The 144179-nt window shown below is 33.4% G+C and overlaps 11 protein-coding genes, 2 long non-coding RNA genes and 1 other non-coding gene across 40 annotated transcripts; 6 read left to right on the forward strand and 8 right to left on the reverse strand.

Annotated features, from left to right (window-relative positions):
- The first annotated feature begins 3526 nt into the window (after positions 1–3526).
- LOC132030788 (bHLH transcription factor RHL1-like) lies at positions 3527–11423 on the forward strand. The gene is made up of 7 exons (XM_059420530.1): positions 3527–3825; positions 4266–4358; positions 4647–4775; positions 5484–5549; positions 7046–7111; positions 8168–8236; positions 10924–11423. Exons 1-7 carry the CDS (start codon positions 3529–3531, stop codon positions 11275–11277), a joined length of 1074 nt encoding a protein of 357 aa, XP_059276513.1. The 5' UTR covers positions 3527–3528; the 3' UTR covers positions 11278–11423.
- Positions 11424–16809: 5386 nt separating this feature from the next.
- Positions 16810–17427, forward strand: LOC132031913 (uncharacterized). The gene has a single exon (XM_059421780.1). It carries the CDS (start codon positions 16810–16812, stop codon positions 17425–17427), a length of 618 nt encoding a protein of 205 aa, XP_059277763.1.
- A 3735-nt stretch (positions 17428–21162) lies between these two features.
- Positions 21163–25667, reverse strand: LOC132030789 (uncharacterized). 2 transcript variants are annotated; one of them, XM_059420532.1, is made up of 5 exons: positions 25581–25667; positions 24362–24410; positions 22780–22917; positions 22581–22650; positions 21163–21536 (listed from the first exon to the last, which is right to left on the reverse strand). In XM_059420532.1, the coding sequence occupies exons 1-4, from the start codon at positions 25616–25618 to the stop codon at positions 22591–22593; spliced, it is 285 nt and encodes a 94-aa protein (XP_059276515.1). In that variant the 5' UTR covers positions 25619–25667; the 3' UTR covers positions 21163–21536; positions 22581–22590. The 2 variants fall into 2 exon arrangements, with proteins under 2 accessions (XP_059276515.1, XP_059276514.1); XM_059420531.1 differs by lacking the exon at positions 25581–25667 and having other exon boundaries at positions 24362–24498.
- Positions 25668–31776: 6109 nt separating this feature from the next.
- On the forward strand, positions 31777–45947 carry LOC132030792 (uncharacterized). 15 transcript variants are annotated; one of them, XR_009408096.1, is made up of 6 exons: positions 31777–31984; positions 32480–33658; positions 37493–37527; positions 38097–38169; positions 43108–43648; positions 45495–45947. It is a non-coding gene; the product is annotated as an uncharacterized LOC132030792 (long non-coding RNA). The 15 variants fall into 15 exon arrangements; XR_009408102.1 differs by lacking the exon at positions 31777–31984 and having other exon boundaries at positions 32320–33175; positions 33586–33658; XR_009408099.1 differs by lacking the exon at positions 31777–31984 and having other exon boundaries at positions 32321–33658; positions 43108–43438; positions 43514–43648.
- Positions 45948–48101: 2154 nt separating this feature from the next.
- Positions 48102–50152, reverse strand: LOC132030791 (CBL-interacting serine/threonine-protein kinase 6-like). Its single transcript, XM_059420533.1, has one exon. The coding sequence runs from the start codon at positions 49500–49502 to the stop codon at positions 48225–48227; it is 1278 nt and encodes a 425-aa protein (XP_059276516.1). The 5' UTR covers positions 49503–50152; the 3' UTR covers positions 48102–48224.
- A 17257-nt stretch (positions 50153–67409) lies between these two features.
- On the reverse strand, positions 67410–73558 carry LOC132030793 (reticulon-like protein B21). 8 transcript variants are annotated; one of them, XM_059420538.1, is made up of 12 exons: positions 72826–73557; positions 72427–72745; positions 72364–72393; positions 71609–72258; positions 71284–71337; positions 70716–70818; positions 70524–70598; positions 69943–70090; positions 69197–69266; positions 68900–68965; positions 68283–68405; positions 67410–67784 (listed from the first exon to the last, which is right to left on the reverse strand). In XM_059420538.1, exons 1-12 carry the CDS (start codon positions 73346–73348, stop codon positions 67621–67623), a joined length of 2325 nt encoding a protein of 774 aa, XP_059276521.1. In that variant the 5' UTR covers positions 73349–73557; the 3' UTR covers positions 67410–67620. The 8 variants fall into 8 exon arrangements, with proteins under 8 accessions (XP_059276521.1, XP_059276519.1, XP_059276523.1 ...); XM_059420536.1 differs by having other exon boundaries at positions 71609–72393; positions 72826–73558; XM_059420540.1 differs by lacking the exon at positions 72364–72393 and having other exon boundaries at positions 72697–72745.
- Positions 73559–83368: 9810 nt separating this feature from the next.
- LOC132030795 (formin-like protein 13) lies at positions 83369–95769 on the reverse strand. Of its 4 annotated transcripts, none has more exons than XM_059420542.1 (20): positions 95497–95765; positions 92793–93493; positions 91795–92010; positions 91521–91704; positions 90157–91345; positions 89937–90063; positions 88905–88976; positions 88170–88268; positions 88047–88088; positions 87862–87942; positions 87723–87773; positions 87531–87612; positions 86782–86876; positions 86329–86400; positions 86127–86243; positions 85366–85434; positions 85199–85265; positions 83841–84660; positions 83564–83741; positions 83369–83421 (listed from the first exon to the last, which is right to left on the reverse strand). In XM_059420542.1, exons 1-18 carry the CDS (start codon positions 95567–95569, stop codon positions 84518–84520), a joined length of 3480 nt encoding a protein of 1159 aa, XP_059276525.1. In that variant the 5' UTR covers positions 95570–95765; the 3' UTR covers positions 83369–83421; positions 83564–83741; positions 83841–84517. The 4 variants fall into 4 exon arrangements, with proteins under 4 accessions (XP_059276525.1, XP_059276526.1, XP_059276527.1 ...); XM_059420543.1 differs by having other exon boundaries at positions 86782–86862; positions 87529–87612; XM_059420544.1 differs by lacking the exon at positions 88905–88976.
- Positions 95770–103546: 7777 nt separating this feature from the next.
- LOC132031429 (BTB/POZ domain-containing protein At4g30940-like) lies at positions 103547–104761 on the reverse strand. Its single transcript, XM_059421394.1, has one exon. It carries the CDS (start codon positions 104759–104761, stop codon positions 103547–103549), a length of 1215 nt encoding a protein of 404 aa, XP_059277377.1.
- A 3413-nt stretch (positions 104762–108174) lies between these two features.
- LOC132031915 (uncharacterized) lies at positions 108175–108691 on the forward strand. Its single transcript, XM_059421781.1, is given in 2 exon segments — positions 108175–108225; positions 108227–108691. Coding segments are annotated over 2 exon segments (516 nt in total).
- Positions 108692–110418: 1727 nt separating this feature from the next.
- On the reverse strand, positions 110419–111636 carry LOC132069514 (BTB/POZ domain-containing protein At4g30940-like). The gene has a single exon (XM_059462851.1). It carries the CDS (start codon positions 111634–111636, stop codon positions 110419–110421), a length of 1218 nt encoding a protein of 405 aa, XP_059318834.1.
- Positions 111637–118652: 7016 nt separating this feature from the next.
- LOC132030796 (eukaryotic translation initiation factor 5A-4) lies at positions 118653–123821 on the forward strand. 2 transcript variants are annotated; one of them, XM_059420546.1, is made up of 5 exons: positions 118653–118861; positions 122314–122436; positions 122531–122587; positions 123339–123413; positions 123504–123821. In XM_059420546.1, exons 1-5 carry the CDS (start codon positions 118739–118741, stop codon positions 123606–123608), a joined length of 483 nt encoding a protein of 160 aa, XP_059276529.1. In that variant the 5' UTR covers positions 118653–118738; the 3' UTR covers positions 123609–123821. The 2 variants fall into 2 exon arrangements, with proteins under 2 accessions (XP_059276529.1, XP_059276530.1); XM_059420547.1 differs by lacking the exon at positions 118653–118861 and adding an exon at positions 119358–119495.
- LOC132030797 (uncharacterized) lies at positions 120231–120427 on the reverse strand. Its single transcript, XR_009408109.1, has 2 exons — positions 120303–120427; positions 120231–120263 (listed from the first exon to the last, which is right to left on the reverse strand). It is a non-coding gene; the product is annotated as an uncharacterized LOC132030797 (long non-coding RNA).
- A 2863-nt stretch (positions 123822–126684) lies between the features above and the next one.
- Positions 126685–126757, forward strand: TRNAE-CUC (transfer RNA glutamic acid (anticodon CUC)). Its single transcript has one exon. It is a non-coding gene; the product is annotated as a tRNA-Glu (tRNA).
- A 6053-nt stretch (positions 126758–132810) lies between these two features.
- On the reverse strand, positions 132811–138782 carry LOC132030798 (uncharacterized). The gene is made up of 6 exons (XM_059420548.1): positions 138434–138782; positions 135793–136344; positions 134581–134638; positions 134425–134508; positions 133998–134139; positions 132811–133304 (listed from the first exon to the last, which is right to left on the reverse strand). The coding sequence occupies exons 2-6, from the start codon at positions 136259–136261 to the stop codon at positions 132939–132941; spliced, it is 1119 nt and encodes a 372-aa protein (XP_059276531.1). The 5' UTR covers positions 136262–136344; positions 138434–138782; the 3' UTR covers positions 132811–132938.
- Positions 138783–144179: the final 5397 nt, after the last annotated feature.

Consider the following 144179-nt stretch of genomic DNA (forward strand, 5'->3'; position numbering starts at 1 on the left):
AACTCAATATTGTATATTTAAAAAATATATTTAATTGTATAAAGACCAGCACCAGCACAAAATCAAGATTCTATTAACTCTTGATTTGGTTCTTATTACTTCATGTTTTTGTACATAGGGCAATGTTCATTGTATGAACAATGAGAGCTTAGACACTAGAAGAGAATCATAGGTACGTGTTTATCATTTTTATTTTGCGCCACCCCCTCCAAAAAAAAAAAAAAAACTGAATAATAAGTGACAGTGTGAAGTAGACGGTGTTCAGTATCCGCGTTACGGTCCAGATTAATTGAAATTCGCGCTGCGTAAGGCCCTCTTTACCAAAATCTTTTTCATACCTAAAATTCGAATCTGAAACCTCTGGTTAAGCAATATTCTCCAATCTCCCGCCTGAGTAATAAGTTACAAAAGGTAGAAGTCTTGTATGAGATATTTCCAGTTACATAACTTTTTTATGGACATAAACCAATAATCAATATATTTATATTGACGTTGTTTGTTCGAAAATTTTTAGTTGCTATATCGAGATGTTGTTATAGAGAACAGATAATATAACATAATATGAGAGTCGGTTACAAAGAAAACTTGATTGTTATAGTGAAATGTTGTTATAGAGAGGATTGATAGTATAATAATTCATAGTCTTCCACGAGTATTTATTAAACTTACTTATAGTTAATAGATATAACCTTAACTTTGATTTCATTATAACAAAGTAAATATAATTTAATATAAATATCGAGTATAAAAAAGGTAGAAAGACATATTAATGAAACTGGCCGACCAAATCTGAGCAACGCACTTCTCTCCAAATTATAACTTATTTTGGTTAGTCCTTAATTACATTTTCTATTTTTCTACCACAATTCAATTTCGTTCAACAATATTGGAAGTTCAAAATGAAATATAGGTTACCAACTTTTTCTAAGTTCAAAATGAAATATAGGTTACCAACTTTTTCTTGTTATCATATTGCTATGATTATAAATGGACGAATCATTCGACAATATATATTAATGATCAAGAAGTGAATAATTAGTACTCAAACTCATGATATTGCTAGTTGAATTATGATCTCTTAGTTACTATTATTATCTTTATATAAGAGAACTTACTTAAGTAAAGATGTATTAATCATACTCCTATGTTAGTTTTACAATCATTTATATCAGCTAGATGATGCAAATTGTATTCACATTCGAAGAAAGAAATTCTTCTATTGAGTATTTGACGCATTGTTGTTGAATTTGATAAAATTTGTATCTTTCTTCATCCATATTTTCACAATAATCTGAGTTGCCAATACTTTAGCTATCACGGAATTTTTAAGGCTTAATACATAGCATGCCCCATAAATTTTCTAAGATATTTCATTTAGAAACTCAAACTAAATCTTCTTCAAATTGAACAACTCAACTCTTGATAAAGTGTTTCAATTAGATACTTTCGATGTTCACATTTTGAAATAAAATTTGCGCGTATTTTTATTCGTCTATTAGACAATTAAGTTAACACATAAAATATGATATCTGCTTTAATTACACGCATCAGCCTCAAGTAAAAAATGCCTGGGGTTTTATAGCTTATTGAGGCGAATGCATATCATTAAAGAAAATGACATATTTTATATGGTTAACTTAACTGACAAATAAACAAATGAGAACACATACAAAAGAAAAAAAAATTAAATATGAACTGAAAATGTCTAATTAAAACACTTTATTAGGAGTTGAGGTCTTTAATTGAAACATGACGGAGTTGAGGTCTTCAATTGACACATGACTTAGTTCGAGTGTCTGAATGGAATATCCTGATAAATTTAACGGGTTGATGATGTATTAAGACAATTTTTTATAGTAATATAAATTGAACCATCATAGACATGACTGCCTCAATATAAAGCACCACATTTCAAGCTAGAAACTTAAAAAAAAAAAAAAAAAAAAAAAAAAAAAAAAAAAAAAAAAAAAAAGAAGAAGAAGAAGAAGAAGAAGAAGAAGTTGAATCGAAAAACAATTTAAACCACCATGTTGAGAAATCAGGGTAATAGTCTCATTTACACTAAAGTATAACTTAAACCTATATTGGTTACGCAGTAAATGGATAAAACTTTCTTTATTCTACCTTAAAATATGAGAATCTGTTTGTTTAATGATAGAGTTTGGGACCTTGAGGAATGGGAAGTGTTTATTGGCTACTTTTCAGCCTTTTAACTTTGAAAAATAGTTACTTTTGTAGAGTTTCAAATATTATCGGTGAAATTCTAAAATATTCGAAACTCAGTAAAAACTTAACTATAGTATTTACACAATTATATATATTTATTCAATCCTTAGGAATTCAAAGCGAGTTAATGCAATATAAATTTATTTAACTGACTTATTACACCGACGTATTAAAACAATATGACTTATACAAAATTTTGGTGCACCCTAAACTTCAAAATTTTGGATCCGCCACTACACTTCTATTTCTTAACCATGGTTTACTAAGTTCACCTCATTAATTCACTTAATAATGATATATTGAATTCGTTTGATATAAATTATAACCTTATATAACTTCATTTATGTAAGTTAATATAACTATTTTTCAATTATTAATTCAAAAAATGACTCATAAATTTTACCGAGGGGTTGAGGTGGTTAGGCCAGGAGGTACATATAAAACAACCTATATAAACAACATTCCACCACCAAACTCTTAACAGGTTGTTCACATCATTAACAGAAAACACACAAAAAATGCAAGAAGCAATGAACTCATTTCAAAACACTGGAGAAAATGACGATTTAGAAATTACATAAAAACTAATAATATTAATAAGTCATAATAATTAACAACTCAAAATATTTAAAAATATTTGAAAAAATTATAATCAAGAAAAATATTCTTTGACTTTCCATACAGTAATCAAAACAAACAAATTAAAACGGAAAGAACTATAAATTTTGCGACAGCCCATTTGAAGGACAATTCGTGCAATTTCTTCATTAGGTTCATTTGCACTTTTGTCCCAATTTTGTGTTGATCCTTAACTTTTGCCCCTTATATCAAACTAACTTTTTTTGTGGGGCATAAATTTATATTTCACATCATAATACTCCACAAATTATCTCTCACACCCTTAAAAAAACATATGTCCACTAGGCACTAAGTAGGCGTTTGGCCATAGAAACCAAAAACTTTTTCACTTTTTTTTGGAATTTTAGAGTTGGAGTTGTGTTTGGCCATAGTTATTTTTTTGTTGAAATGTACTTGTTTTGGTTGTAAAAAGGTGAAAAACTTTTTAAAAAAAAAAAAAGTGTATTTAGAATTTTCATAGCCAAACACTAACTTTTGAAAAAAGTGAAAAAAAAAAATTTCGGAAAAAAGCAAATAATTCTTATGGCCAAACGGGTCCTAAGCATAATTAAGTTCAATTTTGAAGAGCGAAAAATCAAATAACAGTTCATTTGAAGGATGCAATTTCTTCTATATAACCAACCTATATAAACAACATTCCACCACCAAACTCTTTAACAAAAAATGGAAGCAATGAACTCATTTCAAAACAGTGGAGAAACTGATGATTTTCTTCAACAAATTCTCAGTTCAGTTCCTACTTCTTCTTCTCCATGGCCTGATATGATCTCCTCAGGTGACGCTCAAACACCGTATAATTTCGAGGAACAACAGTCAACTCTCTTAGCTTCAAAACTCAGACAACATCAGATCACTGGTAATGGTGCTGCTGCTGCTAAAGCATTAATGCTTCAACAACAGCTTTTCATGTCTACAGGACTTGCTGCTAATGGTGACCAAAATGATGATGCTTTAAATCCGGTCAGTTTCATATATAAATTCAGTGTACTAGAGTGATTTAATTGTTTAATTGCCTGAGTTATACGCACTGTGTCCTAATTTATGTGACACTTTTTTCGTTTTTTCAATCTGTGTAAATTTTGACCAACTATTTTTTCATTATATTGACATGAAAAATGTTGCAAATTATGGTACTAATCCTATAGTTTTTGAATATCTAAATTTTAGTTTTAAAATATTAAGTTGATCTAATCTAATTTAGTTTCAAAGTTTAGTTAACTTGACTTTCGATTAGCGAAAAGCGCCACATAAATTAGTACAGATGAAGTAGTAGATTAATGATGAGTAAATTACAGGCAAATCTGGTGAGTTTCATGTAGTACCAAAAATTCAATAGAGTGATAGTTTAATCATGTTTATAATTATAATTAGTAGATTACTGACGAATTAATTAATTACAGGGAAATGACATTTCAGTTCAAGCTCTTTTCAATGGATTCGCTGGATCTCTTGGTCAAACCTCTAATCAATCTCAGCAGTTTCACCATTCTCAGGTCTGTATATTTCAATCAATTACATAGATCAACTATTGTATACTAATTCTTTTCGCTAATTTATCGAAATCAACTCTCCTCATATATATACATTTAGATACAGGCACTAACTCATACTCCCTCGGTCGCAATTTATGTTGCATAGTTGGAATTTTGAGAGTCAACGTTGACTTATAATCAAGTTTTCCTTTAACCAGAATTTCTTCATATGTCTTTTGAATATATTTTAAGACGTTAATTATTGTGATTTATAATATTTATTATGTAGTTTTTAAAAATTTGGCGCAGAGTTTTGGAGCTCCAGCATCTTCGACGATGAATCAAACGCCGGCGGCGAGTGGTTCAGCTGGGCCAAAGCAACAGAAAGTTAGGGCTCGAAGAGGACAAGCAACTGATCCTCACAGCATTGCTGAAAGAGTACGTACTTAGCGACTGACAAATTTTATAGCTAAACTGAAAAAAATTGTTTGTTAATCCTATTTAGCTATGGAGTAGCGACCAATTATCAATGAATCATATTAGCTGATAGTCATTTAGTGACAGATTAATGATAAAATTTATTTTCCTTCCGTCCCAATCTATATGACACTTTTCGCTTTTCGAGAGTAATTTGATTAGACTTTGAGGCTAAAATTGAATTAGATTAACTCACTATTTTAATATTAAAATTTATATATTTGAAAGCACATGAAAAGTTCTATAAGGTGCAACTTTTCTCATATCAATATGGTAAAAAAATGCATCGTCAAAATTGGTCAAAGGCTCGTGAGTATGAGTTTGAATCTCAGGAAGCGAAAAATGTCACATAAATTGGGACATAGGGAGTAGCTAAGCTGAAAAATATGTTTGTTAATCCTATTTAGCATTGAAGTAGCGACAAACTATCAGAAAATTATATTAGGCAAGTTATTTAGTGACAGATTAATGACAAAATTCATAGCTAATTTCAATTCTTCTGCGGTTGTTGCAATTATTTTTATTTTGAATTTTTTTAATATTTTATTTTTATGGGATATTTGTTGTTTTGATTTTTGTTTTGTTGTGATGAGTTAGTTAGAATTTGATGCCGAATTTTGTGGTTTTTTCTGATTTGTTTTGTTGTGTTCCGAAATTGGATGTGAGCAGTTGCGGAGAGAGAGAATTGCAGAGAGAATGAAGTCGTTGCAGGAGTTGGTACCCAATGCCAATAAGGTAATTTCTCACTCCTAATAACATAAATTAAAATTATTCTCTTCATTTTTAATATTTCATCTCGATTCCTTTAAGATTTTTTTAGATAAAATATTTGGAGTACGTTTTAAAAATCGTATAAATACAGTTTTTGTCATCCCAATCTACGTGATACTCTTTTCTTTTTAGTCGATCTCAAAAAGAATGACATCGTTTTATATTTAGTAGTAACATTTTAACTTACTTCTCATTTTTACTCTTAGTTAGTATACTTATAGTCGCATAAATTTTTTTGGCTTATTTTAGATCACAAATTTAAAGAATTATCCCTTTTGTCTTAAATTTTATCTTCAGTCAAACAAATTCACATAAATTGAGACGGAAGAAGTGTTACTTTTGCTCAATATAAGTGAGTTAGTATGGAGTACGAAGATTAAAATACCTAATTTCTTATGTGAATATTGTGTATAAATTCTTCAATTTTTTTGAAATAGAATTTATATGTACTCATATTTAAAAATTACTCTAAAAGTATTATGACCGAACATATTTAATATTTAACACTATTTAAAAATAAAAATAATAACAACAACATATCACGTGTAATCTCGCAGGCTACAAGTGGGAAACATTTTTTAAAACTAGTCTGAAAATTTACAATAAAAAACTATTTGACTCCAAATAATAACGTCTTCATAAAAGGAGACAGGAAGTATATAACAAATGTACTCGATTTAATCCAAATTATTTGTATAGAATTAGCTCAATAAATCGGATTACTGCTACTATAGTATTTTAGCTGCTCTGTGTCTAGTGTTTGCTTTGGTGGGCACGTGTCATTCCAAAATTATCGTCCCACTTGCCAAATGGAGATCAGATGGAGACACGTGTCCTGATAAAAAACAAGTACTACTTGATGGGATCATAATCCGCTATTACTCATTCATTTAGGCATAATTCAACATTTATTTAATGTATGCATGTTACGAAAGGACCAATTAGTTTTTATAAGTACTTTATCTTTCTTTCATGTTTTAGTGTTTGTAGATTATATTTCACTAACGTTTTTTACGTGAATAATACTAGTTTGTTGTAAGTATGTGAATAATACTAGTTTGTTGTAAGTGAAAACAAAAATATTGATGTTACAAGCCAAATCAAGATTGATTCATAATTTTAAGTCAAGACATTATTACTTTTTCTTCGATTCTTTAGTGAAGATTTGTGTAAACTTAGTAGTATAAATTTGGAAATTGTTGTTTTTCAACTATATATATGTGAGTAAATTTTATTCGAACTCAAAGTGTGTGTGTGTCTCCTGTTTGTCTAAGTCAGCATGTGAGAGCAAATTGTATTCTGCCAGAGTAAATTCTAGATTATGAATTTTAAATACTACACTCTAATTATTCTGCCTTTATGACATTGCCACAATCAATTTATTATGTAAATTATTGTATTATTGCAAAATGAGCGAGATAAATGGGGAACTAACGTGATGGTGTGTTATGGAATGACAGACAGACAAGGCATCAATGTTAGATGAGATCATCGACTATGTCAGGTTCCTCCAGCTCCAAGTCAAAGTACACTCTCTCTCTTTCTTCTGTTTCCACATTTATTGTTCTTGGACTTAAAAATTGGAAATAGATGATTCCCAGATGACAAAATTGGGATGGAAAATGTAGTAGTAGTAATAATTGTTTCCAACTTGGTGTGTGAATATGTGTTTCTGGTATAGTACTCCCTCCGTTCCATATTATTTGTCCATACTATTAAAGATATTTGTCCCAAATTAGTTGTCAATTTACAACATCAAGGTAGAATTAATTACATCCTTTCCATCTTACCGTTAGCATTAACTTTAAAAAAAATGGACAGCCCGATGCACTAAGCTCCCGCTATGTGCGGGATCCGGGGAAGGGCAACCCGTTAGCATTAACTGTACTTGAAAATAATCAATAATGATTAGAGTGCAATTTATTAGAGAGGGATAGAGATAGGGTAATAAAAATCCACCTTTCATTTATGATTTATTAAGGGGCGTGTAAAGGAGAAAATGAACAAGTAATATGGGACGGGGGGAAATACTTCTTATGTTTCAATTTTTATTGTACATATTACTTTTATTTTAGGGTGTATTTGGTTTGAAGGAAATATATTATCCTAAAACATATTTCTCTGAAAAATAAATGGTGTTCTTATTTATTTTTTATTATTTGGTAAGTAAACAAAAAGAATATTACCTCAAAAACATTTATATGTAATCTAAGAAAATATTATGAAGTGGAAGATCGAAGGGTGGGTTGGTCAAGAGTTGGGGGTTGGGTGCATTGGTGGTGAAGAGGATAAAGAGCTTGCAGATGACATTTATGAAACTTTGTTTTCCATCTTTCATTAAGAAAGTCATTTTCTTGATTTTGACCAATCAGATATGAAAAAAATGAAATCCTCCATACCAAACACACCATTATTATTTTGTAAAAAGAATGTTACTTGCTTATACTCTATGTCCAGTCAAAGTAAGACACATAAATTGAGACAAAGGGATTAATAGATTTCTTCTTGGCCATTTCTATAAGACTATAACTTCATAGTGTTTGTGCTTTTCTTCATTTATTCTTCTTCTATGTGTTAATTAGGTTCTGAGTATGAGCAGATTGGGAGGTGCTGCAGCTGTTGCTCCCCTAGTTGCAGATAGGTCCTCTGAGGTACCACATCCTACCTTAGTTGAAATTACAGTCATTAATATGTCCACGCAATGTTATATCATAAGCTGATTATGACAATTATGCCACCACAAAGAATTGAAGTGAAATTCATAAAATTCCTCCACCTTAATCAAAGTCTAGAAGCCTCAAATTCGAGCATTAAATATGAAAACCGTCGTAAAAAATATTCCCCTTTTAATGGATCTTAGACAACACAAAATTCGAATTAGTTACGATCCTAATGCCTAATACGAGGTGATGCCAAATCTAGCTCGGTAAATTGTGCAGATAACTGACTCCCTATCAAATTACGAGTCACTTGCTGTACTTTCAAATGGTTATTCTTTTATTGTACTTGACTAAACACTCACTCACATGGAGTACAATAAAGGGAAAAGTAGGAAATAGAATTAATGCCCTGTGCCTATGCCTATTGCTATGAGGAATATACCTATTTAGGCTTTCCATTTAAAGAAAACTCAACAGGAGATGAAAATAGCATAGTACTTTGATCAGTAGAGAAAGCATGGGAATAATTCTTGAACAGACAAAATACCTCTAATCTGTTCCTCTCAAGTTCTCTGTCAGCAGAATGTGACATTCACAAAAAGCACCACGCGTGCTCAGCTTTTTTTCCTCTGCCCACTCCATTTTTCACCTCCAAGCTAAAAGCTTTCGAATTATTATTCTTAAACTTTTAATTTAGAAAGCAATAGCAATTTTTTGATATAATCTGTTGGAAATCTTACGGAAAATACTTCATCACGAACACGTGTAGGGACTTTTCTTCATCACGAACATGTGTAGGGACTTTTCTTCATCACGAACACTTGTAGGAACTTCTTTTACACTTGGGGAAAATGCTTGATCACGAACAATTGTAGAGAATTTTTCATAGTTTATTATATATTATATAGCTAACTTCGAGGCATGCCGATGGCAAGATCGTCCTTAAGGATATTTCACCCGGTATGCGTGTATCCCCCAGATTCAACAAGCTCTTCTAGTACAAAACTAGGAGCCGTAATCTAACAAAGATTTATCTCAAAATAAAACCCAAAGACACAAAAATATGGGAGGAAGAACTTTTCTTGATGTATCTCTTTTCTACAAGGAAAAATATGTTTATATCTCTCATAGAAAACCCAAGACTACAAAATGAGGAGGAGTATATTTTTCTCCGGTTTTCCCGCTCCAAAAGATCAACCCATAATGTTATATTATATATTATTATATAGCTAACTTCTAATCATCTACCGTACAAAGATTTAAGAATAGTAAATGCCATAAAAGATCATAAAGGCAATTGGTCAAATGAATAGCAAAAATCCGAACGTTTGAAGACTTAAAACGTATCAAAAATAAAAGCCATTGAAGGCCTATTCAATATGATCATATGCCTTTGTCAAAATACTAACATATGACAACAGTAAACATTTCTCATAATAAAAGCTAAGCTATTAAGGCTAATTAAATGTAGTCAGAAACGTTTTGAACAATAAAATATTTGACATTAAAACAAAATAAATATTAAGAAAATAAAGAATATATTATTTTTGAGATATTAAATAGAAAATATTATTTTTCTAACATAATCAACCGGTATTCTTACTTACCAATTCGATTAATTCAAAATTGCGTTATGTAGAATCCCTCAAATGGGGAAGTAGCTTCCTATTAGAAAGTTTCTCTTTATTTTACTTAGCACATTTCTCAAACTCTTTTACATTGAGAGATATAATGGCTCGAAATCTTTGATTAATAGTGGTTATCTATTTAGCAAGACATTGGATCTATAGTAGTAATAGTTATATGTTCACGTGAATTTAACAATTTTTGTTCAAATCTTATATACATAGTAAGAATTGCACTAATGAATCCGCCTCCAATCATCTCACCACGTTCTTTAGGAGTAATCTTAGAGTCCGTTTGGATTGGCTTATAAGTAAATTATAAGCTGTTTTCTCAAAATTTTTTTTGAGTGTTTTAATTTGGAAAACCCAAGACTTAAAGACATTTTGTGCTTAAAAATATGCTAAAAAAATAATTTAAGAATAGTAAATGCCATAAAAGATCATAAAGGCAATTGGAATAGCTTAGCTTATCTAAAAAAATAAAAGCTATCAAGGCCTATAAGATCATATGCCGTTTTTAAGCCCATCCAAAATGTAGTCGAAACAATAAAATATTTGCATTAAAACTAATAACATGCATGTTCTTATTTATTACCTTAAAAATATCTTGACATGTTTAAGAAAGTTTTCGCAAAATTCTAAAAAAAATATATGCCTACTTTTCCTTAAGTTGTAAACAGTCACAATACTCCCTCCGCCATCCCAATTTAAGTGTCTTAGTTTGATTAGGCAAAGAGTTTTAAGAAATTAAGAGAGATTTTTGAATCTTGTGGTCCTAAACTAAAGAAGTGTATAATGTACTAAAATATCATTTAAATCTTGTTGTTATAAACTTGTCATGTAGGATGTATGAATTGTCAACCTACTAAATATAAAAAGAGACACTTTTTTTTTACGGGTCCTAAAAAAGAAGAAAGTAAAAATATCATTTAAATCTTGAGACGAATGGTAATGGTAAGACACTTAAATTGAGACGAATGGAATAATATATAAGTAATGAAATAGTGAAATTACTTGTTTAAGGAAATAGTACTAATTAATTTGATTTTGCAGGGAGGAGGTGATTGTGTACAAGGAAATGGAGGTCGGGGGAGTAACGGAACGACATCGTTGTCAAACAATGACACCTCCATGACAATGACGGAGCACCAGGTTGCAAAGCTGATGGAAGAAGATATGGGATCAGCCATGCAATATCTTCAAGGAAAAGGCTTGTGCCTTATGCCAATTTCCTTAGCCACAGCTATTTCCACTGCCACGTGTCACTCCATGAAACCCAACAACCCACTACTACTCGGTGGCGGAGGGCCGGCCACCAATGGTGGTGGTGAGACTGGCGGTGGGCCGTCTTCTCCTAGCTTGTCGGCTTCCACCGTCCAATCGGCCACGATGGGTGGTGGGGCTTGAGTTGGTCCTTCTATCCCAATGTGACCTGTTTGGAAAAAAAAAATGATAAATTCTTCTTTTATTTAAAAGCAATTTGATGTTAAATTTTTGGTTTTATTTTCTTATGAAACGATTTATAATCATACAAATATTGATGATTTATTTTAGAGTATACGTTTCAAAAGTATTTCTTTTCTTAAATTTCGTGTTTAGTTAAAAAGCATCATGTAAGATGAAACGAAGAAGATTTGGGATCATCAGCCATGCTTGTGCCTTATGCCAATCTCCTTAGTCACTACTATTTCCACCGCCACGTGTCACTCGATGAAACCCAACAACCCACTACTACTCGGCGGAGGCCCCGCCGCCATCGACGGTGGTGGTGAGACTGGCGGTGGGCCGATTTGTCCTAGCTTGCTGGCTTCCACCATCCAGTCAGTCGCAATGGGTGGTGGGGCTATCCCAGTGTGACTCGTCTTTTTAGTCTGTCTGAAAAAATGATAAATTCTTCTTCTATTTAAAAGCAATTTGATGTTAAAAATTTTATTTTATTTTCTTGAAATGATTTATCATTATACAATATTGATGATTTATTTAGAGTATTTCTTTTCTTAAATTTCTAAACAATTTAGTTAAAAAGCATCACGTAAGATGAAATGAAGAAGATATGGGATCAGCCATGCAGTATCTTTAAGGGAAAGGCTTGCGCCTAATGCCAATTTCTTTAGCCACAGCTATTTCCACCGCCACGTGTCACTCCATGAAACCCAACAGTCTACTACTACTCGGTGGCGGAGGCCCCGCCGCCAACGGTGGTGGTGAGATCGACGGTGGGCCGTCTTCTCCTAGCTTGTCAGCTTCCACCGTCCAGTCAGCCACGATGAGTAATGGCAGGGTTTGAGTTTGTGTTCCTTTCGTTTCAATTTATATGACGTGCTATTTTTAGTCTATCCAATTTTTTTTTTATTCAGAAGCAATTTATAATTTTGAATTTTTATTTTATTCTTAATGAAATTATTTACCATATCTATGACAACTTTTCATCAGAGATGAAATTGCAAATCGACTGATAAAATGTTATATGCTTAACAAATGCAAGTCAAAAATAGTATGAAAGCTTTCTCTTCTAAAGACAGGGATGAGGACTTCATTACGATATTAAGTAAGGAGGTGCATGAATCAAGTGTCATTTACTTCGTCATCTCAATCTCTTTTTGCGTACGATGTTGGGTCATTTCATTTGTGGAAATTTAATGATCTATAAATCATCCCTAACGGGCAATCAGCTCATAGTTTAGAATATAAATTATGAAAATATTTCTTTCTTAAACTTAGTATTCTGTTAGAGTGCATTATGTAAAATGAAATAGAAGGAAAATCCAATTGTCAACGGCCTCTAAAATAAGGGCTTTATCACATGAAAAGAAGAAGGAAAAAACAGAAAAGTAATTGTTTTTCTGATTCTTAATTATTCCTTCTGATTTTAGTTTTATGATTTTTTAAAGTTTATTTAATTCTGAATAACATATACACATGCACAATAATTCATCATTTGTACAGATTCACCAGTAAATTAAAAGTAAATATTTTAATTTATTAAAAGTTAAATATTCTTAATTATATATTACCACTATTAAAAAAAAGTTTGGCCTGAGTACACTAAGGCTAAAAACAGAAATTGCACTAGAAACTACGGACTCACTGTCTCCTTTCATATTATATGGCTTCTTAATTACGATCTTCTTTTTGTCTCACTTATTTTTATGATTTTTTTTTTTTGGCAGAATAGCTTGGGACCCTCCTGAATTTGTCGATTTTTATTCGGTGTACACCTAAACTATGCGTTAGCTTAATTACCCCCTGAACTTGGTAATATGATAGTCTCGACCCCCCTAGACTCTGATGTGGCAAAGAGCGTGAACACACTCTCTTTTAGGCGCGTGGATGAGTCAAAAATCGAAAAATCAGCTTCCAAGTGGAGTACTTTTCAACTATTAATCGCCATATAATCAATATAATGATTTTTTTTTCCAATTGTGTTTCTTTTTGGTTTTTCTTAATATTCATTACATATTTTATCCCAATTGCATTTTTTTCTTTTTAGATATAATGATTATTTATTTCAACTATGTATTTTTTTCTTTTTTTGGATCCAAATCTAAATAACTTAGTTGAAACTCTATTTATTTTAGCCAAATAAAAAGAAGGTTTAGCAAAAGTAATGAAGTTTAGACGGTGCATTTTCTACAAAAAAAAAAAAAATTGTGTATTTTTCTTTTCATGCAATTACTATTTATTTCAACTCTGCATTATTTTTTTGGGGTCAAATTCTTAAAATATTGGGTTGATATTTTATTTATTTCTTTTGAGATACAATGATTATTTGCTTTAACTGTGTATTTCTTCTTTTCCTGGCCAAATATATACAAATAACTTGATTATAATATCATTATCTTTAGCCAAATAAAAAAAAGGATGGTCAAAATATTGTTGTTTCAAGTTCTTTTTTTACAAATTTGGCCCGAAAAAGATGATCTAAATAATTAGTGAACTTAAAAAGGTAAAAAAAATATATTTTATCCTTAAAAAATGCCACATGGACAAAATAATTCATGTGGCAGTGCGTGTGTCACACGTCAAGGGGTTGTCAGAGTCTAGGGATCGAGACTATTATATTACCAAATTTAGGAGGGTAATTAAACTAACGCATAGTTTAAGTATACACCGAATAAAAATCAATAAGTTTAGAGGGTCCCAAGCTATTCTGTCATTTGTTTTTTGGAAGCCTACTAATAAAATAGGTTGTAAATGATGTTATTATGAGGGGAAATGATGACGAATTGATTAAATAAGAATAATTAAAAGGATAGTATTATTATAAACAAATCTGCAGAAATCCAGGATCTGGAGAAGGCAGGGAGTAATTATTTAATGTGTAATTAGTTTGTCTTTAGTACTTTTGGAGATTCTATTCATATGCTTTGTGATATCTTATTTAATGATTAAGCCTGATAATTTGGTTAACAAAATAATACTAGCTTTTGGGTGGTCCTTTGAAAAAGTACGACTAGATCTAAAGAAAGAGGTCTCCTTTAGCTTTTGAAGAGACAGCTAGAAAACAGATCGTGTCATAGCCAGTGAAAATGAATCTTGTTGACATTTTTCATTTTGGGAGAAAATGAAGCCAAGGACTTTGCTTTTTGTTTTTTTCCTCGGTCGAGGACCATGAGATTTCAGGTTTAAATTTTAGTATAGATAAAAATACTAAATGATTTATTTTTATTTGTTCTAGACTTAGTGGATAGAGTTATCTCGTACCTATTGTTGATAGGAGTTGACAGTATCTCGTGAATTTAGTCGAGATCCGCACAAGTTTGCCCGGACACCATAATTATAAAACAAAAAAAGAGTAAAAAAGCAACATAGGGTAAAAGCATTTTTGAGTGATACCCCTCTCCTTAATTAAAGGTACGGCTCGAGCTTTAGGTATGAAACAAATTCGGGTAGAAAACTTTGTTTCCTTTATGGGTTTTATGCGACGTGAATTCAATATAGTAGGCGGAAAACAAAAAAAATTGAGAGATGGTCCAAGTGATATTGTCAAATTAGACTTCTGGCCTTTACCTATTAACTCAAATTTTCGTTTTCGATATCTGATAATTAGAATTATCTTTGACACGATTGAATTCTTTGTTTTTTTATCTTAAGAAGTTGGTAATGAAGATCTACAAGATACCACAACTTACCGACGTAAAGTAAATAAGAAAATTTGTCATTCTCCTTCATAAACATATCCCTCTCTTCCTACTAAAAGTATGTAACATTTGTATTTATAGATTTTCCTCAAATTAAGAAAATATATTTTGGTGAAAGAGTGGAACTCGTTGAACTTTGTCAACACCTAAAAGTTTTATTTTATAGTAGTTTTATCTTGTGTTTTCTTAGGTCAAATAGGTAAGGATAGCACGTCATTTTGGCATAGGTTATAGTATAAAGCAAAGAAAACAATAAAAGAACATCAGTTTATTATTTCTAGAGCTATACCAAACATGTAGATTTTTCTAATATAAAGTTCTCTTTCAAATTTATTTCTAGATGGTTCGATGAACCTTGAAATTTTGTCCTTATGTAATGCGTTTAAAATCTGTACACTGCTGGAAAAGAATTACACAATCCGATCACTTATATGATTAGCCCGAGTCCGAGGCCTAAAGGGCACTAAAATGCACAAAATAAACCAAAAGGGGTGCTCCATTCCACAATATACCAAAAGGGGTATAACGTGGAGGGGCCAACGTTAAACCCCCAAAACAATTTTCACCCGTCAGACCAAAAAAAAAAATTAATTAATTTAAACATTCTAAACATCATTCTACATTAAAAATTAATTTTAAAAAAAATTATTCATCTTTCCATTTCATTCTACACGACAAACATCATTCTAATAGGAGTCATATATATTGTATAACGTGGATCAGTCCACGCTATACAATATATATATATATATATATTTTACCCCCCCCCCCCCATACAACTTTTTACAAAAATAGTCTGCAAGACGTTGGCCAGATTTAAATCTTGGGGGGTTATTTCCAAGCATCATATGTTGGGATGTGAGTGGATGATCCGTTTTAGAGAAATTTCAAGTGGTATGTGGAAGGCAGGCAAAACGGTTCTCCAATACAGTTGTCTCACGGATGATTACAGGAAGGATCATTCCAATTTGAACAGTCACCTAATTGCTACTACGTTGATACCATATATTATGGTCGATCCATACATCAATATTAATCCAGTTCAGGAAAAAATAAAAGGATTGCATACGTTTACTCCTAGTTATAGAAAAGCACAAAAGGGGCGTAAGAAAGCTATTGAAATGGTATTTGGAGATTTTGAAACCTCTTTAGAGACATTGCCCCGATATATGGCATCGCAAAATATTTCAATGCTGGGACCGTTGTTGAGTGGGAGCACCGACCAACTACAATGCAAGGCGAACACATCTTCAAGTTTCTTTTCCGGCTTCTAAACCAAGCATCGATGGATTCAAAAATTGCGGGCCGGTCATCTCAATAGACCGCACTATCCGTACGGGTAAGTATGAGATGAAACTCGTTAATTCTGTTGAATTGATGCGAACAATAACATTTTTCCACTTGCATATGCTATTGTTGCACACGAGAGCTTTGAGTCTTGGACGTGGTTCCTTGTGTTGTTGTGGAGACATATTGTTTGTGGGAGACAAGGAATTGGACTTATTTCTAACCGTCATCAGGGCATCTTGCAATGTGTCCAAACACATGATTGGTTACAACCACCATCCACGCACCATAGGTTTTGTGTTCGGCATTTGAAAAGCAATTTTAATAAAAAGTTCCTTAACAGTGACCTTGAGAAGCTAATGTGGTTGGCGGCTACAGAGCACCAGAAGAAGAAGTATAAAATGAGGATGGAACAAATCAAAAGATTGTCACCTCCAGCGCATCTGTGGTTAAAAGCTCTCCTGAAGGAGAAATGGACATTGAATAAGGATAACGGTCATAACTGGGGGCTATGACAACGAATGTCTCTGAGTCTTACAAAGGTTTATTGAAGAAAGCTTGTGGATTGCCCATTACTGCCATGGTCCGTTATACGTTTAAAAATCTTGTTGATCGGTTTGTTGAGAGAAGCACCTTTGCTGATTTGTTGATTGCGGATAAAAAGTTTTGGTCGCTCGCAGTTGAAAAGAAGTTTGATGAATACTGGGAGAGGTCCCTAAAGAACACTGACATAAAGCAATACAATACAGCTGAAGGGGTCTTTGAGATTCTGACATTTGCACACGAAGGTAAAAGCGGAAATATCCATAAAGTCTCTGCCGAAGGGAAAAAGTGTTCGTGTGGGAAGTGGAGAAACTACCATATGCCATGTTCACATGCCATTAAATTTTGTGATATCCGCAGAATTCAACCAAAGACCTATGTTAGCAAGTACTACAGTTGCAGGTATTACAAGCAAACATACAGTGGAAATTTTTCACCGTTGGGTCACAAGCGAACTTCAGAAGCGTGGAGTACAACTAGAAGGAGGAATGAAATGGATATAGCTCCTGCTCGCATGGCTAGGAAGTGTAGTACGTGCAAGCAAATAGGTCATAACAAGAATCGCTGCCCCGACAGAAATCAGTAGTTGTTGTTGCTTGTTGGTTCTTATGTTTTTTCTGAAGTTGTACGATCGTTGTTTCCTTATGTAATCTTTCAAGAATATATAATATGCCTTGTGCCGTTTAATAACGTATGTAATTTAACATTTACTACTCAGTTAATGTGTGACGTTTATTTAACTTATATTTTAGTATTTTTTTTTTATGTTCGCATATATAACACATATTTAATTATTGTATGAGTTAAAATATTTGTTTGAGTTGATTATTATATGACTTGTGGTGTATGTTTGAGTTAAAAATTACTGAAATTTTTTTTTTATTAAAAAAAAGCCGGATATGATTTAAATCTGGCCAACGTCTTACAAACTATTTTTGTAAAACGTTTGGGGGGGTGGGTGTAAAATAAATTTTGTATAACGTGGATCCGTCCACGTTACACAATATATACGACTTCTATTAGAATGATGTTTGTCGTGTAGAATGAAATGGGAAGATGAATAAGATTGTATAATACAAAATTAGAAATTTTGTATAACGCGGATCAGTCCACGTTATACTTTTAAATTAATTAATTAATTTTTATTTTTTTTTGGTCTGACAGGCTGAAATTTTTTTGGGGGGTATAACGTTGGCCCGCCTAAAGGGCACTAAAATGCACAAAATAAACCAAAAGGGGTGCTCCATTCCACAATATACCAAAAGGGGTATAACGTTGGCCCCTCCACGTTATACCCCTTTTGGTTTATTTTGTGCATTTTAGTGCCCTTTAGGCTCCGGACTCACGGTAAATTTCTACTATAAAATTGATCTGTAACGAGATAAAATTTGATTCCTAGCATGTTATAACAAGATAGCATAAATAATCTTCGTACTACATAATCCGTGTATATAACTAAAATCCTAATATAATAGGATTAAAAGATGACTCATTTGGACCATTACTATCATGTAGGCATTGATTAGTGTCTTACTATTTTTTTTTTTAAATCCTATTTGGAAGCATTATGAACACAAATTCAACGAAAGCAAAAGAAGATTATCGAATTGTCCAAATGGGCAAATGGGACTAGAGTTCTAAAAGTGAAAAAGGAAATGTCCTTATCCACGACTTAAGTGATGCATTTAGGACAAGTACTTAGAAAAAGAAAAACGTGTTGACCGTTAGCCTTAATTGATTAGCTTTTGTGTAGCTCAATTATTTGTTGGCATCGACTATCTCTTACTAATACATGTACGGGATAGCTTGCACACCGCGACTATTCGGCCGATACAATTACCTTCCCACCAGCACATGTACCGAGTAACTCTACCCAAAACTTTTTAAATAAGAATGGTTTCCAGACCAACTTGCATGCATCTCTACTATTCAATCAGTACCTATTATCTCCCCACCAAAACATGTAACTTGGTGATAATCAGGCTAGCTTGCACACCACGACTATTCGACCAGTACTATTACCTTCCCACCAACACATGTAAACTTAGTAACTCTATTCATATAGTTCCTTTCAAATAACTGTAATGACCGAACCAACTCGCATGCACCTTTGTTATTCAAGCAATTACATATACCTCCTCCTACTAGCACACGTACCTAATAGCTCTAGCCAAGTGCGACATCAGAAAGAAATCAGTTAGCGTCTTTTCGTCTCTATTGAACTTGAACGTTGGTTAATATTTTACTCATGATTTTTCCCTCACTTCATTAATCGTTAGGCTATACCTTTGTATTTACAGTATTACTTGTGCGTACAAAAGTATCAGACCCGCAGATTCTAAAGAAATTAAATGGAGACAAAGATATGATTGGTTACGTTGTCTTTCCCCAATCAAGTGTTTTGTCCATCCTTTTACATTGTATGGATTAGTGAATTCTTAGCTGATCTTAGCCTTCTATTACAATATAATAAACATGCAACATCAACTGCTATGCCTCAATCTTAACCCAGTAATATTGGTTGTATGAATCCTCACTAAACCATATCGCTCTATTTAGACCCGTACCTATTACATTTCCTACTAGTATATTCGGCTGTTTGCATTAAACATATTGAAAGAAAAACTAATATAATGATGTGATTCCCTCCATATTTGGAAAACACAAAGTAACTAGAAGTTGGCCACCTATCTGCAAACCATTGAATGAAACAAATTGGTGTTGAGACATGACACAATGCTATTCACCAAGACACCAACAACTGCACCAAAGTTAGCTAAGAGCTAAGAAAAACAATTGCACATGATATTACCCAACATTTTCAGCAGAAGTAGCTTCCCAATTGTCAAGAAGATTGACATATTTATATAATGTCACAGGACAAAATGAAACAGAAGTTAAAACTACTGTGGAGCAAAAATGCTAGTAACACTGACAAATAGTGGGTGTTGATATCAGCAGAAGTACATAGAGAAAGAAGACATCTCCGAGCAAAAATCTTCATCTTCAGATGCCTTGTTAGAACAACTAGTTTCATCATCAGAACCTATGTTACTCGGATCCTTAAAAAGATCCAGCCATGTGTGCTTCGAATCCTCCAAAAGTTATTCATTTTTGGAGGATCCGACACAAGTGTGGCGGCATTTATGGAGGATCTGAGCAACATCGATAACTACAAAATCCCCAACAATGCAGGAGAAAGCTAAAGTTAGCTTGCTGCCAATGGTTACTTCTTAATATATGTTCTAAGTACGCTATAAAGAGGCCATTCATAAGAACCAAAGAGTGCTCTTATTAGTAAACAAATATAAACTGTAGAAAGCTATTTATTGGGGGATTTAAACTAGATTTTCCTAAATACAACAAGAGGAAAACAGTAATTTGAGAAAGCTCTTGATCATTCCTGTGTTGATAGAAAAATATGGTTCGCAGTGATATGCGCCTGCAAAACACACAGCAAAGATAGAAACTAAGTAATCCAAAACAAAGCAATTTAGTAACTCATGGCTCAATTGCTTCTATACTTTACGCACGAGTACCTAAAAGCTGTGTTACTCATATCCTGAAAATACTGATGTCGCTGCACATGTTTCGGATCTTCAAAAAATAAATTAACTTTTCAAGGATCCAAGCATCATAGCCTAAAAGTAGCCCTATGACTAGCCAGGTCTACCAAATCATTTTCATTAGTTAAGTGTGTTAATCTACCTCTTAGTAGCCATTGAAGTTCCTATTCTTTTGTTTCAGTCGAACAAAATAACAGTCAAGTAACTCTTTTAAAATACATATCCACCATTCAAGTGCTTCATTAAGGATAAATTTTTTGCCATTCTTCACTACGTCAACACTAACCTGAGGTATTTTTCTACATAGCCACATATACCATTTTCAAAGCCTTCTCGAGTCCTCACCGCGTCAGGCAATATAACTATAAACTAGTCTCAAAGATAGTCCACAAGTTCAGAATTGGATTCAACTAGTGAAATTATCAAGACTTAGGTAAACTAATGCTCGAAATACAGCAACAGAATTAATAGTAAGAGATACCTTATTTATAAGTCTCGCGGAGCACTAATTTAATTTATATCACTACCTATGCAATCTATTTAACAATATCTACTGGTACAGCATTTGCTCCCTTTTAGGTTCTCATTCAATCACACAACAGCGAAATGGTTTCACTTGTTATAAATCACTCAACTACCATCATAGTGGCATTTTGACAGCATGTAAACATGTTCAACTTTGATCTGCGATACTGGTTGTATTAAATGTCCCACAATTTGACAATATAAGAACATAAACAAAAGAATAAAAGTCCTAATCAAAATATACGCCATTCTGTATGCTAAACTGAAAAGAGAAGCAGAAAAATACTTCATCTCAAGAAATCGTATAGTTATCAAAGTTAAACTCCTATTCTGAAGGCAAGACAGAGACTCCACATTACATTTATTTTCACTCTGCAAGTAAAATACAGTCTCGGGATCTTCTAGACTCGAGTTGGACAAGCCATTAATATGAAAAGAAGAAGGCCACTCAAATGGATGATCCCAAGTAATTCAGCATGTTTAGTAACTCCTGTTCTTATATATGGAAGTTCTGAACGTTCAAAGCAAGAATCAGCCAACAAGTTTACCACGAGAATGAGTAGTTATGCACTAGCCTCTTCCTTAAAGGCCAAGCTTTAAACCCCTGCAAGAATAGTTCAACCCACACCAATAAAGCCAAATTGATCCAAACAACTTTAAGGCATTCTTTACACCCTCCTCAAAAGAAATGAGAAAAGGAGAGACAAGTAAGCAACTAACTCACACTAATCAAGATTTGCAATCAATCATTCAATACGAAAATTTAACAGGTATACTAGAAACAAAATAAGGATAGTAACCATGCAAAAGTAACTAGATTTCAGAACTACAAATACACAATTTATTTGTTGCTTGTTGATAAGAAATGAATCTTGGCCTAACTCAACCCTAGAACTACAAGTACACAATTTATTTGCTGCTTGTTGATAAGAAATGAACCTTGGCCTAACTCAACCCCGGTACTACAAATACACAATTTACTTGTTGCTTGTTGATAAGAAATGGACCTTGGGCTTACTCAACCCCCAGAAGCTACTAACACCCCCACCCCCTCCCCCTTCCCCTCCCTCCCGGCAACCGGAGCGTGGACAAGATAATATGGGGGCCCATCAGGTGAAATTACAATTGAGTGGGCCAATATGATACCATGATAAGAAAATGGATATTAAGCCTAATTCAACCCAAAAGCTAGCTCATGTGGTGAGGATTGCTCAAGACCATATAAGGAGAACAAATAAACCCATCACCACCGATGAGGGACTACTAACACTTGTACGTACTATTTTTCTTTTTTGATATGAACCGCACACCGCCAACCCCCCAGCCCCAAAATCCAACACATTCGCAGGAGTCTAACAGTTACTTTTCTGCTTTTCTCCCTACGTAACTCGGACCTCAAACCTCATTGTTGGAAGTGGAGGACCTTGCATCAGGCCATGCCTCCCCTGAGCTCATTTATACTAACTTCAGCAAATGTTAAAAGTGAAGTGGGAGTTGCCCATACAATATAAAAATGCAAACTTTACCAATTTGAACTCGGTATCTAGAAAATCGGACAGCCTATATCAAACATAGCAATAGGCATATGCACCTCCCAACATGAACAAAAGGGTATGAAAGTATAAAGTTAAGGAAGTAACAAGCATACCTCTCCTTGACTAATCCAAAAGTCTCTGAACCCTCTTCTTAGCACAGTATTGCCTATCAAAATGCTTAACCTATACATACCAAAAACAAAAAATAAACACCAATAAAAAAAAATAAAAAACTAAAATCCCAGAATCCATAGGGAAAAACGATAGAAAAAGAACCCGTTTTTGTAAAGTTTAAAACTTTAGTGACCTTACCCAAGTGGGTCGACATTGCTTCACATATTCCTCTCTGGATTTCTTGCATTCAACAGGGTATAAAAGCCCAACTGTCGCGATTTCTGTAAGCTTCTTACTCGATTCTTTCTCCAGGCATGAATAAAATGCATCTCTTGCCTTTAAATATAATTCAATAGCCTCAGTTAGCTTTATCAAGATCATAACTTTGGCTCAAACTCTGTGTTTGTGTTTAAAAATCCACTTAATATGTATGAAAATTACTCCCTCCGTCCCAAAATAAGTGTCGCTTTAGCAAATGAAACTTGTCCCAAAGTAAGTATCACTTTAGGATTCAAGAAAAAAAAAAGTAGTAATTGTTTTCAACTATATCCTTATATTAAAGAACTACTTTTTCTTAATAGTGCTCAATTCTCAAGAAACATCTAACACCTTGTATCTATTATTTTTCTTAATGGGCGTGAAATGAGCTAAACCGACACTTATTCTGGTACGAAGGGAGTCTAATCAATAACCCAATAAGCTAAATTTTCTAGAATCTAGAACCATAAACTCAAAATCCTAGTTCCGCCTTAGATCAAGATTGATTTAAACGTACATTTTTTGGACCTTAAGGAATAAAAATTGTACGAAAAAATGAATAAAAAACTGTACCTTGTAACAAGATATACAACAACTTCCTTTAAAATATCAATTCAATAACTTCAATTAGCTTTATCAAGATCAATAGCTTTGGCTCAAACTCTATATTTGTGTTTAAATATCCACTCAATATGTATTAAAATATTAACAATAACCTAGTAAGCACATTTCAATAACTTAAAACCCATAAACTCAAAATCATAACTCCGCTTCTGAACAAGATTGATCAAAATGTACATTTTTTGGGGGAAAATCTATACTTTTTAAAATAAAAATCTAAAAATATGAATAAAAATGTTATTAATAACCAAATAAGCTATATTTTTTAGAATTTAAACCCATAAACTCAAAAGCTTAGCTCCGTGTCTAGTCAAGATTGATCAAAATGTACATATTTTGGACCTTAAGGAATAAAAATTGTACTAAAAAATGGAGAAAAAATTGAACCTTGCAGCAAGATAGACAACAGTTTCCTTTCAAATAACAATTAAATCACTTCAATTAGCTCTATCAAGATCAATAGCTTTGCCTCAAACACTGTATTAGTGTTTAAAAATCCACTTAATATATATAAAAACATTAATAACCCAATAAGCTACATTTTCAAGAATCTAGAACATATAAACTCAAAACATCACCACCCCACCACCCACCCATCCCACCACCACCGCCAACCCTCTACCTCCCACCACCCCACACCCACCCCCCACTACCCACACCTACCACCCAGGCATAGCTAAGCCTCTAATCAAGATACCCACCCCCACAACCAGCACCCCACCCCACACCCACGCAACCCCCACCCCAACGCTCTGCCACCCACCCAACCACCACCCCACAACCATCCCCCAACCCCCACTACCCACCCCCACCACCCAGGACTAGCTCCACCTCTAATCAAGATTGATAAAAATGTTCATATTTGTACCTTAAGGAATAAAAAATGGAGAAATTTTTTTACCTTGTAACAAGATATACGAGCTTGTGAAAGAACATCTGTATGGATTTTATTATCAGTATTTTGTGATGTGTAAGCTTCTAACGCCATTTACAACAAAAAGGGAGCTAAGAGAAGAAGCAAATACAGTGAGAGAAATGAAAGAGAGCTATATTTGGACCAGTTTGAGTTTTGGATATGTATTGGGCCAATTTAGTTGGGCCTGTATTATATTTAGAAGCCCAAACAAAATGGGCCAAAGATACTGACAACCTTGGGTTATTTTCATTTTTGGAAAAATTACAAACATTTAGACTGCATTTTACGATACATAGCTATAATTTCAAAAAATTACGAAACATACCTACATTTTTGTGTTTTGTAGCAAGTACACAATGCATATGCGTACTGATTGAGTTCTTTCACGCGTTTTTAGCAGATACGATATGCGCTGATACTGCTGATACCCGCTATCGCTTATACAATTTATACCCGTCTAATACAGCAATTGTAGCTACGTTTCATAAAAATGCAAATTTTAGCTATATTTCGTAACTACGCTCTAAGTTTATAATAGCTATTTATGATTTTTTCTCAATTTTTTTTTGTCAAGATATACGAGTTTATGAGAGAACATCTGAATGGATTTTATCAGTATTTTGTGATGTGTAAGCTTCCAACGCCATTTACAACAAAAAGGGAGCTAAGAGAAGAAGCAAATACAGTGAGAGAAATGAAAGAGAGCAGCTATATTTGGACCAGTTTGAGTTTTGGATATGTATTGGGCCAGTTTAGTTTGGGTCTTTAATAAGCTCAAATAAGATGGACCGAAGATACCGACAACCTTGGGTTATTTCATTTTTGGAAAAATTATGCGACATGGCAAACATTCAGACTATATTTACGATACATAGCTATGGTTTCAAACAATTGTGAAATGTATACAGTTTGAATTTCGTAGCAAATACACAATACACACATGCGCTGACACAATATGCACTGATAGAGTTCTTTCGCCCGTTGTTAGCTGATACAGTATATGTTGATACCCGTTGCCTAAATAGAGCTCTTTTGCTAGCGTAGTTGATAACCATATGATACAACAATTGTAGCTACGTTTCGCAAATATGCAAATTGTAGCTATGTTTTGTAATTACGCTCTAAGTTATAATAGCTATTTATGAAATTTTCTCCATTTTTTTGTCGATATATACGAGTTTGTGAGAGAACATCTGTATGTATTTTATCAGTATTTTGTGATGTGTAAGCTTCCAACGCCATTGACGCCAAAAAGGGAGCTAAGGAGAGAAGCAAAAATATAGTGAAAGAAATGAAAGAAAGCTATATTTGGATCAGTTTGAGTTTATTTATTGGACCAGTTTTGTTTGTCTCGGATGATATGTTTAGTGACCCAAATAACATGGGCCAGAGATACCCAGTCCTTCAATGGGTTGGTCTTTGTCCTTCACAATCGAACTTATGCCTAGTGCGACATAAGTTCTTTAAGGGTGTGAGGCATAACTTGTGAGATATTATGAAGTGAAAATATAAACTTATATCTACGGAAAAATTATTTGTTATTAGGGACAAAAATTAAAGACCAGCATAAAATAGGGAAAAAAGTGCAAATGAAATCTTAATTTTTTGACACAATTCTAATTTCGAGAGTCAAACAGTTTAATTTTAATCGTGAGTTCAGGTATAGAATCTTTAAGTTTTTTATTACATATTTGAAAACTAAGTAAATATCTAGTACTATAAAACACAATAATTGACAATTCTAAGTATTTAAAAAATATAGAAAAATAACATTATAAAAATGACTTATTTATATCTCGAAATTCAAAAAGGTGCCACGTAAATTGAGACGGATGGAGTAATTTCTTTAGCCGGTTAGCCTTATCTCCACTACTTATTTCCCAAAATTTTCTAGCAACTTATATATAGCTCTGCAACTCTTTTAGACGGACCACGGTGTAGCTGGTTCTCACCCTCCCCCCCTCTAGGTCCAAGGGGTTGGTGGAGGAATTAGGCATGTGCGATAAATTTAGGTTATATTTTCCCATTTTTGGGAAAATTATTTTGAACCATTCACTGTCACTTTGGTCTGAAAAAACCAAACAGAACAAATGTATCTTTCATTCATGCACAATGTATTGCTACGAATGGAAAAGAGGCAAACAACTTGTCTGCATTGTACTATTCTTAATGCATTTCATTGCCTTCTAACATGAACTACACATATTATTGCACTTGCTGACACTTGTTATTATCACAAAAAGAGTTCCGCATGCATTTCGCGCGCCATTGGTGTTTTGCTCTCGATCTTATCTTCATTAGACGGTTTGGATGACTTCAGCGTTCTTCCCAACTACAATCGAAAGGGTTGTATCACATTGAGATGTCAAATTGTTTTTTCGCCTCCAGTAGTGGAAATTTATACCCCCCCCCCCCCCCCCCCACCCCATTTAGACTTTTGGGCCCTTCATCTTTCTGAATTGAGACCGTGCTCGACTCGTGTCATTCCAACAACCGGCGGAGAGCACCTTAGTAAACGATCAAATTGTACCTTCTATATATATTGATCCTATATTTTCTTTTAATTTATACTATGGTCAAGTCAATTGAAAATGTAATTATCAGTAACAGCTCATAATAGGCAAGCCAGCTAACTTGAAAAATAAGATGTATAATATGTTATAACAACTTAGATACATTGTTAATTTGAAATTTTGTTTGCTATCAAAGTATTTAGACTGGACTTAAATTTGAAAAACCTTTTGCACAAATATGATTGACAAAATATGTATACACTCAATTACTAATTAACCTTAGAAGAGATATTAATTACTAAGTTCTTGTTGCATTTTATTTGAAGGTGTGAATAGTTTTTTCATGATTTGTTAGACAAACCTCATATCACAATGACAAAGAGAAATAACAGATCGTAAGTGGAGATTCATAATATAATTCTTGATGCTGACTGTTTGATTAAAACCCCAAAGAACAAAGCTATGAATCTCAAACACCTTTAAGTGACTTAGAGAGATTGGGCCAATGCGATATCTTAATTGTTGGGCAATATTGATTCAAATCAGAAAGCTAACAGTAAATGAGTTATCACAAAACCATATCGTGGCAAGTCAATGCCTTGAAAGTGATTTCGGCCCGACATGAATGCAAATCATAGTAGCTGGTCGCTTCCCAAGGTTCTTCGGTCAGTTTGAAACACGTGCACTCATGGTTGAAAGTTTGGAGAAGATTGCACAAAAATATTGCCAGAAACTATTCGGAGAAGTAGAGAGTATTTTGTGGGATTAGAACGGCTACACGCTCAATTGAATTGACTTAGGAAATAATATTAGCCAATTAATTCTGAATAAATACTAGTTTTGAATTAAGCCTCACGTATACCTCGTGCGCAGGGCGGGGGGGGGGAGCGTGGAATTCTACACTTTTGCCTAAGAAGCCCAATTCTGATGTGGGCGAGACCACTATTTTGTTCTAGCCCATTTACCAACCCAATAAAGGACTTCTCATTATAAAGTGAAAAAAAAAAAAAAAACCTTTCACCACCTATGAGGGACATTTTGCATTCATGAAGGACAAAAGAGAAGTGAGAGAAAAAGAAACCACGGGGACAAAAGTTAATATATACATAATTCGCACATAAGTTGTGAAATTTAACTGAACACAAAGTTTAAACCAGAAAAACAACACTTATGGAGCAGATGAGAAAAATGTTCACATACACTAAATTAACTTATCTCCTGATTGATGCTTTCTAAACTGGTTTTCAAGGAGTCTGCCCAATCACTGCTAATTTGAGTAACGTGATTAACTCTGCCCAATCACTGCTAATTTGAGTAACGTGATTAACTTTTTAAGCATGTTCAATCACTGTTTTGGATAGAGTGATTAACTTTAGCTTATCCAATCACTGTTCTGGATAGATTGATTAACTTAAGAGTTAACCCCGCCCATTGGTTAAAGTGATTAACCTAATCTTTATAGTAATTAACAATATTTTTGGAAAGTTAACGCATGCTCAGTTGTCCCTTTAAAAAAATTACTGCAATTAATCCTGTCTCCATCAGATGATGCAGCTCCATAGGGCTTCCAATTTCTGAAGACATCCTTTCATCATGGGAACATAAAAGTTAGTTAATTACATTATAAGCAACCAGAAAGAGAGTTATTTATGTAATAAAATAAGCCTAGTTAATATAGTAATACTTATTTTTTATTCTCTCCGTATCATATTACTTGTCCATTTTCTCATTTATACGCCTTTTAAGAGCTCATAAACAAAAGTGAATTTTTAATACATTACTCTTATCTCTCTACAATTAATTGTATTCTAATCAATGTTGATTACTTTAAAAAACAATTAATGTTAAAGGCAAAGTAAGAAAAATTTAATTTATTCTCTCTTGATTTTGTAAATAGACAAGTATTTTGGGACGGATATTTATAGTTGTGGAAAACTAATATAGGACAGAGGGAGTAGTGTCTAAGTTGCTTTGTATAAAATTCAACACTTCAAGTATGATTTGTTATTATTACTATTATTATTTTACAATCCAAGAAAAAAAATTATAAGTTATGAGTCGATATATTTCTTATTTTATTCGGAATAAAAAATGGAATAACTGATACATAAATTAATAATACAAAAATAACCAAACCTGCATTATTAATACATGCATAATTATAATCAACAATCAACCGACCATTAAATATCAAGTAAAATTACAAACTTAGGAGTAGTTTGATTTATAAAGATATATGAAATTTTATAACACTGATTTATAAAGATATATGAAATTTTATAACACCGGAATCGTTTATACTGCGATTAATAGTGCATTGAGATTAATAATGATATACAATAATAAGTAATTATGAGTTTGTATACATAAATTATTAAGGGCTAATAAGACTTTTGATTTCTCAATTCGAAAAAAGTCGATTTTAATCCTTATAATACGAGAAAATGAGATTTCTTGTCTTTTTATAAATTATAATAGAAGAAAATGATCTTTTCAGATGTGTGTTTTCCAGATCTCTTACATACCCCATACGGACAAGTAAGGGTGTACATGGACCGGGTTGGTTTGGATTTTTCAAATACCAAACCAAATTAATTGTGTCGGGTTTTTAAATCGATAAATCAAACCAAACCAATAAAAGTCAGGTTTTTCAACCTCGTTTTTTTTTGGGTTTTAGGTTTTCTCGGGTTTTTTTTTTCCAAAAAATTTTCATACTAAATATAACTTTTACTTCAAATATTTCTTTAGTCCTAGTAAGATACAACTATATAATTAAGGTATTTTTTAAGAAAAGAACAAAAATGTGAAATGATTGATGATATTGTAATAAAATATTCAACAAAAAAGATAATGAAATAGCATAAAATAAATTTAGCTAATCAACGCATAATGAAAATGATCATCGCCTATGAATACTAAATTATGCTAAAATAAGTATTAATTGCAAGATAAAAAGAAATAGTATTAAGTTATGTATTTTCATTGTTTGAATTAACAATGTAAAACTAAATAATAGATATCCAACATTATTATCATTGCGAGTGGTAGGCTTGAATTACTTTCGTTAGCATTAATATTGATTTGGTTTTGATTTTGTTTGGGTTACTAACATCTATGAGCTATAAACCTTATTGGAACATTCAAAATTTTAAGTCCAAATTTGAAATAATATGTTAAAAGATAAAAATTATGAAAAAACTTAAGAAATATTAATAAATTACATTATAAGTAAATCTTTATGTATAAAATGTTTTAAAAATTTATATACATATAATGTCGGGTTGATTTGATTCTGTTTGACTTTTTTTAATTATGATCAATTTTTTTTCCAAACTAATCGAATTTTTTTTTCGATTTGATTCGAATGATTGATTTAATGCGATTTATCGATTTACCTTGTACACTCTGCCGACAAGTATTTTCATCTATCTGTAGTACATAACCCGAACAACCCCTTCACCATGGGCCATGTAAACCCCAAAACTTAAAATAACCAATCATATTTCTCAAAATGCCCACAACAGGGCCCCACTTACTAAATTTGTTTTGTTTCTTTCAGCTAAATGAACTTGTTTCGTACTGTTGTCAATCAAATTTGTTGTACCAAATAAAACAACGTGGTGAACAGATGCATTTGTACTGGCCACGTGACATATTAATAACCACCATTAACAACGATTTGGACAATATTTAAGAACAGTTAATGTTTAGGTTAAACGTGCATATCTTTTTCTTTTTTAAAATATTTGACATTTGAGATTGTAATTATACTCCATCTGTTCACTTTTACTTTTTCATTATTCTAAAAATATGTTTTTATTTTTACTTATCACTTTTAGCATATCAAGAGAAAATAATTTCTTTTTCCTATTTTACCTATAGTGTTAATTATTCATTTCAAATCATTTTTCAAATGCATTAAAAATAAGCATCAATTAATATGGGTATCATGGTAAATTATGCACTTCATTTATTATTTCTTAAGGAGTGTAAAATCCATAATGGATAAGTAAAAATGAACGGAGGGAGTAATACTTAACAATAACATACTTAGTGTAATTTCATAGGGGAGTTTGCGGAGAATGGAGTGTATGCATACCTTACTTTTACCTCGTAAAGATAGAGAGACCCTCGGTTTGAGTAACACACATATAATGTGAAGTTGAGAACACACTATTTTTTTGTTCAGGTACTCAATTAGAGCGGTTCAAATACTCCCTCCGGATAAAAAAGAATATCCACTTAGACATTTTTTCGTAGGTCAAAAATAGTGTCCACTTATCAAATAAGAAAAAATTAATCTTTTTTTTTTCTTTCTAGATTTGCCCCTATTAAGCTTTATATGATCAAATCCAATGCTTATTTAATTAGGGACAGTTTAGTCAAGTTTAACTATTTTTTTCTAAGAGTTAGTATTTTCTTAAGGGATGTGTAAATGAATAAGTGTGCACTATTTTTGATCCGGAGGGAGTATAAAATAAAATTACTTACAAATTTAAGGGCTATTGATATACTCCTTCCGTCTCAAATTATTTGTCATCGTTATTAAAAGTAGTTGCCATAAATTATTTGTAAATTTAGAAGTTCTAACGCACAATTAATTACTTTTTCCCCTATTTTACTCTTAGTACGTAGAATTTTGTCATTATTGAGATGACATATAAATAGAGTAAACATTAAATAAAAAGAAATTGTAACTTAGACATAATTAAGAATAGAATTAGTCAAATGCCCTTCTAATTAATGTTTCGGCTGGATAAAACGAAAAAAAAAATGATAAATAATTGTTATTCAGCAAAAAAAAAAAAAAAAAAAAATAATAATAATAATAAAAAAAAAAAAAAATACTAGTACTAGTACTAGTACTAGTACTAGAGAGAAAGGGAAGTCAAAAAGGATTTCTTTACCTTTTCTCTTTGAGAGAGATAGATCTGAATTCAGTGTCCATGGAGTTTTCTCTACTAATTTTATTTTCTATAAAAACCCTTTTGCATACTATAAGTAAAGGCTTTGGGGATCATATATATATCAAAATAACAAGGGCAGCAGTGAGCGAGATTTACTGACAGAAGAGAGTGAGCATACGCAGATAATTGTATAAAGATTATTTATATTTTTGTGATGATATATTATACTTGTATAATTTTGCGTGTGCTCACTTCTCTTTCTGTCAGTGTATGTATATATTGCTCATTCCTTTCCTCTTTTTTTGCTTCCACTCATAGGCAGAGCCAACTTAGGCGAAGGGTGGTCCGGTGCACACCTTTCGCCGGGAAATTACGCGCAGTATATATAAATTAAATATTAGTGATTTTGTTGATATTTAATTTTGCTTACCCTTAACACAAGCATTGTGTTGAGAAGAAAATTTGCACATTTTTCGTCAAATTTCTGACTCCGCTGTTGCTTTTGCTTGCTTCAGAATTTATTTTTAGCAGGGTGAATTCAAGATCAGAGTTGAAGCCAGGCAGCGAAAGGGGTTTACTCGATTCGTCCTCTCACTGAAAACAAGATTAATTTTTTTTTTTTTTTTATATTTGTTTAGTTAATTTTTGTTTTTTTTAGTAGGAGTAGGCTCTTGCTAGGGCAGAACACCAAACGCACGAATCTGAAGATGAAGAATGGACGAGGATCGAGAAAGTTAAGGATGGGTTACTTTCATTTTTTATTCGAAACTAACATGTTTATTTCCGCTGTTATTTAAGATATATGGTTAGTGAGTTCAGAATGCATGTGATCCTATACATTTTAATTGCATATTGTTTACATATACTACATAATACAGTATGTTGTTTTAACTTTTGATAATAATGTGTACTATTGAACTGAGCAGGTGAAAAAAAAAGGCAAAATGATGGAGACACTGAATTTAGGTTCTGAATGGTAGCAAAACGTTGTACCTTTTGATGAAGTGAAAGGCTAAGTAACGCGTGTCATCATTTCCTCTTGAGTTCTCTCTATATTAGCAGCTTGACATGATACTCACCAGAAAAAAGAATCACTTTGACTCACAAAATGTTGACTCAATCATTACAAAGTTTATGTTTTTAAAGATTTGTAGATGGGTTTTTTTTTTCCCTGAAAATATACAGTAGATCATGAAAAATATTTAGTTTGAGGTTTTGAAAAGGGTTTTTTTAAATTTTTATTTGGGTGAAAACCTAGATGGAATAAAATGAGTGAATGTTTTAATGATAACCCCAATTATTAATTAAATATTTTGTTTAATAAGCGTGACTTTTGATGTACTTATATCTGATGGAGAGGACAAACATGGATTTGGAAGGTAACCTTGTTTTACTGTTCTCATTTAACCGAAAACATGCATATATTATTTTTTATTATATTTTTTTGAGAACATAATTGGTATTTTTTTCTCTTTTCTAGAACTAGACTAGACTAGAACTGTCTAGTTTCTTCTTCATTCTTTTTAGGTTTTTTTTCCCCTTTAAATTTTGCTTCATTTTCTAGATGAATATGAACTAGTTGGGTAACCTCTTTTGGATATTTAAACAAAAAAAACTGTCTTTTTTCTGTATGTGATATGAATCTTTGGATACTTTCTTGAAATGCTAGGGATTTTTTTTAAAAAAATTCTTTTATGTGGGTTCATGTAATATTTTATGTAGGTTTTTTTGAGCTAATTAATTTCTCTTCAATATGCAGTAAATGGTATGATTTTTGGTTCTTTTGCAGAGGGCAAGAAAGAAAGTTAGTGAAGAATAGAAATCTCAGCTATCAGTGGAAGTTGAAGATTTTCCATTTCCAGGTTAAGAGTTTCATCAATTGCAAACTTTAATATTTGATAAACTTTCAAAGTTGTTATTTCATATGATGTTTAGTATATGTTTTAGGGTTTAAGAATCTAAAGGTTATGTTGTGTTTTGGGTGTTTAGAAAGCTGCAAACTTTAGCACATAATCCTTTTTGTTATCAGGTTGGCTACAACATTCTAATTTATTGTGCAAAATTGGGTGACTGGCTTCAACTATTCTGTTGAAAAATAAGTATAGATGCTGTACATAAATTTCCAAAAAATTTAAGTAGATTATGGTCTTACTGGAGTGATATCTTTGTCCAAATGGCTATGTTGCTCGGAGTACTCTTCAAAAATGTTGCTGCAGCTATGTCGGATTCTCCAAAAATGCATTACTTTTGGAGGATCCAATACACACTCAACGACATTTTAAGAGTCTGGGCAACATAGACAAATAGATCCAATTGACTAGCTAAGAGATATATTTTTTAAGGAATGCATTAACAAGTTAAAACTTTAGAACTGAGGCCACTTTCTTACCTTCTTCAAGCTTGGATGCTCCATAATCAATGGAGTCGTTCACTGACTCACTATTCTGAATATTAAAACTTTCTGTATCTTGCTTGCATAAGCTTCTTCAGAAGAATGCCATCATATTGCTTCACTTTAATGCTAAGATATTACTATAAGAGATGAGATCAGTGACCCTTTACTAATTTTAAAAAAATAAAAAAATAAAAAATAAAAAAGAAGAAGAAGAAGAAGAAGAAGGTATGAGATCAGTGTTAGTCATCTCATATCTCATGCTATCACCTATTTGATTTCACTAAACAGTTTTTTGATGATGGTGGTATATTTCATCGGATACCTTTTAACTCCTCCCACCAACATAGGTACGGGATAACTCTGCCTACCAAGGTTAGGCAGAGGAGAAGATATCACCTAGTGTTTTTTGCCTCCACTAGATTTAAATCTGAGGCCTTATGATTTTCTTCCCACTTCATTACTATTTGGCCACATCTTGGGTGCAATTCATTAAACATTTTTCAACTATTGCCACTAAGGACAAATGGGAACTATTTGCCTTGGGAGTGATTTGACCATTAAACTGCTTTGTGAGGTAGGGGACCAAACTAGTGACTGTTGTGGTTGTTGTCTACATGGTATGTGACACCTTGCAAGTTGAGTAGTGTTGAGCAAAACAGGTTGTCGAGTATAAGCATCTTCTTTAAGTTAGTGGCTCAAAAATGTTGACTTGCATCCATTTTATGAATCATCCATCGATTTGTGCTGTCAAAGAAATGCAAGCCATACGAACAAAAACTTCATCATTGTCAATGCCTTGTTCTTTTTGCTATAACCTTTTGCGACTAGCCTAGCCTAGCCATATACCATTATTTTCTTGTTTGTACATCTCTTTCAATTTTGTACACCACTTGACACTAATTGCCTTTGGGCTTGTCAGAAGTTTGCTGAGCTCTCATGTGTCATTCTTTTGAATTTCTTAAATTTTCTCATACATAGCTAGTCTTTGTTTCTGTTTTTTCGCATTGATTCTTCAAAATTAGAAGTCTCAGATTCACCAAAGAGATAAAAAGAGTTACATATTGTATCACCTCCCTTTTCGCATGAAGATCCTTAAACCATTTTTTTGTGCAGTATGTTTTTCGAAAATATATCATTAGAGGATTGCTAACCTTCAGATGATAGAGGAGTAGTAGCTATGCACACTCTTGCTTCTTCACCAGCTCTTATAGGAAGCAATTCGTATTCATCATTCTAAGAGTCATTCCAATTATATAAGCCTTCTTGTCAAATTCCACATGTCCATCAATAGTAATAACATTTCCATCAGCTTGTTTCTTATTAGGAACGTGAACGTGAGCAAGACATCTAAAAGTTCACATGTGAGAAATACTAGTCTTCTTACGACTTCATTATTTTTGTGGTGTCATGACCATCACTTTTGTAGAGTTAAGATGAAAAGAGTACATGCACATCCATCAGATTCAGCCTAAAACCTGTTGCTCAGTCTCTTTGAAAATGATGATGGGTGAGTGTTGGATCCGCGTCTTTTGAGGATCCGACACGAGCGCGGCAACATTTTTGGAAAGTCTGAGCAACGTAGTCTGGAACTCTAGGGATCTTCTTGCTATTGTTAGCATGCTTTGAACCATAATGAGGAGGTTCTATTATTTTTTTTTATTTTTTTGAAACTGGTACTATATCTGGAGGTTCTATTTTTAAGGTCAAACAAACACCACTTAAGAAGGATATGGATTTTATTTGATACACAAACTGTTCAAACTCCTTAGTTGTGACTTTCACCTTAGAGATGTGAATTCACAGTCTCTATCAGTGCTCAAGGCTTTTAGAGTATATATGCTATTCTCCTCTATGCCATTTAGCTTTTAGAATGCTCCAAAATATTCATTCATTTCCAACAAAAAACAAACTCAAGTCTTACGAGATAAATCATCAACAAAGAGCAGGATATAATTGGATTTAGCATGAGATGATGGCTTGCTTGGCTCATATACATCTCCCTTGAACAAGTTGGAGTAAATAAGAGTTGTTGATGATATATAAATGAAAGTGTAAGAATTAGGCTTAATACATCGACAACCTTTTAAATTTGTCATTAGATATCATTTAGACTTTTGAACGTTTACGTGTTCCGATTGAGCATCCGATTACATGATAAAATGTTTTTATTAGAAACTGTCATAGTTTAAATTTTGAAATTGTTTTGCGTATACTCTCAGTGTCTATTACGTATATAAGTTAATCACTTAAAATACGATACTTTCTTAATTATACGCATTAGCCTCAATAAGTTGTAATATCTCAGGCCTGTTCCAATTGCGATTGGTGTGTATAATTAAAGTAGATGACATATTTTTTACGTAATTAACTTGACTACTTAGTAGATATTTGAGAACACGTACAAAAGTTTTTTTATTTTTCTAAAATTTGAACCGCAAGTGTCTATCGGGAACATTTATCTTGTATTCGGGTGCTCATGAATTGGATCAAGCCTAAGAGGTTATTTTTTTTTTCCCTAAAATTTGAACCGCAACTGTCTAAATCAAATTGAATTTATTGACAACTTTAAAAGGTTGTTTTGATGTTTATACAGTATATATGAGAGAACAAAGAAACAGTCAAAAAGGGTGTCTTTGTGCTACACCAACAGCTTACTTTTTCTCTTTCAACACAATCTAATAGAGAGAGAGAGAGCTGAATTCAATAGCCATGGGAGATGGGACTGACAGAAGAGAGTGAGCATACGCAGATAATTGTATACTTACGTGTGATATATAATTTTGCGTGTGCTCACTTCTCTTTCTGTCAGTATTTTATGCTTTAATTTTTTTTAATTAGGGTGAGTTAGGATCAGAGGCGGAGTTAGGGAGCGAAAGCGGTTTATCCGATTCTTTTTTATCGAAAAAGTATACTAGACATACAAGATCAATCTTTTTTCTTTTTTAATGCATATATAAAAGGTATTCAACTTTTAGTGAAAATTCTAACTTAGTGAGTTCAAAATACCGATGGTGTTCGGTTGAACAAGTAGAACCTGCCTTAGATCAAGTGGCTCCAAAAATGCAAAAAAAATAAAAATAAAAAATGGAGACATTGAATAGTAGCAAAAAGTTGTACCCTTTACAGCACCTGGACATGACACTCACCAGAAAAAGAATCACTTTGACTCACAAAGTGTTGACTTTTTGTTTTTTTTTTTTTTTGGATTTCTCTCTGTACATGTATTATCATCTTGTGTCTTTACAAAAGTTTATATCTTGATTCTGTAAATGAGTTTTTTTTTTTTTTTTGGAATATACAGCAGCAGATCAGAGAAAATAAAGTTTCTAGTTTGAGGTTTGGTGATTTTTCTTTCTCTCTCTCTTTTTTTTTTTTTTTTTTTTTTTTTTTTTTTGTGTGTGTGTGTGTGTGTAAAAACCTAGATATTTCCCTATATTAATGATACCCACAATAAATATTATTTATTTATTTATCATCATTGTGGATAAGCGTGACTTTTGATGTGTACTATATCTGGTGGTTTTGATGTGTACTAAACAGGGTTACTGTTTAGTGTTCTCATTTAACAGAAAAACTGCAAATATTAAAAATATAAAATTGGTACTATTTCTCTCTAGAACTAGAACTCTCTAGTTTGTTCCTTCTTTTTTTTTTTGGTTTTTTATTTTTTGTTTTTTGGGGTTCTTTCTTTTTTCATTTAAAAATCTTTCCTTCATTTTCAAGATGAATATGAACTTGTTGTTTAAGAACCCTTTTGGAAATTTAAAATGTGTGTAGTAAGTTGATGAATCTTGGGTTTCTTTTGTTTTTTATGGGGGTTCATGTAATATTTTATGTAGGTTTTGATGAGCTAATTAGTTTCTCTTTAATATGAACTGATTATGTGCTTTTTGGTTCTTTTGCAGAAGGCAAGAAAGAAAATTAGTGAAGAATGAAATCTTTGCTATCAGTGGAAGTTGAAAAATATTCTATTTACAGGTTAGGAAGTTGATAAACTTCAAAGTTGTTATTCCATATTATGTTCAGAATGTGTTTTTATAGGGTTTAATAATCTAATGGTTATGTTGTGTTTTGGGTGTTTAGAAAGATGCTAACTTTAGAACATTCTAATTTATTGTGTATACTCTCCATTGAAAATATCAATAGTGGGTGAATGGCTTGGACCATTCTGTTGAATAATAATTAGAGATAATGTACATATTTCCAAAATATTAAAAAAAAAATAAAAAAAATAAAGCAGATTATGGTCTTACTGAAGTGATACTTTGTCCAAATAGAATTTCTCTTAGATTCAAAACCATGCAGTCGATGAGATATTTTTTGTTTCCTACTTACACGACCTCATATCCTTGCTTTTCAATTAATTTTTGAGCCTCTCAGTCTGTCATTATACCTCGAAAAGTAGAAATAATAACAATCTCCATTCCACCTAAAAGTCAAGGAATTCGTTGACAATTAGAATCGATCCATAGACCAGGTCGACTGATTGGTAGAAAAAATAGTTGTTTTCTATCAAATTGACTAGGTAAGAGTTGGGGATGTATTTCTAAATGAATGCGTTAACAAGTTTTTTTTTTTTTTTTTTTTTTTTGGGAAAAAATTAAGTTTATTTGTTTTGGTAATTGAAGTCAGCGTTGGCTGGCTGTTTAGTGGAAAATTGATGCCATAGACATGTTGATAAGGGTAACTCTTGTTGCTCTAACTTGAGGCAGTGGATCTGTTTATCTCTACTAAAATATATTGAGGAGTTGTTAGATAGAGATATAATTTGGTAGGGCCTAATAGTATGTTCCATAGAAATTTCGTGGAGGCGAAAATGGTAAAAGGAGAAGGCTAGAGGAAGAACACAAATTTAGAGAGTTGATATTTCTTCTCTTGTTTGACTTGCTCAAATGACTATGTTATAAAAGTATTTGGAAGTGTAGCTACAACCTACACTTAGACCATTTTTCTTCTCCTTCAAATGTAATCATTTTGTTGTATATGAACTACATATAGCCCTAAGGATGCAAAATTAAAATTCATGTACAATAGTAATTCATGAACCAGGAGTTAAAGTACATGAACCAACTAGTAAGCATGCATACTAATTAAGTTAATCAACTTTATTTGTTCAACTTCGATCTTAACTTGAGATTTCACCAAACGACGAAATCTTGCAAAGTCTTCATACTTCAATGCCTCAGAAAATATGTCACTGACTTGATCATAAATGAGTTCTACTTCTTTCTTCTCGATGTATCTTCGGATGAAGGGACCCTCATTCATAGATTATAGGGTTTCTCCCAAAGCAGTAGTATTATCTATTGTGGTGAGTGTTCATTGTTTTACCTTGTTCAGTTTCCATAAAAAATACATTCAACCCAACTATGCAGCTTTTTCTTGGTTTGCTTTTTTCCGCTTCTTTGGTTTGTCATCCTTTAATTTTCCACATGCATCTGAAGCGATTCCTACGATAAAATTGACTAGCAAGAATTGTGGATTTAGTTTTGATTGAATAATAACATTAAGAAGTTGTAACTTCCATTTCTGTCTTGGTGGTATTAGATTGTTTCTTTTGGTAATCTAAGTAATCTTTGGCTGCGTAATGGATAACAGTTGATAGCGGTAAATGGAGAAGGGCTAGAGGAAGAACACAAGTCGAGGGAAGCATATCATCTTGTTTCTTGGCTTGCTCAAATGATTCTGGTATTTTACACCCAATTATCTGATCATACCCCGACCCCAACTTTTAAATGTATTAACTACTCATATTTGAACTACATCCATATTATACTATGTGATCCAACAATTCAGCTACATCCTAATTCATGAACCAAGCACTAAAAAAACATATGAACCAACCAACAAATTGATTCAACATAGGATATAGGTTTTCTACTAAAGCAACAATATAGTTATTGCCAACATGAATATAGTAGGTTTCTTTTGTGATATGTTGCATGGTGAATGAGGTAGATGCACCATAATCAATCAGCTTCACAAGTAGAAAGAGTCATGGTAAATTTCTTCTTTGAACACCAAGTAAATGTCGTGCTAGTAGCACTTTTGCAGTTCATCCCATCCACTGTTTGCCTGCACATTTTAAATTAATATATGGAGAATTGTTAGGCTATAATTAATTGTACCTTTGATGTACTAAGATTACTTTTCTCCATCTTCATGTGTGATGAACTTGGTGGCCCAACAAAAACTATTTAATGTGTTTTACTCTTAAGCAAAAGTGCTATCCAGCATTAGACATGATTGACCAGCATTCATCATAAAGGTCGTATAAAATGCCTTGGAAAAACAAACTACTGCAATATAAATATTAAGTCCAACTCCACGAAGAATATGAGGCCTCGCGCATGTTAAAATCCTCAAGCTTCCGAAAATACTTCTATAGACAACTAAGGTCACTGCCTTACCTTCTTCAAACTTGGATAATTTGGCTCCATAATTGATGGAGTCATTTGCTGACTCGCTATTCTGTATATCAAAATTTTCAATCTTGCTTCCATAAGCTTTTTAAGATGAATGCAATCAAGATATTGCTTCACTTCAATGCTAAGATATTATAAGATATGAGATCAGTGTTAGTCATCTCAAATCTCATGCCATTACCTATTTGACTTCTCTATACATTCTTTTGATGATGGTGGTGTGTGGCCAGATTGGATGCACCTTGATTGTTCCACCTGATACCTGTTACCTCTCATGACTAGCGCAACATAAGTAACAGGTAACTCTACCCACTAAGGTTTAGGCAAATTGGAAGAAATCACCTAGTGTCTTTTGCCTTCAGTGGGATTTGAACTTGATGAAACGTCATGGTTCTTCTCCCACATCATTGGCCACTGGCTGTACCCTTGGGTACAATGTATCAAACATTTTAAAACTATTGTGGGTAAAGACTCGCCTTGGGAGTGATTCAGCCATTAAGCTACTTTGTGGGGTAGGGGACAAGCTACTTTGTGGAGTAGGGGACCTGACTGTTGACTACTGTGGTTGGTGTCTTCAGGTTATGAGACACCCTACAAGTTGACTAGTGATGTGTTAGGTGATTTTCCTTTGGATCGTTATAATGCTTGTTGAAGTAGAAGTGAATATGTCATAAGAAATAGAAACCACTTATCAGTCCATCTCTACAGGAGACAATATTTGCAAAAGACAGGAATCCCTAAATCCTTCAGAAAAGAATTCACTCCCTCCATTTCTATATTCTTTATAAGAGAATGCTCATGTGTGCTTTTGGTAAAAGTTGAAATCTATGGTCTTGGAGATGCTTCAAGCCCTATAAGGCTTCTTACAATTTCAAAACTTAATTTTCATGCCCTTTGGTCTCATAGCAAACAGGATATTGAGTATAAACATCTTCCTCAAGTTAGCGACTAGAAAAATATGACTTAACATCCATTTGATGAACCATCCATCGGTTTGTGCTGCCAAATACAAGCAAGCCCTAATAAAAAAACTTCATCATATTCAATGCCTTGTATTTTTTGCTATACCCTTTTGCGACTAGCTTAGCGGCAAACCTTAGTTTTCTTGTTTGTGCGTCTCTCTTCAATTTTGAACGCCCACTTGACGCTAATTGCCTTTGGCTTGTCAGAAGTTCTGTGAGCTCTCATGTGCCATTCTTTTGAAATGCTTAAACCTTCTCATATGTAGCTAGACTTTGTCTCTTTTGTCGCATTGCTTCTTCAAAATTAAGTCTCAGAATCATCAAATAGATAAAAAGAGTTGCATATTCTATCACTTCCCTTTCCACATAATGATCTTTATATGTTCTTTTTGTGTGCGGGTTGTTTTTCAAAAGATATCATTAGAGGACTGCTGTCCTTGAGACAATAGAGTAGTAGTAGCTACGTACAATCTTCCTTCTTCACCAGCTCTAATAGGAAGAAATTTGTATTCATCATTTTAAGAGCCCTTGCAATTACATAAGTCTTCTTCTCCAATTTCACATATCTATCATATGATAACATTTCCATAGATGGGATGTGAAGCTTTTAGCTGTTAACCCAAAGCATAGCTGATGAAGACAAACTTCTCACTCTTTGCTTCAAGTTTATTTTGTTTCTGAACATGAGCAAGACTTCTAAAATTCATGTGCGAAATATTAGGCTTCTCAGTGAGCGTCACTTTTGTAGAGCTAAGATGGAAAAACTGCATGCACATCGGTCAGATTCAGCCTAAAACCTGTTGCTCGGACTCTTTGAAAATGTCGCCAGGTCAGTGTCGGATCAGCGAAAAGTAGTGCATTTTTGGAGGATCCGACACGGGTGCGGCAACACTTTTGGAGAGTCCGAGCTACATAGATCTTAGATGACCTATGATTTTACCTATATATGTGCTAGTTGAGCCATTTTCAGTTATAGTTTTAACTGATCTGTCATGGCCTTATATCCATCTGAAACGTCTGCATTTTGATGATGACCAACTCGTGGATATATTGGGACTTAGAGGCTCAACACTTCCGCATATAATTAGTAGTTTCGCAAGCATTTGGTGAAATTTGCGTTTTAGTTAAACTGATATCTTCCTATTTGCATAGTGATCCGTTTCAGCCAACCTATTTCAATTCTCTATGTTAGCTTTCATCTATTATATTTTCCTCTTGGATCTATGAGCTTACTTAGCTAAATATTTGGATTTGTGAATTTAGGCACCACACTCCATTTTAACCTCACTTCCCTTTAGGAAATCTTGTCTAAGTCTAAAGTTGAGGTATATGTTCAAGGTTTACGTGATCAACTTAAGAACTTGTAACCACTTATAAATGGACCTAACCGTCAGCTTGAAAGAAAAAGTACTTAGTAATTTGGATTAGCTCATTTTGGTTTGTCCTCCAGTGGTTACTAAATGTGTGATCCGTTTGAATTGGGAAACCAAAAGCTGCTTGTGTTTGAGTTTTTCTAACCTGTTGGACAGATGGGAGTTGCCAACCTGTTCATTGGGGGACCAGCTCAACTGGTTTTATCATATTATTCAGCAGTTTTTTTTTTCCCAACTTCGAGGGAACAAGAGTAAACAAAGGAGAATTAACAGGACCATTTTATCTATTGTATGACCTAAGTTAGATAAAATGGGATAAGTTATGTTTGCTTCTGATGGAGATGAAAGAGCAAGAGATTGATATTTTCTTCACTTGGTGGTATATTTGGTGGCTACATTCTGAAAAGAACTGAATAGTTTACTAGTCTTGTCCATTAGCAACAACCTCCCCCTCCGCACAAAAAAGAAGACTACAAAAAAGAAAGAGGTATTGTACACATGGTTACTCGGTGTTTCATTCCAATATGGTCTAATGTCCTCTTTAACTCTTTTGTTGTAAAAGAAAATTGAAGCGATTCACCCACTCTATGCTGGACTGAGGTGATTGGGGGTTTGGCATTGGCACTTCTAGAAATTGGCAAGAAGAGCTCAGGTCGAGGGTTGCAAGTCAGCCCATATTTCTTCTGTATGATTTTAGGTAAGTGATCTCCATCTTTCTCTTACTTTTCTCACGGTTTCATTCTCAGCGTCAACCAATTCTAAGGTTGTGATTTATCACGTCGTCTATACTTTTTAGCTAGTATTCTGAAACTTCTTGTTTGACAGATTTAAAAGGTTTGCAATTTCGTAAAGTGTGTTGCCATGGGTATTGTGAACCTATTGATAAATCTGCACGTATACGAAGTCTTTGCCAACATTGTCTAATATTTCAGTCAAGTTAGTTTAGGCCTTGAAGTAGACTTTGTGACAAGAGTAGAGTTGTCAGAGTTTGTAGATGTAGTTCTAATAGTTGTGAATTACCTTGGACGGATAGCAGAGGTGGATGAAGGATTTGAAGTTTATGGGTTTCTATAACAACCTGAAGTTAATATACAATAATAATTGGGTTCGGAGTCCGATATTTATAGATTCTTAGTGGATTTTTAATATATATATATTGGGTCCGAGAAAAGCTGTTGTATTCCGTGACCCGTAGGATACACTCTGGATCCACAACGGCTTAAAAGTGCCTGATGAAGGTTTCCAGTCACTAAAAGAGGGCACATATGCCCAATCCTAGGGGTAATGACCAGAGTATCTGGGTGAGTTGCCGCCCCTTGTAGATGTTGTCAATGTCTGGTACTTTAGACTGCACATTAGGAATTGACAGCGTAGTGATGACTATACTTCGGAGAGAATGTTTGAATTATATTCCCTCTTGATCAAAGCATGTGAACTAATTCTGATTTACCAATGCAATTCTATTAGCTTTCATGTCGAAGTTGTTACAATAAAAACTGAACTGGTGAACTGTTAAAGGTATTTCTAGTTCAATCATGGCGGGTTTTGGCTTTTGTCTGCTGCATTTTAGTTTAGGGATGCATCTGTTTTAATGACCTATATGTTGAAAAGTTCTAGATGAAAAATCTTACTTCACTCTTTTGTATGATTCACTGTGGAGTAATGAGCTTTGTGTCTCCCCTCTTTTAAGTAGGTTCATAGGTAGATACATTCAGTTCAAGTGGATCACATGTCATAAACCAAAGAAACGAGTTATCATTGTGCATAAAAATGTGACATATGATTCGCTTAGGAGTCTAATGGTCCAGCATAAGATTCTTGGGGTGCCTCCGATCATATTCTAACCTCCTCCAAATGCTTAGGATCACTCTTGTGTTCTCTAAAATAATATTTAATGTGAAGAACAAATAAGCTACTCAAATATCTACAACTTTGGATGCCATGAGGTTTGTGAAGCAGTGTGCGACCACTGTGCTAGGCTTCGCCTTCATCATCCCTCGGACAGGTTTATGAGCTTTTGGACAATTGGATATGAGCATACTCCAGAAGCATCAAACTGTCTGCAATGGCTCTTGCCTAGTGCCTTTGAACGAACTGAATGGCCTCTATTCAACTCTCTCGGAGGTGTGTACTGCCAACCAACTCTTTTGACTGCTAATTGAGGAAAAAATGAAGCTAGATCTAGGCTTCTCTTGTGGTATTTGTTGGTGGTTTTCACCTATAGTTGAGCGTTGACGGTGATATATAGCCAGTTGATATTGTATATAATATGAGCTAAGTGTGACTTATCCATTTCATAAAACTACTCTGCATTGTTTTGGTTGAAGTAATGTCATTTACCTCATTCTGGAAGAAACTTTATGGTTAACTAATATAGTACGAAAATTGTACATATTTGGAATTAAACTTGCTATCGTCGTGTTTTTCTGGCCGTTCTCAATTTTATGGTGACTGCTATCCTTGTACCTCTTTTGGCACTAATAAAGCTGTTGATGATGTCTGTCTCCTGATCCAATTGTTAATGAGTGTGCTTCTCTTGCCAGGAATAGGTCTTATACATTGATTGGGTTCGAATATAAGCAATGGTAAGCAGGGGCAGCTAGCATAGAAGTACAGAGTCGGCAAGAATCCAGTAACTTTGGTCTGACCCTGTATATTTATTGAGAAGTCTACTAAATATGTACATACAATCAAATCATTCACAGACCTCAAATCTTAAATCTGCCTTCGGTCGTAAGTGGAGACTTTGAACCTAGTGATTGATCCAAAAGGAACATGTTAAGTTCTTCACTGTGCAGAAGATTGTTGTGTGTCAACTTTCTCCTCTTCTACTATTTGGTATATGCTCAAGAGTTCTTGATACTTTTGTGTTGTTATTCAAGTGTACCTTGTCATATAAGTTCATTTGAGGTGTTTTTCTTGTTTCCAGTTTCATTTCATGTTAAGCTTGAAAAATTACCCCGTTAAATGAAACTATATATAGTATTTCGTGTTAATCTGTTATGTATACTACTCTCTGTCCAATTTATGTCGCTGTATTTGACAAACTTAACGGACTACAGCTCAACAAAATATTTTAAGAATTATTTTACCTCAACCTAGGGGATAATTTTTGTTATTTCTCACATTCTTTCCATTATTACATGAGTTAAACTATAGAAAAGTAGAGACACCTAATCAATCCCCCAAAAAGAACATGGTGGGGTAGTATACAACATGCAATAAACATATAATCATATTGAAAAGGACAACAAAATTGCTCATCGGACCGAAAAATGTATCAAAAAGATATCAAGAAAGTATAAAGAAGTCGATATGGATCTTTGCCTTTTGTACCAATCACAATGGAGATCCTTTTATCTAAAAATTAAATTGAAAATAGTCATTCTTCAGAATCACACCAGTCAAAAAGGGATAAGAAGTGACAAGGGGACAAAATGCTATTCAATTATCAGGCCATCACCTACCAAAGAAGAAAAGCAATTGTCATCACACTTGTCATCACACTAACAATAGCATTATATTTAGATATATGAGAGCTCAAAGCGGGTACCACACAGCAGATAGAAAATACAAAAAGCAGCACTCTATTTTTTTGGGCACGACTTTAAGATTAATCGAGAGCTCAATACAGATACCGAATACCAGGAAACAAGAAGAGAAACATGTTCAACCAATTCTCAAGAATCCAATACACTTTATTCAAGCTTTTAGACACATTTACAGCCTTGATCAAACAATCAAATCTCAAATAAGGACCGCTCACCAGCAAACAACAAATCTCAATTAAGGACCACTCACCAGCAAACAACAAAACAGAAACATGGACATCTTCAAGAAAACACAACTAGAAAAGAGGAACTACAAAAGAATAAAAACTACAAGACTAGTTCAATTCAAGAGACATACTTCATAGCTAAGTTACTTGGACTCGGGTGCGGATCTAGATGTTGGATTCTTCATGATCTAAATTTTAAGATTCGGGGATATGGATCCAGTTATGGATACGGATGCGGGGATTCGGCTAAAAAAATTCAAATATCTAAAAATAGAGTTATAAAGCCTAAATTATGGAATATTATGTGGAAAACTTGAGGAAAAAATATTGATCAAAAGGAGAATCAATATTGATCAAAAGGAGAATCCCCGAAGGAGATAAAAGGAAACAAAGTGACATAGAAATTTTTATATACAAGATATTCCATTTTCTTCAATTTCACGTTAGCTTTAGTTTTGATTAAAGAAATCATTGAATCTGTCCGGAATTTCTACGACGATTTTGGTCAAAGTATCCAAAATCAGTTGACCAAATCGGGTACGGATCCCACACCCACACCCATATCGTGTCGACACGGGTGCGGCACCGAAAATGAAGAGTCCGAGTAACATAGCTTCATAGCCAGTCTCAATAACAAGAAGAAGAGTAAAACACTAAACAAATCCAATCTCTGTAACACATGAATTCAAGAGACATACTTTCAGATTCAGTCATAATTCCAAGAATACCTCCAACCACAAGAACATAAACAAAACCAAAACAAATTCAATCCTCTTAACACATTATTTCTAGAGACAATACTTCAGATTCACTCTCAATTTCAAGAATACATGTAAAGTTGGGGAAGAGTGTATGTTTATCGCGAAGGATTCAATCTAGCCACAGGTTCCTCTACAACTGCCTCGTAACGACTTCAATTGAAGACCCCACCATGGTAAACACTAAAATAGTAGTCACCGAATTTGACTATCTTTTTTGTGAAAGGCGAATTGATAAGAAAAGGTACTTCCTTGTGTATAAAAGCATAAGGGAAGGAGGCCCCTAGTCCAAGGATAATGACATGGGCGGTGCAAGGGTGAAAAAGTGTTTTGGCACTAATGGTCAGCCTTCTACAACAAGAACAAGAACGAAACAAAACAACTTCAATCCTCTTTAACACATGATTTCAAGAGCCATACTTCAGATGCAGTCTCAATTTCAAGAATACATCTAATTAACAACAAGAACATGAACAAAACTAAACAAATTCAATCCTCTTAACATATGAATTCAAGAGACCTATTTCAGATTCAGTCTCAATTTTCAAGAACACATCTAATAACAATAACAAGAACAAGAACAAAACTAAACAAATTCAATCCTAACACATGAATTCAAGAACCAACACTTCAGATTCAGTCTCAATTTGAATACATCCTAACAACAAGAACAAGAACAAAACTAAACACATTCAATCTAGATTCTAATATATGAAACTAGTAGCTTTTATTGTAACTCAAACAAGTGTGTCAGGTGCTGATTTCCAAACAATATCCTTGAGTGCTGGCCTTAGCTCTTTGCTGCAAAACTGATTGTATTCCAATGTATCACCACTAGCTTTCTTCACCTCCACAACCAGAAATGAATCTGTCACAGCAAATATATCAGCAGCAATTCCTAATTTACCCTTTCTCCCACACTCTTGCCCTTGCAATCTAACACTCGAATCACTCCTCTTTAAACTGAATTTCGACGTTTTCGCCACCTCCTCAAGCTTCGAAATCACACTGCTAGCAGACTTTGTTGTTGCAAATCTCAACTGTTCCTTCTCCATCTTCTTCTTTTCCTCGAACAATGGAGACAAATCGAACCCCTCTGATAACGAAATGATATGAAACGCGTTTAAAGATTCGATCTTTTTCACCTTTTCATCCCCTACAACAAATTCTTCTTCCTCTTTAGTCCTCAAAATCTTTGGAACAGACTTTTTGAACCAACTAGACTCAATAATCTTTGAAGCAGTAATCCGAGTACTCGGATTCGGATCCAACATCTTTGTTATCAACTTTCTTGCATCTGATGAAAACCAAGGTGGACACTTAAAATCACCCTTATGAATTTTCTTATACATAGCCATTAGATTATCATCTTGAAATGGTAAAAAACCAGCTAATAACACATAAAGAATCACACCACATGACCAAATATCAGCTGTTGCACCATTATATCCATGTTTACCAATAACTTCAGGTGCAACATATGCAGGTGTCCCACAAGTTGTATGTAACAAACCATCTTGCCTTAAATGATCCGAAAACGCGCTAAGCCCAAAATCAGTTACCTTAAGATTACCCTCTTCATCTAACAATAAATTCTCAGGCTTTAAATCCCTATGATAAACTCCGCGACTATGACAAAAATCAATTGCAGATATCAGTTGCTGGAAATAACCTCTTGCATTTTGTTCTCTTAGCTTCCCTTTAGCTACTTTTTCAAACAATTCACCACCTTTAACAAACTCCATTGCAAAGTAAATCTTTGTTTTACTTGCCATAACTTCGTGTAGCTCAACGATATTCGGATGTTTTACCATTTTCATAACTGATATTTCTCGTTTGATTTGCTCCATCATACCTACTTTGATCACCTTCTCTTTTCCAACAACTTTCATTGCTATATTTTCACTTGTTACCATATTATGAGCTTGGTAAACTTTAGCAAATGTACCTTGACCTAACATTCTTCCAAGCTCGTATTTTCCATACAAAACAGCACATTTTTCTTCTGGCCCCATTAGAAAATAGTGAATTTGGGACTATCAAAAATTATTTTTTTAACCAAATTTTCTGAAACAAGATCCAAAAGGGTGTTGGATTATCGAAAAAAGGATCGAAAAGGGTAAGAAACTACTCTTCCGGTGAATTTTGGACAATCAAAAACTCTTTTTTGATCAATTTTTCTGAATCAAGATTGAAAAGGGTGTTTGATATTTGAAAAAAAGATCGAAAAGGGTGTTCAAATTTTTAAAAAAAGATCAAAAAGGGTCAAAAACGACGTTTTCGACGTCTTTCCGGTGACAATTCAGGTGAATTTGGGACAACAAAGATTCTTTTTTGAGCAAATTTTCTTAAACAAGATTGAAAAGGGTGTCCAATTTTGTTAAAAAAGATCGAAAAGGGTGTTCGAATATCGAAAAAACGATCAAAAAGGGTAAAGAACTACCCGTCTTCGACGTGTTTCCGGTGACAATTCCGGTGACAATTACGACTGCCAGTGAGGTTAATTTGGGGCTTAATGCCACCTAGGATAAAATTAGTAAGAATGGATTTGCTTCTCATCTCTCTGCATTCCTAAAATAGAAAGAAAATTTGGTGATTTTTTTCTGTTCTCTAAAGGTTTGTTGTGAAGCTTTAAAGATGGATTTGTTTTGGTTTCTGTAAAATGGTGGCATTGTAACATGAATTTATAGTAGGGTTAAGGGTAATATTGTCTTTTTAAGAGATAGCATGAGGTGTTTGGTTTATTGACACGTGGCGTGTTGTTAGAGGTTGCATGGAAATCTGCTTGATCTGTTTGGCAATAAAAAGGTGACACGTGTATGGAGCAACTTGAAATCAGGTTGGTTGGATCTATTATTGAAGTGAATGAGTCTGTAACCGCCTCTTTGGAATTTTAATGACTATTTTGTCCTTGTAATTTTTTCGTGTCGAAAAATATTTATTCACACTCGATGCTTATTATATACATAACATATGACTAGATAGTTTGATGTAAACAACATATACGAATAGGTTTTTGTCTTTTTTTATTTATTTCTCATTCGGCATCCAATATTTATATTGGAGTTCGATTAATTCGATTCGCGTATAATTCATTCGAGAAAAGCGTTCCCTATCAAATTTTTTTTATACCCAAACTCAAAACTGAGACCTCGAATTAAGTAAAAAAGCAGCCTCATCCTTAAGTGGTGGTTTTTGCGGTCTTTATTTGGAGGTCTTTGATGCACATAGTAGTCATGTAATATATATAAATATAAATGCAAAATATGGTATGTGGTGAATAGCAATGCAAGAATTGTTATATAGCAATGTAGAGATTGTTAATATGACGGATAATGCCATACAACAACAACATACTCAATATATTCCCACAGTGAGATCTGGCGAGAATAGAGTGTATATAAACCTTATTTCTATCTTGAGAGGTAGAAAGGTTGTTTCCGATGATGTAAATACTATATGAAGGTAAAAACTCATTTGTATCGGGTGTTTATATCAATTGACTTTAAGGTTTAACAAATTAAAGATAAAATATATATCACTTAATTACTTAATTATAATGTTAAAAAGCCTATATGCAAAATATATATCTTATATTTATATTTTATAAGCTTGGTGTAATCACTCGGTTAGGTAATTTTTACCCCGGTAAGTTATTACCTTCTAATATGAACTTCCTGCTATAAGGATATTTTTGTATATATTACTTGTGAATGTACTTTTATTTCAGTATATTTACGTAAATTAATAAATATCTTCCTAAATAGGTTAATTTATTTATATTGCATTTATTAGACATAACAAATAATAAATATTTTATCTTTTCAAAGAGGTTGTAATTAATAGCCAAGTTGATTTAGTGAACGTGAAAAATGTACCCCACCACAAGTAACCTATTTAGGCGATAAGTTTTTCTAATCCATCTAATATTTGTTGGCTCAATAATTGTCTTAATCATCATTAATAGAAAGAAAATCTGAAATAATCATATTTTCCATGTGGTATAAATAATTAAGAAAGTCCTTAGAAATTTCACTTACTGCTATTGAAGATAAACGTCAACTGAATTATTCTACTCTTGATTTTAGTCACACAAAAAAAAATATGCAAAAGAGGACAAATTTTGCCACCATTAGCACATAGAGTTGTTCAATATATATACTTTCAACTAACAGTCCTAGCTACCAATCAGAATTATTTGCGAATTGCCCTTCTTTTGGGGTGATCTTTAAATTTTCGCTTTTCATATTGAAATCTTTAAACTTTCCTTCATAAAATCTCATGCCTGTGTTCGAACCCCCACACAAGCTAAAAGTTTAAAAAAAAATTCACGCAAGGAGTTTAAATTTCGCTATGCCCCCATAATACGACGTGAAGGAATTACCAAAGTTATACCGACCCGCATACTTATGCCTTATGGCGGACTTGGCATAAGTATGCCGGTCCGATAACTTTGGTAATTCCTTCACAAGTTTATCTTGGTCCCAGATAAAAGTTTGCCCATTAAAAGTTGCGCATAGGTATGCCCCTATCGGTATAAACTTGTTAAGGAATTACCAAAGTTATGCCGGACCCGGCATACTTATGCCAAGTCTGCCCATAAGGCATGAGTATGTCGGGTCCGCATAAATTTGGTAATTCCTTAACAGTGTATGCGGTCTTACGTATACACGCGACCCAAACCTTGCCTTGCATTTTTTTTTTAAATTTATGCTTGAGTTATGTTCGAACTCGGGAATCCTTATGATTTACGCGTGAACGCTCGAGTTGCAATGCGAAGGGCAAAAAAATTAAAGACAAGTAATATGAGAGGCATAATTTAAAGACCACAAATATGAGGGGCAAAATTTAAAAACCACCCCAAAAGAAGGGCAATCCGCGCAAAAAAAATGTTTCTTTTGCTTACTAATTAGATTATAAGATCTATGAAATTGTTTATAACGTCAGATCTTGCTGGTGGGCTTTAATGGAATTCAATTATAACAAGTGTGTAAATTCATATAATGTCATCATATAGAAGTCACAACGTGTCTAAGTTCGTAAGTGTCCAAGAAAATGTTATTGATTACTGTCTTGAATTCTGAGATTTGATGTATTATTTCTCGGAGGCGTATCTAGCATTATAGGCGGTGGTTCAATTGAACTCATAACTTTCGACGCGGAGCATAAATTTGTGTAAAAAATTATTAAAATTGTAATAAATAGTGGTTATGAATCCATAACTTTAAAAATATAATGAGTTCAATGCTAAAAATCTTAAGATTGAACCCATAAACTATAAATGTTGAATGCTCCTCTGTGTTTCTTCTCTTTTATTGGAAAAAACTCTCTATTTCTGCCTTGAGAAGGTAGAATCCGCCGAATCTCATTAAATAGTCGTGTTAGTTGTTTTTCTCAATTTTCTATTATTATATATGTTCTTAAATTGCAATAACTATAGAGTTAGTTGTGTTAGTGACCTCTTAACCAAGTAAAGTACCTGACCAAAAAAATAATACCAAATATAGCAACCTCTTTGGTACCCACTGAACCTTTTAAGGATAGTAGTCAGCAACCCCTACTAACGTGTGGTGAAATGGATGATACCACACTACTAAAAATGGGAATATCCGACAGACATTATCGAAGGAATTTATCGGAAATTCATCAGAAACGTTACGGACGAGTCGAATTTCGATGAATTTCCAATTGAACGTACGTGGGAATTCCCGTTTTTAGTAGTGTCACTTCATCATTGATCAGAAGGTTTTACGTAATGTGAATTCAGATTAATTGAATCAGTGAGTTTTGAATATTAAACCAAAAGAACAAAAAGCCCATCGTAGAGAGCCACCCTTGGATCCAACCTTCACTAGGTTTGACCCCTTTATATTCTTAGGTTTTTGTCTTTTTTTCTTGAATAAATACAAATGATCTGTCTCTCTTGAATTTGTATTTCTATGTTATTTCGTTTTCTATATAGAGTGCTATGAGTTCCCGTAGGTTTCAATTATTTGAAATAAAGAGGATAAAAATAGTAGTGAAATAACACCTCCACATGGGGGTTTCCAAGAATCTTCAGCTGAAATAAAATGCATCTTTTTTTCTTCTTTCATTCAATGCATCTTTAAGAGTAATGATTTATAATATGTCAGTAGAATTATAATGATTTTTAATACTTTTTATTTATATATATTTTTTAATATAGGTTTGAGATCGATTTAAATGAAACGATATTGATTTAATCGATGAAGCCATGAAAATTGATATATTCGATTCTAACTTTATTGAATTGAGACGAAACGAGTTTGATAGTTATAGAGTTCTATTTCTAGAAAGAAAGAGACTATTCAAAATAAAGCTCTCAAGCCGTTACAAAGCAAAAGATAAAACGTAATATCTCTTGTTGGTAAGCTACTACAAAAGAGTCTATTGAAAACAAAGCAAGAAGACTTTTTACGGTATTCTTGCTTCCAGCCCGTAATAGATCTTTGAGCTTACTCCGATCCTGATTTATTCTAGAGCAAGGATAAGCAAGGGACATATAGACATTTGTGAAACAAACAAAAAAGTGTGTACCACGTTCATGAACGCGTGGAAATGACGTCAAGTTCCGCATGACCCTTATGGACTGGACCATGAACGTGTTACAATGATAGTTCTATTTCTAGAAAGGAAGAGTTTATTCAAAATAAAGCTCTCCACCCCTTACAAAACAAAATATCTCTTATTGGTGTAGCTCATCAAGCTACTACAAAAGAGTCCATTAAAACAAAGCAAGAAGCCTTTTTAGGGTATTCTTGCTTCCAGGCGTAATGAATCTTCAAGCTTACTTTAAGACTGATTTATTCTTGAGCGGGGATAAGCAAGGGACATATAGACATTTCCGAAACAAATAAAAAAGTTTGTACCACGTTCATGAACCCGTGGAGATGACATTACGTTTAGTCCGCATGACCCTTATGGGCTGGACCATCAACGTGCTATAATTATAGTTCTATTACTCCCTCCGTCCCAATTTATGTGCAGATCATTTGACTTGACACGAAGTTTAAAAAAAGAGGAAGATTTCTGAAATGTATGGTCCAAAATAAGCTTTATATAAATGTGTGGGGTTAATCATCTCATAAAATTAAATTGTTGTTAAATATAGAAAGATGACATTTTTTACTACTATTATATAAGCGGCTAAGGTGAGGAGCTTAGGGTCGGGAGGGGTATTTTCGGTATTTCAATAGTTATCTGCTTACTTGATAGCTTTATCAAAGTGTTGGTCCCACACAATTGTAGCAAGCTTTTTGAAAAGTAGTCACTTTTGTGAAAATGTCGGCTGTGCTGGATTTTTCATTTGCTGTATGTGAGAATCCCCCCCTCTGCTCTTTCTCCATGGCTTTTTGTTCATCTTTGCAATTTGTGCTGCATATAAAACAGTAGTAGTATGTGTAGTTAATTAAGAGCCTGTTTAGATGGGCTTATTTTAAGCAGCTTATAAGCTGCAAATAGCTTATAAGCAAAAAAAAAAAATAAAAAAAGTTGCATAGAAATTTCAACTTATTTTTTTTTTTTATTATGTTCGTTTTTTATAAGATGTTTTAGATAACCTAGATCAAACAGGCCTAATTATTTTTTTGAGCTTATTTTAAGCATAAAATGACTTTAAGCTGACCAATCAAACACTCAAAAAAGCTGAAAACAACTTATAAGCAACTTATAAGCCAATCCAAACGGGCTCTAAATAGATCTCCAGAAAAGGGAGATTAAGGATTCATTTATGTTTTTGAAATATCAATTCTACTTGAATACCTATGTGAAGATGGGGATTAAATTAAACTTGAAACATTAGTAAAAATACGTAAAAATCGCACACTTGAAATTTACACTTCTATTACTAAATAAAGGCTATTTTATATTATGAATCTAATATTCACTAAAAAATTAACCATCAATTTCAATATTTTTACTTTATTTGGGCGTGTGCATAGCACGGAGTTTTGTAACTAGTTTTTAAATAGATAAAAAAAAATAGTGACACATAAATTGAGGTAGAGAAGTAATTAGCAAAGCAAAAGCAATAAGAGATACCACTGGAATCTCTAAAAGGTCAATATAAAACTGTGGACGGAATTAAAAGGAATTATTTAATTTGTTTGTATTCTTTTGCAACCACAAGAATACCATGTGCTCTGCACTAGTGTCTACACCGTAATTAATTAACACTGGCATTTTCCACCCTTTGAAGTAGTTTGTAATTTAAAAAAAAAAAAAATTGAAAGAAATTTTCGATTAAAAAATGAGTAGTGTTAAAAAGAGCATAGATAGCATAACTTTTTAAATATTATAACGTCACCTAAAAAAAATGTTTATAGGTAGTTATCTATACAAAGTGGATCTTTAGTCTTTAAAACAAGGTATATGTTAAATATGACCTGATAATATAAGATGACGGCAAAGCAAAGATTTGATATTTATGGGTTCTGAACTTGTCACTAAAATCATACCTCTTAGTCGCTGGGTTCAATGAAATATTTAATAAGTTTCTTAGTACAGATATAAGATTATACTTTTTTATACTATCAATTTAATTTATATAATTAGTTACACTCTAAAAATACATGACCAAACCTTATCTTGGGTAGCTATTTTCCTCTCTTGAATTATTATGGAATCATTTTAGGGATATACTTTTTAAAGTGAAATCAATCAGCCATATGAGGTGAGCTCGAAGACATTATAACTAACAAATCAACTTTTTGTTTCCTTCCCAAATTTCTTCTCTGCCCATGCTATGAATTTCAATTATTCGACAATATATAATATATAATTTCTTCTTTTCCATTTTATGTGAATATGTTTGATTAAACACAGAATTAAGAAGATATGTTTTTGAAATCTATAATCTTAAACATGTCATAATATTCGCGTAGCTTTAAGAACTTATCATTAATTTTGACAAATTTAGATTAAATTATTTAAAATTTAAAAAGAGTCATTCCTTTTTAACATATTAAAAAGAAAAAATTAGAGTCACACAGCCTTAAACGAAGAGAATATATTATTAGCATTATTGAGATCCTGTCTTTTTGTTGAACCAAACAAACAGAAACATACCACCTATTTTTTCTGTTTCTACAGGCTAATAAAAATAATGGAGAAATATTCTTGCTTCTATCATTGAATCTTGGAGGTGACATCAAGTTGAAAAGGGCAATTTTCTCCATAGAGGCAAATCCCTTTTAAGAAATTTAAATTATAGTATTAGATAGTGTACCTGATTTTTGCACAATCAAATCACGACATTTACTTTTTATATTAGGTAACTTATCTTATTTTCAAGTTACAAATCCTACTTTTTATGAAGGATTATCTATAAATATTTTTGAACGATAAGCTGATATCAGTGTATATAAGTTAATTTTTTTTTTTTTAAGTATATATAAATATAGTTCGAATCAAATGGAATGAGTTCAGTTGATGAACATGTAAAACCCTTAGATATGTCTCTACTTTCCCAAAAGAAGGAAAAAGAAAAAGAAATGCTTCACATTATTGTAATTTCGAAGTATAATAGCAAGTATTTCGACGTGACATTGATATGATGATCGAATGTAACCTCAAAAGAAAATTGGAAAGTCGAAATGAAGACTTCCTCTTATGTCACAATTTAATTTGTATGTCTTATCTATGTTTTAGGATAAGATTAAATAAGTAATGAATGTTCACTCAATTCAAACTCCGTATCATTTGTGATAAAACCTATGAGCTCACCCTTTCAGAGGTCACCACCTGAGAGTTTACCAGAACAGTCTAAGGGACCTGGTCCCTAAGCTGTTTTCACAGATAGTAATAGAAAGTAAATAAGGTAAGATATTTACGTGAAAAACTCCTTACTCAAGGGATTAAAAATCACGATCTATCCTAGTAGGATTTCCAACTTCACTAAATTGAGCAATGTTTAGATTATAACCTATTGCAACCTAGGAATTAAAACTCTTAATCCCTCACCCTTATAATAACCCTATTGTAAGCAACTCTTGACTACCTCTAGTCAAGCAACCTAATACACCTTGCCTACCTCTAGACAAGTGTACCACTCAAAAGTCTAAGTAGGTAAACAACCTACAAACAACTTCTAAGAATTCAAATTAATACACCTAGACTAACTCTAGCCTAGTGTACCACTCAAAAGCTTGTGAAGATAAACTTCCTACAAGCAGCCTTTGAGAATTCAACCACCTACAAATAGCTTCTTAAAAGAGAAGTGTAGGATTACAATTTTATAGAACAAAGGACAAAGTGTCACACCCTTAATCCGATTACCTAGGCCGAGCGAACCCGCCGACTCTCGTGACATCCCTACTCATACTGGGTAAGTCGTACAATGAAAACATAACGAAAACTTTACAAAACATGCTTTTAATCTTCCCGAACTCAAATATAATCAGTAACCATAAGAAAACCGTAACATAATGCATAACGATACACCCCGCTTGCTATGCCCAACCCCGTCCGCAAAGCTCGACATAGAACAAACCGTCGTAACATAACACTCGAAGCACTCGCCAATAATCTTCTACTAATGTCTTCACCGGGTGTACTTATAAGAAAGCGGGTCCGCATTGGAATACGTCCGAGTATGTAAAGCATGAAATACGAAAACCGGATCATACCGAATAAGGAGTACAGAAAATCATACGACTTGCCTTTGAAACATAAATCATGCGTGTCAACATCATGTCAAATTCATTATAGAACTGAGAAATATACTTAGAAAATCATCTTGTACACATATATAGATATAACGTGCCCCGACCCCAGCGAGGGACGCGGTAAGTAAAATCATCGACGCATATACATATAACGTGCCCCGCCCTCTAGCGAGGGACGCGTGAACGAAGTCATCATATGCCATCCCGGCCACCTCCCCCATATCATCATATCATATATATATATATATAACGTCTAGCGAGGGACGCGGTGAATAATGCAAGAGTTGCACGAATACACGCCCGGCCCGGACGCAAACATATCGAGCTTTGCACGAAGAATTCACATAAATCACCATAATCAATGGATACATAAGTAGTCGACGCTCGAGAGTTATAACAGAAATCATGTTAAGTTCTTTCAAAACAAGTCGTTAGGACTATACAACAGAAAATCTCGGGGACCACGGATGTGCATCAACCAATCCGGGCCCGCACATGGAAGTTAAAATCATTATACGTTACAAAACTTTCTATGAACGTTTCAAAGCAACTGATCTTTCTATGAAAGTTACGACATTTTTAGACACGGATCTTTTAGAAACAAAACCATTTATACAAAAAGATTCTAAATCCAACCATATCAAAGACATAAAGACCATAGATGATCATATTAAGGGTGCTAACATCAATAAGCAATATGAATCATAACATGCTCGGAACTTAGGAGTGAGTCACCAGTGTCATAGCCTAATCACAACTAGACATGCCAAAAGAAAGAAAGTAGCTTCACATACCTCGCCCGCTCCTACGCTAATCAATTTAAGTCTTGGCTTAATCTACAACGATGTCATTAAGCATCAACCATTAGTTATAAGCACCGAAGGATTCAATTCCAAACCATCATTTTATCTACGAAATTGGGCAAAGATTTCCCCATAAATTCATCAACCCCGAGAATTCAACTTGGCCAAAATCATTAACAACAATACCAACAACCTTATAAACAACATTAATAATAAATTCAAAGCGCATTCTAACACTAACAACTCTTCTCCACACATTCGTCAACATTCCAATTATGTTCGATTCAACTACATACATTCAAGCCAACCTCAACGCTTACACATTCAAATATTAATCCGAAACCATTCAAACAAGATTCAAAACATTTCAAACAATCCGCAAAATATTCAAATTAACCCATCCAACATACAAGGCAACCCGAAACCTTCCAAGTCCAAGAAAACATCAACAACACATTTCTTTTCTTCCCAATTCATAAGCTACACCAACAATTCAACCATTGACAACATTATTATCGTAAATACAAGAAACTATATTTGATTCGCATTGGCTACCAAAAACAGCCCACACACGGCTTTGGCAATTTTTCCAACATCAACACACACGACTCTCATACACACCTACACATCACAACATGTTCAACCATTCACAACAACATCAACCAATCACTAAATAACATTAATTCATCATTCCTACACTACACAATACATACACGGCCACAACAACAACACCATATTTTCATGAGCTTCATTCATTTCCACACTCCACGATATACACAAACCATGCATAACACATGAAAATAAGGATTTAATCTTACCTCCTCCACCCAACTTTTCCCACGGTTAGGATGCAAAATGTCATGAACGAAGGTTGTGTTTCCTCCAACAACTACTCCACGTTAACGAGGGCCTTCCAATTAGTAGAAAAGCTAGAAGAAAATGATTTTTCATGATCAAAATTTGGGCACCAATTTCGGCCAGCCCCTTGGCCGAAAGTCTCCCCTCATTTTTTCTCCAAACTTCTTGAATTTTCTAAGGTGAGAATGATGAATGCTTGCCTTACTTGGTCATCCATAATCTATATATACTTGGCCCCTTACAAATACATGGTGTACACATGTACCACTCATGGTTTTAATCTAATTAAATTTGGCCAACCAAGGGGGGGAGAGGGCCCCACACCTCCACGACCTTATGGCCTTTTAATTCATGAATATCAAGTTTCCATAATTCCCTTTCAACCCCAAATTTTCCTTTATATTCCACGCCCATGAAATTACAAGCAACTTATGCCTTAAAATAAAATCGAAGATCAAAAGTCTTCATCTCGTACCCCGGAGTAGTCTTGTTCTTAACTTATCATAGATTGTCTCGGATTGTCCCAAATGCATATATATAACACAAAGACTCTCAACAAACTAAGGACCTAAAGCATCTTCAGTGGGGGAACTAGTCCTCCTGATTGTTGGAGCTTTGTTTTTTAGAAACCTTGAGAGGGTGGCGTACCGCACTCGAGAGAAATATAATTTTCGCATTTGCAAGTGTTAGGTCAAACTAATCCCAACATATTGTATATATATGAGACCAATATAGAGAGCATGTGAGAAACATGTAGCCATGGATGGTGGCTTTCCAAGGGCTAGTAGCTCTGCTAAAGATACATACAAATAGGTCTTTAGCTTCTTCATGAATCGTGCACCAACTTTATCATATGTTTCGTATATAAGACTTTCGGGACCGCGATCAGGAACCTGGTCCTTTATGTGTTTGTCATATCATCAAAACTACAACATATTATAACTCATCAATTTGATAATGCTTAATTATAATGCAATTTCACAATAATTAAAATTCCTATTCTTCTCACAATTTATGCAGTAGTTCACAATAAAAATGAACTACAGTTTTATGCACTGATAATACAAAATATTTTTACATTATGAGGTCACTTAAAAAGTAATTGCAAGTAACTTTACTTAATAATTTTAAGTGATAACCTAAAATAAATTGTACCTGCTATAGTTTGAGTTTGACTCGCGCTATTTATATCCGCATGCATTTTAATTAACGATCCACTATACATGTGACGAAGAAAATGTTTTTTTTTTTGCATTTGGATATATAAGTATATAACTATGGTTCTTAAGAGATAATAGCGATTGAAAATCTTCGAAAAGTAAAATTAACATGATAAATATATTGTTAGGAGTATTTAATGGTTTACTTGCAAATTGCTTGGAAAATTCAGCAAAGTCTTGATTAAAAATATGAGAACAACAATTTTGACAATTTTCGTTAAAACTCATAAAAATAGCCACAAGTGACTTAGGCTTAGACCTAAACATTTTATCACTACTTGAGATACAAAATGGGATGTCCGAAACATCTATTTAATTATAGGTAATTAATGGTCGTAACATTTTGCGACGGGTCACAACATTTACCTAATTATGTCATTTGTTAATCTAACAACCATTCAAAGAGATTGATTATATATAGCTTAATTTTACAGTATTAGTTATTCGGAAGAACCAATAGCTTTTACTTAAATACGTATTTGTATTAGGAAATCCATTGACTAGCAAAAAACGAAATCAGATACAAAATTCATTGTTAATTTGTCATTGAATAGTAAGTAGCTGATAAACTTTTTGTTTATTTATTGCTAATCCGTTGTTAAGTAGGATTAGTGTTGGATATTTATTTTTCGGCTGATCTTACGTGCCCCAACGTCGCTGATTTCTATTTTCATTAGTGATAAATATGTATTAATATATAATTGCTAACCCAATAACTAAAATGAGCTATAGGTTCGATAACAAGTACATACTCCTAAACTTTAAATCTGCTTTGCTTCGCCTTATATTAATGCCACACACCAAAATACATATAATTTAATACAATTTATAGTTTCTTAATCATATAACAAATACTCCAAATACCAAGTTAAATTGCTCTATCGAAGTTACTGTCTGAAAAATATAACATATATACGTAGAGACGTAACAATTACAATTGTCAGTTTTAATTTTCAGTTTTCTAAATTCTAATAACTCTATCCCCCAACTGTATAGTATGTCGTGATGTAACGTGACTATGAAAGTGTACTGATAAACGGATAACTTGATTTACTTGCACGCTATTGTTTCCTATAATGGGCAATCGTTATCAACTTATTGTTAGCTAATCGTTATCAACTTATTGTTAGCTAGCCTTAATGAGTAGAAATAGATCGATTCAAGATTTGAAATTATTGAATTATGAAGTTTATTATATGTATATATTCAATGGATTCTTAATAAATACTTATAAGGTTCGGATTAAAGTTACTGAATAATGTCGAATCCGTACTTCCCATGTTAGCTCCGCCCCGACCATCTTGTTTAGTAAAGTGACTGAAACGTTGTGTTCTACTTTTAGTCATCTTGTATTCATAACTCACTATTTTAACTAATCTGGATTTGCTATGTGTACATGCCCACCAAAAGGAGAAGCACGTTCTAATACTAAAGTTTTTCTATTCTCGAATTTATTGATTCTAAAATTTATATTCATTTGGTTAAGTGGTCAGTTTTCAATGTCTCATGAGAAGAGAAAGCAAAAGTAGACACGCATGCATGTGTGTGTGCATGTGTTCGTCTATTTAATTTGTGCGATGTGAAATAGTTCTAAGCACGACTATCGTATAAGCTAAAAAAAAATAAAAAAAAATTGGCCACTTGGATATATAGTTGAATTGAATAAAATCTCTATTACATATGCATCATTAGGCATTAGTTCATCAACTTTTTTGCTTTGATTTTTAACCACTTAATACATAAGGATTCTCAAGTATGAAAATCCAAACATGAGAGGCAAAATAGAGCTTATCTTTCGAGTCCATGTCAATCTAAGATTTAGTGGTATGTGTATAACTAGTCGTTATATTTAAGGTCGTACGTGTTAAGTAGTTCTGGTACATGCATGGGCCATATAGTTAGTGTCGTGATAAAATGGATGACAATTATTGATGATCACAATACTCTTGGACTGAATTAAAACAAAAAGTGAAAACATTACACTTGGGAATTTAATATCCGACACAAGAATTTGACAATTGACAAATGACAACAACATGAAAGAAAGCCTACAGAAGGAAAGCACAAACTGCGTGCGAGATACAAACCACTATTATTGAGCTGATTTGTGGTGGAGATTAATGCATGAAACTACATTCGCTTAAGTTAAAGCCACGGCCCGGAGATGATAAAAGAACCTGGCCGAAATCAGTTTTGTTTTATTCCAAGGTTGGAAGGATTTCTTTATGCCATCTGTCTTTCCATTCCAGGGGAAAGTTCACGAATTGAAAGCTAAGCAGTGGAATTTTAAAGAATATTCCCCAGGAGGAAAATAGAGATGTCTCCTACCTTATCCATAATATATGGAAGTATCGACCTAGTTCTTCGAGCCGGTAATTCAAAAATAACCATTTTTGACGAGGACAAAATTACCTCACCAAAAAAGCGGAGACCAACTTCTTCAGCTTGTTAGAAGTTTGAACTCGAGCATTTTTTTCATGAAGTCTAGCATTTTTTTTTTTTTTTTCTGAATTCCACCATTTTGTATAAACTCAAGCATCACGGTATGCTTGGATTTTTTTTCCTGGTTTAGCTAAGGGTAATTTTGTCCAGATTCTGTCTCTGCATTAAAATGTGGCTATTTTTGTTTACCCCGAATTTCGGTAACAATTGAATTTGTAAGTGAAGTATAGGATATTTTAATCTATTTTTGGATGAATATATATGGATTTGTTCGTATATATATATATATATATATATATATATATATATATATATATATATATATATGTATGTATGTTAACGCTGTGAGTAAATATATTGATATTGGTGGTTAAGCTGGATATCTATGTATATATATGGCAATGTATTATGTTGAATGGATGAATAAAGCTAAAGAACGCTACTGATTCGGACTAAAATCAGAGAAAGAGAGAGAGAGAGAGAGAGAGAGAGAGAGAGAGAAACTTCAATATATTTTTCTATTATAATGTTCTAGATCTGAAAAAAGCCAACCCCTAAAAGTGGGATAATGCCCTATTTATAGGTTTGCCTCATGGCGTCTTGATACGATACAAAGCCTTTTCGTATAAAGAAAACTCTAAAAAGGATAAGGTAGGGCCAGACGGTCCGACATCCGTCTGGTTGTCGACAAAATGATAGAACGGTCTCTTGACACGTGGCAGCATGACAACTGGTTAACCGGACCAACGATCACGTTCAGATTGGATCAAAGTGACCGGACCAACGGCCACGTTCAGATTGGATCGGAGTGACCGGACTAACGGCCACGATGAGTTTGATTCGAAACCGGACCGACGGACATCTTTCTTATCTCGGGTCGGCTACATTCGATGCAATCCCCCGGTCTGAAGAAAAGATCGAACATACTCATGCTCATTTGGACTTGCCCTCGGCCCCCCGGTCTTACATTGACCCGGTTTTTACCGTATACAATTTTTACATTACTTTACAAACTCTGGCTATTGTTTTAGTTATATGCCCGAAAGATGGCTAGCCCAAGCCATTTTTACGAATTCTATGGTAGAGAACAACGTGATAATAAATGGGCCATAAAAGGTTTTGTAAAAGGAAGGGGGCAATTTGCACGATTTTCCTTTGTTGGGATGGTCTTTAATTTTTGACTTTCGCCTAAAATACCCGAGTTTTTGGGTTCGAACCCCGATTTAATCATAAAAATAAAATAAAAAAATTAAGCTTTGCAAAAAGTCTGCCTTATGCGACATATTTTTTCTTAAGGCATAACTAAAAGTATGCCAGAGACGGCAGACTTTTTGCAAAGCCTAGCCTTGCGATTTTTTTATTTTTATTGAGAGGAGGTTTGAACCCAGAACTTCGGAACATTTTCGGCCACTTTTTAAGCAAAGGACAAAAATTAAAGACCAACAATTTGAGGGACAAAAATTAAAAACCACCCCAAAAGAAGGACAATCCGCCCAAAAAAAAAAAAAAAGGAAAGAAAGGGCCTGCTAATAGAGCCGGGCGAAGAGACGATACTTATGATCAGGTTAGAGAGAGACATGACCCGTAAGTTGGCCCCTTGACATTCATTCATTTAGGGGACAACTACGTATATATACATCTTAGGGAGAAATATTTACGAAACGTGACGATAGTTTTATATTTACAAAACATAACATTACAAACCCTAAACAAAACATGCTTTTAAAAAAATATATACATATTTTTTTATATATTTTTTCGCTTAAAATTTTATGTGTGAAAGTTGTATGAAATGTGTATATCTCGCTCAAGGCTTAAAAAGTTCGCTCAAAATTTAGTGTATGAAAAATGTATGAAATGTGTATATCTCATTCAAGGCTTTAAAAATCCGCTCAAAATTGTGTGTATGAAAACAGTATGAAAATTGTATCTCACTCAAGTCTTAAAATTTCGCTCACATTTTTGTGTATAAAGTTCATGTTAGATTTCTGTAAAATTAATACAACTACAACAACAAGTTTGATACAACATTCAAGACTTAAAATAATCGCTCAAATTTTTGTGTATGAAATGTGTATATCTTACTCAAGACTTAAAAAGTTCGCTCAAATTTTATGTATGAAGAATGTATGAAGTGTGTATATCTCCCTCAAGGCTTAAACTTTACACTCAAAATTTTATGCATGAGAACGGTATAAAATGTGTATATCTCGCTCAAGACTTAAAATTTCATTCACATTTTTCGTATATAATGTTCATATTAGGTTTTGGAAAATTTCTTACAACTACAACAATATTGTAACAACTTTCATACAATATTCAAGGCTTAAAGTTTTCACTCACAATTTTGTGTATGAAAATTATATTAAAAATTTCGCTCATACATACACATTTCATACAGCTTTCATACACAAAAATTTAAGGTAATTTTTTAAGCCTTTGAGCAAAAAAATAATTAAAAAAAATTTAAAAAAATATAAAATTAGTTTTAAAAAAAATACATAAAAATTATTTTTTTAAAAAAATATTTTTTATTTTTTAAATATTTTTTTTAAAAAAATATATTTTTTCTGGAAAAAAATGAAAAATATATGAAAATCCATCATGTTTCGTAATATATCGTTATGTTTTGTAAATAAGGAAAACTATCGTTACGTTTCATAAATATTTCTCCTTAACATGTATATATATTATGTAGTTTTCCCTTTTCAAATAAAAGTTGGCAAATGGGTCATCTGCAGTTTTGTCCCTACTTTGTGCTGGTCTTTAATTTTTGTCCTTCAAATTACGCATTATAATAATAATAAGTTATGCTCACGCCCTTAAATAATTTAGGCATAAGTTCGAATTTCAAGGGCACAAATTAATGACCAACCCATTTGAAGGGCAAAATTAAAGACCAGTCCATTTGAAGGACAAACCGTGCAATCACTTGTTGACAAATAGCTATATATGGTGGCATCTATGCAGAAGAATTTGCACAAAATTAGTATCGTCTATTTTCAAAATTATATATATATCAATTCTTAAATGAGCTTAGATAAAAATAGTGGTGATTTTAGGCTTTATTGTGTTCCAAATTGATATTACTTTAAATTATTTTCTAACGATATCAATCTATTGTATATACATATAGATTCTTTTTCACGATATAATTTATCGCACATATAAAATTTCTGTAAATTTTAGTCGTCAAACTTATGTCTCTGCCACGTCACAACACACCCGTAGACATTCTACTTGTATTCTCTACCTCCTCAACTACTTTACTAGCCTGCTAAAATCATGACTCTTTATAAAGCATAACATGTATTTACATTTATAAATGCATAACATGTATTTATATTTAGACTTTTCTCACTCAACTAAAGTTAAAATATGTAATATATATTATCGTCTTATTAAATTATTTAACTATAATAAGTATAATTTGATGCAAACACGTGATACGAGTAAGTTTTGTCCTAAGAAGATTGTATTGTACTAGAGCTCTTGTTATTTTAGGCACTTGCACTTGGGCTTGGGCACATAAATCAGAGCTCAAAAAGACTTATTGCTATAACGATCGGGCCATAGAGGGATTGTTGTGAAATGAAGAAAGAAAACATGAAGACATATGATGAACAAAAATTTTAGTTTCCCACTCGGTGTTCAGTATCTGCACTGAGCCCGATTAAATTCGGATTCGAGTCGAAAAGTCCCATATTAAGATATAAAACACTCCCTAACAAAGATAATTTCATACCCAAGACCGAATCCCAGAGCTCTGATAAATGACGAAGGAGTGCTTACCGATTACCACTTCACCACTAAATTATAGTTAGCATATGATGAGCAAATTGCATACCACTGGTTTGTATTAGAACTTGGGCTACGAACATACTAGAAAGCAAGTAAACAGATCAAAATAATAATTCATTTGAAAACCAAAAGATTTATAAGCCAATGGAGGCTAAGCTCCAATCAGTTTACTTTGTCAGACAACTATGTACAGAAAGAATAAAAAAATTATCAAAAGATAATGGTTAGGGAAATGGGAAAGAAAATGTAGAATACATGTTGTTATCTATCACCTAGTAATATATATATTTTTTAAATTATTTATAATATTAGCTATGGATTAAATTAAAATGCTTTCTTTTGCTTTCTTGTGTCCATTGAATTGGGCTTTCTCCCAACTTGTCTTTGTTCTCTAATTTTCCCTTGCAAAAAATCATCAGCTTTAATTGTAGTGTCTTCTCTCATCAAGGTTTGTTGATAGTACCTAAAGCCCACATATAACATGAACACTGCACAAACAAATTGTAAATTTGTCAGTATAATAATGTTTTCATTGTTTTACCAAATATTTGAAAAAAATCAGTCAATTACTCCCTCGTTCTAAATTGCTTGACACAATTTTCGTTAATCGATCTATTTAAAAAAGAACACATTTCTATATTTGGTAATAATTATTTACTTTAAACTTCGATATTTTACCCTTAACAAGAAGCTTTTATAGCTAGACTAATGTTATAGTGTGTTTAATATTACAAGTCCAAAAGTTTCAAAATATAGTTACACAAATATTATGACGTGTTTAATATCACAATTACTTTGTACAAAGCCAAACTATGTTGCTTAGACTCTCCAAAAGTGTTGTTGCACTCATGTCGGATCCTCCAAAAATACTACTTTTGGAAGATCCGACACGCACACGGCAATACTTTTAAATAGTCCGGAAAACATAAATGTCAAATATTGAAACTGAGGGAGTATCATGTAGAAGTTATTAGTACTATTTTTACCTGCCCATATTCTGGCAATGATTGAAGAGAAATTCCATACTAATGTGAAGATTGCAAATCCAACTGCTTTTTTGTGATTACATGATTCCCATGCATCTCTAATATACATTATCAAAAATGTACCTTCATATAAAAAATATAAATCAGTGATGTACTCAGTGGTTCAACATAACAGGACAGCATAAAACAAATTTAAGTCCCCTTCACGTAGATATACGTAAAACAATTAGTTATGTATATAAATAACTCGTTGAATTCCCTTTATATATAGAAAAAAACATTTAATGTAGTGTTCTTTTTTTGGGTTTTTTTTTTTTTTTCGTCCTGGTTTGGCAAAAGCCCTACATGTTGTACTGTCTCTGCATGCTTATGGCAAACATTGCCAAAATTTAATTATAGCAAATTAGCCCCACAACAACGGTATTATATCCGCACATGCATGACCTTTTCACAAATTAATAACATACTCACTATCAAATCAGAGTTGTAGTTTTCTGAATATTATTGTTAGGATTATTCTAGATTTTAAAAATAATTAAAACTATAGTGGTAATCGTTTAACAAGCTAAACTAAAGACATTTTTTTATAAATGATGAATTTTCTTTTTCTTTCTTACCGTAAGAGGTTAATTGTGTGGAATAAGAAGAGCAAACTTTTGGTATGACGAAAACTCCAAAAAAGCCTGCAAAATAGGGGGAAACACAAGAGCAAGTATGTTTATTATAAGTGAAAATTGAAAAAGGGGACCAAAAAAAAAAGAGCAAGTTTGACTCAATTGAAAACTTCAATAAGTTTCATATCATATTGCAAAATTTTCCTTTTTGTCTACTGAAAAGCTGAAGAGAGGAAACCAGAAGAAGTCATTTTTATTTTAACGATATGTAGATGTACTAACATTTAGAGAAAAACTCACCCAATTTAGACAGTTTCCAAATAGTTATATAGCTGCCAAACTTAGCCAAAAGAAACAGCAAAACTGCCATCTGCCAGAGGTAAAACTTCGTCAAATTCCCACAAGTTTCACAAGACAAGGAAAATAATTGAAATCACATGAAAAACAGTAAACTTGCCCGCACCCGATGTTTAAACCAATAAGTAGACACATGATGTGTGTTGGCACATGGATTTCTATTCTATGTTGCTCGGACTCTCCAAATATATTGCTACACTCATGTCGGATCTTCCAAAAATGTACCATTTTTAGAGGATCCGTCACGCACCCAATGACATCTTTAAGAGTCCAAGCAACATAGCGTCTATATATCACTTAACTATATATTATTGCACCTATGTTGAATCCTCAAAAATGCACCACTTTTAGAGGATTCGTCACGAATGCAGCAACATTTTGACGAGTCCAAGCAACATAGCTTCTATCACTTAACCATATGTTGTTGCACCCATGTCAGATCCTAAAAAAAGGGACAAATTTTGGAGGAACCATCATGCCCTTGGAGGCATTTTGAAGAGTCCGAGCAATATAGCTTCTATCATCATTTAACCATGATTAATTTATATATATTTTCAACTCATTAAATCACCTAACCGTGATAGACTGATACGGTTTGGTGTAAACACCAGGTGCGGATCAGCATTTACATGGCAAAAATATAAAGAAAGAAAATGAAATCAAATGGAAATGTTTGAACTTTTCTTTACCTTCATTGTAGTTGAAGGATCCCCAGAAAAAAGGGCTCTGATTTTCAAAAGAAACTCATTTATAAAAGGAAGTATCAATTTCAGTATCCACACTGCTTCTTCTTCCCCTACTACATACTCACTTGATTCACCAATATCAACTGCTCTCCTATTTACACAAAAAAAGATAATATAAAAATCAAATAGGATGTTAGATATAGCTTATATTGGACAATCTCAAGATTTGGTAATTTTACAATGAGCTTAATTTTGTCCAGTGATGGTGTATAAGTTTTTTATACCATCAGGTTAAACTGCCTTGTAAACTATGTTGCCCAGATTCTTCAAAAGAGTCAACAGGTGCGTGTTGGATCCTCCAAAAGCAAGGCACTTTTTAAGGATCCGACACGAGTGCCTCAACATTTTTACAGAGTTCGAACAACATAGCTTATAATAATAGGTAACTCTTTATAGCAAATATGATATGCAACCCCAAAAATAGGGTAATAATAACTTGTTATAACCGGTTAAATTGCATTGATAGTATAAACAAATTTTACACTGTCAATCCATTTAATTTAACTAACTTTACAATATAATACCTGTGAATGAGGGATCTAAAGAGAAAGATTGCAGCAAGATAGACCAGACCCAAGCAGGAGAGCACAGAAATGAAACTGTAAAAAGCCATAATTAAGAGTAATTCACTTCAATTATTTTTTTCAAAATGATTCAAGAATAAAAGAATCAAAAATCTGATTTTTTTGAGTTAAGGATGAAATGACCTCAATTACCTAATATTGAGATCTTGAGTATACGAAGATGAAATGATAACAAAGGTTCCAATTCCAAAGACTAATGCAGATTTTGATACATTTCTCCACATCACTAAGTCAACTGCAGGAAATGTTTTAATAGAAAATCAGAGCCAATAGTTGCAGGGTAATTACTTACTCATACAAACACGATGTATATAATAAACTAAACAATTTAACTATAGCAGTTAAGAATTAAAGTGAGATACATATCACCCTTAAAGTGGTATACTGTTAAAACTTTTCGTACGAGATATAACTCCTTTGCTACTTAATGGCTATAGATGAAAAAGAGTGTAGAACTGAACATTGAAGAAATCTCAAGAGAAAAAATAGATTCCATAGTCTAGTCATATAATAATAGCATTATATTTCGGAAGTAACAATATCTACTTGGACAACACAATGGAAGTGTGTGGACGTGTGTTGAATCAAGAACAGATATGTCCTGCATTTATTGATTTGGTGTAGATATAGAGTGCAGATAAATTTTTAACATATATGTATCACATGAGTTATAAAGAAGATATTAAGAGATTGAACTTACCCAAGCTTTGTAATTTGCTATGTTTTCTAGACTGGAATTCATCTGAAACTGGAACTGCAAAAGCAACAAGATATTCAAAATCAAATTTTGAAAATAAACTGTCAAACTATGTTGCTCGCACTTGTCAAAAATGCCCGATGGGTCGAGCCTGATCCTTCAAAAATAGTGCATTTTGGAAGGATCCAAATATGGCTGCAACTACATTTTTGGAAAGTCCGAGCAACATAGATTGCATTTTGGAATGATCCGATACGGGTGCAGCAACAATTTTGGAAAGCCCAAGCAACATAAAATGAAACATACCATAAAAAGGAAATGCATTTACCTGATTTGGTTCTTGTTGGGCTTGGATGAATTTTAGCATGGATTAAAGTAGGAGGGGACTGTTTCTTGTTAATTGAAGAAACTGGTATTTGCCTTTTATTATTGTACTGAAATTTCTTCTCTTCAATCACAATCTTTTTAGGCTTATTCTGTTCTTGTACTCTAATTTCTTTAACATCAACACTTTTCTTTTCAATTTCCTCATCAATTTCATCTTCCAATACATCATCCCATTCTTCATTATCATCTTCATTTTCAAGATTCTTTTCTAATTTATTTGCAGATTTGGCCTCAGATACCACATTACTTGTGATGAATTTCTCTTCACACATACCAAACTCCTCAGATTTTGTCTTCTTAATACCAATTGACCCTTCAAGATTCTCACTTGATTCTTCAAGATTGGATTTTTTCAAGATTCTTACATCAAGATTGGATTTTTTCACATTTCCATTAACAGACTCAGATTTCAGTTTTCTCAGCTCAGAGTTTTTCTTACTTTGATTTGGGACTTTTTTACAAACTCCATCACCAGAAACACTCACATCTTTACACTTTTCATCCAAATTTTTGCTCAAATCTTTACACTTATCATCAAAAAATTTGCTCAAATCTTTGTACTTTTCTTCCAAATTTTTGCTCAAATCAGACCTTTTACTAGCAATCTGAATTGAGTTTCCTTCTAAAGATTCAGATTTCCATGTTTTCCTTGTAGTACCAACAACCCCATCAGCAGAAACACTCAAATTTTTACACTTTTCACCCAAATTTTTGCTCAAATCTTTACTTTTTTCATCCAAATTTTTGCTCAAATCAGACCTTTTACTAGCAATCTGAATTTGGTTTCCATCAAAACTCTCAGTTTTCCAAGTTCTCCTTGTAATCCCAACAACCCCATTATCAGAAACACTCAAATCTTTACTCTTTTCATCCAAATTTTTGCTCAAATCACATTTTTCATCCAAATTTTTGCTCAAATCAGACCTTTTACTAGCAATCTGAATTTGGTTTCCATCAAAGCTCTCAACTTTCCAAGTTTTCTTTGTAATCCCAACAACCCCATTATCAGAAACACTTAAATCTTTACACTTTTCATCCAAATTTTTACACTTTTCACCCAAATTTTTTTTCCTCCACACTTTTCAGCAATCTGAATTTGGTTTCCATCAAATTTTCAGCTCAAATCAGACCTTTCACTAGCAATCTGAAAATCTCTACTTTTTTCACCCAAATTTTTGCTCAAATCAGACCTTTTACTAGCAATCTGAATTTGGTTTCCATCAAAGTTCTCAGCTTTCCCATTTTTCATTGTAAATCCAACAACCCCATCAACAGAAACACTCAAATCTTTACACTTTTCATCCAAATTTTTGCTCAAATCACATTTTTCATCCAATTTTTTGCTCAAACCAGATCTTTTACTAGCAATCTGAATTGGGCTACTCTCAGTTTTCCAAGTTTTTCTCTTTCCACTCACCCCCACAACACCAATATTAGTCTTTTTTGGTCCCATATCCAACTTTTTATCCACTTGAGTGTTACTTCCACTGATAAAGTTACAATCTTTACCATCATTTTCATTTGGGGTTTCATCATTATTGTTATTACTAAACACTTTGAATCCACCTTTTACTTCATCAAGTTTCATTCTATTTTCCCAAACAGAACCTGTAGCTACTACAACACCATTATTATTTCTTGATGATGACGTGCTCCTTCTTCTATTATTGCCCACTTCCATTTTTTTTTTTTTCAATCTATTGATTCAAGATTGTAATGAGTAGTTTTGGTTTGTGGGGTTTACTGTTTATATTGAAAGAGTAATAATAATAATGGGATTAAAGAGATTTCAGCTAAAAAAGAAAAAATTGGAGTTTGGTGAGAATTAAAAGTTTGTGAAAACAATGGAATGCCTAACAGAGCGTGACAGAGAAGGTACTTTAGTTTGCTCTTTTTCCACCGTTTTAAATAGTTGTTCTCCAAAAAAAAAAAAAAAAGTTATTTTATGTTTCTTTTTCTATTTTTTTTTTCCTTTCTTATTGCACCGTCCAAAAAGACAGGATAAATATTTTGTTATTCCGTTTTAATTTATATGACACCGTCCAGAAGATAATATTTAAGTAGTATACATTAAACTGGTGTGGTTGAAAATATTACCAAGAAAATCATTATAGTAATTTATTTCCAAATTAGGAGAAGTCATTTATTTTAGCCGTTTAAAAAGAAAGAGGTAAACAAATTGAAACGAAAAATAGATAAAATATTATGTGGTTTGGCTATGAAAACCCAAATATTTCACTTTATTTGGTATTTTGGAGTTCGAGTTGGAGTTGAAGATGGAGTTGTGTTTAGTTATAGTTTTTGCAAAGAATATTTTCCTGTTTGAATGTATTGAAATTCAAATTATTTTCATGACCATACGTTGATTTTCAAATAAAGTGAAAACGTTTTTCATAAAAAAGTGAAAAAATTTCATGGCCAAACGGCCCCTTAACTGTAGTCGTTTGGTACGGGGACAAGGTGAGATATTATGGATTAATTTTATACTCTATTTGATAGAAGGTATAAATTTTATCATGGAATAAATTTATATCTTCCACCAAACAGAGTACAAAATGAAGCCCAAACAATTTTGGGATATCTCAACTTATCCCATCAAATTTAAAATTATTTTATTCTACCTTCTAGATGGTATAAATTAGTCCCGGAACTATAATTCCAAAATTATAATCCCAAGATAATTTAATCCGCGTACCAAACGATCTATAGATTTCGAGTTTGGACTAAAAATCCTAAAAAGTTTCTAATAGAGAGTGCCTCTCTTTTTATTGAATCCAACATGGCTTGAATTTTAATTAATCAAGTTAATAAATACCAGCTATCGAATAATTATATAAGAAATAAGGTTTCAAGAAAGTAAAAAGAGCTACATTGAGGTGAAAATGCGGGGAGAAATTATCTATGTTAAAGGATCTATGTGATTTGTATAGGATGTGACCAAGGCTATTTCAGTATTACTTCTATTATTATAAATTTCTGAATCATATGAATTATACACTTACAGATACACATTACAGTTAACAATTACGAAAGTAGGATTTCATTAACTGATTTTAAAAATAATAAAATTAGATATATGCAGAGAAGTTAAAGAGAATTCGACATCTAATATACACAAAAAGATATTAGATTTATATATATTGTGTGATTTTCCGATGAAGGAACATTCATAAGATGAACCCTTCTTCTCTCTAACTCCCCCCATAATACAATATACATAGTGGATACACACAAGCTACTTTTACTCTAATGGAAAACTTTAATTTGAGCTTTATTTGATCTTACATTTAGAATGATAGAATCATTGAGGATACGAACGATTCAACTCTTTCGAATCAACATCAAAATTAAATTATTTTGCTTTATTATTCTTTTGTGTTTCATGGCCTTCATGTCACACTTTAGTAAGTACTAGTACTGAAGAGCTTAAGAGCTTATTGGTGTGCATGATTGATTTCTGGTGAATAAAAATGAAAGAGAGAGAATAAATTATCTTTTTTTTTCTTTCATTCTATTGCAACTTAAACCTCTTAATAAAAAACGCTACCTCTTTAAGAGCTTATTCAACACTGATTCAAATTATTCGAAAAAATGTAGGTGCTGCTGCTAAAGGATGAATTACACAAATAGGATTCTAGTGCAAATGTGCAATATACAGAATCCTATTTTATTGTCCTATACATGCCGACAATATGTACCAATATATTCTTCTGTTCCACAAAGATAAGGGCGCAGAGACTGTATTTGAATTTTCAGTGGAGATTTAAAAAAAAAAAAAGGAAAAAGAAAGAAAGACATCCATTCATATTTGCTGCTTTAACTAAAAGTGAAAAGTTGAAATATATCTCATTAATTTAGATAAAATATATATATCTAAAGAAATTAGTACTACAAAATATTAAAATCAAGCATTGACTATCATGTTAGAAGATATAACTAATAATAAAGGTATAATTTTATTTCTTAATCAAGATACTAACATGTTCGTGTAACATGACAATCTGCTAGTGATATTATTCGCCTACGTTTCAAGCGCTTTAAAACGCTAGGGTCAAAACACGCTTACTTACATAACCAACATTTCTATAAGTGTTTCTTTGATGTGAAATTTCCTAGCTGGGGTGTCACAAATTGATCGTAATTTCAACTCGAGGCTCCCTCTACACATCACCAACTGGGCCTCTCTATATATAGGCAGGATATTAATTGACCTTATCCAACAATTTCCCCCCTCCTCCGGTATATGCCATGCTCATCATGTTATTCTTGAAAATCAAACTCATGACATTGGTCCTGATGCGATACCACTGGTTAATAGCATGCGCTCTCTATCATGTCAAAAGCTATATCAAATAAATTTTAAAAAAATATAATCTTTTTTTTAAACTAAACTCATCAAGCAAATACTATGTAAGACCATAGTTCCGACATTTATCCGACCTATTCTTGCTTCTTGGTAGGCAGAATATTGACGTTATCCAAGACAACGGATACATTTCCATTTTGCCATTAAGCGGCTAAGTTGGAGTATACATGAAGAAGTGTCCTTCCTAATTGACAGTTTTATTTTTATCTTTTTAACTTTTTCTGCCATGTGAATCCAGCAATCTAAATCAGTCACAGGAAGCTGCTCTTGGATTTCTACAAAGTTGTCTTCTTCCCTTCCACCGACACTTGCTATTTACATTTTCGTATAAGATTATAAAATGATTTCCATGTTATTATTATTTACATTTAAATCTTTCCTATATTATTATTTTTTCCCTGCAAAAGATTAAATTTATATTAATGTAGCACTTCTGGTCGTTTGGGTGTCAAAGTGTGTGCTTACGTAACACCAAAACACAACCCTTCACCTATTTTTAATTCTTTTACAAACAACCTTTTTCTCCGACCCCCACGCACCAAGCTCCTCTTTTCTTTCAAAAAGATATTTCATGTCCATAATATTTGTTTTTAATTGTCCATAATACTTTTTTTCATGAGGATCTAGTGGACGGATACGGGATCACGTTAACTCATTAACTTTTGTTAAAAACTAGTATGTATTTGTTTTAAAATTTTCATTCAATATTTAGTCGGAATTCGGTACTGCACGGGTCCGATTACTATTACAACTTAAATTGAGGCCGATGTAGCTAGGAATCCATAAACTTAAAATCCTGAATCTGTTTATACTTTTCTCTCCGACCCGTCAGCTATATGTTTAGTAGCGAATATAATAACTTGAAGCATGTTCTTGATCGAGCAGTTGAGAAAAGTCCAAACATCCCTCTAAACAATTTAAAAGGTTTCAAATATACAGATGTGCACGGCTTCCATAGTTAGCGCGAGAGGCATATTTAAACTTTCTAAATTTTTCAGACTATATTTGAGATAGAAGATAATGTTGGGAGCTTAGATATGTCAATGAGCATATAAAAGATAAACAAAAAACATTAGGGGCATTTTGTTACCCTTTTCTAATAAAAGAATATTGTATATTTTCTTCGTTTGATTTTTACTACTTTTGAATTTATTTTTATTTGAAAGGAGTTATATAAATTAAACTACCACCTTTATCTTAATAATCGTGCACAAAATTGACACTTCAATTGCGACACAACAATGATATGATTAAATATAACTTTTGGTACATCATATCATCATCATCATATATTATTTGTATTTGTACTATATAGAAGAGCCGGTTGGGCTCACTATTTCATCGTCCGTTTCAATTTTTAAAAAAAAATTATGGGCCCCATATATATTAAACAACAACTAATATTAAAAAAAAATATGAGCCCCATATTAAACACCAACCAGTATTAAAAAAAAAGAGAGGAGAAAAAAAGGTGGAACCCACCACCTCCAAACTCACGGGAAAAAAAAATATTAACAAAATCAAGAATATTAAAAAAAAAAAAAAAAAAATCCCATATTAAAAAAACAAACAATGTTAAAAAAAAGTGCATCCTATATTAAATAAATCAAACAATTAAATCAATAATGATGGATTCATCGCCACATACGTATCAACCCATTAGTGGGAGCAAATGAAATTAATGTACAACAACATACTTAAAATACTTATATATTAAAATAAGATAGAATTTAATTACTTTTTCATTTTTTCCTTACTCTAATAAATGTGAAAAGAGATTAATGTCATAAAAGAAAAAATAATATTAAATGGAGATCAAATAATTAATAAGGTAAATTAGTGAAATTATAATTCTAATTGACGTTTCCTTAAAAAAATCGTGTAAAAAACAACATGACAAGTAAAATGAGTTAAACAAAAAATATTTACTAAAAATTAAAAAATAGAAGTTCTTCATTTAAATAGAAAATTAAATTTCTACTTTGTTTCATTTTAAACATGTAAAATTAATATAATAATTTGAATTAGAATTATCCAAATCAAAATTTGATAAAAAAATTATGTGTATTACTTTACTATTACTACTATATAGAAAAGCCGGTTTATAGAGGCAAGATCGTCGTCCGTGTTCGGTCTCACTTTTTTATTTAAGGGCAAAAAAATCCTTTTGGTCTCACCCATATTACCAACTTTTTATTTAAGTAGAAAAAATACTTTATTATATTTCTATTTTTCTACTATATAATCTTCTTAAAGTAGTGAAAGAATGGTCATTATATTTAAAAAAAAAAAAAAACGTGGACCTGCACTAAAAACACCAAGCCATATTAAAATAAAAATAAAAAAAGGTGGACCCCACCCTCTCCAAACTCATGAAAAAAAAAGTGGATCCCGCCCTCTCCACACTAAAAAATACACCAATATTAAAAAAAAAAAAATAAAAATAAAAAAAAACGTGCACCCCATATATTAAAAAATCAAACAAAAAATTTCCAAAGTATCCCCATCAAGTCAATAATAGTGGATATCTCATCCACATGCATATTAACTCATTAGTGGAAACAAATGAAATTATTGCGCAAAAAAAATATGGACCCCATATTATTACTTTTCTTCAAAAATATTTAATTCTTAGTATTTATTTATTATTTATGTCATTTATTTGTTATGTTTACTAAAATAAATATACTTAAAATATATATATTTAAAAAATAAGATACAATTTAATTACTTTTTTATTTTTATTCTTACTCTAATAAATGTGAAAAAAGATTAATATCAAATGAAGATCAAATAATGAATAAGGTAAATTAGTCAAATTATAATTCTAATTCACGTTTCCTTAAAAAATCATGCAAAACACAGCATGACAAGTAAAATGAGCTAAACCGAGAATATTTATCAAAAATTAAAAAATAGCATTTCTTCGTTTAAATAGAAAATCAATTTCTACTTTGTTTCGTTTTAAACATGTAAAATTAATTTAATAATTTGAATTAGAATTATCCAAATCAAAATTTGATAAAAAATAATAAGTATTTTACACCTTTAAATTAATCGAATTAAAATTGAAAGTATCAACCGATGCTTAAATATTGCTATTATTTTATCTCAAAGAGAGGAAAATAGTTTTCTTTAAACAAATCTTCTCTTTTAAAAAGTAGTAATAAATTTTCATAGCAAACACGAATATAATAAAGTTTTAGATACGGAGCACAAATTACAATGTTATATTAGTCGTATTTTGAACATAGTATGTGTGTGTGTGTGTGTATATATATATATATATATCTAAACACAACTACATATATATAAATATACTATAATCCGAAGTGTTGGGCCCGTGCGCAGCACGGGCATAGGCCATCTAGTTAAAAGTGAGAAGCTTTTGAGAGAAATGTTGAATTATGAAAATATCCCTTAAAAGTTAAATGACCATTTTGACCCACCTTACAAGAGCTTTAACAACATATTTACCCTCTATCTAGAAATAAAATTACCTCCTATTAAATAATAGTAATAAATTTATTTGAATAAGTTGGCTTTTAAAGTGGGATCATGTTAAATATTAAATTATGGGTTCAGTGAACGTATCAATTAGAAAGGATTTACCCAGATTCCTCCTCCTAAGCAAAACAGTCCCACTCCTTCTATAAGCATTTATGTCTATACTGGTTAAGATATAAATAAATTGCTAATTAATTCTATAATTATAAGTAAGACTATCCAAGTACAACATGTGAAACAAACCTCAGGAAAAAAAAAAAATCAAAATCAACTAATATACAATCAAATGAAAATTGAGAAGTCAGTACCTTCAATATGAGGCTTCACATTTTGTGGTCTTTGAGGCCTTACAGCAGACAGAGAGGGTGCCCCAAGGGCAAGCACCAATGTAGTCTTGTTAATGTTCTCTACCATTTGTTTTTCTTTTCAACAAGGCCGGCTGAATTAATTGTGTTTTCAACAAAATCTGTAATTTTTATAGGGGCGGGCAATCCTGTTACTAGTTACAAATTGGAAAAGTAGTAAATGCAGTCTATTTGTTTCCCAACTTTAATTGGTTTTTCTAAGCACATAATTCAAATAAACCCCTAATTGAAAAATCCTTGATTATTTCTTTTTGTCAGTTTTACTTTTCCATTTCGCCTCATTATGTAGTGTAATGAGAATTGCTTTCGATTTATAAGAACATTGGAAATAAATAAAAAAAATCATGATTCTTCCTAGCACTTTTTTATTTTAATTTTGTTTGGAAATTAGTAGTTCTTCAGGTAAAATAAAAAGCTCTCTGATGACCTCTCTTTTTTCATTCCCTGGCAGAATGAAGAAAGGATATTTTGGGTGTTGTTCACTTGTTGAGATGCTTATGAAAATCAAGGCAAGTTTCAACAATTAGGGAAAAACATTGAAAGGTCATAACCGGTTCCCACTTAGAGCTATTATGGTTATTTACTTATATATTTTGATGTAGGTGTTTTTGTTTAGAATTTAAAGTATTTATTACATTAGTTCTATTTTTTGATTTTGGCAATTTCTTGTATCACGTGTTATTTCCATTGTTTTAACTTGTTCAAAACTGACTATATTTGGTAATTTAATTAGTTGTGTTCTCATTGTCGTCTAATGTCATGTGTATTAGAACTACTCTTAATGTTTCAACAATGTAGGCATAAACCTTATGAAGATGTCACTATAGTCCTTGAATAGATGCATCTTTCTTGTTTTCTTTTGTCTTGTTTGTGGGTTGGGAGGTACACCATGTTGATCAAACATGATCCATTGAATACTGAAGATCGAATTGCATTTTATTAATGACTGTGAGTAGGATTATGTCTATAAAAAGAAAGAATCAAGGATTTTCCAATTATTGGGGCTTATTTGAATTATATGTGCTTAGTTAGGAAAATCAATTAAAGTTGAGAAACAAATAGACAGCATTTACTACTTTTACAATTTGTAATCTAGTAACATGATTGCCTACCCCGATAAAAATTACAGATCTTGTTAAAAACACAATCAATTCAGCCGGCCTTGTTGAAAAGAAAAGCAAATGGGAGAGAACATTAACAAGATTACATGGGTGCTTGCCCTTAAGGCACCATCTCTGTCTGCTGTAAGGCCTCAACGACCACAAAATGTGAAGCCTTATATTGAAGTTACTGATTTTTCAATTTTCATTTGATTGTATATTAGTTGATTTTGATTTTTTTTTTCTAAGGTTTGTTTCACATGAGTTGGATGTCTTCAAAATCTCACGATTTTATAGAACCTCTACGAAGGAAAGAAAAGGACTATGGCGAATGATTTCTTTCTTTCTCTCTTGATATCTTGAGATCTAATCTGTTAAAAGTCATCCATTATTACTAAAATAAATTGCTAATTAAGTGATACTATCCAAGAACAACAAACTTAATCTATCTTTAATTGGGAAGGTTGCAATTTAATTACTTCTAACTAAAAGATTGAACGTTTAGGAATTAAATAAAATTGTCTCCATTATCTCTTAGTTATTATCATCCCAAAGTTCAATGAATCTTTAGCAAAGTATGCAGAATAGATATGTATATATAGGCTTTAGAGATAGCAAAGAATGTGAAGGGATACAGGAATTGTGCTCAGTGCACTCAACCTCAACCCTCAATTTACCTCATGGATATATTTTTGAAGTCTATACGATGCAACATTTGCCCCTTTTTTTTCCAATGATTGAAACTTTGTGGTTAGCAACTTGAGCAAAAGCGAATCCAGAGTTTAAATGGTTATAACTTTTAAGGTTCTATATATGGACCTATTATATCTTTAAAGTTATATATTCATATCTATTATTTATTGAGATTTTAATGTATTTTACAAATAAATTTATCTGAAAGCGTCGAAAAAACTGGATTCAAATGTACCCGGTACCGTAATGGTGGATCCGCCCCTGAACTTGGGGTTAGTAATATCTAATTATATTTACATAGTAGCTGGAAGTTAATTAGCATTGATAATATCTGAATTTGTTTGCTGGAGCTTTCATGAAGGAGGAATGGTTGAAGATTTAGAGAAGTGAACCATGAACGAGTTCTTTCTGTCTTCTTCCAAAATAAACTCCAGATTCTTTTCTATGAGCCTTCATAAGTTTCTTTTGGTTATACTCAATTATTGTACATCTTTATTGAAAATTTTGATAGTATTAGCCAGCTATTCCATATAGTAACTAATTTGTTTGGGATTTGTTAACTAAGAGAAACTTGTATTTTTTTTTTTTTAATCGTTAACTTCTACAACTTCTGCAATATAATTTCTCTATATTTGGCTATCTTCATCCCTAATTGCAGCTAAATAAACTAATTTTATATTTTCAAAATTTGATGTAGGAAAAAAGTTTGTCAAATATAAATGCAAAGTATAGTTTATTTTGACTCTTCTGCCAATTAATAGATCTCCCTACTTAGAGATTGGAAAAAGTAATACTCTATATATATCCTTTTTTGTTATGGCTTCTTCCTTTTTTGAATTTGCTAAAGAGGATAAAACTCATACCTTTTTGAAATTTTTACTTTTCAGATAATTTTTATTTAATAACTCAAGTATAATTTTGAGTATTATTTGCAAGTTCTAAATTTTTTGTCCTTATTGATAAGTGCCCACGTGCAACTCACGTGTCCAAAACTAGTTAAATCAATAAACCGACCTGATTAACTCTATCTTCGTGCTCTGCAAAAGCTTAAACTCTCGTGAAACCAAAGCAAGTTCCCCTAAGCATTTTTGAATTATGACATAACTCGAATTTTAAATTATTAATTTACAACGTGCCGACCTCTGAAAGACTAGGTTGAGATAGTTATGCTCGTTGTCATTTAGTCATAAACATATCTGCTTACTTATCTAAGAACCAGGAGCTATTTACAAATATAATATTATATGAAACAGTTACTTGAAGAGATCGAGCTGCACCATCAACTTTCAAGTAGATAAAAAGTTAAAATAAATATAATTATAAGGAAACTATAAATTTTATCTCGATATGATTAGCTTATTCCCGTTTTGCTCCTCTCTTTTATTTTCCAAAATGATGGACGTAAATTAACGTTTTCAAACTATCATGTACGAATGTGCCTCATGGCAAGTGATACGTACAGCAATTTTTAATGGTGGAGGCAAGATTTTTATTAAAGGGGAGTGAAAAATATAATTTATACTACCTTTTTAAGGAAATTCAACCTATAGTATTTTTATTTATAGACATAAAAGAATTTTAACCTATCTATACATTGTAATTTTCTCATGAAGGAGTGTCAATCAACTCACCTTGGACGAAGGTAGCTCCGCCACTGCGACAAATATGGATTGCTAGAAAAGGAACATGATCTAAACTGCATATTATATTTACAAAGACATGCCTGGTGGCAAAGAAAATATTAAATTAATTAATTGAATCGTATGAAAAACCTATACAAATGGTAAAAAAATAAGTATATCAGAAAACAAAAAAGAGCATCTCCTCCAAGAGAAGTGTATATGACTTCTCTAGTGACTATTTACGATTGACACACCTGAAGCAAGCGCGGAGCTAGGAGCGGAACGGGCGCATCCGAACCCCTCTCGTTGGAAAAATTATATCGTATAGATAAAGTCAAATTTTCTTTTATGTATATATATAGTAGATGACTGCCTCCACCCTTGCTCAGAAGTTATCCCACTAGACAACTTCCGTGACATTCTGCAGAAACATTGAAAACAATTACGTATTAGACAAAGGCCATTCAAAACAAAGAAAAAAGAGCACCATCAGAACTATATATGAAGTTTGAAAGGTTACCTGTTAGAGAACTGTACAGTATACATCGCCAACTTTTCCATACAAAAGAATCTCCACTTTCCCATTTCACATTTACAACTGACTTCTCACTCCCAAGATCGAAGGGGGAGCTATATATGCAACATGCTAGATAGAGCAATTTCCACCACTTTCGCTTGGGAACTGTTAAGAAATAAACTTCGGGCCTAACTCAACCTCAAAAGTTAGATGACCAATGCCGACAAACTAACAAAAATGTCAATCATCTCCCCATTCATCATCAAGGACTGATATCTCACTCCCCAAATCTTCAATCTTGGTGAAGCTTCGCTACGATATAGAACAACTTCCATATAGTGCTGAAATGAGTGAAAAAGCTCCAGGAGCTTGCTTCAGTCCATTGAAACGTATCAATGATGTCGGTTTCCAAGATAATATGCTGATTGATATGATATATGAATACATTTTTTCTTTTCAATAACTGAGAAATCCGCTATTTCCAGCTCTGGGACTTGTTGGCTGACGGGCCTATCCCTCTAATCTTCTCGAGTTAAATACTAGACTTGGCTCCCCAGCAGGACTCGAACTTGTGATATATGCCTACCACACATCTCGTGTTGCACGAGCTTTACCGTTGAACCAAAGCCCAGGGCTGATATATAACTACATTGATTTGCACTACCTGAACGCTCAAAGTTTCAAGTTTTCTTATTTGAAGCACTTGTCCTCTGCTTCTCCTTAGCTTCCTTCTCTGCTTTCTTTCTCTCAAACTCCAGCTGCTTGCGATTATCCTCTAAGGCTTGATTGAACATTCTTTGGAAGCTCATTAATGTCGAGACAACTAGCAGGAAAAAGTACAATAGACATAAGCTGAAGATCATCTCATTCAGAAGAAGAATCGTTTTAATAACCACAACTTAGAGAATATTAGTATGACCAGATATAGCCATATGAAATTCTTAACAGCTTTTGTATTGACATGCATGAAGAGTAACAGTTTGTTTGACCAAAGCTTCTAAAAGCTGCTTATTTTGAAAAGTGTTTCTTGTCATAAGTGTTTTTCAGCAAAGTATTTTTGAAGAGTAACAGTTTGTGTCTAACTAATCAATCTTAAAAACACTTATGCCAATATTATGCAGCAATTTGTGCTTGGCTACGGTTCCAAAAGAGCTTATGAGGAAAAGCTACTTTTTTCAACTCTCTGAAAAAAAATAAGCACTTTTGGTTTCCCAGAAGCCTGGTCAACAAGCTATGAGACATCTTGTTGTAGAACCAATCAACATCTACAATTGACACAGGAGTACAATTGTAAAGAAGCTGCTCTCACTAACTGAAGAATAAAATACATAAAGTAGCTGATTGCCTAAATTGAATATTACCTTGTTCAAATGGACAACGGGCTGGGTCTTCTCCAAAATAAATAATCAACGAATCCACATTTTTGCCCTGTTACATGCAGCAGAAAAGGCACCACGCAAGCAATAAATCAATATCGACGAAATACTATAAGACCAAAAGAACCAGTGTCATAAAAGGTCAGACATACCACAGCAGAAAAGAGTTGGGCCAAGGAACTGACTTCGCCTTCGGCAGAGCTCAGAAACTCCTTCAGAGCCTGGCAAGTAGAAGATACACCAATTAATGAGAACACAGGTGTTCTACAATATTTTTTCTTTAGTTATCCCGACAAAATATGTGCAGCTAATAAGGGAACATGAAACAAAATTATCAAATTATTATGCATATACTTGGGTAATTTGCAAGAGGTCCCAACGTTTCGTCTCAGAACCAAGCAATTATCTTATATTCACAAGGAACCAAAAGTATGCGTGAAACAAAACAAGCTTATCATGATTTGGATATTGAAATTCCCAAATCAACGAGGACCTTCTATTGCACGTGTACTCAGGGGCAGTAGCCTCCCTCGACATTGTCTCCTACTCGGTTGCAATAGTAAAGGTCTAATACTTGTCTCACATGAGAGGGGGATAAAGGGTCGGGTGTGCAAGAGGTTGAGTGCGGGTGAGAACGGGGAGAGGGCAGTGACTAAAGAGGGAAGTAGAATAGAGAGCAGGTCAATGTCAAGCATGTCGGTTTCTACCCACATTCGGGAAAAAAACCATCTGTTCCATCTCGAGTTTTCATTAATGAGCCTCCATAATTAGGGAAAAATTTCAATTTTCAGTTGCATGGTTCGACAAAAAGAAGCATTTATTCGTATTGCAGGTGCCCAGAAGAAAATATTAAAGAGTTTGTCAGCTTGCACAGAATCAGTATGTTTGTGGATTAATTAAGCAGGTGGATTACCTTACAGAAATTCTCAGACATAAGTCCATCATTTTCTGACATGGACAGCTCTTGTACAACTTTCTCCATTCCTTTGCTAATCGCCTGCATTTCCTCTGCCAAATATTTCAGTTGAATCTGAAGAAAATTGTGATTAAGTCAGTAAGTGCCATCCATATCTCTAATAATTAACAATATCAGTAGTCAGTTCAAGTAAAGATACCTTCACTGCGGGTTCCAAGCTGGAAAGATCTTTAGAAAAATCGAGTAGTTCAGGCATTTTGTCAGCAAGGATCTAGCACAAAAAATTTCATAAAGCATTTTGTAAAAGATAATTGTTACCAGCACAAGTTTAATTCAAATGCATTTTGCCAGGATAAGACTTTAAAAGCTTTTAAATTTTTTTCCTTTTTTTTTCCGATGGTAGGTAGTTAAGACCTTAAATTATCATACTGCATAGCCACATTAAAGAAACCTCAAAGGATTTGCTTGCTAAGATCAAGTGTTAGAGGAAAAATGGTATCAACAAGATGAAAAATCTGGCAGTCTAACACACAAGGTGTCTTCTAGAGCATGAACAGTGCATTTGCATTCCACAGAAAACGCATGGAAAATTTGTAGATGTCATTATTCTGCTCTCATCAAGCTATTTACATTATAGAGTGCAGATCTTTACCTTGCAAAGATAATGCATGAGAGTCATATTTTTGTTCCATGAACGTGTGTCAGTTAGTTTAAGGAGGCTATCCAACTTGAAACCAGCAGCAGACCCTATAACAATAGCATCAAGACAAGCATGTGATTACAAAACAACGATAATTGCTCAAACAGAACATCAAAAATATATTAGAACTCCATGTACCACGTCCATGAAGCAAAGACGCTACGAAAATTTTAAGAGCGGAAATGCAAATATAGATGAGAATAGCTGAGAAATCAATAGTCTTTAGCCCCATATAGTTCTACCAACAAGGACGTTTTCAATCTGTTGATCTCTTAATGGAGACGAGTTCTCAAATACTCAATACAATATTCCCGGGTCAACAAATGTCATCTTACTCTTAGATCTCAAAATTTTCCTAACAAAGAACCTTAAGGTATACAAAGAGTTAGCTGGAGCAACACCCGCTTATCTTTTCTAGTAAGCTAGAAACCTGATTGGTACAACCTACATGGTGCTAACGCAAGGAATGAACGCCCCGAATGAGGATGAAGGTGGATTATTAAACAGTAGATACTCTCAATTCCGTTGTCCCGCTGTTTCCCTCGTGTGATACACTTTGTTACTTATAAACCAAACGAGTCCTGGTTTTGCAAAAGAGATACTTCAACCCACTCCGCTAACCAAAATAAGAAAGCAATAACATGGGATCAGGAAAATACGGTGAACAAAATAAGCTTCTACGAAAACAAATGTTAACCGACCTCTTGCAGTTCCCTGGTTGAGAGCATTTCCCAAATACAGAATTGTCTGTAGGATCCCTTTCAGTTTCGATGAACCTCTGATCTGAATTAGGACATGAAAGCAGATGAATCAACAGAAATATCAAGAAAGCATTTGCGAGTAATAAAAGATTAATCAAGAAGGAAGAAATAAAACAGAAGTAAGATATTTGCCTGATCAGTTACTGAATTCACAATATTCAGATTCTTCCTTAGGTCAGAAATCTGAAAATATTTGAAAAAGAAAAATACACCTTCAGCAAGACGAAACCCCAATTTCTAAAAGCAGGCAGCAGATGCACTGTCCTCTCACCTGGGATTGAAACTGAATCACATATGAGAAAACCCGTAGCTTGGACTCTATTCGTGGGACTTGTACCAGTTCTAACATAAACTGTTACAGAAAATAGTCACAGAAATATGTCAAGTATACAAGAAAGTCCCTGAAAGAGAAACTGATGTAGTAAACCAAGATAAGATTAGATCAGAACGGGAGACCTGTTCGCATCTACCCAACTTCTCTTTTTCTCCTTTATAACCCTGCAACAGAAACATTGGATAAATAAGTTCGTCCACACATTTCGATATGCAATGAGTAATATATCTTATTGCATTACTTACCTTGAGCACTTCCATTTCCTCCTTCGTTGGGCAAAACTTAATCAGGTTCTCCACTTGATCGATATCTAATGCTGAATCTTCCAAAGCAAGCACCGAAGTCTATCGAAAATATCAAAGTGGAATAAGCCAGTTTTCCAACAACAGAGACATCACTCAGTTTTCAACAGGTTACATAGTTATGAATACTGTAGTGGACCGCTACCATTTTTTATGACACTGGGACCACTTGGTACTGGAACATGAATTTTGAATCTTGTCATTATATGTCAATGTCAATGTAGGTTAGAAGTATCCTCCTTTTTTTTGTTTTTTGTCTTTTTGGTAAAGAGAGAAAATAGGGAAGTAACAATATTTTAAGCACCTATTACATTCTTTCATTTGACACCATTCACACATTTCATATTGCGCTGACATCGCCAAACTTATTGAAATCATGGAGAAGGAAATAACGATTATTCAGGAAAACATGGCAGAGATGATTATGAATATATGGTTCATCCAGCTGTACTCAGACCTGATTTGATATGCTTTACTTTAGCCGAGGGTGTATTGGAAATAGCCTCTCTATCTTCACAAGGTAGGGGTAAGGCTGCGTACACACCACCCTCCCCAGACCCCACTTGTGGGATTACATTGGGTATGTTGTTGCTGTAGCTGTACTCAGAGAATACACTTCTACACTAAGTAAGTTATGCCAAAAAAGAAGTCCAATATATGTGGATGAATTTTGCTTACCAGCATGTCATGCAGCGGTATCTTCACCTTAGAAAGCATAATTTCACAGTTATACGCCCGTCTATGATCAATCTACCAAAAAAAAAAAAAGGATTTAGCTAAATTATCAGTCTTAAAACTTTATCACAGTTCTGTCTTCTCTTCCCAGCTATTCCTGCCAGTAGCTTCCATCAGTATTATACAAGCATCAGGTAAGAGGAATTTATGAAATGTTACAAATTATGTAACAAGATTGCATTTAGATCGGTTGTTTAAAAACGTTAGGAAGCAAAATTATAAAATATAATTTATCTAAACAGCAAGATATCATTAAAAGAAAATCTCTAATACGAAACACCAAGATATTTTATTTATTGGTCGAGCATAGTAACTTAAAAGATCAACAAATTGTTAGTTAATATAAGTGTGATATCCTGCAATACGTCAAGTGAATGAGAATGTTCTTACATACTAACATAAGAGGGATTTATATCAACTAGAGATAACAACTGCGTTAAATGCTAGTACACGACACATAAAACCTTATATACTTGGTGGAACTAAAAACACATAGCTATGGAATCTATACGAATATGATAAGTCAGTCTGTTCCTTTTTGGGAAAAGACAACATTTGGTTAGCAGTTAGACTTGATGAAACCTCATTTACAGATTATAGTTCCACAGCTCCTTATATAATCACAATTTCTTAAGCTAAAACCTCTCTGAAATGGAAAAGATTTTAAGGAAAACATGAAATACTGTAACACACGGGGATGGAACAAGCGAGATGCATTAGGAAGACAACCAAGTAGAAGAGATTAAGTGATTTTGTTCATGAAGAGTGTAAATTAGAATTAAACTGGTCAAGAACTTCAAGCTTTTAGCTTATCAAAACAAACCAAAATTTAAGCTTTTAATGTTTATATCAAACCAAAATTTAAGCTTTTAATGTTTATATCAAACCATGGAATGTTGCAAAGGAATTTGTAAAACAAATTTCAGGAAAATATTGTGTGCATTAAATAACAAATTCAGATAACAGAAGAGTCACCAGCTGCACTTTCTGAGTCTTCTGTCCAAATTTGGTCCTCGAATTCCCATTCCTTCCTGAACCGGCTTGGTCTAAATTTTGAACTGAGAAGAGATGTACAAGTTCTGGCATATCAATCACTGATGACCTATAAAACAAAAACCCACAGAAGTAAATGAGACATTGTAGTTTGAAAAAAAGAGTTGACCACATAGCTGCATTAACAATATCAAAAACCTACTTGGAGGCATAGCTACATTTTTCAATTTCAGCCCAAAAGGTTCCTTGGACTGCTCTACTTATCTTTAACCAATGCAACGGCTTCAGCTTCTTTGTTGAATTGCTTCTTGAAGTCATAGTGCTAGACAACAGCCGTCGGTAATTTTTGTTAGGTGGAGGAGCAATAGGAGGGGGTGGAGATGGAGAAGCAGGCACATTATTCACCTTAGGAAAAGAAACCGGAGGAGGAGGAGGAGCGGAAGGAACACTCTTTGGGAGATTGTTATTATCCTTGAGAGATGAAACCAAGGGAGGAGGAGGTGGTACTGGTGGTACTGAATATAATTCTGTAGGCTTAGAAGCCTGTGAAGAAGGCAAAGGAGGTGGTGGAGGCGGACAGGGTCCTCCAGTTAAAGAAGAATTCTCCTTCACGGGCTGCCCAGGAAGTGGCGGAGACGGAGGCGGAGGCAGTAGAATTCCACCTTTGGAATCTATTTTTTCCTTCAAAGGCGGGGTAGGTTGAGGTGGAGGTGGAGGTGGCGGTGGAGGTTGAGGTGGTCCACTTATTGAGGAACAATTCTTTCTCAACACAGCAGTTGTAAGTAACAGGCATGGAGAAGAAGTAGGTGCTGGAGGAGGTGGCGGTGGTGGTGGCGGTGATGGTGATGACCCACTGCTGAAAGTTAAATTTTGCTTCAAAGGTGGTGCAGGAGTGGCTGGAGTTTGAGGAGTGGACACAGAAGCAGAATTCTCCTCCGATATAGGGGCTGAATGTGGTAGAGGTGGTGATGACGGCAACATCCCACTCTTATTAATTAACTTTTCTTCTAAATGTTTGATATTGGATATGGGCCCTGATGGAGAAGAACTTCCAGAAGGGCAAGTTGGCAGAACAGGTTCCATTTTGGCGATTTTGTCATTCTCAAATGGAGTTGAAGGAATCTCAAGAGGAAGCGGAGATGTGTCAGGTTGAGATACTGTAGGCTGGGATGGAGAAGGTACAGTGACAATACCTTGATCATTTGCAGGTAAAGGTGGAGGCGAAGACAAAGGCGAAGTGAGAACATCCGTCTTGAGCGGTCCAGTCTTGATTTCAGGTAGAGCGGAAACTTCTTTCAGCTTACCACATTCTTGTTCATGAAGTGAAGGATGTTCCACTGTTGTATGTTCATGAGGTGACACCGGCGATGATGTAGAAGAAGCACTAGATCCTACACTAAAACCAGTAGAAGTAAGCATTGGAAAAGAGATTGATGGCTGCAACTCTGATATTTTCATCTCAGTGTTTTTTCCAACAATTTGTAGTTGAGCACTAGATTCTCCACTAGAGCCAATAGGAGAAGATTTGAAAGAGCGATTGATTCTTGCAAGTAGGAATCATCTCACCTTTGGTTTCAACAAGCTGAAGCACATTCCCAGGAGCATCACAGTTTTGATTTAGCCAATCGGCACTGTTAAGGATTTCCTGAACTTTAGCAAATGCCTCCACTGGAAGGCCATCCTTCTTCTCAAAAGAAGACAAATCAACAGGGACTGCAGAAGCAGCAGCATCCATCTCCGAAAAAAGAACCTTCATCCGGTACATAATCGTAAACTTTTACACTTCTTGATATAGTGAACATAAAGATAAGAAAAGTGCATCTAAGGAGAATAGTGATACCTCCAGTCTGAAGTCTTTTGGAAATTGATCCTTAGCATCCCACAGTGTGTCAATTTCATCACGGTTAAGTATCAGAATGTTTGACTTAATAAAAGATGTGTTAAACATGGTCCGAAACATCATTTCTTCCCGGTCATCGTGCAAGTTGATACATTCCAAGACAACATCACCTTGTGTATGGCAATTGATATCAATCTTGACCAATTCACATTCTGCCTGCAACAACATGACAAATGCCTTGTCAATAGTTAAGCTGGACTCCAAATTGGTGATGTTTTCTGTTTTGAAATTTTAATTTGTTTCGATTACTTTATGATGGAAAAATTAAAGATATCTTAGTGTTCTTTTCTTGAAAAACCCTTTTTTTTTTTATAGAGGTCATACACCATAAAAGATGGAAAAGAGTAGGATAGAAAGTCCATATGGATTCTGTAAAATGCATGCTCAAGCATTTCACATATTACAGTACCAAAGAAAACCAATTTCCACTCAAAAAAGCCCATAGAAGGAATTGTATGTAAATTAAATACTCAAATGGTCCAATTCACTCTAAATCAAATATCCCTATTCCATTAAATACCATGATAATCTGTAACCAGATGTCGCTCAAGGAATAGAGTGAAATCAATTACTAGTCAAAGGAAGATGTCAGAAGCTTCAGTAAATCAAATCGTTAGATAGTCGATCTCGATCCACTCTAAATCTTACATAACACCCGTATCATAGTCATCCTATCAAAGACAGCACATCCCACATCTCCTCACTTTATATGAATTTTATCCAAAGAGTTTGACAAGCCCATCATCAGAGCAAGCATGATTTTTCAAGTGAAGTTTGGGGGGAAAACTTTGTTTTGGTAAGCCTGAAGTTTCTGGACAATTTGAAGCATGTCCGGTTAAAAGGAATTTATAAAGACACCCCTTCTTTCACAAGGATAGAAAAAATCCTGAGATTGCAAAGAATAATTGAGATTTCTGAAGGAAATAAAAATATCTAACCTGCTTGTAATGACGAACAACATTATTTTTCTTTGGTGTTGAGAACAAATTTTTTGGAGATTGATCAGCAACTATTAATGGACCCTTCCCATAAATACGGAACATAGGCCGGCAACCACCCTCGCCATCAAAGTTAGGTATCATCCTAATAATGATGCAATCCAAAGTGAGTGCTCTATCCATGGGAGGCCATTGCATGTTCGCATTCCTCCTTGCTACATACTGTAAATATCTTAGTTGAGAAGGAATTGGATTTAGTGGTTGCAACAAGTACAAAAGCTCACGAGGAGCCTGCTTATAAATCATGTCTAAGGTCTTCTGTTCCCCTGTGAAATGTCGTCTATATATCAATAATGCAGCCAACATAAACGCCAAAACTGGCCAACCACCCCATTCACAGTGCATTAAGAGCACATTTTGCTGCCCAAGGGAAAGCCAACTTTCACTGGATCTAAGGAAATGGTTTATCATCTCCATTGAGACCAACGGGCATCCTTCGTAGTGTCGAGGGTAGTCCATTATGGTCACATAATGCTCAGATAGATCGTTTGCAATCCGGCTTTGTGACTCACCTTCCCGAAAATTGAAAGCCAAAATTGACACGTCAGGGTAATGATCCTTAAGTTGGCTGATTACACCAGCAACATAACCTTTGTAATTTTTTTCCTCCCAAACATCAGTAGTGAAGCATCTATCAAATACTGCAAATAACAACAGATGCAGCAATTATTAGCTAAACTATTATGCAGCAGGCAAATATTTTATAATCATCTAATTTCATATCCGAATGAGTTCCCTCATATCCTACCATCTGAGCGCGCAAAAAAGAACCTAACAAATGATCACTTTTACAGTTTCCACATTTCCATAGTGAATTAGACAATCAAGTTAAAATATGCACATATATAGCAACATTAGCAACTTTTAATTAGAATGCTTTCTACTCAAGGTAAAAGGTCAATTTCTCAAATGTGGAGCTTTGGACAATTCAACAATTGTCTTTCATACACTGAAAGTTCTTCCATGTAATTTACCACTGTACAACAGGAAAAAAAGTGAACTTGAACCGAATGAGTTCCTTCATATCCTACCATTTAAGCGCACAAAAAAAAGACCTAACAGATGATCACCTTTACAGTTTCCATTTCCATAGATATAGCAAAATTAGTAATTATTTATCTCCACACAACAAGCAAACAGTTAATAGGAAAAAAAAATGCAAACAGAGACAAAAAAAATTAGACATTCAAGTTAAATCCGAACAAATTCAGCAAAATTAGACATTCAAATTAAAAACCAAACAAATACAGCAAAATCAGACATTCAAGTTAAACTCTCAACAAATAAAGCAAAATTAGCAATTTCTATCTCCAAATAAATCAAATTAATCAATTGGAGAAGTAGCAGTTATCTAGCTTGATCTCAACAAGCAAACAGTTAATAGAAGAAAAAGGACCTAAAAGATGATCACATTTACAGAAAAATTAGCAATTAATATCTCCAAAGAAATCAAATTTAGCAATTGGAGCAGCATTTAACTATTTATCTAGCTCGATCGCAACAATCAAACAGTAAACAGAGAAAGAAAAAAAAATGAAAAATTCAAGTTAAAATCCTACCACATAAAGCAAAATTAGCAATTTATATCCCCAACTAAATCAAATTTAGCAATTGGATTAGTATTTATCTAGCTCACTCGCTACAAGCTAACATTAAACCAAAAAAAAAATTAAAAAAAATGCAAACATAGAAAAGAAAAAAAAAAAGGAGACGTAGCAAAATCCGAACAAATACAGCAAAATTAGCAATTAATAACTGATGACTTCCAGGTGACACTCTACCACTGAGTTATATCCCTTCCCCACCCCATCGAGAAATAGAACTGACTAATCCTAAGTCAAAGGATCGAGAAACTCAACGCCACTATTCTTGAACAACTTGGAACCGGGCCTTCTCTAAAGTAAATAAAACTTAGCAATTGGAGTAGTATTTACTAATTATCTAGCTCGATCGCAACAAGCAAACAGTTAATACAAAAAAAAAAAAAATGCAAACAGAGAAAAAAAAAAAAGAGTAGTAAAATTAGACATTCAAGTTAAAATCCGAACAAATACAGCAAAACTAGTAATTACTATCTCCAAATAAATTAATCTTATCAATTGAAGTAGTATTTAACTATTTATCTAGCTCAATCGCTACAAGCAAACAGTAAACAAGAGATTAGCAATTAATATCTCCAAATATATCAAAATTTAAGCATTCAACTCAAAATCCAAACAAAAAAAGCAAAATTAACAATTTATATCTCCAAATAAATCAAATTTAGCAATTATCTAGCTCAATCACAACAAGCAAAGAGTAAACAGAAAAAAAATGCAAACAAATAAAAAAAAATGAAAAATTAGAATCCGAACAAATAAAGCAAAATTAGCAATTAATATCTCTAAAGTAAATCAAATTAGCAAACAGTTAATACAAAAAAAAAAATGCAAACAGAGCAAAAAAACAAAAAAAGAAAGTAAAATTAGACATTCAATTTAAAATCCGAACAAATAAAGCAAAGTTAGCAATTAATATATCCAAATAAATCAAAATTTAGCAATTCAAGTAGCATTTATCTAGCTCGATCGCAACAAGCAAACAGTAAATATTAAAAAAAATTGCAAAAAAAAAAAAAAAAAAAAAAAAAAAAAAAAAAACGAACCGTAAATTCTCTCGCTAATTTCCAATACTCCTTCAGGTGGTTTCCGATAAAACAATTTCCTAAACAACGCCATTTTTAATACTTACTGAAAAAAAAAAAAAAAAAACAGAGGTTCTTATTAGTTCGTTTCAATTAACATACATTTATGTTTATTGCATCAATTTTTAGATAGTTATATATATAATTTGTGTATGTTTCTCTGTGAATTTGAATAGAAAATTTGGTTTGTTTTGATCGAATTTTTTAGTATGTTATTTTTCTTTGTAAAGAAGAAAAGAAGTAGTTTACAGTTGTTAACAACTTTAACCGGGAAAAAAGTCAATCTTTTAAAGGTAAAGGGTCAAAAAGGCCCCTCTATTTTGAGAAAATGGCTAAAAATATCCCCGTTACAACATTGAATTAAAAATATTCTTCCCGTCATTAAAGTTTTCAGATATATTACTGCCTAACCAAATTTTTCAAAATAACCCGATTTTACTTTTTAACTCGCTCCATTTAAATCCGATCCAACTAAATAAAAAACTCATATTATTCGCTCCTGTGCCTAGTGGCTCCAGATGGATTTTTTATGTAACACTATTGGTCCTTTAATTATTGACATATTTTTGGTCCTTCTCCTTTTTTTCATTTCTTTCTAAAAAAATTTGTTTTATAACTTGTTTGACCAAAGCTTTTAAAATTAGCTTATTTTGAAAAGTATTTTTTTTTCAAAAGAATTTTAAAAAAAATATTTTTGATGAGAAGCAATTTGTGTTTGCCTAATTAATTTAAAAATCACTTTTAAATAGTAATTAGTGTTTGACTAAGCTTTCAAAAGGTACTTTTAAATGTATTTCTCAAATATGTTTATCAAAAAAACTATTTTTGAAGAAATGCTAAGTATTTTTTTTTTTTTTTAGCTTTTGAAAAATAACTTCTGTTCTCTCCAAAAACAACATTTTGTTTCAAGTCTAGGCCAAACAGGTTATGATTGAATATGACATTTTTTGCATCAATTTTTAGGTAGATATATGTAGTTTCTCTAAGGGATCGTTTGGTGCATGATATAAGTTGGGATATTCCGGTACTAATTTTTTGTATCATATTTGATAGAAAATATAAATTTATCCTGGTAGAAGATATAACTTCTACCAAACAAAGTATAAAATGAAGCACAATCTTAAGAATGAGATATTCCACCTTATCTAACTAACCTTGGGATTGTTTTATCCCATCAAAATGGGATAAATTAGTCCCGAAATTATAATTTCAAGATTATAATTTCGGAATAATTTAATCAGCGTACCAAACTACCCCTGAGATCCTATACGCAATTGAACAGAAAATTTGGTTGGTGTTGATCGAATTTTTTAAGTATATTTTTTTTCTTTGTACACAAGAAAAGGATAAGTGTACTGTACAAGCTGAAGGATCACCTGCTGCTAACAACTTTAACTGTCGTGGACGAAAATGCACAATTTTAACCGGGAAAAAGGTCAATCTTTTTTGCTTTTTTTTTTTATTTGAAAAATTAACTTAAATACTCCTTTTGTCTCAATTTATGTGATACGCTTTTATTTTTAGCGCAAAAAATGATAGACTCTTATATTTAAAAATAATTTAACTCAAAACTTCCTCTTTAACCTTAATGAAATAATTTAAGACCGCACAAGTATCTATAATTTATTTTAGACCACAAGTTTCAAATATCTTCTTAAATTGGGATAGAGTGTATATAATATACACATATGTTTATATATTGACTAGAAGCTGTAAATAATTTTGACTGAATGACCATTTGTGTAACTTTTCTCTTTCTTTTTTGGTTTCATAGTGATGTCCGATATTTTTTGCGGCTAATTTCCTGGGATCCTTAGTCGCCTCCTACCAATGACAGTGTGATAATCATGCTACTGTCATCCGTGAAAGCTAAAACAAAAGGAAAAAAATCATTTAATATTTTGTCTCTACTGAGAATTAAACCTGAGATTTTATGATACTAAGCCCACTTTATTGATCACTAAGTCACATCTTTGGATGTTAGTGATGTCCAACATTTATATTGGGATCATGATTAATTCAAGTTAGTGTCATATAAAACTCATTTAAGGGAGAAGTACTTCTTACAAGAATTTATTTTCATACTCAAGACTCAATTTGAGATATCTGATTAAAGATGCAGAAATGATGTCTATTCCACCGCAACCCTTAATAATATGATCAAAATTATTTTTGTTAACCATATGAAATTGGTTCGATTAATTAAGGTTTGATTCAACCACATCTTGGATGATGGTCAAATTTGTCCCTGTATTGGATGATATCCTAATAGGAACCAGAGAGTATAAAACTATTAATGACACGTGGATAGTCAACCCTGTAACATTTTTCCAGATATTTGTTATGAGCACAATTTTAAGTATCGACATAATATAGTTTTAAAATTCAAGATTGCTATGATTTTTATGAATATTTAAATAACACTCCTTATTTATAAAGATTTTTGGAAGTGAACAAATTATGTAGGCTGGTAAATTTAAATCTGATAATGTGGGCCAATCGAGTAGTTGGGCAGCCATAATCTTTTTATTAATACTTTGATAGTATTAAAATAGGAATATCGCTTAGTTAGATTATATATATTTATTCTGATAAAATATCAGAACAGTATATATAGTCATTATAAATAAAATAAAATTCTCACATTCAAAATGTAGACAATAATATACTTGAATAGCCAAGGAGGTTTGTTGACTTTTCGAGTGCTGGGGCCTTGGATGCTTGTCCGCATTTTTTCACCCTAATCTTCTTTTAAATATAAGCTTCAATATCTTTTTCAAGAAATTGATCGACGTGGCCATCTAGCAGTCCATCCCAAAATAAGTATCACATTAAAAAAAAAAAATATTTCAAAATAAGAGTCACTATAAAAATTTAAGATAAAAATTAGTAGTGTTTTCAACTATGCCCTTAGCATTAAAGAAGTAGTCCTCTTTAATATTGCTCAATTATAAAAATAAAAATAAAAAATCTAATAACTAGGAGTAGTTTAGTAAACTACACATTATATTTATTAATTTCATAATGAACATGATTTTTACTAAGATAACTTTTATTTTGAGAAAAGATCACAAACAGGATTACTACTGCATATTCCAAACGAGCTCTCCTATGCGGGGAGACTCCAATTAATAAATGCTGTCTTATTTTCAATTTATAGCTTTTGGGGTGCAGTCTTTATACTGCCCCAAAGTGTATTGAAAGAGATAGACAAGAAGTGTGGGGAATACCTTTGGGTTGGTAATGAGGAAAAACAGGAAGTCAATCTTGTGTCCTGGGAAAAATTATGCATGCCTAAATGTTTTGGGGTTGAACATCAAAGGTAGTAGGTTGTGGAACATTGCCTCTGTGGGTAAACTTTTGTGGCAACTAGCAAGGAATGAAGATTCTTTATGGGTAAAATGGGTCTATGGTATGTACATGAAGACTGATTTCATTATTTGGACCCACACGCCTCCATCAGATAGCAGTTGGTACTGGAGAAAGATTAATGCTTTAAAGACTGATATGCAGGCATGGTACGCTCAAGGAACTTATATGATGACCCCCAGTGGGCAATACTCTATTTCTAGTAGCTATGTGGCAATGCTGGGGCACCAAAGCAGACTCAGAGTTGCATCTTTGATATGGGGTGCTTCTGCACAACCAAAGCACAGGTTTATTGTTTGGTTGGTTGTACAAAGGAGGTTGCTGACCGAGGATAGACTTATGAGGCTACACATTCCGGTGGATAATACAAAACGTTGTTTATGTGATAGTCAACTGTGAAAACTCATCAACATGTATTTTTTGATTGTGAAAGGACTAAAAAGGTTAGAGCAGAGATGATACAATGGGCTGGAGTTCAAATTCCAGCAGGAGAACCTAAACATGTGATGGAGAGTATTAGAAGAAAGCATTGGAAATAATTCCAGAAGGAAGTGACTACAACTTTATGGGGAGCAGTTATCTACTATGTGTGGAAGAATAGGAACTGAAAAATCTTTAGAGGCATTAGTGCCAATATTGATGTAGTTGTTGCTCAGATTAAGCATGATTTTGTAATTAGATTACACTCGGTTAGGATGTCAAAAAAGGCTCAAAAGTGTAGGACTTGGTTACAAATATTCTTTGTGTAAGTAGTACTCAACAGGAGGCCTGATTTTCCCTGCACCCTTCCTGGAAGGTGAGAGGGGATTAGGTGTTCATTAGGTGTAATTATTTTTGGTGTTAACGGTAAACTTTACATAGTTACCAAAAGAAAAAAACTTATTTTGGGACTGAGAAAATAGAATTATAACTTTAATAAATCAAATAAAGTATATTTTTATTATTTTCATGGGTTTTCAACGACAATGGTAGAGAAAAAAAAGCGCTTAAAGCAAAGAAAATTGACTTGAAAGTTGTCAATTAGAGGATGCCCTAAGCCAATAATGTCTTTTTTGGGTCCAATCGAAGACTTTTAATGCATCTATTAAATGCATTTTCAAGACAATAAAACTATATACTGTATATGACATGTCATTAGATTAGCTGTTTCAGTTTTAGCAGGTGTGAAACAACATTCGCTCATTGAACCTTCATGGATAATCTATTTCTGACCAGTCAGTCTTCATCGGAGATTAGAGAGCAACTTTTTCTTTTCTTTTTCTAGTTGTTTCCCCTTCTTCTTTTACCACGTGTCACCAAACGTGGCAATTATACAACTCTAACATGGATAAGATTAGTTAGTTGTTAAAAGAGTGGTCGTGTAGTAGCTGGTTTGGAGGTGAGTTATGTAGGTACTATATTCTGCATAAGTAATATTATGTTTAGTAGCTGCTTAGGAGGTAAAATATTTATGAACGATATTTGGTTTACAATTTAGAAATCCACATAATTACATGCTTAAGTTATAAGGGAATATATGTATTATTTTATGCGGGATGAAACGTGAAATCACTAATATATGAATAGCTAAATCTTGCATAAACTTATACATAGATTATGTCACAATTAATCCATGTATTGTTGGGTGTGCGAACAAAAGTCTCACATTGATAGCTAAAAATATTAAGAAGCTACATATAAGGTGTCAGAACTCTTAATGATGTGAGACCTTTAGGGGAAAACCGTGCGGGTGTGGCCCAAAACGCACAATATCATACCATGCAAGAGTATCTGCGGGTTGGTTAGCCCAACAACTCGTATCAGAGTTCAGGTTCGGCCGGACGAGTATGGTGAAAGCAGATGATGGCATAGGGCTTTCGTTGCCATAAATACTCAGACGATGTGGGTGACACAAAATGAATCTCGAACATTGACTCTTGGATTGTGGTAATGAGCACATGGACTTAGTTCGAGGAGAAGACTCATTGATTGTGGTGATGGGCCACGTGGAACTTAGTTTGAGAGGAAGATTGTTGGGTGTGCGAACAAAAGTCTCACATTGATACCTGAAAAGATTAAGAAGCCACATAAGGTGTGAGACCTTTAGGAAAATTGTATGGGCTTGACCAAAAGTAGATAACATCACACCATGTTAAGTAGGGCAATTTGTAGGATTGTCCTTCGCTAAGGTGGTCTTTAATTTTTGCCCCTCAAAATGGCGGTCTTTAACATTTGCCCTTTAGGCAGAATTTTTTTTCTTGCGATTTTTTTTTTTACTGAGCTGGGGTTCGAACCCACAACCTCGGGGTATTAGGCGAAGGGAAAAACTTAAAGACCACCAATTTGAAGAGCAAAAATTGGAGACCACCCAAATGAAGGACAATCCACGCAAAAAAAAAAAGAGGAAGTGTTAAGAGTGTCAGTAGGCTGATTGAGCCCAACATGTATTACTAATGCGTGCGTAACTTTAACCAACTGTCTAACGATACCTTAAGAGCATATTTGATAATCCAGGAAACCGTGGGATAGTTCTGTTGACAGATAAGTATCAAGTTGAGTAAAAATCAATTGTTGAGGTGCAAATTTAGATTTTTTTCTTTCCTTATTTAAGCACTTAGGAAAAAAACTGCAATAATTAATAGATGAAGACGTTTCTTGTAAAATATATAAGTATTGTTGCTCGTTTTTACAAAACCAAATCACCAATCAAAGGAGAGAATTTATGTCTCTAATATATGACCATTGATTAGTCATTGGTTAACACGTGATTTTCTCTCCATTTCTTCCGGTAGCTACTTAGATTGTTAACACGTGTTTCATTAAAATTTTAATGACCATGATCAGTTTAGTATTAACCCCGGTTTACATAATCTCTCTTCTTCCCTTAATTACCTATGTTCAAAATCCAAGACTCTCATCAGCATCCTTCTTCGCATTCTTTTCTCAGTTTCTTAATTCCTTTTTCAAAAGAGAATCAAGGTTGGCAAGAATTATATCCAGGATTTACTTAAATTGATAGAAGTCAAATAGACAATTCATATTTAGAGATACGGAAAAAAAGAAGAAAAAAATCAACATGTAAAAAACATATCAACATGTAAAAAACATCTTTCGTTCTTAGTATTGGGTTAGCAAAATCAGACTCTTTTCTGTCCATACTATGAATCCAAGCACAGGTCTCATTGAATGAAGTTTTTACAAATTATAGTGAGCTCCAATATCCTTATGGACTGCCAACATTTTCAATTTTTCGAGTATTACATCTAGTCTCTTTTTTGTTTTGTCTTCTTTAATTTTGTTCTATTCTTCTATGACTACATGGTAAATACCAGTCAGAAAAGAGTTCCGGAATTAAAAAATGGGTGGAACATTCAACTGAGTTCCGGAATTAAAAAATGGGTGGAACATTCAGTTGATTCACTTTTACTCATCAGATTCACCCACCAGATACTAAAAACTCATTTCAAAACAAGACATGTAAGTTCAAATTCAACCTACAATCTTTATAAACGAAAAGCTCTTGCACGGATTCCAAATTGTTAAGGCTTAGTTGCAATTCTAAAAAGGACAGGAGAAGAGGAAGATGAAATGGGTGTGAATTTGGGTTCTTGAAGAGGGGAGCAAGTATGGGTTCTATGAGAGAGAAGTTAACTTAACCACAGTTAATAAGATAAATCAAATCTTGGTCGTTAAACTATTAATGGGATACGTGTCAAAAAATCTAAATGCTCAACTGGACGAAATGGAGAGAATACTACTGGAGAGGAGCCAAGTCCGTTTATTGTGGGACTAGCCAATTCAACTAGACCGGGATTCATTCCCGTTAGCATTTAGTCATAAGTTAGTCTCTTTTGGTCGGGCTTTGGCCTATAATAAGATTATGAATAAGCTATTCATTCACCATCCGAATTGATTTAGAAAAACTCCTAAATGAAAGTAGACTAGTCAATCGATCGCTGGGATTGAAAGAAAAGCCAATAGATGAGGTAGGCTAGCATAGCATGTGACAAAGTCCGTCTCTTTTGGCAGGGTCTATAAAATAATTGAATAAGCTATTTATTTTACATCCTTCCGGATAAAAAAACCTTGTAAATGATAATAGTAGAGTAGTCAATCGATCTCGGTCACTGATAGATAGGAAAGCCTATAGATGAGGTAGGCAATGATAAATTATTGACCAAAAAAGTATATTAAATGAGAAACAATCGTATTTTGAATGAAAGAAAAAAAAAAAAAAAAAAAAAAAGAGAGAGAGAGAATACGCAATCATGTTTCAAATATACAAAAACAGCTATATCCAACTGATTATGAATTTTTTTTTAGAAGAATTCATGCATCTACTGGAAGCAAAACCAAATTGAAAATGTTTGTTAATCAATCGATTTATATAGAACTTCACTTTTGATCATTCTATGATATTCACCATATAAAAAAAATGATCTATGATCCATGTTTGCAACTTAGTTCTGTCCTTAAATCATCAGCTATAGTTTCTTGATCCACCAACTAACTCTAACAACCTATTGAAAATATAGGAGTAAGAAGGAAACCAAATCAAACTAGGAGCTAGATTCATATAATTGGTGAACGAGGGGTCTCCCATACATCAATAACATTTTCTTTATTATGAAGAGTAAAAAGACGGTCACCACCAATTGAAAAATCACGAATTGGAAAGACTATGTCGAAGCTGTGATGTTAGAAGCCAATCAGAACCAAAATACACTGCAATTCTATTTCCCATTGATGCAAACAATTGGCCCTCGTGAAATGCCAATTTGGGACAACATGCAACAGAAGAAGGCCTAATCGTAGTTCTCCAATTAACACCCACATCAGTACTCCTCAAATCCATGAAACCCAAACCCACGTACCAATCTACTGCACAAATCGAACTACTCTCCTCTATCGTTATTGCATCTATAATAGCACAAAAGTACCCTTTGTTGCGATTATTAGCCAATGACCAAACGATATTGTTTTCTCTAAAGTCAAACAAGACGATATCATTCTTTGGATACAAATAAAGGGCCATCAAACAGTTGGTACCATGTAACCATTGCAGCTGGATAGCTTTTTCATGCTTGCAATATCGCGGCCTATGGAGGAAATCTATTAGCTTACCCGTGACTAAATCCCAAACGCCAATCCCATGGTCACCGCCAGTGTTTTCACAACTCGAGAACAACTTGTAATCTGAGACAAAAGCTAGTGTACTTGCTGTGGCAAATGGAGCTAAATCGTTCAATTTATCTGTAACTTGAAATTTATACCTCGACTTCCCTGTGGATGCATTGAATAGCCCCATGCCTCCATTAGCTAGCTTTTCATCAGAGCTTATCGCAATATTTTCAAGATCAACCCAACAAACATCATTCACCTTATCATTCCCAGTATGAATTATAGGGTGTTCGTCTAGCATCCAGTCGTACACGCGAACCACACTACCCTGACGCACACAACACCATCCACTTGGGCTAGTTCGAATAGCCCCAGCAACCTCACCATCCGCTGCTGGCCAGCCAGTTATGGACCGTGCCAATCGAGCCCTATTCCCGTCAAACGGACCCCACTCAGCTGACCTGACATGATCAAGAATGCCATAATAATCGGCCTCTCTGTATAGGAGTTTTTTATCGATATTCGGAGGAATATAAAGCTCCCCAGTTCTGAGTAGGTTAAGAAGGACGGCGAAATAATCAGGGTCTCTATCAATGAAGTGTTCATGAGTGACTGCTGAATCAGAATGCAGGTTCCAATTATCATCAAACATGGCTCCAAAGAGTGAATTTTTGCCAGCAATTTCTAAGGTTGTGGCCGTAGTTTCGAAGATTTTGCCACCAACATTGAGTTTCACCTTGTCTTTCGGAGTTCCCATTATTCAAAAGTTGCCAAAAATAGTGAAATGAAGTTGAAATTTTGCTGAAAATATATGGTGTATATATATATATAGACCTAAAAGGCATTAGTGGGCAGTCTATACCAATTCCCAAGGAGGAGAGCTACCTTGGGCATACAAAGAGTTTTGGTGTCTGTTTAGTTTCTCCATGCAGATTTATTTTCTCCATGTTTCAATTCAAGGAATGTAAACGGTTGTTATTAAAATTTGAGATTGAGACTGTTATTATTATTATTTTTAAAGTCTTGGAGGATAGTAAACAAATGACGGATTCTAAATTAAATTTGTTTCTAATAAACTATTTTCTCCATGTTTCAATTCATGTATTGTTGCTCGGTTTTACAAAACCAAATTACCAATCAAAGAAGAGAATGACTTCTAACCTATGGCCAGTAATCATATTTTGCCATATTTTAAACTGTGTAACTTTTTTTTTTTTTTTTTTTTTTTAATTTGGTTTTCTTATTTGGGGTCATGACCAATTCCTCATATTTTGCTGTAATATTTTCCTTGCATTCCTACATCGATTACGTTTCTTTTTAGCTTAGGCCAGGGTCCATCGGAAACAAGCTCTCTACCCCCCACAAAGGTAGAGATAAGATCTGCTCACATCCTGCCTTTTTCAGACTCCACTTATGGAATTATACGGGGTATGTTGTTGTTGTTGGTCATGGCTAATCCAACTTAGCGCCACAACCTTCGATGATAGAGTCAATCTTTTTTTTTTTTTTTTTTTTTTTGGTTAACCTTGCAAGATTGGTTCGATTAATTCAGTCTTACGTTGGATAGGCTAGAAATGACATGCCAAATTTTTTTGCGATTTTCGGGATTTAATCTGAATATTTTAGTTAATTAGGGTGAAACAATTCAATCATCCAACTACATCTACCAGGTGATGGTCAAATTTGTTCGTGTACTATGTGATATATCCTAATAGAAAGTATAGAAGTATAAAACTAATAATGACACGTGGAAGGTCAACCCCTGTAATATATTCAAAATAATTGTTATGAGCACATTTTTAAGCATCTAGAAACGTTTTTTTTTTAAATCTTTCAAGTATAAACAGTCTCATAAATTTATCAGATTTTCATTTGTATAGATCTTGAAAATATTGCTATGATTTTATGAATATTTAAATAACACTCCTTTATTTACAAAGATTTTGGGAAATGAAAAAAATATGTAGGCTGGTAAATTTAAATCTGATAATGTGGGACAATCGAGTAGTTGGGCAGCCATAAGCTTTTTATTAATACTTTAGTAGTATTAAAATAGGAATATCACTTAGTTAGATTATATATATTATTCAGATAAAATATCGGAACAGTATATTACAGTCATTATTATAAATAAAATAAAATTTTCACATTCAAAATGTAGATCCAATAATATACTCGAATAGCCAAGGAGGCTTGTTGACTTTTCGAGCGAGGCTTGTCCACACATTCTTCACCCTTAATTTTCTTTTAAAGATCGTTTCAATATCTTTTTCAAGAAATTGAATCGAACGTACCATCTAGCATTTCGTCCCAAAATAAGTGTCTGCATTTGTTTTAAAATAAGTATTATTTTAGGAATTCAAGATAAAAATTAGTAAGTATTTCTAACTATATTCTTAGCATTAAAGAAGTAGTCTTCTTTAATATTGCTTAATTATAAAAAATAAAAAAAAATATGAATAGTTTAGTAAACTGCACATCATATTTATTAATTTCTTAATAATCATGATTTTTATTAAGATAACATTTATTTTGGGACGGAGAGAGCAGTATTATAACTTTAATGAATCAAATCAAGTATATTGTTATTACTATTATTATTATATCCATGTTTTTTTTAACGGACAATGGTAGAGGAAAAAAGCGCTTATAAATTAAAGCAAAGAAATTGACTTGAAAGTTGTTCAACTGAAGGAGGACACCCTAAGTCAATGATGACCAAAAACACTTCTTTGGGTTCAATCGAAGATTTTTAGTGCCTCTTTTACGTACATTTTCAAGACGATAAAACAATATATGACATGTCATTAGATTAGTTGTTGTTTCAATTTTATCAGATGTGAAACAACATTCGATCATTTATAGTAGAACCTACATGGATAATCTATTTCTGACCAGTCAGTCCTCTTAGAAGATTAGAGAGCAACTTTTTCTTTTCTTTTTTCTTCTAGTTGTTTCCCCTTCTTTTTTTACCACGTGTCACCAAAAGTGGCAATTATACAACTCTAACATGGATAAAATTAGTTGGAGTTCGTTAAGATGGGTGATCGTCTAGTAGTCGATTTGAGGGTGAATTATGTAAGTATTATATTCTGCATAAGTAATACTATGTTAGTAGCTGTTTAGGAGGTAAAAAGTAATTTTTTTTTTTTTTACCGGACAATGAAGAATTCTTTTTACCGGACAATGAAGAATTCAAACAAGGCAATCTGGAGGCGAATTCACTTGTGACTATTGAAAAATTGGTCCGCGAGGTGTTTTTATATGTGTGATTTTCTATGTTTTTAAAAAGTAATTTATTTTAACTATTCCAATTAGGATTCGTGAAAAAGAGAACTAGTTTAGGAAAGAAATTCTTTTAACTATTCCAAGTAGGATTCGTACAAAACAATATTCTTAAAAAGAACTTGGAAAAAACTAAAAGCATTCCTAACATAGACCAATTTCTGGATTCCTAGGGATAAATCACTTGACATAATTAATTATTGGCGGTACCATTTTGCTATAATTATTTATTATTGGAACCGGATATATATATATATATATATATATATATATAATTTAACATGTCATTTATAAGGTAAAACTCTATAAAAATGATAAGTCTATGATAATTAACGTGTTATGGTGTTCACCAGGATTTGACCAAAAAATCAAGACGATCACCATAACTTGCTGTTAAGGCAAGTCTACTTGGTGATTGGGCGTGATTTTGTTCCCGACTCTAGCCTAAAGATTAATTTTCGCACAGTTTTCTTTACGAGATCATAATTTAAACGGTGGCATCAGAAGACGCTATTTGTGCAAATCAGCCAAAAATCTATAATTATAGGAATTAAAACCCTATTATATGATTAACTTGACAAGTGCCGTATTATAAATATATTGAAAAACTAAGTCAAGAACAAATCACATGAGTAATATTTAATATCAATCGAGTCACACACCATGATTCAAAGAACTTAACTCATGCAATCTTGAAAACTGGAGACATGCGTAAATATACTTATCTATACCCTTGAAAAATTGATCACTACACCAAACTTGATCAACTAATTAACCACTATAAATTCCTCACTAAACAATCACTCTTATATCCTCAAAAAAAAAAAAAAAAAAAAAAAAAAAAAAAAACTATAGAAAGTGTTCCAAGTATTTCATATTATAGCCATGGCTAAAATAAACTCCCTCTCCTTTCTTATCATCCTTCTCATCATTGCCTTAAACTTTATTAAACTTTATTAATAGTTTAGCCAATGAACATAACTCTAATGATAATACTGCAATAATCCCACAAGAGAAAGATATCAAATGGTTGCATATTTGGCCATTTGTTCCACCACCACCTTCATCAACTGGTCATTTTCCTAAATTTCCATTCCCAAAAATATTTCCCTGGCCTCGACTTTTGCCACCTAACCTTAATTCTCTAAGTACTGAGAAAAGTTCCGATTACATAAGCATGCACAACAGTCAGAACGTGCTGAAAAATAAATCGTGTGCCTCAATCATTGAACGATGTATAATTTGCGTTCGTCGCAAATGTTCTTTCTCATATGGTACTTGTTGTGAGGCTATTACTAAATTTGGTGCTAAGGAATGCAACAAGTTGTATGAATATGCCATGATTAAAAATCAGTGTACAATTAGCCCATTAGCTGCTCCTCCAAGTCAGGGGCGTATTTAGGAAGAAATTTTGGGACACGTGAACACATGATCTCTCCGTAAATTAGGTATTTTATGTATATATTTTCTAAAAGTGGTATAATATTACCTACTGGAGCACATGCTACAAAAAGGATAAATGGTGCACTTGATTGAAGGTTGAGTTTTTTACCTAGAGAACTAGGGATCAATTCCCACTTAGCACATTTTTTTCCTTCTCTTTTTTTAATGGTGAACCCATGATCTAAAAATCCTAGATTCGCCTACAGCTAATTAATTAAACTTTGTGGAATTACTAAGATATTCAGACTGTGATTTATGTGAGAATAAATTAATGAAGTGGTTTCTTAGTGGTAATTATCAAAGTACAGTGTACTATGTTCGTATCCTTGTGGTAAATGCAATAAAAGAGTACTCTGCAATAAAATAAAGTTCTTGTTTAATATTAGATGCTACTGATCTTTCAGTGGCGGACCTGAGATTTTAAAGTTGTGGGTGCTCTGCTGCCTTTAACGTAGAACTGCCATTGCATAATTATTCACTAGGGCCTAGGGGTGACCTTTCTCTTGGTTGCCTAAATCATGAGTTTTTTTAAGTGTTATATAGTTCCCATTTTTTCTCTCTCTCGTATTTTGTTTAATTTAACTTTTTATGAGCATTTTTCCTATAAATTCACTCCTAATACATATAATAATTAATTAGGGGAAAACAAAGCTTATTTTTATTTTGGCATAATATATAGATAGACTCCTTAAGTTAGCCTTAACTGACAATTAAACACTTCAACTTTGAGAATACACATCTACACACTTCAACTCGTCCTCACTGTGTCTCGTGGACCTTAAGCCAAAAAGCCGCAATTATGAATTATCCCCTAGCTATGCAAACCCAAAATGAGTCATGAAAAGTAGTATTACTTAAGTATCAATATTGATTACCATAGGGTGAATGATATTACTTGGGCTGATTTTGAAAATATTCTCATTAATAATTCTAATGAAAAACCAGCTAGGGAAAGCATGGAAGCATTCAATGCATAGCAATATTCCTATACCATATTATGTGTTAATAACATATTTTTATTAAACTAATTACTATTATTTTGGTTGCTGTGAACTCAAAATAGAAATCTAAATATAGATGGGGCCACTCGCGGGGGATCGGCTTGTAGTTGATTGGCCTTTGCATAGGTTTGTTTTCCTCTGTCGAAGAGCAGGTGAGTTGGGTGTGTAATATTTTTTATTGTTTTCAATTGAATTTTTTTTTTTCAATATTCAATATTCTCGATTTAGGAGAACATCAGTAGTGGGGTTGTTACATTCTCTTCCAGTTAAATATTTGTTTATCAGGCATAGTCGACTCTTTCTGGTAAAGTTGTACTCTTCTTGTGCAATATCCGATAGCAACTTTCAACTAATAAATAGTCACAGGATGATAAAGGGAAAAAGAAAACTCCATTAACCATTAGTAGCTATTCAAATGAGGATAAAAAGAAAATATTTGTTAAACTAATAACACATGTTTATTTATCCACCAACCTCCTGAATAAAGTCAAGTTAAATAGAAAATTGAAGAAGAATTAATCTAAATTGTCGTTCACCCAATTGCATAAACTATGAAGAGCAAAAACATCTATGAAGTAGAAAAATCCATGCAATCACATTAAACTATGGACGAGGGGTCTCCCATACATCAAAAACATCTTCTGTCGCATGCAGAGCAAAAAGACGGTCACCACCAATTGAAAAATCATAAATTGGATACACGACTTTGTTGAAGCTCTGATATTGGAAGCCAATTAGAACCACAATACACTGAAATTGTATCGTATATTGATGAAAACAATTGTCCCTCGTGAAATGCCAATTTGGGAGAACATAACTTATTACCCGCCCATAATGATGAATGCTTTTTGCCCCTCGGAGGTTCTCTCCATTCTACACTTGCATCAGTAGTACTCCTCAAATCCATGAACCCCAAACGCTCATCTAGATCTACTACACAAATGGAATTACTCTCCTCTATCGCTATCACGTCTCTAAAGTTTGTTGGATCAACATAAGGCTTGTTCACGCGATCCCTATCATAAGACCACGACAAAACCACCGTGTTTTTCCTAAAATCGAACAAGTTGATGCAACAACAACTAGCGACCATCAAACAATTGGTACCATGTAACCATTGCAACCTGATAGCATTACTATTCGAAGAATGTGGCAAGAAATCCATCTGCTTACCTGTGACTTGGTCCCAAACACCAATCACATGCTTATTGCTAGTGCTTTTACAACTGGAGAATAACTTGTAATCCGAGCTAAAACTTAGTGCACCTGGCGTATACCCCTTTCTTTCATCGGTAACCTGAAATTTATACCTCAACTCCCCTGTGGATGCACTGAATAACCCCATGCCTCCACTATCTAGCTTTGCATTAGAACTAATCACAATATTTTCGGAATCAACCCAAGAAACATCATTGACCCAACAATAATCACAAGTTATTGTAGGTTGCTCTTCTAGCATCCAATTGTACACCTTAACAATACGACCATATACCACACAACAACAATATTCAAAATTGGCGAAATAGCGAAGAGCTCCCCTTATTGTTGGGCCCGTTATAGACCCGGCCAACCGGAGCCTATTGCCATCAAACGGGCCCCATTTAGCTGACCTAACATGATCCAGAATGCCATAATATTCGGCCTCTCTGTATAGGTGCTTTTTATCTATATTCGGAGGAATATAAAGCTCCCCGGTTCTTAGTAGGTTAAGAAGGACGGCGAAATAATCAGGGTCTCTATCAATGAAGTGTTCAGTGTTTGCCGCATTAGAATGTAGGTTCCAATTCTCATCAAACATGGCTCCAAAGAATGAATTCCTGCCAGCACCCGCTAAGGTTGTGGCCGTAGTTTCAAAAAATGTCCCACCAACATTGAGTTTCACTCTGTCTTTCTGGCTTTTCATTATTCAAAAATGTTGTCGTGCCCTGAAATTCAAACCGGTACTAATGTAAGAAAAAAACTTCTTGAAAAGGGGGAGCTACACATTGGGTTGTTCGCCCAGAAATATTTACTGTCACTAGCCAATATACATATATCTTTCACTTATGTTTTGATTTATGTGAGCACTATTTCCTTATTATACGTAGCGAAAGGAATGATCTATTTTATGTTGAAAAACAATTTACCTATGAAATAATTTATAAGCCTTTCAAAATATATGTACTCATCTAACACTATAAGTTTAAAAGTCTTCTAACCCCATTTTCTTAAACTGCTAAAATTACCGATCAAATGGTTAATAAATTGAAACAGTACATATTTTTGCCAATATACATATATTATATACTTATAATTATACATCCGCTGACGTTTTTTTTATAAGAATCCCTCTTTCTCTTCTCGCACAATTACACTTTGGATGGTTGTAACTTAGTTGCTTTATGATATATCGTATTATGTCGTACTGTGCTGTAACATATTGTATTGTATTGTTTTGATGAATACAACGTTTTGATAGATCGTGTCGTTTCTTGTCATTGCATAATTTTAGACATCAACAATTTGAAGTATAAACATACAAGAAAAGTAGGATACAATTTAGATCTGTCATAAAAAGGTATAAATGAAGGATATATATGGTTATTAGATAATAAGTAAAGACAAAATGAGAAAAAATAAATAAAATAACGACGCGATAACACCAAATCGGTCGTTTCATAAAATGTGACTTTTCATCATTACGTAACGGGATTTAACGATACGATACAATAAAATTTAAGTGTCAATGATCAAAACAAACATTGTGTAAACTAACAACACAATACAATATAATCGGATGTTGGAACATTCATAAGCTTGAAAACTTAACAAAAATAAGAGAGTTTAGGCATACATGAAACAAGAAAAAGAGCAACATATTACGATGGATAGATTCATATGCTAATACTCATACAAAAAGAAAATCATTCACAGAAAAAGTTCAAGATTTTTTACCGGACTCAGAAGAATTCAAACAAGGAAGTACTATCTGGGAGATGAATTCACTTGTGCCTACAGAAAATTTGGTCCATGAGGTATTTTTATACGTGTGAACTTCTATGTTTTTAAAAATATTTTAGAAGGAAATTTCTTTTATCTAATCCAATTAGGGTTCGTCAAAAAGAGAAAGAATATCTTATCACTATTCTAATTAGGAGTACTCGCGAAAAAAGAAAAAAAAAGAAAGCCTAAATACATAGATAACCCTTAAACTTGACATGCATGTTTTATAAGTTAGACATTTCAATTTAAATAGTGATCAGATAGACACTTTTACTTGAAAAAAGTGTGTCACATAAACACACATATCGATAAGACTATGTGCGGCCACTGACAATTCATTGAAGTTTCCAACCCCAAATAATTAATAGTAAGGGTAAAACAGGCATGTAATGGTAAATTATGTCTTGGGTTTTCAAACTGGACAAATAAAAATGGAAAATTATTTTTAATATAGAGAACAAGTAAAAATGAACAATCCATATTGCAAAAGGTAGTTATAATCCATAAATAGCTCTTAGAAGTAATTATGGCATGTAAATTTTTCTTATAAATTTGGGTAAAAAATATCCCTTCCGTCATTAAAGTTTTCAAATATACCCCCGTCTTAAAGGAAATCCTCAACATATTTCATTTTTAAACCCGATTTAACTAAATAAAAAATGCATATGAGTTACCCGCTCCTATGCCTAGTGGCTCTAGTATAGAACTCAGGAATAAGTTAGTCGCATATGGGTTCTTTATGTAGTTGGATCGGACTTAAATGGAACGGGTTTAAAATTGAAATCGGGTTATGTTGAGAATTTTCATTAAGACAGGGGTATATTTGAAAACTTTAATAACTGGATGGGTATTTTTTATCCAAATTTATAACTGACAATATTTTTAACCCTTTTCCCAAAGTAAAGGGACATTTTTGACCCTTTTCCCTTTTTATAATGTATCATGTTCATTCACGCCCCACCTGCAATCATGACACTCAACTATAAACATGAAATTGAAGTTTCCATACTGTTAACAAATTATTGCGGAGCAGTTGGTGGAATTGTGAGCAAGGAAAATAATAATTATGTACTATGAATATTGTAAAGCTTTAATCATTTCGCATTAAACAAAAAGACTAAGAACTTTTATTGAACTCTCCAAAGATAGTAAATTTGGAAAATCAGAAACTGAAATTTTGATAAAATATTCATATTTTTATCTAAAAGTGGGTCGTTCTAAGTTCTAAGGTTTGAAGTGATACAATATAAAAGAGCAATACAATATCTGAGAAAAAACTATCTAGTCTAGTTAATAAAACTATGACTATTTTTGAAACAGATAAAAGAAATAAAAGTGACAATTTTGTTTTGAAAAATGGAGTAAGGAAAATTCACATTCATATAAACCATAAAGCTCAAGTCCATAAGATTAAAAAGTGTTTGTAATGGACCATATAACTGTTCAACCATACAAACTAAACAGAATAAAGTGGTCTACAAAGATTTCTTGTGTTTTATATTACTCATTATCGACGTCTTAGCATAAGGGTTTCATATAAAATGGAACATATAATGCCTCGAAGGGTGTGGTGTAGTGGTAAATAAAGTGATTAAAAATTATGGCATCTCAAATTCAAATTTTGAAAGAAACAAATTAGGTGACTTCTTCATATTTGTCCAAGTCTTAATGAACAACGCTATTCGATACCTATGCTCGCCGAAAGTTACTGATAACTCGTAAAATAATCAAGGTACATGTAAGTTGGCAAGTCCAGAATGAATATAAAAATATGTTCATTTAATGAGTCATATAACCATTGAAACCCATTCTTTCTCATTGTTAAATTTTAGCCATATTTGAGGATAGATATTCATTAACTAAAAATGGACCATAGGATGAACAATGGCCAAAGTCAAGGTAACATTATCCATTTAAACAAGACACCGACCTAAAGCAATATATAAAGTGAAAGGATTGCGATGGGCCGGTGTGGGTGCCTATTTTTTTAATTTTTTTTACCACGTGTGGTATTTCTTTGGGGTCCTGATTAAATTAAATTTATTGTGTCCTTACTGGTAAGGTTCATTAAAAGAAAAAGATTTCCCTATTAAAAAATTATGCATAAAGTTGGAACTCACAACTTTTGATTATTAACCCAGAACTTTCGATTAAAGAGTAGAGTGATTAAGTAAAATAGATAAATAGAAGAGGGTAGAACTATCAACAAGGACATGGAATTATTCCATGAATTGGCATCAATATGCGGATTATTTCTATCCCTTCTTCCTGGGGAATCTCATTCATTCTCCAATAGTTATAATATTTAAAAGTATTTTAATCAGTTAAGATTCTTGTTGAAAATTTAAAAGAGATGGTCGTTTTTTTTTATATTTGTAAAGGCATCAGGTAGATAGATATTCTATTTTAGGCGAGGTGCGTAAGATGGTCTGACATTACGAATATAATAAGAAAACTAACGTAATTTTTATCTTGCTAATGCACACATATCCGAAGACTAAATTTGAAACTCGTGGATTCGAAATTCTAGCTCTTTTGAGTTATTTGATTCTAAATTGATCATTTTTCTATATCAAATGAAATTTTAAAGATAAATATTAAATTTAAATCAAAGGTATTATGGGATGAATTTGTATATATTTTTAAACACTAGTTCCTCCCTAAATCACATATTCTTATACTTAGATTAATTTGTTGGTTCGCGACAAGAATGTCATGGGATTATGATTTTATATTATATATAGGATATAATATCAAATATTAGTTTATAAAATTTATACAGATCTTAATAATGCAAATAACTAAGCATGAGCTAAATATAATTTCAAATTTTATACCGGGATAATTTAGTTAAGAAATAACTTACATGGTTTATGAGTTTTATAGTTACGAAGAGTTTTACATAACTATAAACTTTAAAATAAAAAGGAAAAAACAAAGCAATTGTTTTCCTAGTAGGTGTGAAATATGTTGGCCCAGTCATCAACAAACGCGTGGATATATTTCTTTAATTGCCCTCTCCCTATCATCAAAATAGTATTTGTACTATGAGTTTAAGTTTAGATTATTTCTATTAATTTTCTTGGATCATGTAACATTAATCTACTATAGCAGGTTACCAACTTTTTCATATAGTTTTTTGTTTTAAAAGAGTAGGGATAAGATTCTTGCTCGACTATCTAAAATTTACACACATGGTCATTTCTTGACATTACCCCCCAAACTTATTTAAAATGGAATAATTACCCCCCTAAACGCCGATGCGGAAGGAGATCGTGTTTCACTTTGAGAGCCGAGAAACATAAAAAAAAAATTAATTTTTTTTTTCTTAAAATAGCATTTTCTTTAAATTTGAAAATAAATCTAGTCTTCCACATTTAGTTTTAAAAAACGGGTTTTCCACATGTTAAGAAAATAATTAATTTTTTCAAAATTTTATAAAAATTCAGTTTTTTCACATTTTGGCAAGAAAACACTTTTCCTAGATTTTATTTGAAAAATAAAAGTGTACTAAGAAAATGAAATCATGAAAATCAAGATTTTTAAAGACATTTTAAAAAATAATCAAGTTTTCCATATTTTTAACAAATCCATTTTTCCATATTTAAAAAAAAAAAAATCATTTTTCAGCTTTTTTTTCTTTTTTTCAAAAACGGATTTTAAAAAAAAAACAAATTTTCAATTTTTTTTTTTAAAAAGGGTTTTAAAAATCATTTTTTTAACAGAAAATTCAATTTTTTAATCCATGTTTTTATTTTTTATTTTTTATTTTTTTTAAATGGGTTTAAAAAAAATCAAATTTTCAAATTAAAAAAAAAAACGGGTTTTAAAACTCATTTTTTTTTTTGAAAATTTAATTTTTTATTTTTATTTTTAAAAAAAATTAACACGTAAGAAAAAAATTAAAAAAAAAGAAGAAAATAAATAAATACACATGTGGCAAGGAGAGTGTATGTCACTCTCATATTGAGTACTATTCCTTTTAATCGGCGTTTGGGGGGTAATTATTATTTTAAATAAGTTTAGGGTAATGGGACCAGTGAAAGATAAGGTTGTCGTTAAAGCATTTTGGGTTTTTTAAATATTATATTTTTCCAAAAGAGTATGCATTGATTTTTTCTCTACCACTATCTCTCTTTAATTTACCCTCCGTCTTCAAGTAGTCGATCTCTATTCTTTGCTTCTTTTACCAGTGTAAACCTCTATTCCTTTAATTCCAAAATCCCTTCGTATTCATGGAAGACTTTTGTCGTAGGATGACATTTGAATTGCATCAAAAGTATCTCTTTTTTAACTTGAAAATTTAGCTTTTCTTGTTAAAGTAATCAATATTAACAAAATTTTAATTCCTTGTATTCCATCGGAACAACCTAAAGAGCACTGTGGACAGCATGATGACATTTTAAAATTGTACAATAACTACTCTTAATTAGATGCTTGTAAATGAAAAAAGAATCTGAATATTATTAGAAAATGCATAAGGACTGTCCAACGAAGCTCCCAAGGTTTACATTTGAGGAATTATTTGTTACATGGTTCATCATGTTTAAAAAGTTGAAAGAATTGCTTCAGTGATAATCTTGACAAAACTCCATGAAAAAATCAAAATTGTTAACAGTGTTTGAAAAGAAAATAATTTGGTTACCCGTAAAATAAGGAAATAATTTTGGTTCGATTACAAGTAGGATTCAACTTCCTTTTAACGTTATTTATTCTTTCGTAATTTGCAGTTTTATTAGGGTAAAAAAGGTAAACAATATTACTAAGAAGGTTAATGTATTTACCTTTAAATTACCCGATGGAGTAAAGAAATTTATACACGGATAGTGCACCAAACTTAAACTCTACTATTTATTATTACTCCTTTTTTTTCTCTTTGCCTATCCCCGTGTTCTCCACAGCACAAAAAAAAATGAGTGTAGGGAGAGAAAAAGAGAGAAATTTAGCTGTCTGACGAAGAACACCATTTTGAGTAAAAAACACAACTCCAAATTAATATTTTTCAAGCGGTATTCACGTTCAAGCACAACTCTAATTTTCAATTATTATTTTCAACTTTTTTTTAAAAATATTATTCTTTTCAAAATTCACATTTTTTATGTCAAACACCCACAAAGTATTATACTTCTTCCGTCTTGAATTATCGTGCTTTCTAGAAATAATTATCTTAAACTATTTGTCATGTTAGAAGTTCAAGACAAAAGTCATTATTCTTTTTCTCATTTTATCCTTAATAATAATTATTCTCTAAGAATACAAACACCTTAATTATGAGGAGATGACACATACATAACAATACATAACATAAATATTAAATGAAGAGATTATATTTTAAGACATAACTAAGATTAAAATAGTCACGAATCCCTCTTAATTACTCCCTCCGTCCCAATTTATGTGATGCATTTTTATTTTTAGTCTGTACTAAAAAGAATGATACATTTCTATATTTAGAAATAATTTAGCTGAAAACTTTTCCTTTTACCTTTAATGAATTGAAACAAAGGAGTAATATTTTCTTAATGGATTATAATAGTTTGTTTGGCCAAGCGTACTTATTTTTTACAATAAGTGTTTATTTTAAAAAGGTAAGGTGTTTGGCCAAGCTTTTGAGAGATAATAATAGCAGAAACAACTTTTTAAAAGCTAAAAAAATAGCTTATGTCCAAAAGCATTTTTGAGACAAATACTCTTAAAAATATTTTTTAAAAGCTTGCCCAAATATAAATTATTGCTTAAAAGTATTTTTTAAATTAATTGGTCAAACACAATCTGTTTTTCAAAATAAGACAACCCAATCAGGCTATAAAAGAGAAACACGACATATAATTTGAGACGGAATGAGTACAATTGTTTTCCTATCAGGTGTGAGATATGTTGGCCCAATTATATACAAACGTGTGGTTCTATTTCTTTAAATAGAATTACCCTTTCCTATCACCAATATTATATGTAATCTAGTCCTTTCCATAGTTCTCCACAGCCAAAATAAAGAAGTCCATAACAAAGGGAGAGATTTAGCCATGTCTGATGATGAACCCCATTTTGAATCAAAAGCAGATGCTGGTGCTTCTAAAACTTTCCCTCAACAAGCTGGTACTATTCGCAAGAATGGTTATATAGTTATTAAAGGTCGACCCTGTAAGGTAAAAACCCTTTTTTTTCAATTAAATATGCTTTGGGAAGTTTAGATTTTGTATTTAATCTATGTTTTTGTTGATGGGGTGTTGTTAGTTTTGATCTTTTTGTATGAATTGTTGCATAAAAAACAGATCTTGATTGATTCTTGCTCTTTTGAGGGATTGGTTTACTTGGTTTTCTTTTGTGTTTGTCTTTATGGATCTTTAAGTGCTCTATGTAGTTGTAGTTGTAGTTGGAGACATAAGGTATTAAGGTGTGACTTAGTGGTCGATGAAGTCGGTTGAGAACCATAAGGTCTAATGTACAAATACTAGTGGAGGCAAAATATTAGTATTTTTCCATCTGTCCAAGCCTTAGTTTTGATGAGTTATTCATTACCTGTGCTGGTGGGAGTTAGCGAGTGCCCCGTGGAATTAGTTGTGGTGCGCCCAAACTAGCCTGTACACCACGGTTATTAAAAAGGGAAGGGCGTGGTTGAGTCCATAACATAGGGAGAGAGAGATTTAGCCATAGGCCATGTCGGACAAAGAACACCATTTTGAGTCTAAAGCAGATGCTGATGCTTCTAAAACTTACCCTCAACAAGCTGGTATTATTCGCAAGAATGGTTATACAGTAATTAAAGGCCGACCCTGTAAGGTAAAAACCCTTTTTTCTCTATTAAATATGCTTTGGGAAGTTTAGATTTTGTATATAATCTATGTTTTTGTTGATGGGTTTCTGTTATTATTGTTCTATTTGAAGGAATGGTTGCTTAAAAATCAAATCTTGATGGATTCTTGTATCTAATCCATGTTTTTGTTACATGGTTGCTTTATTGTTAAATTATAAATCCACTTTAGGAAGTTCATCTTTTGTCTCTAATTTATGTTTTTGTTGATGGGGTTTTGTTATTTTTGCTTTATTTGAATGAAGTTTTGCTTAAAAATCAAATCTTGATGTATTCTTGCCCTTGTAGGCATGTTTTTGTATATAATCCATGTTTTTGTTTCATGGGGTTTTGTTATTTTTGCTCTATTTGAATGAGTTGTTGCTTAAAAATCAAATCTTGATGGATTCTTGTATATAGTCCATGTTTTTGTTCATGGGGTTTTTGTATCTAATCGATGTTTTTGTTCATAGTTTTTTTGTATCTAACCCATGTTTTTGTTCATGGGGTTTTGTTCTTTTTGCTCCTTTTGAATGAAATGTTGCTTAAAATTGAAATCTAATTATCCATGTTTTTTTTTCATGGGGTTTTGTTACTATTGCTGTTTTTGACTGAATCGTTGCATAAAAATCAGACCTTGATGGAATCTTGCTGTTTTAGGGATGTGTTTTTGTGAATCCTTGTTGTTGGTTTACTTGGTTTTCTTATGTTGCTTGTGTTCATGGATCTTTAAGTGCTATGTAGTTGTTCTTGTGTTGCTTGTGTTCATTTGTCATAAGTGCTATGTAGTTGGAGACTTAAGGGTGTAGCCCAGTAGTCAGTGGTCTCAGTTTCAAATCCTAGTGGCTAGTGATTTCTTCCCTCTTGTCCAGCCCTTGGTGGATTAGGATTACCTGGTACATGTGCGGGTGGGAGTCAACAGGTACCCATGAAATTAATTGAGGTGCGCCCTAGCTGCTTGGATACCACGGTCTTCAAAAAGAAGGGAAGTGTGTGTTTGAGTCATGACTCCTTTTTTTTTTTTTTTTTTAAATTGTGGGGGACGGAGCCGGGGGCGGGGGGGGGGGGGGGGAATAAATATCAGTAATATCACGCTAAGTTGGTCTCAAAAAGAGAGAGAGAGAGAGAGAGAGAACCTAATGTGTGGTAAGCTTAACCACAATCAACTACCAAAACTACCCTAGTGATATTTAGGTGTGTTTGAGCTGTGACTTTTAATCCCTGATTTGTTGGATTTTGTACATTGTTAAATGTAATTTAATGAGAATCCAGCAGCAAGGAGATGCTGGAAAATAGCCTATATAGGTCCTTACAGTTGCAAGTGTAAAGAGCTCAAAAAGTCTGTCATGGCTTCTATGTCATTAGCAATAGCCATGTTACACCAAGAAAAATAGAAGAGAGATGCATCTGTACTTAATACTAATTACAGAGTCAGGTGTTCTTTCAAATATTCTTGCATTCCTTTCTTTCCAGATTGTTCACCACATAGCGCAGGGGATTTAGTTCAAGTTTTCACTTTGTCGGATTTTTATGTCTGCATATGTATCTTAGATAGGTATTTTTTTGAAATACATAGTACGGTTTCCCAATATATCTGTTCTTGCAATTTTTCTGGCTTTAGCTACAGTTTATACGAGTCAAAAGGTTGAACCTTTTCAAAGTATTTTGATGAAAAAGTTTATCTACGTTAACACAAACCAGTACTGAATAGCTTTATATGATATGTCTGACAAAATTCTAATGAATAAGATCAGTTGGTGGATAACTCATAGCTCAATTCATTTGCCATAGTCTGAGCCCTGAGGCTCTTTGTTTAGTTTAATTTCAATCTCTTTTGAACTCCTTTAGTTGGTAGCTTCTCGTTGAATCCAACTTGGGGCTCTTTTCCTTTGGGGTTGAAGTGAACTTTGTTGCCCCCACATTATGCTTTCTGCCTTACCTTTTCGGTGTCATTGCTTTTGCTATCTGGAAACTGTTGGTTGTGTGTATCACAAACTGCTTTTTGTTTGTATGCATATCTTTTGATAATTATGTCCCTAGATTCTCTCTATGAACTTGATGTTAAGTTACACTTTCTAGCTTCTTATCTCTACCATTAGAGAAGAAGACAGAGAGGTGGAAAAATAAACTTTTGGAAGCACCCAAGTGTGTGGCCTAGTGGTCAATGCAGTGGGTTGAAAACCATGAAGTATCAAGTTCAATTCTCAGTGGTGACAAAAATGCTAGGTGGTTTATTCTCATCATTCCTAGCCTTGGTGGACAGAGTGACCTTATACCTGTTGCTGGTGGGAAGTGGCAGGTATCTCATGGAACTAGTCGAGATGTGCGCAAGCTGGCCCGGACACCACACATTATCCCCCTCCCCCCCCCCTCCCTCAAAAAAAAAAAAAAAAAAGGTGTCCCACAAGGAGAGAATGTCTCAATAACTGTCATGGATATCAACTTTCAATTATTTTTCAGCTTGTAATGAGATATAGACCTGTGCAAGTTGACGTGAAAATCTCATCATTCCTTCTAACTCCTTGCTCTAAAAGTTATATACGAGAATACTATGGAGACTTCACCTACTATAATCCACCCATTTTTTATTTTTATTTTTATTTTTATTCTCCTTAAGCTGATGAAACACAAGGGAACAGGAGATTTCTTCTGGTTATAGGGTTTCCATAACTTCTGGGTAGTTAACATCATTAATGAAAATAGGTTTGTTCATTTATTTATATGTTCTCCTTTTGCCTCTTTAAAATATGTTTTAGTGTTTATCCATGGAGACATTGTCCTTTCATATGATGATAAAATCTTCAACAGGTTGTTGAGGTCTCCACTTCAAAAACTGGCAAGCACGGACATGCAAAATGTCATTTTGTGGCAATTGACATTTTCAATGGAAAGAAGCTCGAAGATATTGTTCCTTCATCCCACAATTGTGATGTAATATATTTTTTCTTCCCCTTTTCATTTCTACTGGTGTATGTTTGCCAACAATATAGGTATCATTTTGTCTGATTTTAAATGTTTTCGGCAGGTGCCACATGTCAATCGTACAGACTATCAGCTTATTGACATCTCTGAAGATGGTTTTGTAAGTTTTCTGTTACCTATTATATGAAGTGAATCAGACACATCCTGTTGATATCTGTGGCAGCTTCTTAATGAAGTTGATATATGATTTTTGATGAACTCATCCTTTTAAACTTTCTTTTATGAAAAAAATTCTGGTGGGGGATTCTTCCCTGTATTGGGAGGCGTCCATTCAGGGTCACTTCCCACTTGTACGTTCCGCTTACCTCTTGTATGTTACTTTTGTAGTTTTATGATACCAACTCAAATGTATCATTGAAGAAGAAAATTATGTTCACTGTTCTCTCTTTTTCTCTTTTCTTTCTCTTCCCATTTTTCTCTTTTCTTTTCCCATTTTTTGGGATGTGTGTGCCTAGGGGTTTGTGGGTTTAGCTGAATATGTAATTCTTCATTACGTTGATATGTTTGACCTTAAAAACTATTTCCTTGCAAGCATAAGGCTCAGTTTTGAGACACATGGTTCTTTTCCACCTCAGGTGTAAAACAATCGTTTTGTTGATAAAATTTAATACTAAAACCCTTGATGCTTGGACTCTCCAAAAGTGCTGCTGCATTCGTGTTGGATCCTCTAAAAATACACTACTTTTGGAGGAGCCGACACTTACCTGTTGACATTTTTGAAGAGTCTGCGCAACATAGCTAAAACCTAAGACTAGATATTAGTAGTTGTCCAATCGAAGAATAGTCTTGAAACTGGACTTCGTTTTGCTATACCTGTTCTGAATGTTGTATTTCGCTCATTTCGTTGTCAGGTGTCTCTTCTTACTGAAAGTGGAAACACCAAAGACGACCTCAGGCTCCCCACCGATGAGACCCTGCTGAACCAGGTACACGTTTTGGACAAATAAAACACGAGGAACCTTTATGTTCTACTTTTTCTTACACAATATCTGAGAAAAACTCTCGACTATTTGTAGGTTAAAGGTGGATTTGAGGAAGGAAAGGATCTCGTGCTGTCTGTGATGTCTGCAATGGGTGAAGAGCAGATTTGTGCTGTGAAGGACATTGGTACCAAGACCTAGTTTGGGCATTCTGCAGCATAAATAATTTGCTATTAGCCAAGATGTTTTATATCTTGTTATTGTGGTACTTTGAAATCCGTTTTATCGTGAACTCGCCTTATATTTATTGGCATGGCTTGAATAGTTGAACTATGGTTTTTGTCTGGTATGACAAAGAACTGGATTTGATGGCGGAACTAATCTACATGAGTGTCACCTCTTTTATTGGTTTCATTCATTGTTGGCCTATATTGTGCTATGGTGATACAGATGTGGTGATAGAATATAAAGTAGGGAAAATGGTTAAGTTTGTCTGTGTGCTATATTCGAAATTGAGCGATTTTGTCCGCTGTTTTACTGTGGGTTTAATGTTACCTAGGCTGTTACGAACAAGTCTCGTGTTTGTCCTTGACTCCTAACGGTGCTCCAACTAGAGGGTAACGATAAGTCAATAGTCAAAACTAGAAGCGGTCCAAATAGTCATAGATGTCTAGTGCACTCTTTTGATGTTGGAGCTCCTTGAAGGACAAAGGCAAATATGGCATTTGCTAACGTTCATTAGGGTATGGATGAACTTTCAGATATAGCAGGAGGTATACTTGATCGGAACAATTTTCGATGGTGCACTTGCAAATTTGGACCATATCCTTATTAGTATAGCACTTCTATTATTGACTTAGAAAACCATGTTAGCTCTATCTTAGAGGGTAATTTTAAATTAGTCAAAAGTAGAAGGGCGCATTTGGACATTTATTGAAATATTCAGACATGTGTAGTACACTCATTTTATGTTGGAACTCCATGAATGAAAAGGGCAAATACAAGATGATTTGCTAACAGCAATGAAAAGTTCTTTATTCATCTATTATTGTAGGTGCATTGCACTAACAAAGATAAAGTGATAAGACATATAAAAGAAGTTGATTCAATCATTTGTAAGGGTATGAATGAACGTTGAGTATAATAGGGTAAAATTGATCCGAATAATTTTGGTTAGTGCAAAAGCAAATTTGGACCATATCCTGATAAAGCATAGCACTTTATTATCAACTTAATACACCATGTCAACTCTGCACCAGCTTATGGTAGTTTGGACCCAAATGCTCCAATTATTTGATCCAAGCAAACTTGGAAAAAGTGGATTATTTCTCGTTAAGAAGGACAATCTTATATTAACTCTGTCTAAAAATAGTAGCTCACCTTATTTGCACCAAGCATTTACGTCAGATCGGTGAATGCATGACATGAGTTGAAGTGTATACAAGTATCACTTAATCATAGTTAACTAATGTACATTTTCACTTTGTTAAATCATTTAACTATAGTAAGTTAAAATGATTTCGGGTAGACATATGGTGCGGTTAAATATATACTCCATCCAACCTGTTTCTTCGAGACCCATAATTGAATGATAGGAAATGTTGTGTCAAGTTCTATCTTAACTATAGTTGCTACAAAAGGCGACTGTGTGATTTATGCAATATTTTCACTCTTAATTAGAAGTCTATCAAGCTTTGAAATCGGTAGGTGTCCTTGTGGGAGGGCTTCCCCCTTCTAGACCTTACTTGGTGTGAATTTGGATAGTCGGGTCAATGTATTCATGACACCAACCGTCACGCCCGAAATTTTTTTTTTTAAAAAAAATAGGGCTACTCTAAGTAGTTGCTCATTCTGCAGCATAAATAACCAAGACGTTTTCTTGTTATCGTGGTACTTTGAAATCTGTTTTTTACTACATCTTATATCTATTGGCATGGCTTGAAACACTTGAACTCTATAGTTTTTGCTAGTAAGGCAAAGAACTGAATTTGATAGCAGAAGTAATCTACCTAGTGTCACCTTTTTTACTGGATAATTTCAATAATATATAATTCAGCATAGAATATTACATCTATGTAGCTATATTTTTAATCTACATCCGCATAGCCAAATTTTTTTTTTTTTTTTTTGCAACAGTATTTATACACACGATATACAACATTATATATTTACTGTGGACATTGTATAAAAGTGTATAATGATGTATAAAAGGCCCAGTTTGGGTGATATTACAAATATGGGTCATTTTGGGTAAGTATTTTCTCCAAATAGACATAGAGTGTTATTTTCCCTATATTATTCGCCTATGTTCTGCTTGATTGTGCATTCGTATAATGGAATATGACAAACAGTTCCAGAAAATATATACTGTTTGAAAGATATCCAGATGTGGTGATACAATATAAAGTATGGGAAAATGATTAAATTTGCCTCTGTACTATGTGAAATTGAGCAATATCAGATAGTGCAGGATCAAATTTGGACCATATCCTTTATCAAGTATAGCACTTTTATTGTCTACTTGAAAAAACCATGTTAGCTCTGCATCAGCTTATGGTAGTACTTTTGACACGAAAATGCTCTAATTATTCGAGGCATTATCACTTAACATATACTCTAGAAAACATTAGAATCTTGATTACTTGAATGGTAACCGTGTGGTGTAGTGGATGGGTTATCATCGCCTAACTGGGTCTCTAACTCAAGCCCCGAGAGTTTAAAAAAACTTTGTAGGAAGCGCTTCAACTTATGTCTTACGCTTCAATCCTGATATAATCGGTCCAAGTCAGATATCGGACACAGGGTGGGAAACCAACAAAATAAAAGAACAGTTCTCGTGTGTTCATAAAACACTTAGCAGTCTCCTGCATTGAACTTGTAAACTACTACAAGCAAGTTGATGTAGACTACATGAATCTTGCAATAGACGTTGAGTTGGCGTAAGAAAATTGAATTCCTACAAGGATCTATGTGAACAGGGGGAAAGCTAGACAGATTGTATTATAATTTATCTCCAAGTCATGAGATTTGGTTTTATAGTCTATTGTAAATGATATTTTAATTTATGACTTCTTTCATTGGAGATCAGTAAAAAAAATATATAGAAAATCTGTAAATAAAATACAGGAGTTCTTTGCAAGCTCATTTTCTTCTATTTGTAAATTATAAGTGGGCATAGAGGTCGTTTTCTCTATATGTCGTGTGCTTGGTTCGAGTTAGACCTTAATTATAGAAGATCATGATATTTATAATTTCTAGAAGCAACCAACCAACAAGATCCGTTGTAGTCTAGTTGGTTAGGATACTCGGCTCTCACCCGAGAGACCCGGGTTCAAGTCCCGGCAACGGAATTCTGTTTTTTCTGTGGTTACTATTTAGGTTTTTCCCGCCAACATTCAGTAGAAAATATCCATTAAACATTTTTCAGTGGAAAAATATAGATTTTTTTAGTAGTTTACCTAAGAAAATGGTGAAGAGTCCTTCACATTTTTTTTTTCTTCTTGACTAATTTGAATTCGTGTTGTGTAGGTTATTCTGTTAAAATGAGAAAGTGTTTCTACTTAAGTATCTCCATTCATAGAGTTCGACTCCGATACCTCTGGTTAAAATGGTTTTTTATGTCGAAGTTGGTAATCTCTTATTAAGTTATCCAATTTACAAGAATTCTTTTTAATGAAAGCAACGTTTTGGACTATTCCTATGTAATGAATCTGGATGCATGCTTGACATGTTCAAAGTTCAAGTACTATAAAACCCAGAGATTTTTGTGATAAGTATCGGCCTAACTAAACCATCCTAATTGGGCATATTTTATATTGGTGATTTATGATTAGGTAGATAATAGCCCTAGATATTGGAATGTTCAATAGATAAGCAATTTTATTAACCACTTGAACAAAAGTGGACAAAGATTAGGTACTGGTTTATGTTTGTCTTTTAATACAATAGCTGGCCTTGACAATAAATGCTTAAAATATTAGGTGCAGGGACTTGCAAATTGTAGCTAAGAGACAAAAAAAGAAATAACTCATTTGCTTGGAAACGAAGCAAATTATATTGGCGTTAGCATATGTAACATCCCATAAATCTGAACTAGGTATGAATGTATGAATCTAGTATAAAGGTGATATTTTAGCTATACGAATCTATTTGGGATAAATTCGGATAAACAACAAGCTTTTAGTCAAACCAAAAAGTGAAGTTCTTAAGCGCTTCTAAATTGCAAGTTTCAGGACAATTTGTACTTATAACTTTGTGTTTTCGGGTACTTTCGTTAGGAATTTGTGAAAATTTCCTTCTTGAAAGTCAGGTCCCTTGAAATACCTTTCCAACGGTATATTATGGGGGTCAAGGGGACATCGTACAAAAAGTTATGGCCATTTTATCAAGGATTACGTAGAAAAATCCGTTCAATCGGTCATGTTATACGAACTTGTTATACGGCCCATATAATTTTATACATACTGTATAACTCGTCCGTACTTCATGAAACTTCAAATCGATTTTCTGTTTTCAGCCATGATTAAATATGGTCATATTATACGGACCGTATAACATGTCCATATAATTTCCGCATCACTTCATATAAATTCAAGCCTTCAGTTCTTTTATTTCATTATTCACAATTCCAAGCCCTAGCAACAATCCAAAACATCAAGGTAAGTCAATCCAAACCCTTCCAACTCAATTCTAACATATACTCTAATAATCTAAGCAAGAAATCATTATTCCTAAACTAGGGTTTTCAAAAAAACCCATCTCAAGGTTCAAGAATTCAAGATTTTGGAAATCTTCTTCAAAGTTAAATTCTTTAATTAAAGTTTGGAGCATTACCAAGTATGTAGAGTTACTATCTACGTATGGGAACATCATTGTTCTTCCCCACGCCTCAAAATCCATAAATTATAATTCTCTACTAAAACTAGGGTTTCTATACCATGCTCATGATAACCCTAAGCCCATGTCCATGGTTATATTATGTATGAATTGCTATTATTCTATCATTGTGTTCTTAATAACTCCATATAATTATTGAGAATCAGTCTGTAATCCATGAAAACCCATATCTTGTATTACATGGGTTCTTGTATGCATGTTTTAGCTAAAATGATTATTTCATGAATATCCTACATGTCTACAAGTTTTCATGCAACTATATTATATAATTACTTTCATGCTATGATACAAGATACATAAATGCTAAATACAAGTTATTTCATGAAACCACGTTTACAAGTTATTTCATGATATCCATGTATAAGCAAATTATATTGATGAAAACCATGGGCAACAAGTGCCTCTTATTTTACATGTTCATGTTTTTGGGAGTTGCATTAATTACCGAGAAGGCTTCAAATGTACTCGAAACTACGTAGCCACCGTAGATGAGGATTGCTCCACCCATGCTTAGGAGATCTCTCATAATGACCGGATCCTTTCATAATATTATTAAATCTTATGTCCCGGCAAGGTATTTAGTGTTCTCCATGGGTGACGCAAGCACTGCACTATGTTGTCGGTTATATTTATCGCTCTCCTACTCACGATACTTTACACATATTATATAAGTATATGTACTCATGTTCATGATTATGTTTCAAATCATCTCTCGTTATGTTATTTCACGTCCCATGTTAATTCTTTCGCCGTTTTACATACCAAAGACATTCAATGTGCCGACATCCCCTTTCTATTGTTCCGGAGCCCGCATTTCACGACGCAGTATTGATTTACGGACGACGCATCCGCTTAGTAGGACAACATTCGTACGCCTTATCGCGAGCCCTATCTCATTCGGGGTTTAGTCAACTCTTTATTTTATGATTAGCTATGCGCATCTAAAGTATGCTTGGGAGGCCTTGTCCCCGAGTATGTTTTCCATGTTCGACTTATGTTAGAGGTTTCATAGACTGACAAGTCGCTATGTCATGTCACACTTTCGAGTTGTATAGCCATTTTGGCTCATTCATGTTATTTCGCACTCATGTTTAAATAAGTATTTTGATTAAGTATTATGACTTATTGCATTTTATAAAGGCTCATCATGCATTCACGTTGTATTCGCCTCATGTTATGCCTCATGATAATTCAAAAGTCAGCGTGGTTCGCTCGGTCACATGCAGTAAGGCACCGAGTGCCGTGTTACGCCCAGGTCATGGTTCGGGGCGTGACAAAGATAAAAGGAAACTATGAAATCATTTCTTAGAATCAGTTGTACCTGGTGCTGTGGTCCAGCGGTAAGAGCGCAATGCATGATATATGGATTAGGCATGTGGTATTAGTTTAAAATTCATTGCAGACAAGATATGTGGGTTAGGCGTACTTCACCGTTTGAAGTCTGGCGCAGATAAAATCCAGGCATATAATCCGGTGATAAGAGCGCAACACAGGATGTGCGGTTAGACTTACCTTTGGTTCGAAGTTCGTCGCAGACGAAAGCCTAGTATTTAATTTAGTGGTAAGAACGCAATGCATGATATGTGGTTTAGGCGCATCTTACAAGTTCGAAGTTTCCCGCAGACAAAAGCCTGGTATTTAATTTAGTGGTAAGCACGCAACACATGATGTGTGAGTAAGGGTTACACGCACATCACTGATTCAAAGTCCGCTGCATGCAAAAATCCAGTATTTAATCTAATGGTAAGAGCGCACCACATGACGTGTGGGTTAGGCCTACGTCAATGGTTCAAAGTTCTCTGCAAATAAAACTCTGGTATGTAAGTGGAGAAGAATAGAGCAGCAGATCAATTGTCCATCAAATTTCAAACTGTGCACCATTTAAGTATAAAAGAATATAAGGGCAAACTAATTGTCCACCTAATTTCGAACTGTGCGCCACAAGCCGCAAAATTTCTCGGCTATCACAAAGAAAGAAAAAACATAAGATAAAATAAATGCCTAAAATTCTAGGTGCAGGGACTTGCAAATAGTAGCCAAGAGACAAAAATAACTCATTTGCTGGGAAAGGAAGCAAATTATATTGGTGATAGCACAAAAGGAAACTGTGAAACCATTTCATGAATCATTTGTTCCCCATCTACCATTTCAAGAATTGAGGACCAACAAACAGTTGGCTAAGAAGAAAGAAGAACTCTGTCCATGAGATTTATATGATTCAATAACATTGAGACAAAAGTTTGCGAATTGCCCTTCTTTTGGGGTGGTCTTTAAATTTTGCCCCTCATATTTGAAATCTTTAAAATTTGCCCTTCGGCTAACACCCATAGGTTTCTGTGTTCGAACCCACGCGTTGTGCAAAATTTTAAAAAAAAAATTCGCAAGGCAGAGTTTAAATTTCGCTATGCGACCGATACTTTTGTTAAGGAATTAGTTATGCCGACCCGCATACTTATGCCTTGTGGGCGACTTGGCATAAGTATGTCGGATCCGGCATAACTTTGATAATTCCTTCACAAAGTTATCGCGGTCCGCATAAAAGTTTACGGATAAAGTGGATCCATGCCTACTATGTCAAAGAGTAGGATTTGACCAATTTAACAATTGTTTCACGTACATATTGGATGGTTAGACAAATTATCGGTTCTTGGAGAATCTCGAGCAAGTGCATACTTCTTCTCAACCTTGAAAAAGCTTGATTCGAACTAAATTCTTGCAATTATTAGGTAATCCCGAAAGAGTCAACCGAAAATTTATGGTGTTTCAACATGCCACTCGACGAAAATATATTTCACAATGTGATTGTGCTTATACGGAAGATCATTGCTAATAGTGATCATACAATGGGGCTTGAGCCAGTAGAACCAATTTGTGTTATGTGCAAGTGTTGTGATGAAGAAAGTTTGCCCATTGTGTATGTTCCCCCACCGCATAACTTTGTGAAGAATTATCAAAGTTATCCGACATTTGCATACTTATGCCTTATGGGCGACTTGGCATAAGTATGTAGGATCCGCATAACTTTGATAATTCCTTCACAAAGTTATGCCGGGTTCGCAGATAAAAGTTTATGGATAAAGTGGATCCATGCCTACTATGTCAAAGAGTAGGATTTGACCAATTTAACGAAACATGTTTCGGCATATCGTACATTGGATGGTTAGATAAATTATCGTTCTTGGAGAATCCCGGAGCAAGTGCATACTTCTTCTCAACCCGAAAAAGCTTGATTCGAACTAAATTCTTGCAATTATTAGGTAATCCCGAAAGAGTCAACCGAAAATTTATGGTGTTTCAACATACGCCACTCGACCAAAATATATTTCACAACGTGATTGTGCTTATACTAAGACTCCACCGCTAATAGATCATACAACGGGCTTAAGTGTAGAACCAATTTGTGTTATGTGCAAGTGTTGTGATGAAGAAAGTATGCCCCACCGATAACTTTGTGAAGAAATTATCAAAGTTATCTGGACCGCATACTTATGCCAAGTCTGCCCATAAGGTATGAAAGTATCACGGTTCGACATAAAATTTGTAATTCCTTAACAAAAGTATGCCGGTCCGCATACACGCGATTCAACCCTTGTCTTGCGATTTTTTTTTTATTTTTGCTTGAGCGAGGGTTCGAACTCGAACCCGCGAAGGCAAAAATTAAAGACCAAAGAATATGAGGGGCATAATTTAAAGACTACAAATATGAGGGGCAAAATTTAAAGACCACCCCAAAAGAAGGGCACTCCGCGCAAAAAATTGAAGTTTAGACATCTTTAAAAATAGGGCCCTTAACAGTTGGTAACTTGCCTTGAAAATTGGAAACAAATTTCACAATCCATCCCCATTGTTATAAAGATATAGTTCTCAGTTGGCGATCTATTTTTGAGCTGTCCAGCACAGTTTTTGAGACATTAACAGATAGCATAATGTCCCTACATGTAGATGTTTGACCTAATTCCAATTTTCAGGCACACCTTCAAAAATGTTGTCACAGTTGTATCAGATCCTCCAAAAATACATTACTTTTGGAGGATCTGATATGCACCCATCCACGTTTGTGAAGAATCTTGAGCAAAAATGCATTATTTTAGAGTATCCAATACGCACCCGTCGACATTTTTTAACAAATTGGGCAACATAGCTGACAGATGACTTGCTTTCTGTTATTTGCTTCAGTTAACAGGTTAGGATGGTTGCTATGTAACTTCATTTTTTATAACCGAGAAATCCCTAGCCGACGCACGGTTCACAAGTTGGTGTACAATGGGTCCACCCCATCTACGCCTCTCCACTTAATACAAGGCTTTTAGTCTGCAGTAGGGTTCAAGTTCATGACGTGCGCCTAACCACACATCATAAGCTACGCTCTTTCCAATAGACCAAAACCCTCGAGAGAATGGTTGCTATGTAACTACATGCATAACGTTTGACTTGCAAAACTTCATTCATTTATGGACATAAACAGAAGTTACCCCTAGTTAATCTTGATTCTAGTAATCTAAAAATCTCTAAGAATTCTATGATTCATAGATATTGACTCATTTCTGTACACAACCAGTTTTGCAGCTAATCTATGTGAATTTAACCAGTTGTTACAAGTCTTTATATCACCGAATAACACAAAGATGATAATCACTACGAGGAGAAACTCAAATCATCGATCGATCTACATATCTCTGTTTCGATGGCTTCATTGGCTTGTGTTGCTTCAGTTTCATCTTTGATTGAATCCTTCTCTTTACCTTCAGCAGATTCCACACAGTCGTGAAATCTGAAGCAACTAAGAAGATGGTCGTTTGTAATACCAGCAACCTGCATGAAAGAGTAGACCACAGTTGGTCCCACGCCCCGAAAACCTCTCCTTATTAGGTCTTTGCTAATCAGATCCGCTTTCGATGTCTTCACTGGAACCTGACGAGGATATCTAAATCCGCTTACTATAGGCTTGTGGTTCACAAAGCTCCAGATATACTTGTCAAATGATCCAAACTCATCTATAACCTGACATAAAAGCAACACTACATGTAATCAATTTTAATGCCAACTAGTGTTTCAAAAAACTATGTCTCCTAAGCCACACACTGGCTATGCATTTGACCTCCAAAAATATCGTCACATCACGTCGATCCTCCAAAAGGCACAGCTTTTAAGATCCGACAGACAGCTTGGCATCTTTGATGAAATCTGAAGAACATAAAGTGTGACACTGGCATTAAGAGGAGGAACTACTAGGTATCGCCAGCTGGCACTATTTTCTAGTTTAGAAATATTAAGGTAAGACTTCCTCGAGTTAATTTGCCAGTTGTCAGTACAGATCAAAACAAACTGACTTATCACCAGGACCACCATTAACTTACTTCTCTACCTAATCCAATAAATGATTGAATATCTCTACTGTTAACAAAAGTAAAAAGAATTTAGAGTGGTCCACGGAAGTAAGAGACTCCCCATAAAATCATGATTTTGCTTCAGAAAGAATTGATCACAAAGTAGGTAAAACATACATTCACACCGACCTTTTTTTTTTTTAAAAAAATTTTGGTGAGTAAGTGCCTATAAATTGAAACTCATATAGGTCTATATCCTAAACACTTGATGTTAGCCATAGGACCCTATACCAATTAGTAAATGACAAACAAATTGAATCAAGGTGGAGGTGTCCACTATTTCTATTTGAATAAAGAGTAAGTATACCTTCAACATTTGACGAGCATTTTCAATGATGCCTCGCAGTTTAAGTTCAGATAATAGTGAGCATGCTGTACTTCCAGGAGCTAAAGTCTTCTTTTCGTTCAACTTGGCCACTACTATGGGATCAAAATCTGCAAATACTTCTCTGCATGACGAAATTTTTTATTTGTTAAAGTTATCGAAGACTCGGTAGAGTGAAGGTAGGGCAATGCAAAAAACGGAAAAAGAACTCGGAGGACAAAACATAGCAGACTACCCTATGCCAGAACAGACGAGAACTACAATGTTTTAGTCCCTTTTCTTCACCAGTAACATTAACAATTGAAATCAAATCTTCTAAGGAAAATATGAACTGCTTTTCCAGGTGAAGAAATGACACTTTCCTTGAGAAAATTCCTTTAAATCAAAGAACTGATCCGAAAGAGAGTACCTGAATATATGCCTTTTGCAAAGAATGGAAGGCCATGTCAGTTCAGCCAATGCCCCGCAAAGGACAAGGAGCTCGAATAGTTTCCTGCAAGATTCAATAAGAATTAGAATCTGTATTTCATGTAAGAATGCTTAGGACAAGAACCTGGCGACTTACTTGTCGTCATGGACTGGAACTCCCCATTCTTCATCATGGAAATTAGCATAAGATGGATCTGGTTAAAAGGAGAGACAATATAAGAAACTACAAGATCAACATATTATATATATATATATATATAGCTTAACATGGATTTTGATCCTCAGTTTTATACTCCCAAACATATTTAAGGTTCTCTGCAGCTTTTCAAATCGCATTTCCATTTTTCACAATGAAGCTCAAAAAGATAACGAATTTCGGGACAAGTGAAACTGAAAACAAACTACATGAAATAGAGGAATAGTTATCTTGTTGGATAAGCATATAACAACTCTTATAAATTTATGCACTGACAGCTTATTCTGCGGTTTGCACAGGAATTATATGCATGCAAAAGTGCTTACAAAAGCAGAATAAAAGGTAGAACTCGATGATCAGAATAATGATATAGAGCTTCGAGATAGAAGCAGCTGGAGTAATTCTACAGAGTAGAAACATAGGCTAGAGCCCTCATAATAATGAAGCTGCATAATTGAAAGTGATAATAGCCTCCATGCCAATAGTACTGAAGATAGAAGATGATGAGAATATAATTAAGTAAATAAAAGTGTCCTCTCTCTAAAAGCTTAAGCTTTTTGATGAGATGGTCCCACATTTCAACAGAAGATACTATGATTTTACTATAGCCAATTAGTATATTGTGCAGCCCAGGGAGTTTATCTTAAACTCAAAGAATAAGCTCCTTATTGTAGTCCTGGCATCATCTTATCATATCTACCTATCCTTCACATCATCAAGATATTTCAGTCTTTTATTTATTCCATAGTTTTCTTCTTCAAACATCTCTTAACGGTTCAGCCCATTCTCGGACTCCTCCAAAAATGATGGTAAGGAAAAGCATGAAAAGATCGCTATCAGGCTGTAATTAATCTTCTAATTTAAAGCATTTCTTGATTAAACTTCCAGTGATCCTCACTTCCCAATTTATGTGACACTCTCTTTTTTAGGCAGTCCCAAAAAGAATGACATCTTTTCATATGAAGTAACAATTTAACTTCGAACTTCTCATTTCTCTTAAACTCCGTGCCCAGTCAAACACCTTCACATAAATTGGAACGGAGGGAATAATTGTTTATAGTTTGTACAGTATAATAGATTAATATCAGAAGCAGATCAAAGAATCAAAAACAGGATGTTGTAAATTTAATTACAGAACAACCAAGAACACACCTGTATTAGGTGTCACCCAGGAACATCTTTTCTTCGTTTGCAAACTGTCAATTGAAGAGTTTGTTATATCATCTGAAACAATCCTTTTGGACTTCGATGCCAACTGCTTCCTTCTACTTGAGATACTATTCATTCTATATATCCTACTAGTTGAAGCACTGCTGTGAAATGAATCCGTTGAAGCATCAGAAGAACACGAAGCACTAAGTGACAGGTTAGAATACAACGACTCCTGTCGCCTAAGTATCGAAGGAACAACATCAAAAGAATGCAACGAAGGGGATGGTTGGTGACCATTTTTATCTTCCATCTCAACTTCCTCTTTTGACTTCACTGCCTTTCTCGTAGGTTTCGAAAGGGATTTTCTTGAACCGGGTGACCTTTGTGCCTTATTTCCAGCAGGTCCAAGAACTGGCCTTGCTTCTGAATCAGCTACATTCATTGACCTTACCCTTGAAGCTCCTGACATCGAAAGCAACTCCCCTCGGCTTCTGTCAACTAATTCAACTTCAAGGCCTCCAAATCCTCAAAATTCCATACATCTATCACCGCCTGCAGCACCCAAATTTCATCAAATTACTAATCAGAAGATCCAAAACTCAAGATCTAACAAAACCACAAATTGCTAGAACCGTGCAAAAACTGAACAAATCGCACCTAACGCAAAGAGTGCTAACAAGAATCATATCGAAAACTCAATATCACTCTATATAACCCTTCAACCCCAGAAGCACAAAACTTGTATTAGATAATCATCCTTCACAAATCCAAGAAAGAAACAACAAACACTTTTTAACTATTATTTGGCGGGTAACTAACATTATATTAATCACCAGAATCAGAATTACATAGCAGCTAACAACCACTGTCAGCTTAGTCGTAAAGGTGACATGTCGATCTTGACTCTCAAATTGCAAAAATCTCAATAAAGGTTCAACCTTTTCATACTAACAGTTCAACCTTTTCATACTAACAATCGAGACCCAAAATTTATTTCCACTCAGAATTCAATCTTTAAGACCCATTTAAGTTAATATTGACTCTCAAATTGCAAAAATCTCAATAAAGGTTCAACCTTTTCATACAAAAACTCAAGACCCACAATTTATTTCCACTCAGAATTCAATCTTTTAAGACCCATTTAAGTTAATCTTGACTCTCAAATTGCAAAAATCTCGACAAAGGTTCAACATTTTCATACAAACACTCAAGACCCACAATTTATTTCCCCTAAAAGTTCCATCTTTATGACCAATTTAAGTTAGATCTTTCAAAAACATCCACATACTTGAAGTCAAGTGTCAACTATTGCCTTCTCAAATGCAAATTTCAGCATAAAGGTTCAACCTTTACATACAGACACTCAAGACCCACAATTTATATCCTCTCAAAACTCAATCTTTAAGACCAATTTAAGTTAAAACCTCCGAAAACATCCACATCCTAAAAATGAAATGTCAACTATTGACTTCTGAAAATGAAAATCTCAGCATAAAGGTTCAATCTTTTTCATAAACCCACTCACTACCCACAATTTATTTCCTCTCAAAATTCAGTCTTTAATACAATTTAAGTTAAAACTTCAAATAAACATCCAAATACTTGAAATGAAATGTCAACAATTTGACTTCTCAAATGCAAATCTCAGCATAAAGGTTCAAACTTTTTCATAAACCACTCAAAACCCAAAATTTTATTTCCCCTAAAAAAAATCCTCAACACCCCATCAAAGTTAAATCTCTCAACAACATCAACACATCCAAGAAATGCAAAAATCTCAATAAAGGTTCAACCTTTTCATACAACACTCAAGACCAACAATTTATTTTCACTGAAAATTCAATATTTAAGATCCAATTAAGTTAAAACTTCCAAAAACATCCACATATTTAAAATGAAATGTCAACTATTGACTTTTCAAATGCAAATCTCAGCATAAAGGTTCAACCTGTTTCATAAACCACTAAAAACCCACAATTTATTTTCTCTCAAAATTCAATCTTTAAAGACCATTTAAGTTAAAACTTCCAAAAACATACACACACTTGAACTGAAATGTCAATAGTGTCAACTATTGACATTTCAAATGTGAATCTCAGTATAAAGGTTCAATCTTTTTCATAAACCACTCAAAACCTTCAATATTATTTCCCCATCAAACATGTAAGCTCTAAAATAACATACCAATCTTGACTCTTAAATTGCAAAAATCTCAATAAAGGTTCAACATTTACATACAAACACTTCAGACCCACAATTTATTTCCCCTCAAAATTCAATCTTTAAAAGTTAAAAACTTCCAAAAACATCCACATCCTTGAAATGAAATGTCAACAATTGACTTTTCAAAATGCAAATCTTAGCACAAAGTTTCAATCTTTTTCACAAACCACTCAAAACCCATAATTTTACTTCCCCCTAAAAAATCATCAACACCCCATCAAAGTTAAATCACTCAACAAACATCAACACATCCAAGAATTTCAAATGCCTAAAAATAAAACTTATCTCCCTTTGACTAAACATAAGCTACCAAAGACACACATTTTCAATAAACAATAAGATTTAACTACTTGCATATACTAAAAAACTGTGAAAAAACAGCTGTAAGTAAGTATAATTATTGAAATAAAGAATGAACCTTGAAAGATAAAGATTCCATTAAGCATTCTCTTTCTATTTTTAGCAGAGATGGAACTAAGACTTTGTCTTTTCAGAACTTCATTTTTCTTTGAAGGAAACAAAAAGCTGTTTCTCACTTCTCAGTGATACTAACTATGCTTTTCTCTCTCTCCTTTTCTTTATATTTTTTTAAAAAAAATATATATTTTTGGGGAATGTATAGAGAGAAAAAAGAAAATGTAGAAATGTGATGGGGTTCTTGATCTGGAAATAGAAAGAGGGTTTTTTTCCTTTTTCTTTTTTTCAGTGAGTTTTAGACAGAGAAGTAGTGAGTGAGTGAGGAGTGTGTGTGTGTGTGTGTGTGTGTGTGTGTGTGTGTGTGAGAGAGAGAGAGAGAGAGAGAGAGAATTGATTTTGATTTTCTCTCTCCTTTTCTTTATTTCTTTATAAAAAGATTAATTTTTTTGGGAATGTAGAGAGAAAAAACAAATGTAGAAAATGTGATGGGGTTGAGACTTGAGGGGTTCTTGATCTGGAAATAGAAAGGGGGGTTTTTTCTTTCTGTTTTCCTTTGAGTTTTAGGGAGAGAGACAAGTACAGTGAGTGTGTGTGTAAGAGAGAGAGAGAGAGTTGATTTTGAGGAGAATTAAATGTAATTTTCTCTCTCCTTGTCTTTTTCTTTTTTTTGTTTTAAAAGAAATAATTAAATTTTTGGAATATGTAGAGAGAAAAGAGAAAAATGTAGAAATGTGATGGGGTTGAGGGGTTCTTGATCTGGAAATAGAAAGAGAGTTTCTTTTCTTTTTGTTTTTTAAGTGAGTTTTAGAGAGAGAAGTACAGTGAGTGTGTGTGTGAGGGAGAGAGAATTGATTTTGAGGAGAATTGAATTGATGAAGATCTGAGAAACTGGTTTGAAGTGACAAAATGGTTGGGTCGGTGACCAGCTTGGGCCGGTTGAGTTTTTAACAAAAGAAAGAAATGGTACATAGGATTGTCCGGCGCAAGGCGAAAGATGAGTGTCTTTCAGAACTCTAAAAAGATAAAAAAATTGCATTGAAATAGGGAACGGGAAGTTGGGTCGTGACCAACTTGGACCCGTAGACGTTTTCTGCAAGGTGAAAGATGAGTGTCTTCTAATTCCAAAAAGATCAAGAATTGCTTTGAAATGGAAACCGAGAGTTGGGTTTGTGTCCAGCCTGGACCGGTAGACATTTTCTTTTTCTGTTAAACTTTTTTCTTACATAGGAGTGTCGGTGCAAAGCGAAAGATGGGTGTCTTTTAGAATTCTATAAAGATCAAGAATCACGTTGAAACGGGTACGGGAAGTTGGGTTGGTGACCAGCTTGGACTAGTAGACCTTTTCTTTTTCTGTTAAATTTTTTCATATATAGAAGTTTTGGCACAATAAGGAGAAAGAAGGGTGTCTTTCAGAATTCTAAAAAGATTAAGAATGTGTTGAAACAAGAAACGAAAGTTGGGTTGGTTACCAACTTGGACCGGTAGACTTTTCTTTTAAATTTTTTCATATATAGGAGGGTTGGCGCAGGCGAAAGATGGATGTCTTTCAGAACTCTAAAAAGATCAAGAATTGCTTTGAAATGGGAATGGGAAGTTGGGTTGGTGACCAGCTTGAACGAGTTGACATTTCTTTTTCTTTTTGACTTTTTCATACATAGAAGTATCGGGTGCAACGCAAAAGATTTTTCCTTCACTATTCTAAAAAAATCACGAATTGCTTTGGAACGGAATGGAAAGAGATAATGCAAATTGAACATAAACCTATCGCTTAAAAGACTTTTACTAATATACTAGATTTTGGTGGATAGTAAAGAAATGTTTATTCTCCCTTTCAATCAGTTTAATTGAGAGATTTTTATAGACGGACAATTAGAAATATGTGATATAATGATTTTGACAAGCTTGATACTACATAATTATGATATATAGTAGGTGAAAGATTCCAATTTTATCCCTAAAATATCTCATATATTTTACGATTCGTTTACCTATATTATCTTTCATCTCGAATATGGCCCTCTTTCAAAAGATGTTCATTATATATGCTTCAGTAGAGCTACGTAAATAAACAAAAGATCCAAACTTACCCCTAAACTATCAAATTAGTTTATATATACTCTCTGCAATAATTTGAAGCATGCCGTAAAAAATCCAAATATACCTCTGAATAATTTGAAGCATGCTTTTGAAAGACATTCATTACTATATATGGTCAAGCTAAACTACAGCATCCTGCAATGGAATTTTCTTGTTTTCAACGCGGTTCTCATCACTCTTCCATGCATATTGTATTGTTATTGTCTTTTCTACATGAAATATAATAGGAGTATTTTTTATTTTATTTTGATGTGTAGCACTAGAGTTTTTTCTCTCTACAAACAAGCTGGCATCAAACATTTCTTGGTTGCAAATATTAATCCATGTACATGGGACTAGGGCCGGAGTTATTTAGTAAATTTGTGCTAAACTTTGTATTTGTATTATGAAATTCACTAAACATATACAAATTTTTTAAATTTAGAATCTATTTTTTTTTGGTAAGTTAAAAATTTAAAGTTCTTTCGGAAACAGTCTCTCCGCCCCACAAAGATAAGGATGACGACTTTTGTTTACATCCTACTCTCGCCAAATCGCACGGTGAGATCACACTGGATATGTTGCTGTTGTTGTTTTATGTAGTGTCATCTTCAATTGTTTTGGGAAGTACTACTCACATATAGAATTCTCATTTTGGTTGAGGTAAAAGTGTACTGAGTAAAAATAAATAAATAAATAAATAAGTATATATTAGGAACTACCATCACTTCAGCTAGCCTTAAGAGGAAAATGATGGAGGTAACCAATATAATAATAGAGTTTAAGTACAAATTTTATATCGTCTTGTCACTTTTATTTGATGTAGGTAATTTTTAAATCTCACATTTAGAAGGACCTATCAATGAATATCCTCCTTTACACGTAGAAAATAATATGTATTATTTTCAAGATTACAAACATCACATTTAAAGGCGAGTCACCTATAAATATCCTTTAAATAACCGTATGATTCAAAATTTCTTATACTAACAATATATATAACTTATGATTCAAAATTTCTTGTATTAACAATATATATAACTTAAACTCAAAATATAATATAGCTACCTACACTAGCTATAAATTGAATGCAAATGTGTAGTCCATGGTACATGTACAAATATAGACTTGTGTCACTGCTAGCATGCCGCCTACGTCTTTTTCAAAGACTTAACCAGTCCATCCAATCGCTTAATTTAAAAATAACTGTCAAATATATTATATATGATAATCATGTTATAATTATTGTATAATCATACATAATCAGTGTATACCGACTAGAAAAAATAATCAATGTACACCGATTAGAAAAAATAAACTATAAATCTAATCGGCTATTGGTGTAAACATCCCATCTTTTAAAAAAAATATTAAACCCTTTATATATTATATGGCAAAATACATCAAATCAACCCTAAACTATATCCAAAATGTCAATGTCACACTTAAACTATACCGGTGATCTAATACACACTCGAACATCTTAAAAGTGAATTATTTTACCCCTCATACATTTATAACCAGCTGCACATGGGAAGGTGTAATACACTCGCCCGCCTTGTCAGGCCGCCACGTCAATGCCACATCAATAAACTCGCCAAATTTGTTTTTTTTTTTTAAATCCATGTCATTTAATTGTTCTCCTTCACATTCATAAAAAATGCAACCACCAACCACTATTATGGGATATAATCACCCACCACCAAATTCATCCCACCACCACTACTAGATTCACAAATTTTTTAATCAATCGTAGCTCTCTCGAAAGTCTAAATTTCTCGTGAATTTGTCGTTACCGCGTTCCATGCGATGCCAAGTATCATACTTATCTTCTCCAAAAAAAAAAAAAAAAAAAGCCAACCTCGCCGAGAGAAATGGTGGTGAACAAACTTGCCGACCAACACCCAAAGAACCAAAACCACCATAGATCCAAATCGACCCATCGAAGCACCTCGATCCAAATACGGTGAACAAAATTGTGACACATGCCATTTTGTATTCTCAAGGCACCAAAGAAGAGAAAAAGACATAAGCATTCCATGCCTAACCATTAATTTAAAAGTTAATACGCAGAAAATAATTTTACCACCATAAATTCAAAATTCACCACCGGAATCACATCACCACCATCAAACTATCCAAAATTGCAAGAACCACGTAAATTTTGCAACCATCAACAAACCCGCCATCAAAATCGGCAGCCGAAAAATATACTCTTTGAAAATATAATACCTATAGGGTAGTTAAAATGGGGGGTTTTCAAAAAATGAATTGAAGAAGAGGAAAGCAAGTGGGTGGGGGCGTGGTTCAAGATAGAGAACAAAATTAGGTTTTTTTATTTTTATTTTTGATAAAGAGGGGTGAAATTTATGATGGGTTTGATGAGAAAAATGAATTGATGAAGAAATTAAGTTGTAGAGAAGTGTGATGAGAAAAACAAAGTAAATAATTTAATCTTTCAAATGGAAATTCTAGACCGAGAGACGTATTCGGTAATAAGGAAGTCGAAGTCGGTCGGGGGAACGCAAGGGGGGTCAATACAAGATCAAACAACCAAACTTTGGGGGGAAGTAATCAAAGAATTCACTCTAATGTTCATTATGGACTATTAACACTCTTGTCAAGAACAAGTTAAAAAAAAAAAACTAACATAGGACAGAATTAAATTAAAAATGAAAAAAGGTTCTACTCAAAAACGCTATTTTTTTTTATTTTTATTTTGATATTTTGTGCCACCCTTTAGCCTAGTGAGTAAAAATAATTCACTTTTAAAGAAGATGTATATCAATCGGGAAAGACCTATTAGTCAACCGAAGCGAAGAGCCAAGCAGAGTGAGTTCGTTGGCCGTAACGGGTTCACATCGACATTTAGGTCGATTAGGGATTTACAGTTGGTTTTAGGTTGATTTTATGTGAAAAGTGAGCACGAGTGATGGGTAGGCCTAGCCTATTATAGTAATTTAATACAATGGGCCTTTAGGCTTTATGGGTATATTTCATTCGGTATTTCTAGAATTAGAGCAGTATAATTATAAATACCGCAACCGAAATACCGAATTTTATACTTTTATTCCCTAAACCGAACCGAAAACGAAATATGCCGAATACCAAAATACCGAACTAGCCGGTTCGATTCGGTAATTCGGTTTTTTTCGATGCCCTTGCCCTATATTCTAGTACATACATGATGTCCTTCTTTACGATTATTGGCCCTCAAATTGGTGGTCTTTAATTTTTGTCCTTCACCTAATACCATGAGGTTTGGGATTCGAATCCTGACTCAGTAAAAAAAAAAAAAAAAACGCAAGGCAGAGTTTCATCGGAAAGTTAGGCCTATTCGGGCCAAAATTAGGCCACAGGCAGAGTTTTGAATGCAAAACTCTACTCAACTCTGCCTGAGGTAGAGTTTTGCATGCCTTGCGATTTTTTTTTTTTTTTTTACTGAGCTGGAATTCGAACCCAGAACCTCGGGATATTAGGCGAAGGACAAAAATTAAAGACCACCAATTTGAGGGCCAAAAATTAAAGAGCAGTGCCTTTGAAGGCCAATCCGCACAAAAAAATGGAGCTTTATACTCTATTAGCATGTGCTTGGCCCAAAGGCCCTAAATTACTTGACAAGCTTGTCTTTCTTCACTTTTTAGTACGGAGTATATTTTAAGATATGCTCA

This window comes from Lycium ferocissimum, chromosome 9 (assembly GCF_029784015.1).
Source record: "Lycium ferocissimum isolate CSIRO_LF1 chromosome 9, AGI_CSIRO_Lferr_CH_V1, whole genome shotgun sequence".
Taxonomy (NCBI): Eukaryota; Viridiplantae; Streptophyta; class Magnoliopsida; order Solanales; family Solanaceae; genus Lycium; species Lycium ferocissimum.

What these genes read in the sequence shown, in the direction of transcription:
- LOC132030793 (XM_059420534.1), bottom strand. Translation starts at nt 73,348, where the DNA reads ATGGAAGTGGGCAATAATAGAAGAAGGAGCACGTCATCATCAAGAAAT. An exon ending in TAGCAAATTACAAAGCTTGG is followed by an intron (nt 70,819 to 71,283) that starts GTAAGTTCAATC and finishes CATTTCCTGCAG; the next exon opens with TTGACTTAGTGATGTGGAGA. An exon ending in TTTAGATCCCTCATTCACAG is followed by an intron (nt 70,091 to 70,523) that starts GTATTATATTGT and finishes TTGTGTAAATAG; the next exon opens with GAGAGCAGTTGATATTGGTG.
- LOC132030791 (XM_059420533.1), bottom strand. Translation starts at nt 49,502, where the DNA reads ATGGGGCCAGAAGAAAAATGTGCTGTTTTGTATGGAAAATACGAGCTT.
- LOC132031913 (XM_059421780.1), top strand. Translation starts at nt 16,810, where the DNA reads ATGACAACGAATGTCTCTGAGTCTTACAAAGGTTTATTGAAGAAAGCT.
- LOC132030796 (XM_059420546.1), top strand. Translation starts at nt 118,739, where the DNA reads ATGTCTGATGATGAACCCCATTTTGAATCAAAAGCAGATGCTGGTGCT. An exon ending in TTAAAGGTCGACCCTGTAAG is followed by an intron (nt 118,862 to 122,313) that starts GTAAAAACCCTT and finishes AATCTTCAACAG; the next exon opens with GTTGTTGAGGTCTCCACTTC. An exon ending in ATGAGACCCTGCTGAACCAG is followed by an intron (nt 123,414 to 123,503) that starts GTACACGTTTTG and finishes GACTATTTGTAG; the next exon opens with GTTAAAGGTGGATTTGAGGA.
- LOC132030798 (XM_059420548.1), bottom strand. Translation starts at nt 136,261, where the DNA reads ATGTCAGGAGCTTCAAGGGTAAGGTCAATGAATGTAGCTGATTCAGAA. An exon ending in GTTCCAGTCCATGACGACAA is followed by an intron (nt 134,509 to 134,580) that starts GTAAGTCGCCAG and finishes TGAATCTTGCAG; the next exon opens with GAAACTATTCGAGCTCCTTG. An exon ending in TGCAAAAGGCATATATTCAG is followed by an intron (nt 134,140 to 134,424) that starts GTACTCTCTTTC and finishes TTCGTCATGCAG; the next exon opens with AGAAGTATTTGCAGATTTTG.
- LOC132031429 (XM_059421394.1), bottom strand. Translation starts at nt 104,761, where the DNA reads ATGGGAACTCCGAAAGACAAGGTGAAACTCAATGTTGGTGGCAAAATC.
- LOC132030789 (XM_059420532.1), bottom strand. Translation starts at nt 25,618, where the DNA reads ATGGCGTTGGAAGCTTACACATCACAAAATACTGATAA. An exon ending in ACATCACAAAATACTGATAA is followed by an intron (nt 24,411 to 25,580) that starts AATACATACAGA and finishes AAATACTGATAA; the next exon opens with TAAAATCCATACAGATGTTC. An exon ending in AGCAATGTCGACCCACTTGG is followed by an intron (nt 22,651 to 22,779) that starts GTAAGGTCACTA and finishes TGGTATGTATAG; the next exon opens with GTTAAGCATTTTGATAGGCA.
- LOC132030788 (XM_059420530.1), top strand. Translation starts at nt 3,529, where the DNA reads ATGGAAGCAATGAACTCATTTCAAAACAGTGGAGAAACTGATGATTTT. An exon ending in TGGTACCCAATGCCAATAAG is followed by an intron (nt 5,550 to 7,045) that starts GTAATTTCTCAC and finishes ATGGAATGACAG; the next exon opens with ACAGACAAGGCATCAATGTT. An exon ending in TCCTCCAGCTCCAAGTCAAA is followed by an intron (nt 7,112 to 8,167) that starts GTACACTCTCTC and finishes TGTGTTAATTAG; the next exon opens with GTTCTGAGTATGAGCAGATT.
- LOC132030795 (XM_059420542.1), bottom strand. Translation starts at nt 95,569, where the DNA reads ATGGCGTTGTTTAGGAAATTGTTTTATCGGAAACCACCTGAAGGAGTA. An exon ending in CAAAAGACTTCAGACTGGAG is followed by an intron (nt 91,705 to 91,794) that starts GTATCACTATTC and finishes TACCGGATGAAG; the next exon opens with GTTCTTTTTTCGGAGATGGA. An exon ending in CAACCAGGGAACTGCAAGAG is followed by an intron (nt 86,877 to 87,530) that starts GTCGGTTAACAT and finishes CTATTGTTATAG; the next exon opens with GGTCTGCTGCTGGTTTCAAG.
- LOC132069514 (XM_059462851.1), bottom strand. Translation starts at nt 111,636, where the DNA reads ATGAAAAGCCAGAAAGACAGAGTGAAACTCAATGTTGGTGGGACATTT.